We start from the raw sequence: 136,918 nt of genomic DNA, 5'->3' as shown, positions 1-136,918 counted from the left end.
CAACAGTTCATTTTTGCCCTTGCTTCCCTTGCCTTTGGTGATGTTTCTAGGAAGAAGCTGATCCGGCCCAGGTTGAAGAGGTTGCTGCCTGTGTTCTCCTCAAGAATTTTGATGGATTCCTATCTCACACTGAGGTCTTTCATCCGTTTTGAGTCTGTTTTTGTGTGTGGAGTAAGGAAATGGTCCAGTTTCATTCTTCTGCATGTGGCTGTCCAACTTTTCCAACACCATTTGTCAAAGAGGCTGTCTTTTTTCCATTGGACATTCTTTCCTGCTTTGTCGAAGATTAGTTGAACATAGAGTTGAGGGTCTATTTCTGGGTTCTCTATTCTGTTCCATTGATCGATGTGTCTGTTTTTGTGCCAGAACCATACTGACTTGACGATCATAGCTTTGTAACACAGCTTGAAGTCTGGAATTGTGATGCCGCCAACTTTGGCTTTCTTTTTCAATATTCCTATGGCTGTTCAGGGTCTTTTCTGTTTCCATATAAATTTTAGGATTATTTGTTCCATTTCTTTGAAAATAATGGATGGTTTTTTAGAAGATTTTATTTATTTATTTATTTGACATACAGTTCCCAGGACCCTGGGATCATGACCCGAGCCAAAGGCAGAGGTCTTAACCCACTGAGCCACCCAGGTGCCCCAAATTGATGGGATTTTATAGGGATTGCATTAAATGTGTAGATTGCTTTAGGTAGTGCAGACATTTTCACAATATTTGTTCTTGCAATCCATAAGCATGGAACTTTTTTCCATTTCTTTGTGTCTTCCCCAATTTCTTTCATGAGTACTTTATAATTTTCTGAGTACAGATTCTTTGCCTCTTTGCTTAGGTTTATTCCTAGGTATCTGACAATTTTGCGTGCAATTGCAAATGGAATCAACTCCTTAATTTCTCTTTCTTCTCTCTTGCTGCTAGAAATGCAACTGATTTCTGTGCATTGATTTTATATCCTGACACTTTACTGAATTCCTGTTCTAGCAGTTTTGGAGTAGAGTCTTTTGGGTTTTCACATAAAGTATCATGTCATCTGCAAAGAGTGAGAGTTTGACTTCTTCTCTGCTGATTCAGATGCCTTTTATTTCTTTTTGCTGTCTGATTGCTGAGGCTAGGACTTCTAGTACTAAGTTGAATAGCAGTGGTGATAGTGGACAGCCCTGCTGTGCTCCTGACCTTAGGGGATAAGCTCTGTTTTCCCCCCATTGAGAATGATATTTGCTGTGGGGTTTTCAGAGATGGTTTTTTTGATATGGAGTTATATGCCCTCTATCCCAACACTGTGAATAGTTTGATCAAGAAAGGATGCTGTACTTTGCTAAATGCTTCTTCAGCATCTATTGAGATTATCATATGGTTCTTGTTCTTTCTTTTATTAATGTATTATATCACATTAATTGATTTGCAGATGTTGAACCAAACTTGCAGCCCATGAATAAATCCCACTTGGTCGTGGTGAATAATCCTTTTAATGTACTGTTGGATTCTATTAGCTAGTATTTTGGTGAGAATTTTTGCAACCATGTTCATCAAGGATATTGGTCTGTAATTCTCCTTTTTGGTAGGGTCTTTGTCTGGTTTGGGGATCAAGGTAATGCTGGCCTTATAAAATGAGTTTGGAAGTTTTCCTTCCATTTCTATTTTTTGGAACAGTTTCAGGAGAACAGATATTAATTCTTCTTTAAATGTTTGGTAGAATTACCCTGGGAAACCATCTGACCCTGGGATCTTGTTTGTAGGGAGATTTTTGATGACTGCTTCAATCCCCTTATGGGTCTGTTCAGGTTTTCTGTTTCTTCCTGGTTCAGTTTTGGTAGTTTATATGTCTCTAGAAGTGCATCCATTTCTTCCACATTGTCAACTTTGCTGACATATAGTTGCTCATAGTATGTTCTTATAATTGTTTGTATTTCTTTGGTGTTGGTTGTATTCTCCCCTCATTCATTCATGATTTTATTAATTTGGGTCCTTTCTCTTTTCTTTTTAATAAGTCTGGCCAGGGGTTTGTCAATCAATAAAGAATAAATTATTTATTCTTTCAAAGAACCAGCTCCTAGTTTCATTGATTTGTTCTAATGTTCTTTTGGTTTCTATTTCATTGATTTCTGCTCTGATTTTTAGTATTTCTCTTCTCCTGCTGGGTTTAGGCTTTCTTTGCTGTTCTTTCTCCAGCTCCTTTAGGTGTAGGGTTAGGCTGTGTACTTGAGACCTTTCTTGTTTCTTGAGAAAGGCTTGTATTGCTATATACTTTCCTCTCAGGACCACCTTTGCTGTGTCCCAAAGATTTTGAACAGTTGTGTTTCCATTTTTACTTGTTTCCATGATTTTTTTTCAATTCTTCTTTAATTTTCTGGTTGAAATTTTCATTCTTTAGTAGGATGCTCTTCAGCCTCCATGTATTCAGGTTCTTTCCAACTTTCCTCCTGTGGCTGAGTTCTAGTTTCAAAGCATTGTGGTCTGAAAATATGCAAGGAATGATCCCAATCTTTTGGTACTAGTTGAGACCTGATTTGTGATCCAGGATGGGTCTGTTCTGGAGAATGTTCCATGTGCACTAGAGAAGAATGTGTATTCTGTTGCTTTGGGATGGAATGTTCTGAATATATCTGTGATGTCCATCTGGTCCAGTGTGTTATTTAAAGCCTTTATTTCCTTGTTGATCTTTTGCTTGGATGATCTGTCCATTTCAGTGAGGGGGGTGTTAAAGTCCCCTACTATTATTGTATTATTGTTGATGTGTTTCTTTGATTTTGTTATTAATTGGTTTATATAATTGGCTGCTCCCATGTTAGGGGCATAGCTATTTAAAATTTTTAGATATTCTTGTTGGACAGTCCCTTTAAGTATGATATAGTGTCCTTCCCCATCACTTATTATAGTCTTTGGCTTAACATCTAATTTATCTGATATAAGGATTGCCACTCCAGCTTTCTTTTGATGTCCATTAGCATGGTAAATTGTTTTCCACCCCCCTCACTTTAAATCTGGAGGTGTCTTTGGGTCTAAAATGGGTTTCCTGCAGACAGCATATCCTGCAGATGGATCTTGTTTTTTTTTAATCCATTCTGATACCCTGTGTCTTTTTTTAAAAAAGATTTTATTTATTTATTTGACAGACAAAGATTACAAGTAGGCAGAGAGGCATGAAGGCGGGGGGGAAGCAGGCTCCCAGCTGAGCAGAGAGCCCAATGTGGGGCTCAATCCCAGGACCCTGAGATCATGACCTGAGTCGAAGGCAGAGGCTTTAACCCACTGAGCCACCCAGGCGTCCCACCCTGTGTCTTTTGATTGGGACATTTAGCCCATTTACATTTGGGGTAACTATTGAGAGATATGAATTTAATGCCAGTGTATCACCTGTAAGATGACTGTTACTGTGTATTGTCTCCGTTCCTTTCTGGTCTGTTACTTTTAGGCTCTCTCTTTGCTTAGAGGACCCCTTTCAATATTTTCCATAGGGCTGGTTTGGTGTTTGCAAACTCTTTTAATTTTTGTTTGTCCTGGAAGCTTTTTATCTCTCCTTCTATTTTCAGTGACAGCCTAGCTGAATATAGTATTCTTGGTTGCATATTTTTCTTGCTTAGTGCTTTGAATATATCATGCCAGTCCTTTCTGGCCTGTCAGTCTCTGTGGAGAGGTCTGCTGCCAATCTAATATTTCTATCATTGTATGTTACAGACCACTTGTCCCAAGCTGCTTTCGAGATTTTATCTTTGTCACTGAGACTTGTAAGTTTTACTATTAGATGATGGGATGTGGACATATTTTTATGGATTCTGAGAGGGGTTCTCTGTGCCTCCTGGATTTTGATGCTTGTTCCCTGTAACCATCCCTCAGAACAATGTATTACTTAAAATATAACCCATAAGAAATTAGCTAGTCACCCAGCATGCTTAAAGATAGCCTTAAGAAAAACCTGTACTAGCAACAGGCCTCTGTGGGAGAGGATGACATGTCCTTGAAGCCGAGCAGCTGGAAACACCTGGCCTGCTCAAGATGGATCGCCGCCTGCTTCATCTTTCTGTTATCTCCCCTTCCCCAGAGAGCACCTGTAGTCAGACAATCCTTTTTGTCTGGTCTTTCTCAACTATAGGTCACGTACTACGTGACCAGACATATTTTGCCTTTCTTCTTACTTATCTACAAGACTCGTGGTTAAAAGCAGTCAGTCCCTCCTGTCTCCCTGGTCTCTGGCCATGTTCCATGCTCACGTGGCCTGCAATCAAGCATTTCTATCTGTGGCACACAGCCCCATTTGGAGTCTCCAAATCCAGCTGATCCCTTCAGTGTGCTGCCCCACCCCTCCTCCTGGAGGAGGAAGGAGGCACTCTCCCCGGATCTGCACTTGTGGGGTCCCTGCTTGAAGAGCAGTGACCCTTCTGTGCTTTGGATCACAGTTTAAGGTAACCCCAAGCTGAGAGCCCCCACCTCAACTCCGTCTCTGTAGTCAGCTTCCCTGCTGTGATACCTGGGGGCTCTGCCACACTCAGAAAACCCCGGTCTTTCTGTGACCCCACAGGACCTGAGACCACACTGTTCTGTGAGGGTTCCATGCCCCGCTTAGCCTCTGAAGCGACATCTCTCAGTGAAGTGGACTTCTCTAAGTTCCGATTTTGTGCTCTCCACTGCTCTACCACTTGCCAGGAGCCAGTCCCCTCCCCCACAGTCTCTCTTCCCGAATGTTGCCTCAGATTCACTTCACGCGTCCTACCTTCCAGGAAGTGGTCGCTTTTCTGTTCCTATTGTTGCTGCTCTTCTCTTTGATCTCCTGTTGAGTTTGTAGGTGTTCAGAATGGTTTGATAACTATCTGGCTGAACTCCTGGGACCTGATGATATTTCGGTCTCCTATTCCTCCACCATCTTGCTCTTTCCCCCAGTTTGTTGAATTTTCTTGAGTTATTATAAATTTTTAAATGTTCATGGTACATTATTTTTTTTAAAGATTTTATTTATTTATTTGACAGAGAGAGACAATGAGAGCAGGAATACAAGCAGGGGGAGTGGGAGAGGGAGAAGCAGGCTTCCCGCCAAGCAGGGAGCCTGATGTGGGGCTCGATCCCAGGACCCTGGGATCACGATCTAAGCCAAAGGCAGACGCCTAACGACTGAGACATTCAGGTGCCCCATTTTTTTTTTTAAGATTTTATTTATTTATTTGACAGAGAGAGAGAGAGAGATCACAAGTAGGCAGAGCAGCAGGCAGAGAGAAGTGGGTAGCAGGCTCCCCACTTAGCAACGAACCCGATATGGGGCTGGATCCCAGGACCCTGAAACCGTGACCTGAGCCAAAGGCAGATGCTTAACCCACTAAGCCACCCAGGCACCCCCCTGTTAATGTTAAGAAACAGCCACTGATTAAAATCCAAGTTTCATTTCCTGTCACCTTAAAACATTACAAAAGGCATCCTGATTTCTTATATATTTTTTCCAGATAAAATACAGGATTCATATGTTTATTCTCAAAAAGCAATTTAGATTTTTTTTTTCAGCTTAGTATTAGCCATTCTAGCTAATTCTTTGATCACAAAGCACCTGATTAGTCTTAGGAAAGGATTTCCTGTGTGTGTGTGTGTGTGTGTGTGTGTGTGTGTGTGTGTGTAGGTTTGCTAAGGCTGTCTACACACTGGGTGGTTTAAACAATAGAAAATTATTTTGCCAACTCTTGAGGCCAAAAGTCCAAGATCAAGGTGTTGGTGTTGGTTCTCTGAAGTTCCTCTCCCTGGCTTGTAGGTGGCTGTCTTCTCCCTTTGTCTCCACATGGTTCTCCCTCTGTGTCCTAATCTCTTCTTAAAAGGACCCTTGTTGGGGTGCCTTGGGTGGCTCAGTAGGTTAAAATCTCTGCCTTCGGCTCAGGTCATGATCTCAGGGTCCTGGGATCAAGCCCTGCATCAGGCTCTCTGCTCAGCGGGGAGCCTGCTTCCCCCCTCTATCTCTCTCTGCCTGTCTCTCTGCCTACTTGTGATCTCTGTCTGTTAAATAAATAAATAAATAAAGGACCCTAGTCATATTGGATCAGACATCCCAACCTCCCCAAGTGACCTCATTTTCCCCTTAATTACCTCTTTAAAGTCCAACCCTCCAAATACAGTCACATTCTGGAGGTACCTAAGGTTATGACCTCAACATATGAATTTTAGGGGCACACACACACACACACACTATATATATATATATATATATATATATATACACATACATATATATAATATAGTAGTGAGATAGTCATTTTTCTTCTTTAATAACTCATAGACTCTGATTAAACATGACAGATCACACACACGTGTTTATCTCTACTCCTTCCTAAAACGCCGTCAGAACAATGGTGAATGAATAAGACGGTATAAATTCACAAGGAGAAAGGAGATGGACGAGGAGACAGCCAGGGACGAGATACAGGATGCGTGCCACAAGAAGGCATGGAAGGAACCACGGTAGCTGTCCGAGCTCCCTGCAGCCCGGGGTCTTTCTGGTGCCCCCAGAGCACATTGCAAAGGAAGCTGCCAGCTCCGTGTGGAGATCCATGGCAGGGGTGAATAGGGACAGGGAGAAAATCTATGCCAAACACTGGGCCATCAGTCACTAGGGATTCAGGAAAGTAAATGAGACCCTGTTTTGGGCAATTAGCTTAGGGCCTGGGGCCGGAGAAATGGCCAGGCTGATTCCCGGCCCACCAAGTCCCCGAGCCCTCTCATATTTGCTCAGGATGCACACAAGTTGAGCAGTATTTGGACAGCTCCCCCCCATCCCACACTAGCTTTGTTAATTCCATCACACCCTTCTGCTGAGCCTGTGGCCTCCCAGGAGCCCATGTGAGAGCCCTGAATTTCTCACCAGCAAGGATGGGACACGCAGGATCAAGACTGACCGTGTGTGCTTGTGATACAGGGGTTGCTGGACACCAGAATCCACTCTGACAGAGAGGCCTTCCTTCCTGGTGTGGTTTTAGGGCTTGGGAAGCAGGGGAAGGGGTTAAATAACTCCTCAAGGTCCCATGGGGTTTGAAGATGTCTGTATTTCTGGGAAGAATGTCCTGAAATGTGTGTCTGAGGATTCTGGGGACTGGTCACTCAGGAGAGCCAAAGAAGAAGGCTCAGGAAAGCCAGAGGCGGGACTGGGGTGGGGGTGGGGTGGCAGGCAAGGCAGCCCATATCTCATGGAGGAGAGATTGGGTCAAGACCACCAGATGCTTGGGCTCCTGGTCAGGGGGAGGGGGAAGGGAGGGCGGCTTGGCCAGGCTTGGCCAGGGTCAGCCAGTGTCAGCCAGGGTCGGGGTCAAGGTCTGGCAGCAAGATTGCAGCTGGGAGGCCTGTGGGTGGATGGGAGGGAGGTCTCAGAGGGCTGTCTGCCAGGAGGCAGGTCCTAATGGGGTGGGGAGGAGCCTTGGGCAGGCTGGGAGCTGGAGGGGCCCAACGAGTGGGAGTGGGAGGAGATGGGGGCTGACCAGGAGGAGTGGAGGGGGCAGGAAGTGGCTAACAGCCCGGCCTAGAGTCAGCCACGGGAAGCAGAGACCCCGAGGCACAGAAGAGGTGAGGAGGGGAGAGAAGGCCAGGGAGGCAGGCGGGCGGAAGGAGACCAGCCAAAGGGAGCAGCTCCAAGGCAGAGATCTGTCAACCCGTCTGTAAGTCCTTGTTTTAAGGCCACACCCTGAGATCTCTCCCTGAGGGGACCTCCGTTTCCACATCTGCAGCTTTCTGGTCCTAAGACCACCAGTACACACAGAGTTTTTGGGGGGAGTCCATGACTCAGGCAAACCCAGTCACAGATAAAGGGACGGGATCAGGAGGTCTAGGAGAGGAGTGGTGGGAAGGCCCCAAAAAAGGAGTTAAGGGAGGGAGGGGCTGCCTAACGAAGAAAGCCACGGTGGGGCAGAGGTGAGACTCCGGGGTCTGGGGTGGGGTAGGGCCAGTGATCAGGAGCGGCCCCAGCACAGGGAGGGTTAAGCATTCTCCGGGTTCTCATCCCACTCTGGGCCCCTCCCCTGTGTTTTCGTCTTCCCAAAACTATTCGGCCTCCAGCTGGCCTCCATTCTATATCCTTCCCCTCCCCCTTGAGTTAGCCTGGGGGAAGAAGGGGGTGCAGGGGCCAGGGTTCCCAGGACTGGGAAGGAGCCCACAGGCTCGGAGTGCTGAGGGAGAAGCGACCTGGAGAGGCTGAGGTGGGGAAGCTGAGGGGGGCTCTGAGAGCAACAAGCAGGAAAGGGGATCAGAGACAAAGTGGGGGAGAAGTAATGGGCCAGAAAGTGTTGGGGGAAGGTTGCAAGTGGGCAACAGGAGGGCTTCCCAGGCTGTTGGCCTGAGGACAAAAGCCAACTCAGCACCTACCCGGGAGGTAGCTCTGCCAAACATGGGCAGAGCTGGGCCCAGGGAGCAGTGGGGGGCAGGGAGGCATGCGAGGACCAGGGGAATACCAGGGGGATCTCTACCAAAGGGCCACCTCCTGCCCCTCCAAGCCCAGCCCGGAGCCCTGTCAGGCACCCCCCGCGCTCCCCCCCAGCTCCGGGGCCAGGTTGCTGGCAGCGCCGCGGGCTGGCATGAAGAGCTGAGAACCCAACACTGTTGGCAGGGCCGGGGAGACCGACTCGACGCCATGTGGCAGCTGCTGATGCCTCTGGCCCTGTGGTTGGGCGCAGTGGGCCTGGGCAGAGCCGAGCTCACAGCAGCGCAGCAGCGTGGCCTGCAGGTGGCCCTGGAAGAGTTCCACAAGCACCCGCCCGTCCAGTGGGCCTTCAGGGAGACCGGCGTGGACAGCGCCACGGAAACGGTGAGCGGCATCGCCAAGTGGCGTCGCCTGGGGCGGGACGGGGCTCGTTCCCAGGAAGCAGGTGCCCAAGCCCTCAGCTTGAGGAACACCCAGTTCTCCAGGGAGAGGCCAACACCCCAGCCCCCTTCCCAGCTGTTTCCTGGGGGGCTGGGGAGGAGGAACGGGTCACACCCGGGATTGCTCGGTGAGCTCAGCCGGCTGCTGGTCCTTCTCTGTCCGCGGGCAGCCCTTCCCTGCAGGGACCTTTGTGAGGCTGGAATTTAAGCTCCAGCAGACCAGCTGCCGGAAGAAGGACTGGAAAAAAGCGGAGTGCAAAATCAAGCCCAACGGGGTGAGTTGCGGGCTTGTGTGTGTCTGTGTGTGTGTGTGAGAGAGAGAGAGAGAGAGAGAGAGAGAAAGAGAGATGGGGCATTTGCTCAGGGCAGGGGACTGTGACAGGGGTTTAGGAAGAGAGCCAGCAAGAAGCCCCAGTTGGAGCAGTGGTCCCTCAGGGGAGCAGCCTCTCTGGGAGCTCACCTGGCCCAGTCTGAGCCGGGGCCTGTGACGCCGTGGGTGGCCAGGGCTGGGCTACTCTGAGAACATCTGTTCTTCAGAGAGTCCCCCTCCCGCTTCGGGTCTGTGGTGGAGGAAGCCCACGGCAGGGGGTTTGGCTGCCCCGGCCCCAAGCCTGGTGAATTCCCCACTCTCAGGAGGCTTTAAGTAGAGAGGGCCCAGCCCAGGCAGACTCCTCAGAGGGCTTGACTGTAACTGGCCCCCTTGGGGGCATACCCATGGCTGTGGGCAGTCCCCAGTCCTGCTGTTCCAAGCACTAGCCTGTGACTCGGGGGGTGCTCTGAGGGCCTGTTCCCTCCCACTGTTAAGGGACGGACTGGATCGTATCAGTGACTTTCCAGACTTCATGTCAGGACACTTGCGTCCATATCAAGCTTTTTAAGAACATGCAAATAAATATAACAGAGCTGCAAAGTGGTTCGAGGTGGACGTCAGGCGGGGAGAACCCATCTGGGGAAAGAGTCCTGCCCAGACACGTACGCTGCCCCAAATCTCCCAGTCCCCGCGGGGGCTGCGCCTGGAGCCAGCTGGCCCGCATGACCCCTCACCCCTCTGCTCTAGGACCCACCAGGGGAGCCGGTCCCCATCTCAGGCAGCCGCCGGCTTCCACCCTGGTGGGGCGGCACCCCTGCCCTGACCCCTTTCCTCTCCCGGCCCCATGCTCCCCTCCACAGAGGAAGCGGAAATGCCTGGCCTGCATCAAACTGAACTCTGCAGATAAAGTCCTTGGCCGGATGGTCCACTGCCCCATACACACGCAGGCTCTCCGGGTAAGAGTGGGCAGGGGAGGTGGGGAGGCTGGGGAAGAGGCTGGGAAGATGGAGAAGCTGGTCCTGTGGGAGAGGTCAGAGCCCGAAGCACAGACTGAGGTGCACAGAGGGCAAGGAGGGTGGGAGGGGTGAGGAGGGGCAAGGGGGTATGCGGAGAGAGGAGATGAGGGGCGAGAAGAAGTGAAGAGGGGTGAGGAGGGGCAAGGAGGGGCTCTGGGCCTGGCCCCGCTATTCCCCAAGGGATGTGGAGGTGGGTGCCACAGAGGACGCAAGCACCATCCCCAGGGGTACTCTCCACGGGGACACCCTCCCCGGAACCCGCTGGTGCCCCGGGCCTGAGCAGCTGCCTCCGCCGGCAGGAGCCCGAGGAGCACCAGGAGGCTCAGTGCGGCAGGGTGGAGCGTGCGGGCGAGGACCCCCACAGCTACTACTTCCCAGGACAGTTTGCCTTCTTCAAGGCCCTGCCCCCGAGCTGAGGCCCGACGGTAGATGGTAGGTGCCCAGGACAGGGGGACAGAACTGAGCTGGGACAGCGCTCATGTGTTTGGGGCTGGAGACTGGGCCAGTGTGGGGCTAAGGGCGGCGGTTGGGGAAGGATTCGGAGCCTGGGAAAAGAGCTTGGACTGACCCAAACAGCCTCCCTCACACCCAAAAACTTGGGTTTCTTTCTCTTTCCCTCTAGAATTCTGTCCCGCTTCCTGGACAGCTGCAGGAGCTGACCAGTGCAACGCCGACCTGCCGTCCCCGAGCCCAGGGAGTACGAGCCCATTAACCCCGAGCCAATAAACTGCTCTCCCAGACTCATTCTGTCCTCTCGCATGCCCCCTTCCCCTGAGCTCGGCTGCAGGAGTAAGGTCTCGCAGGAGCAGCAGAGCGGGGGCAGCAGGAGAGACCAGGGGCCGCAGAGACCTCGTCTTGCCTTCGGGTGCTCGCGCTCAGGAAAGCAAAGCTCACCCACAGAAAATGACAGGCAGTGGTGCTTATTAGAATAGAGAGATTTAATAGGGATCCGCGTGGGTGAGAACAGGCAGTGAGGGCTCCAGGGTGACACAGGATGAGCCACTACAGCAGGGGGTCACCGGGACAGGCAATGTCGGAAGGTGGACGAAGGCCACCTTCGGGGCTCTGCCACTTCCTCTCCCAGGACCGGCTGGGCCAGCGCGCACCCCCTCCCTGCCTTTCTCACGTCTAGCTTTAGGAGGAAGCAACTCTCTCCCACTGAGCCTCCGGCCAGGGGTGGCTGCGGCTGGAGACCGTTTCCTCCAGAGGCCTCCTCCCAAGGCTCACGCTGGAGGTGGCCGGACGGCCTCATGCCAGGCGTGCCCCTTGAACAGGGCCCCTACCCCTGCTAGAGGCCACGGGGGAGGTGCGCCCTTGAACTGTGTGCAGGAAGGTTGTGGAATCTTCCCGAAGGAGAAGCGGGGGGCTGCTCTTAGGAACACGGGGAAACAGCCGGCGCTACAGGGAGGCAGAGACGGGCAGCCAGGCCACAGTGGGCCCAGCTGCCACAGACCGCAGACACACTCAAAACACGAAGGACGAGGTAGTGCCGGCAGGGTTGAGCGCCCGTTCAGCCTGGGCCAAGCTGTCGCGGGCCTGGCGGTCCAGGTCGTGGCACTCCTGCAGGGCGTGCTGGAATTGGCGGCAGGCCTCCTCCAGGATGGAGCTGCTCCGGGGGGGCCAAGACTCCCAGTAGCCTGGCTCCACCCAGGGCTGGGCCTTAGCGGCCCCGGGACCGGGGCTGGGGCTGGGGCGCAGGGAGCTATCCAGGTCCCGGCACAGCTGGTAGAACTCGCTGCCCCGGCCCGTCACGCGCTCACCGTCGATGACCTTGAGGCCGGGGAGCAGCTCTCGGACGGCCGCCCAGTACGAGGGGCTGCTGCACAGCGGGTTGCTGAGCCGGGCCAGGGGGTCCCGCAGCCGCAGGTACTCGAGGCCCCGCAGGCCAGCCAGACACTGCAGCTGGCCGGGGGTGGCCAGCAGGTTGCCCGCGGCATTAAGGCTCTGCAGGTTCTCGCAGGCGGCCAGCGGCTCGAGCGCCGTCAGCCGGTTGTCGGCCACGTTGAGCACCAGCAGCTGGCGCAAGGAGGCCAGCGGGCCCAGCTGCGTGAGCGCGTTGCCCGACAGGTCCAGCCACTCGAGCCCCAGGCACTCCCCCAGGCAGCCCAGGTCCACCAGCCCCAGGCCCCGAAGCTTCAGCAGCAGGATGGACTCCAGCGCGAACTCACCCGAGCGAGACTTGAGCAGCTGGGGTGTGACGCGCACCCCGTCGGCCTCTGCCGGCTTCTCACCCTGCGACTCCATCGGAGGAAGTCAGTCGGGGGGAGACCCGGGCTCCAGCGGTTCTGACACGGGGACGCGGATGCCACGGGGGTCGGCTGACGGCTCGCCCTGCAAAAGGCACCATCCACTCCGCCTGGGCCAGCGCCGGAGGCCCGCTTCCGACAGCCCTGCTCGAGGGCCAGCGGGGTCCTATGGGGAGACAATCACACCATAAGCCGGCCTCCCCTGAGCCCCTCCGGAGCCCGCGGACGCAGACAGCACGAGTGGCCGGCCCGGCCAGGCCTGCCTGAGGACACAGAGCCCTCTGGGGTAGAAGGGGCCCCAGACAGGATCCAACGACGATGGCCACACTGGATGGCATTCCGGGCGCGGGCCACGGGACTAATTCTTCCCGTTTTCTGTATCCCGACTGGAGGCAAAATCTCTTCGTCTTCCTTTTTCAGTACCTGCTCATGATCTCTCCTTATCAATTGTAAGGTATTTCTTTTTAACCATTTCAATGAATTCCTGAAGAGCTAACAGGTCACCACCATCAACAACCTCTTCTGTTTCCCTCCACATGCAGACGCAAAAGACCGCACGCTGGGCCTCACTTGTTCTCTCAAAGATGTTCTCCACTCGATGTTTTTTTTTTTTTTTTTCTCCCAATTTATTTATTTTCAGAAAAACAGTATTCATTATTTTTTCACCACACCCAGTGCTCCATGCAAGCTGTGCCCTCTATAATACCCACCACCTGGTACCCCAACCTCCCACCCCCCCGCCACTTCAAACCCCTCAGACTGTTTTTCAGAGTCCATAGTCTCTCGATGTTTTTTTTAACATGAGCGATGAATTCAAAATGGTTTCCAGATTGTGTGGGCCAACTTGTAACCTCTGCTTGAGGTCGGGGGGCCTGGAGGCTCAGCTCTCTGCGCAAGGGGGGGAGACTGAGGTCAAGGAGGGAGGGAAGGGCCAGCAAAGGCCCCCAGAGGAGGGGGCAGCACGGGCCACACCGAGGCCGCCGCTGCCCACCCTCGACCCCAGCGCCTGCCACAGCAGCTCTTCGCTCTGGCGCCAACAGAAGGGTGACAGTCCCTGTGTGCCAGGCAGCACAGCTAGGGTTACCAGAGAAGGCAAGCAGGGCCCAAGGCCAGGCAAAGAAGCCATGCGTGCTGGAGGGAAGGACCTGGCTAGCACCTAGGTTCCAGAAAGGCAGGGGAGGGAGGGCCCTTCCAGGCACCAGGGGCTGTGGGGCGGCATGAAGCCAGGTGCTAGCGCGAGGCCGGAGGCCTGGGGGAAAGACAGCAGCAACGCCGCCCACAGAAGGGTCAAGGTTTCAGCAGAGAGGAAAACAAGAAGGCACCTCTGCGCCAAGTGGCAGCCTCCCAGCCCTGCTGATTCTGGCCAGGCCTGGGCCGGGCAGGGTGACGCAAAGAACCATGGGACTGTCCACTCCTGCTGTTTATAAAACCTGGGCTCCAGGGTATCAGAGAGTCCCACGCCTGCGTTCATGTAATTCACACCACTTTTTACTTCCTTCTCCAAGGAATCCACACCCAGAGTTCCTCCCCCTCCCTCGACCCCTCCCCCATCTCTGAGAAGGGGGTCCCCATGTCCTAACCTAGCTCCCCTCTAGTGTGCAACACCCCTTCATTTCTTCCCAAAAGTGATGTGAGACATCCACTAAGAAGTCTGGGTCACTGTGGTTGAACGGGATCTGCTGCGGCTTGGAAGTAGCAAGCGGGGGTTGAAACTGCTGCCCGCGGCGGCGGGGGGGGGGCGCAAGGCGGGCACCGGGCACCGGGCACCGTAAGCTGTAAATGCACAGAGACACATGGACCGCACCGAAGGTAGTGAGCGCTGCAGAGGGGCACTCTCCGGAGTCCAGGGACCCAGTCATGTTACTGGATGCGTGTGGGACACACAGGACAGGCAGGGAGGCAAGACGACGTCCAGCTGAGGTGACCGTGGGCATCGGGCCGAGGAGGCGTCTGGAGCTCTTGGCTGAAGGGATTCAGCGTCACCTGCGGAGGCGCCCAGTGGGAGTGGGTGACGCAACGGGCCAGCCTCTTCGGGGAACACAGATCTCTTTAAGTATTTGCACGCCTCTCTCCAGGGCGATGCAGAGCCTCCCCAGCCACAGGCTATTTTGGGGGCGAAAGTGGTCAGGAGGCCCTGGCGTCCCGTGAAAAGGAGCAGCCATGAGCCAGCATGGAGAGGACACCAACCTTCATGAGGCTGAAAGGAGGGAGCCGACGAGCAGCCAGAGGGAGGCGGGCGAGGACACAGCGAGGGACAGTGTGAAAATGCCCACTGGAGCGGGACAAGATCGCTGGGTGGAGCAGCGCCGGGCCGTGGCAAGCCCACAGCCCGCACACGACGGTCAGGGAGTGCTGCCCTGAGGAACCAGCTCAGGGACCTCAGGGACGGTCTGGGTGGAGGTGGCCATGTGCGGGAAAGGGCAAGGGGATCAGAACGGTGGGCAGTGGCGGGGAGAGGGGAGGGAACTGTGCGTGCTCCCCACATTACAACTGGGAAGAACGCTTTTGGCAGCAGAGGAAACAGACCAGCCAAGAGCACATTCGCTGGGAATCGGGTCTTCCCCGCCCCACATCCCCGCCTGGCCAGGTGCAACCTCCCGCCCGAGCGCTTGCCGGGGACAACACTGCAGTCACGGAGGTGAAACACAAATCCACCAGCCGATGGACGCCCGCCCCGCTCCCACCTTACCCGCCATCTGCACACCTCAAGCAGGCAGGTGCCGGCGCGACCGAGCGGCCACCCCACCGCGCACACCCAGCTCCCACCCGTGCCGGCAGCACAGGGCAGGCCCCGCCGGGTGGACGGCTCCTCCACGCTCGGCTTCTTCTGTGCTCCTCTCGAGAGAACCGGAGTCCTCCTGTCCTGGTCCCGCCCTGGAAAGGAGTGCACAGAAGCTCCTGGTCCTGCGTGTCTGCCAGCAGGGCTCGGTCACGTGGACGAGACTGTGACAAAGGCACCGCGGACGATCGGCTTTCCTTGGGACGTGTCTTCCCTTGTTCAGGGCTGCCTTCGCTGAGTCTCACTTTACCTCCCTAGGGAGTGGGCCGGAAAATGACGTCCACGAGCTGGCTGGGGCCGGCCAGGGCTATGTCTTGGGGAGAGCTGGCTGACGTGGAGCAGCCTCAAGTGTTCCGTCAACGGCTGTTGCGGGGACCCTGAAGAGCCTTCCTCTGGCCGTGCACCTCCCCCACGCACAGTGCAGATCAGGGCCCCCTATCTCCTCGGCCGCTCAAAGGCAGGTTTGTCTTCGTTGTGCGGGTTATCCTGTGCCTTCTAGAATGCTCGGCAGCACCCGTCTGCCACCCACAAGAGGACAGTAGCAAGGCCACCAACAAGCCAGGACACTCAAATGTCTCCAAACATTGATGAATGTCCCCTGGGGACAAAATTGCATCCCCCCACCCCCACCCCAAGAGCTACTGCTTGGGCCCAGCCAGCTTCTCGGGCACCCTCTTCCACTCCCCCGACTCCCACGTGCTGCCAAGCCTGCCGCCTAGCCCTCCTCACCGGCCAACACTGCAAAGCCGCCGCAGGGACACCACAGCAGGAAGAGCTCAGGGGACCAGGAGCAACATGCCTGCTCCCCCCACCCGCCCCGGTGACTTTAGGGCCCCTCACATTCCTGCCCCCCACCCCGCCTACCGAGTCAGAATGAGAGAGAGAGGTACGGGACGCCGTGTGTCTGAGAGCCTCAGGGAGAACCCAAGGCCCCACTCTGAGCTCAACCACCAGCTGCACTTGACAGAGTTGGGGATGTGAAGAGGTGCAGCCATAGCCCCGCCCCCCCCAAGACGAGCCTCACCTCCTGCCCAGGGGGGTCTGGAACAGCTCGGGGGGGGGGGGGGGGCAGAGGCCAGACTTTAAATCACGCTACTCCAACCACTAAATATGATCTTACAAAGCTTTATTTAAGAAACAAAATGCAGTAATTACAAAATTACAACACAGTCAACAGGACAGAGGATATGATCCCAAGATTAAAAAAAGAAGTATGTCCAGTTATTAGCAAGCCTGTCTGAGTGAAAGGATCCTGGTTAATTTTTTCTGCTCGCTTCCTTACATCCTCGGTGACTTCCGAATGTCCTATTGTGAATTACTCATAGAGACGCAGGACTGTCGACCCTTCCAAGGGAGGCGAGGGGACAGGCATCCCGGGCCGGCCCCCACAGCCAGGGCCCAAGAGCAAGTTGGGCTTCAAGGGCCTTGCCCCACCTCTGCCTACCGACCTGCCCTCTGCCACCCTGCCGGCGCCCGAGCACCTAAGGAGAGCCTGGCTCGCGTCGTGGTGACAGGCCTGCCCTGATCCTCTGGCCTCTCCCTTTCCGTCTCTCCTCACCTGACCCCACCAGCTCCGACCCTGCCCTGCAGGCCCTCTGGGCTGCCTGGCTCTGGTGGGTCTCATATGCATCTCTCCTTGCTTCCAGGCGGGGGGTTTGCACTTGGAAAGTGACCGGGGAGACAGGGAGGTGTGGGTGCTGCAGGGGGCGGGGGGCATAAACGAAGCTACAGAGAGACCGGACAGCCATGGAGCTCTTCCCGAGACCGCTTTCACTGTAGAAAGGAAGAAACCCCAGGGCCTCCAGCAGTCTGGAAACCAACCACGGTTCTCTCAGCTCTCCTGGCTGGACAGTCCCATCGGCAGGGGTGCTCTGGCCACTCTGGGATCCACGAGGAAGTACCGACCCCAATACGTCTGGTGTGTGCGTGTGTGCATAGCCTCCCTCTTAACACGGCTGCTCTAGCGCACGCTTCTTTTACAGCGAAAGCCAACTGCGGAAAAGGCTGCCTAGCTTACTGGGCCTCGCTGGCTGAGATTTCCCACCTGCCAGCCCGAGGCCTCTTCTCGTCCCTGGTCACTGTTTGAGAAGGCAGGGCCCTTAAGGGCATGTCACATACAGAGACAAGCTGCACGGGCCCTCACTGCCCACACACATGGCAAAGCGCACTGAGGCTTAGAGCACAGGACGATTTACAGATGCCTCCTGACAGAAGCGACCTCTTCCACGCCCAAACTGCTGGAAACAAATTAAGCGACGGCTGGACGGAAAACATCTCCCTGGAGGCAAAAGGCAACCTGTCAGGAACTGACAGACTGTCCCCACTCCTTCCAGCAGCTTTAGGACTCCAGACACCCCCGTCGAACAGCCTGGAGTGCCGGGTCTGCTCTCCCCTCCGAGCCCGGGCAGAGCTCTCCCGCAGGCAGACTTTCAGTCAGTCAGGCAGAGGTCGGCCTCGCGGGCCTCTTCCCCCTCGGCCAGGTCTTCCTGAGGGAAGGGGAGGGGAGGGGCGGTGTAGTTGGGGAAATTCTCCAGGTTGGTCTTCAGGAAGAGGAGACGCTCGGTGGTGCCCACGGGGAGAGGGGTGCTGTGCTGCGCCAGAGCAGGGCTGCCCAGGGAGGCACAGACCCTTCCAGAGAAGGCCCCTGTTGGGGGACAGGACAGATAGACAGTCGCCAGTCTTGCCAGGGCCGGCCAGACCTCCTGCCTCTTCTCCCAGTAGACCAGCGGGTCCTCCTGGGCGCCGACCGTCTCATTCTCACGCAGGTACTTCTTGACGATGATGCTGGCCAGGTGGCTCTCGGTGGCAAGGGAGGCACCGCTTCTCTCGGACGCCAGCAGCCCCACACTCTCCAGCTGCTCCAGCAAGCTCCTCTCCCTCCAGCCCAGCAGCAGAGACCCAGAGCCGCTCCTCCGCGCGGGCTCTTTCTGGGCCTTCTCCTCGGCCCCAAGGCTTCTGGCTCCCCCACCGCTCAGGGTAGTGCCTGCATGCGTGGTCTGGGGGCCGTGCGGGGAGGGCGAGGGAGGCAAGGGGTGTTCAGACACCATAATCTCCTTCACCTTGTACACGAGAACTTGCTTCCAGTGGTCAATGTCGGCCCCTGTGGGCAGGATGGCCTCGATCCGGCCCTTGAAGCGGGGGTCGAGCAGGGTTGCCAGCACGAACTCCTTGCGGTGGAAGAGCTCGTTGAGCTGCTGGTCTGTGGTGAGCTGCAGGGCCAGGCCCTTGGCCAGCCGCACGGCGGCCCCCACTTCCACGCCGCCCTGCTCCCCGAAGTGCTGGGGCACCTGCTCCATGAAGATGTGCAGGAAGCGGAGCTGCGGCAGCACCTGGCTCAGAGAAGCCCGAGCCGCGCTCGCCTCCCGCACTGCCACCTGGAAGGGCCGTAGAAGCGTGACGAGACTGTCCGTCAGGCTCCAGAACACGGCCGACAGGGCTGAGCCGGCCTTGCCCAGCTGGTGCTCCTCCTCGTACTCCCGCAGCGGCCGCTGCTGCCCCACCAGCCACTCCATCAGGCGGAAGGCGGACACCCAGTGGTCTGAGAGCTCCCAAAAGGGCTGCTGGGCCGGGAGGCCGCACCGCCGCTGCAGCTGTGTGAGCAGCTGCCGGGCCCTGGCAGAGCCTTGGAAGTGACTGCAGATGGCCCTGACCGTCCCCAGGATGATCTGGACGCTTTGATGGTGACACAGGAAGTTTGTCACCAGGGAGTCGAGGCAGTGGGCAAAGCAGGGGAGGTGGGTGTAGCCCTCCGTCCTCACGGCCTGCTCCAGGCTGAGGCAGCTGCCTGATACCAGGAAGCCCGGCTGCAGGGAGGTGCGGCTGAGCCACAGGCTGACCTGCTCCCGCAGCTCCCGCTGCCTCTCCTCCGCGGTGCTCTCCTGGGACAGGCCTCGAACCCAGAGCACAGCTTGCTTCCTGGGGCTCTCCGACGCCCCCTGCCGACTGCCCGGACGTATTGCCCCCCAGTGGGCAGTGACGGCCACGTAGTCCACAGCCGAGTCCCCGGCCGCCGCGGACACCGTGAGGTGGACGCAGCCGCCCTCCGCCCGCCGCATCTCCCGACACACCTGCTCGCCCACGGCCGCCTGCAGCAGAGGCAGCGCGGTATTGGAGAAGAAGGCTGGAGGCGGCACGTGGTAGCAAGGGTCTGCCTGGGCCATAAACCTTCTGAAAGGCGGGGACGAAACAAAGGAGAGCGGCAAGGCCAGGCTACTGAGCAGCTCTGCAATGCTATGGTTCCAGGCCTGGGCTCGGGGCAGGCTGGGGGTGCAGGGGCCTCCCTGGCCCTCCGTGACAGCTAGCGGGAGAGCAGCAGGTTCATCTTTGGTGGAAGCAGGCAAGAGGGGTGGAGCCAGGAACAGTGGCTCAGGCCTGCCCGGGGCCAGCTGCTGGCCACTGTCTCCTGAAGTGGAGGCACCGGGGCCGTGTCCTGCTGACGGGAGCTCTTTGGCACTGGCGGGCAGGCCCTTGTGCTTCTTCTCCTTGGTCCCTTCCCCTTTCTCCTCTGGGCTGGCTGTGGCTGGCCTCCTCGCGCTCTCCAGCCCGTGCTTACCCACCAAGTGACGGAGCAGGCCTGAGGTCTGGAAATGGCCCTTCCATCTGCCCTGTGGGACGTTAGCATGACAGCGAGGGCAGGTGATGTGGCAGACATTCTTGCAGTCAGCAGTAAACAACCGTCTGATGTCGGACACTGGCTTCTGCCCCGCGGTGTCCAGGCGGCGGGGGGAATGCCTGGGGAAAGCCCAGCCCTTGGTCTCTGCCTTCAGAATTCTGACCAGCTTCTTCAGGCACGGCGGCTTCTGGAGGCTCTCCAGGGACGATGGTTCCCCGACAGCAGCGAGCAAATGCCTCTTCTTCCACCTCCTGAGGCGGCGCACCTCCCTGGCCAGATGGGCTATGAGGACGTCAGCCTGCTTCACCTTCTCGCTCTCACGGGGCTGGCCCACCTCGGACCTGTCCAGACCGGCCGCCTGGACCGGCGCTGTGGCCGCGGGGGACTGGCCCAGGCTGAGCACTGGGTCTCTCGACTTCTTTAGTGTGGGCTCCCCGTCCTCTCTCTGTCCACGCACCTTCTGTTTGGACACCTTCTTCTTAGGCTGCCCAGGGGGCTCCTGCCCAAGCACAGATTTGAGGTTAGAGAGGCTAGAGTCTCCCTTGGGCTTATTCCACTCAGGGCTGGCCAGGCACTTCGCGCGGGAGGCCGCGGCGTGAAGGTTGGGGCTCCCCCGGGAGCAGGATTTTCTCTTCTCGCTGTAGACATGGAGGCCTGGGGTGCCTTCTTCCTGCTCTCCCAGGAACACCTGGTCAGGTGACGGGACCGACGAGGAACTAGGGAGGGAATGAGGTCTCTTCCTCGGTAGAGGCCGATCCTGTCCGCTTCCTTTCGGAGAGACAGAGGACCCAGTTTTCCTATGGCCACTGACAGCCCTCTCTTCTGTATCTACAAACCCTAGCTTAACCTCCGTCTCCAGCAGGCGCCCCACAGCACCCCAGCCAAGTCCGTGAGCGGTACTGGTAGCTCTGGTGTGAAACTCGGAGTCAGGAGAAGTCAGGGGAGCCGCCGGGCTCCTGGGTCCAGTCACGGAGGAGTCGGCACAGAGAGGCGGCTCCCGGCCCACTGAGCCTGAACGTGTACGTCTCTTGTGGGGCTTCCTGGGTTTTTCTACTGGCAACATGCTCGGGAACTTGGGGGAAATGAGGAGATGGGCCCAGGCTGCAAAGCAAGATGAAAACAATGGCTCTCAGCTGCCCTGCTTGGCTTTGGGGACCATGAGGGGGAAGGCAAGGCTGGAGGGGAGAGGGGCGAGCAGAGGATGCAGGTGTAGGGAGATCCGGGAAACCAGTCCCCGGACAAAACTCTCAAGCCCTAACACCCTTGGTGAAGGCTGGCATTCGCTCCTGCAGCCCAGGCAGAGCGGCTCGGACAGAAATCCCCACAGCTCTCTGGACCTCAGCGGGCTCAACGTCTATGTGGGCCACGCTAACTGAGGTTTCTCTCTTTCCTTTCCATGTTTACAGAGAACCTGGCACACTCGGCTGGTTTCTTTTGTTGAGGATACACCAGAAGACAAGCAAAGCCCCTGCGTGCGCGAGGCCTCCAGGCTGTCTGGCAAGACAGACGTGAAGAGCCGAGCTCACATCATGGAAAGCTCAAGCTGCCAAGCAGTGTGAAGGAGCGCCACTTGCGGCTGTGAGACCCCAAGGAGGGGACTGACCTTGCCAAGACGTGGGGCAGGTGTCCCTGGAAGAGGAGCAGGCGCCAGGTGCCGTAAGCTCAGGCCGAGGGAGTAGAGCTTAGGTCTCTTGAGTCCCGCGCCCCTGGGCTGCACCTGTCACCCAGCAGGGCAGCAGAAACAGGGCATGATGCTAGATACTAGGCAGTGACGCAGCCAGTGGCCTCGCGAGATCTTTTGAAATTCTTTTTCTAGAAGTCAGTCTGCACCAGGAAACGCGGGACAGGAGCACAGAACAGGACAGCCCCTAATGCCAGCGACTCTCGTCCCCAGAGTCCTGTCACGCCCCTCTCCCTGTCCCAGAGAGTCTCCTGCAGGGCTGCTCACACTTCCTCACCTCCCACGACCCTCGAAGGCCTGCTCTTCTGGCTCTGGCCTTCGCCGCTCCCTGACGCTGCCCTGACAAGGCCACCAGTCTCCTCCAATGGACTCCCCTGCCCGCACTGGGGTGCTGGGCCATGTCTTCCATTTGGAACCCCATCTCTCTGTGGCCCTGGGGCACCTCATGGCCTTGGTTTTCCTCTCACCTGCAAATTCTTTACAGTCTCTGGGCTGGTCCCTCTTTCTCCCGCCTGTTCCTTCCTGCTGTTGCCCAGGCTCCCTGCCCCATTTCTCATCCTGCACACCCTCCCAGACTGGGGCCTGTGTCTGACTGAGAGCCTTCTCTTCAGCTTCCCCTCTCCCACCTGCTCTTCCTGCGGTCACCGCAGTCGTGTCAACGGGACAGATGTTCGCTCAGATGCTCCCACCCCAAGCCGAGGCATAATCCTCAACTCCTTTCCCTTGCTCGTTCTCCTCAAGATTAGGTCACATGCAGGTTCTGGCCCGACAGGAAAGGGACACAAAGAAGTCAGGAGAGAAGTACGTGGAAAGGGAAGGAAAGGAAAGGAAAGGCCTAGAGCTAGAATGCCTTTCTCTGGACAAAGGGAGACTCCACGGAAGGTAACCTAATGGCCCCACCACTCACGTCGGAAAGCAAGTGGGACTCGTCTCCTCACACCAGAATGACATACAGACTCAACCAGAACATTCAGAACCAGTACGTTCTGGCACTGAGTGATGTTAAACATTAAGAAGAATCACCAGGGAGGGCGGGCCTGCCTTCGTATGCGACAAGCCCATTGATGCAGCGCCAGGAAGATTCTGCCCGTGGAGGAGAGTGGGCAACGTGACCTCACGCTGAGCCCCCGTCTCCGAAGGACCAGAGGCATCACCTCGGGCCCAGTGCCCAGGAACTCAGGCGCCACACCAGACGTCTGACCGCCACGGGGCACTGTGGAGGGGCCGGACAAGATCTCCACTGAAGCGGGAGACACCATCCCAGCCCCACACATGCCCTGAGATGTCAGAACTGGACTGGGCTGACCTCCGCTCCGATTTTAGGACAACAGAATTGGAAAGCCAGAGTGGGAGTGTGTGATGGTCTGTGGCAGAGCGGAAGAGCAGAGCTGCCGCAGGCCTCCAGAAACACTGTGTACGCAGCATCCCGACGGAGAACGCAGAGCAGGCTGGGGAAACCGGGCCCGCGCCAGACCTGCCTACTGGCGACAGCCAAGGAAAGGGACAAACCTGTGTGTTGGGCTGCGGCTGGGGCCACGCCGATCCCGTTCTGCTCTCCAGTTAGCCTTGTCCCATCAGCACACCTGTTTTCTGCAAATACTCCTGATTCACTTGACTGTTGAACAGGAATTCATCGGAGGCCCACCCACAGCCAGCACTGTGCCCTAGAGACACAAGCACAGGAGAGGAAGCGCCCCACTGGCACTCAGGACAAGACGACAACTTGAAGTGGGCCCATGGCGCCAGAGCAAGGCAAGCGGTGTGTGGTGCCACGGAGGCCGGGCCTCGGGCTGACCTACAGATAAACCGAATCTACGACATTGGACTTCAGATTCTGTCTTGTGAGGGACCACTTACCCGAGGCGACGCTCCAGGAGCCCCAACTCCGGATGGATTCCCTGGGTAGAGGTGGGGTCTCGTGCAGTCACCGGCGGCAACAGTCCTACCGCCACTCTCCCTTCCACGGAGGCGCACAGGATGAGGACTACGAGGCGGGTGCCGTGGGTAGCCTCCACGTGAACCTAAGATGTAAAATTTGATAAGAAAATCATTCCCAAACCCCAGTAGTTTATCAGTAAGAAGTTCCTGGTGACATTTCTCACCATAGAAGACAAATGCAGATCGGAGGACAACAAGACAGAGACCCCTGGGGTACCCAGCAGGCAGCCACAGGAGTGCCGCCACGGAGTCCCGGGAGGCAGGGAGGGAGGACAGGAGCAGGTGACAGCAGCAGGATGGCGGGCAGCAGGGACAGTCTGGAGAGCAGGTCCGGAGGCCGACTATGCGTGAGTTCCGAGGTGAAGGAGAACCAGGGGATAGAGAGGGACTCTCTAGTGATCCCATTTACTAACGCAGTTTACTTTTGAATATACCAACCTGAGGTTTTTCTGGAACAAGCCTTTGCAAGTACATGTGCCAGATAAAGGTCAGGGATGTAAGGCACGGGTGGTGAGCGGGTTTATCTTTGGAGACAAGAAAGAATCTAGTTTTTCGGAGAGCAAAGAAGGCAGGCAGGCTGTAGCACCAGGAAAGCCCTTGAGTGCGGGTTGGGGGAGAAGTGAGGCAGTCCGTGCTCTGGAGCCTACAGGTTTCCAAGGGGAAGCCATCCACGTCCGGAGGCAGCAACGTGCTGGCTGAGCCCGAGAGCGGAGGTACCGCAGCACTTCCATGTGTGCCGGCTGCACGGACTAGTGCTCTTCGCGTCCCTCTTCCCAGGTGCACGCCCACATGGAAAGGAGACACTTCTCTATTGCTCTCGTGCCTGCCTCCCCCCAGAGCCTTGAGGGGAGCTCTGCCCACCCAGCGCATCCCACCCCTTTCTCTGAGTTATCACCGGGAGCCGAACCGGCAGGCCCCCTCCTGTCTCAGCTCCTCCACTGTCCACCCATCCCAGACCCCACATTGCAAAGGGCTTGCTGGGCCCTCCAGTCCCGGCTTCTCACGCCCTCACCCGCTCAGCTGTGCGGAGAGGAAAGGTGGTGGGGAGAAGAATGGGAGGGCAGGCACATGTGGAAGGAAAAGAGGAGAGAAAACCACTATGTATTTTTGGGGTCTGACTCACATGCAAACCCTATGTGACCTGTCTTTAGTAATAATGGGGCATCACTGGACTTCACATTATGCAAAAGCGACATAACATGAGGCCCGTCTTAAAGCATTCGCCAGGAGAACCCTTCGCTCTTTTCCGCGAGGCTGCTTCATCACGGAGCGAGAGCATGCGGTCGGCGGCCGGTGTGCGTGGGCTGACATCCTGGCTGCCACCCAACCGCTCGGAGCCGGCACTAGCGCGCCTCGGCTTTTCCAGCCACACCACAGGGACGAGGGCACCCACCTCCCAGGCTTGTTAGGGGAGCCCGAACATGTAACCGAGTGTTCCGCGGCTGTCCTGGGCACAGAGCGGTGCTGGACACGAACCACTGGCCAGAACGGGCTGCCTCGCCGGGCGTGTTTTAGGCGCAGGGCATTGGGCACTGGCAGGCGGCTGGCCTGGGAGAGACACAGCCGGGCCGTTCCAGGCGCGGGGCGGGGCAGGGCAGGCCTGGGCGCCCCGGTCCCCCGAGCCTCGGCGCCCCGGTCCGTGAAGTGGCACCGAAACGCGCCCTCCCCGGCTTACCTAGGCCCCCTGAGACCAGGCACGCGAAGCCAGGTGCGCCTCCCGCCGCAGCCGACCGCCCCACCGCGGCCGGCAGTAACCCGCCGCCACTCGGCCGAGCACCGCGTTTCCCCCGAGAGCCACCGCGGGCGCCTCGGGAAGGCGCCCAAACCCCGCGGAGCCGGGGGAAGGGGCTCGGGTTCCGGGACGCGCAAGGGCTACTTCCGGGAGCGACCCTAACCCACCCCCGCCTGCGGATGGTACGCTCCTCCGGCGGGGGGAGGGGCAGCCCCCAGTGCGCAGGCGCGGCGGCCGCGGCCGGATGCGACGGGCTCGCGCCGGCTGTACGGCTGCAAGTCGCGCGATCTTAGCGCGGAGGCTGTGACGCCTCGGCACTCATCTAATGGCGCTGACTTAGCGGTGTTAGTCTTCCCCCACTAACCGATCGCCAAGGTCCTGTCCGACCCGGGCTCCCTGCGCCCTGGGACTCTGTCCGAGGGCGATCCGCGACTGGTGCGCGCGCACAGACGGAAGGGCCCGCAACAACCGGAATGGTCCTGCCGCCCGAGTCTCTTCCAGCCGGGAAGGCTCGCCCGGCCTTACGGGAAGCCCTCCGAGGTGTCTCCCGCGGCAGTTTCCCGCTGCTTGCTGATGTCGCGAAGGCCTCGCCCAAGCGCAGGGGATGTGCGTCCCCATGTGCCCTGGGGCGCTCTCCGCCACCTCCCCAGACTGAATTGTTAAGGGGCACAGAGGCCGCGTTCCCTGGGTTGAGCAGAGGCGGACCTTTCCCCCGACCAAAATGCCCACGTCTTGTCCGCAGATCCCTTGACCTTCTTTCCACTTCTAGAGCCGGACGGATAGGACGAAGGCCGGCCTTGGGCAGTCCTACCTATCCATCTTCCCCGGGGTGGTCTCGATTTTTGCCCCCTCCTCCCAGTGCCCCTCATCTGGCCCCAAGCAAGTCAAGTCCAGGTTGGGCTAAAATCAGGACCTCTGCAACGAGAGTACTCATCTTTATACTTTATTGAATCATTTTTAATCTTTCTTGATTCTTTCCGTGCCTCAGAGATGTCTCTCTGCATTGCTTTCATTTCTGTGGCTCTGCAAATCATGACTATATCATACTTTCAAATATCCGGGAGTATCCTTAATACTGTGGGGTTTGTTTGTTTGTTTTCCAGTAATTTCCCGGTTATTTCTTGCCATGTTTATTTTTTCCTGAGAACTTTTTTTTTTTTAAGGTTTTATTTATTTGACAGAGAGACACAGCCAGAGAGCAAACACAAGCAGGGGGAGTGGGAGAGGGAGAAGCAGGCTCCCCACTGAGCAGGGAGCCGGATGCAGGGCTGGATCCCAGGACCCTGGGGTTATGATTGAACTACCCAGGCGCCCCTCCTGAGAACTTTAGAATAAGCATGTGTATTCTAGTAACCTCCCCCCAGATCTTTGGTGTTTTCATTGATACTGCATGTGTAATTTCATGCAGTACGTGATACTGCATACATGATACTGCATGTAACGTTATGAACATTTGACAGGAAACAGAAATAAAGATAACATAAACAGGCCCCAGGTTTCATGGCCCTCAGTTCCCGGGTCCTATCTTAGATATCAGAGGGCTCACAGTGCTGGCCATTTCCGCTTCCACAAAGTGGATCAGCATGGTGTCCGTGATGGGAATAAAACAGGCAAAGGCTGCTGAGATCCTGGCAGAGTAAAGAGCGGCATGGAACTAACGTATATAAAATAATGTGATTTATGGCTCCCACTTACTGGTGAACCAGTCACTTTTTGATCCATTCTCTTGGCCCATATTTACGATCTCGATGAGGCAGGCCCTATTTTTACTATACCACCTGAGCAATAAAACTAAACATCCTAAAGACAAACTTGCACTCAGCTAACCGCCAGTGGAATGGGAATTTGAACCCAGGCACCCCAGGTCTTGATTGTGCATTCTCAACCTGGACGCTGAGCTGAGCCGCTCAGGCAAGGTGGAGGGCTTCTGGGAGGCTGGGCAGAAAAAATAAAGAATGCTTGCTGAATCAAATCCTACAGACCCAGGACACAGCTGTTGCTCCTGGTCAAGGCCAGAGCATCTGCATTTATCTTTCCAGGCCCAATGTTTCTGCTGTGTGAGCCACAGAAGACCTGGTACAGAGATTTACCACCTCAGGGTCTCCCACGTCTTTTTCAGGGCTGACCTTGACCGGAAAGACTGACCTCCTTTCAGATGAAGGGAAGAGCCTTGCTGCTGTCACAGTACTTAATCCTGAGGTTAAGGAGTTAAGGCGGTAGTTCCCGTGAGTTTCTGGTAACATCCATTCCAAACATCCCACCTATGATTTTCAGGGAAGATCCTGGCAGTGTGAGCTCAAGGTTTTGCTGGGCTCAGTGCAACAGAGAGCTCCCCCACTCACTTGGCCTCTGATGAGCCACCAGCTTATTGCTGGACTGCACAGCACTGGAATTAGGGTCTGCTCAGATCCCCAAGAATCCCCTAAAGTTTGAGTGCGTCCTTCTCCCCAGGCTGTGGTCTCCAGGTCAGGAGCTCCAGGTCCTGCTGGGAAAGGCTCACAGGACACCCGACGCTCAGGATACCAGCTGCACTCAAGCTTTCCAATCCCCTTCTGCAAGAGCTCTGGGTTGCTAAACCGATTAAAATGTATCAATTCCGGGGCACCTGGGTGACTCAAAGGCGACTCTACCTTTGGCTCAGGTCATGATCCCAGGGTGCTGGGATCCAGCCCTACTTCGGGCTCTCTGCTCACTGAGGAGCCTGCTCCTGCCCCCTGCCTGCCTCTCTGCCTGAGATTTCTGTCTGTCAAATAAATAAATAAAAATCTTTTAAAAAATGTTTCAATTCCCTGAGTGGTTGAGATTCTAGAGTACTTGTTCTCAATACAGCAGTGGGGAGGACTTTGCCCCCATTTCAAAAAGGCTAGAGACATAGATGGTTGTCAACCAGAAGCTGGGAGCAGGGGTCTTCTGGCATCTGGTGTGTAGAGGTCTCATCCCATCCTAAGGGATCTGCGGACATCCTCAACTCAGGGTAGTAGCCCTTGCCCCAACAAACAGTTATCCAGCCCGAACTATGGAGAGGGCCGAGGTCAGGAAACCCTGTCCTAGAGGGTTTCAGCTAGCACAAGAACCCTCGGGAGACTTGTTTAAAACGCAAAATCCCGTCTCCTCTGTGACATTCTAATCCAGCAGGCTTTGGGATGGGACCCAGGAATCTGCATTTTCAAGCATATCAGATAATGCTCTTATGTGGATCGTCTTCCAACCTGAATCAAAAACTCTGGCCCCCAGACCTGTGTAGGCCTGCCTAAGAAGCACCCGGAGTGCATATGTCAAGTTTGTGACCCTCATTCCATCCCCAGAGACTCTGCAGTACGCTGCCTGGCTGGATCCTAGCACTCGATGGTAGGTTCATGAATAGAACGTGGTCGGAGTTAGGCTGGACTTTGGCCACCTGCCCTCACTTTTCTGCTGTTACATGTGAAGCAAAACTCTGGTGGCTGCCAAATGACTTTGTTCCGGGAAACCCCAAGGTTTATAAACAAAGGTCATTTCCCAGCACACAGATATGGAGCTTATAAGTCCTCCCACTGGCTTTCACTTCTGCTCCTCACACTCCCATTGCTACCAACTATCCTGATTCCGTTCCAAGCAACTAAAACTCACCAAGGGGATCATGTGAGGGTCTTCATCAAGGAGGGGTGACTCTGTGGCCTGCAGTAAAGATACACTTCCGTCTGTACCTCCTCTTCCCTGTTCTGAATCTGGGCTGAGAGGCATCCCTTCTACAGCCTGGAATATGCCTGATCTCTCAGGGATGCTGAGGTGGGAGATGGCTTGGAAGGCTGGCGTCAGAGCAGCATCAAGCTGGCAAGTGTCCTTAGCTCCTTGCCCTTTGGTTTTCCCAAGCAGTGCCTGGCACGAAGCAACTGCTCAGTAAACATGGGCTGTGGTCACGCTTACATACTCTTGAAGGACATTTCACCCAGGCTGTGATCTCCTCTGGGGAATTGTTCCTGCCACCCACTAACAGCCCCGTTCTGAGGCCGCAACCTTTGGAGGCACTGCCGTGGTGGCATGAACGTCTCTGGAGGCGTCGCTCCCTCGCTGGAGCACTGCCCCCTGCCGGCCACCCTCTGTGCATGCAGCTTCACTTACCCTGGCCGCCTTGGGTCTTCTCTCTGGGCTTGTCCCGTCCCAGGGCGGTCTCTGAAGCTGCTTCCCAACCCACTCAGCCACGAAGTATGGTGCAGGGTTATCCTACTCTCTGCCCCCGCCCATCCGTAGGGTTCTTACGCTTCGACTGAGTTCTCCAAGCGTCTCTGTCTCACACTTCACTCCACCCTGTGGCCTCAGGGACCACATTATTTTCTGCTGAAGACCGGCACCTCCTCCCACCCGACTGGACCTCACTGGACATCTCCATGTGGATGCCCGGGGCGCACCTGACTTGCCCGGAGACAAAGGGAACCATAGGCCACCATTTCCCCTCGGAAACCTGCTCCTCTGTGGCCCCTCACAGAGCCTGGCCGGTCACCAGGACCAGAGACCCCCTGCTCTATCGCTCCCCATAGGGCCCCCAGCCCGGAGCCATCCACACCCGTCCCTGCCTCCCCCTCTCCCACAGCCCACGGGCCGGTTACCTTCAGCACTAACCAGACCTTCCACCAGCCCACTCGCCTCCGTCGTCTCACCAGGCACCCTATTAAGAGGCTCCTGTCTGTGGAACACCCTACAGAGATCATCCTAGAAATCAAATAGGGTCATGTCACTCCCCTGCCTTAAAACCCTTTCGTGGTTTTGCACTGCCTTTTCGATCAATGCAAGCTCCTCAGAGAGCGTCCAGGCCCTTGATGGTCTAGTCCCTCATTGGTCCCCATGCCTCCCCACCCCCAAACCTTATACTGCCCCCCACCCCCTGCCCGTGAACTGCACTCCCCGCCCCGGAGGGCCAGTCCTTCCTGCTCATCGGGTTCCAGCCCCCTGCAGGTGGCTGGTCACTGCCCGGGAGCAGGCAGGTGGGTGCGTTCAGGTATTCAGGAATGAGGCAGGCTACACTCTGGAGATCTGGAGACCTGCTTTATTGCCCAGGCTCAGGGGCTGCGTGCTCTGTATCTGGGGTACAGATAAGTGGGGGTCAGAGTTCTGCTGGAACATTGCTGTCTCTTCCTTCTGCCAGGACAGATTCTGGGCAGAAGCCGGGATGGCCATTATCTTCTCCTCCAGGTCTCAGGAGAATGTCATTTTCAGTGTCCACGATCCAGACCTGCAGCTCCAAGCCTCCATCCCCGTGTCCCCCAATCTACCCACCCAGCACGTGGGAACCGGGTGGACAGGGGCACGGCAGCCAGCAAACTCGGCCTCAGCCAGGACCTGGCCACCTTCATGAGCCACTGGACGCAACCAGGTTCTCACGAGCACCCAGACTCAACATCCCCCACTCCAGGAGGCCCGCATGAGGTCAGGACAGGAAGGGAGTCTGAAAGGGGGCGCAGTGGGATGTCAAAGGGAGGCCCCAGACAGAGTTCTGAGCAACAGGCCAAGCCCAGAACCAAGAAATTTATGTGAGACGCATCGCAACTGACCACTGTTCCAAAAATAATGCCCACTAAACAGAACGTGCATCACATAAATACAGTCAATAAATATTCAAGATTGGCGTCTTCCCCCGGGGGGCGATGCGGCAGGGCTGGGGGGTGCGGGGTGCCTGAGTTCTCAGCTGCCAATTTCCTGGGAGGAGGGCACAGGTGGGGGTCCTGGGTTCCCTCTGGTCTGGTGCCTGCACGTTCTGCCTTCCAGACCTCGTCCGCTGGCACGCCGCCACCCTCCCCTTCCCAGCGCAGAGCCCAGGCCACTCTGGGGCGGACAGGTCTGGTGCAGGCCTCGGGGCCAGGACGGGCCCAGAGGGCCACAGGGGCACCCAAAGCTCACCCACGCCTGTCTCTCTTCAGCCTCTCTGACTCCAGGTGACCTAGTTGCTGCTACTGGCGGGAGGGGGCTCTGAAACCCACTCCCCTGCCGTCCAGTGAGGGATTCCAGGCCTGGGGCCGGGCTCAGGCAGCTCCAGACAGCACGGAGCTTCCCCACAGAGAAGGGACGGAGGCAGGGGGGAGAGGATATTCTAAGGAGATAGAGCTTTCATAGCAAGCCCATTTTAGTGACTTTAGGACTATAAAGAATCCTAAACATACTGGTTTCAATTCTGATCCAAATCACTATGCTGCTTTTTGCGTGTGAGTTGTTTTTCTGTTACTTCAACTTTTTAAGAAATTTCACATCTATCTGTGTCCGAAAATTAAAGAATTCCAGGAAAGGCCTTTGCGACACCCCGATCGGGTCTCTCCGTGTCACAGACAAGGAGGCCCCCGGAGGCAGAGATGCTACCCAGGGTCACACAGCAGGACCGTGGCAGAGCTGATGGGAACCAGTGGACTCCCCGTCTGGGGCTTTCTCCCTGGTCCAGCCCGACCTGGGCTTGGCGCATCCCAGGCGGGACACCGCTTCTCCACAGGACAGGCTGCCTCGCTGGTAAAAGGCAAGTCCCACCCCCGTCAGCTCCTGCCCGAGGTCTCCAGCCTAACTTCTGGCTCCAGCCTAACTCAGCTCCGGGCTTCCCGAGGCCCAGACCGGATGGAGAAGGCAGGAGCTGCTAGAACCAGGCAGGTCCTGGGGGAGGAAGCCAGGGAGGGACCCAGATACAGCTGTGAGGGTGGGGACAAAGGGGTCGTCGGGGACAGGACAGCCAAAGTCATCCAGGGAGCTGGGGCACCTGAAAAGCACATCACATGAAGAGGTCACCTCCTGGCTGTGGAGACCCCCCCCACCCCTCCCCAACATCCTCCCTGGAGAACTTCCTTGTTCCTGCCTCCGCCTCGGCCACTCGGCCCACTTCAACTGTCCCTCTCTCCAGTCACTGTCTCATGGCCCTGTGCCCCAACGCTCCCTCACCCAGAAGAGATGCTGCACCCCGCCCCCCTGTCTGCAGCGCCCGAACCCACCACCATGGCTCAGCCTCAGCTGTTGCCCCAGGACCCTGGTCTTCCCTCAGTCCCTGACGCCTTGTATGGCACCATGCGGGGACAGTATCAGGAGCTCTGCGTCTTTGTCTTTTCTCGCCCAGTAAATGAGTGCCTGAGACTAAGTATGAACTCTTAGGGCACCTGGGGGCTCAGGTCATGATTCCAGAGTCCTGGGGTCGAGTCCCGCATCAGGCTCCCTGCTACTCCTTCTCCCTCTGCCTCCCCCACCCCCCAGTCTGTGATCTCGCTCTCAAATAAAAAAACAGAATAAAATAACCCGAACAGGGACTCTAATGACTGCCCTGCCAGCTCTTCTCCCACACCTCAGTCCCCTTTCCCACCTGCAAGGCCTGGGCCCCCGGTACCTGCGGCCGAAGCGGCAGTGGTCACTCCCACAGGAAGCGGACGTACCAGATGGTCTCATTCTTCAGCTGCGGCCCGAAAAGGGGGTTCAGCTGGGCCAGGATAGTGATGAGCCAGCTGCCAGGGACAGCACAGCGAGGGTGAGCCAGGACGCGGCAGGACCCTGGCTCTGCCTCTGGTCACATGCCCACCCAGCCACGGGTTTTGTCATCAGCATTATCCCCGAGCTGATGTGTTGCCAACATAATTTCTAGGCCCAGCATTCTCTTAAGCTGGCCCCTTCTTCCACCTCTATGCCCCCGCTCTGAAGCCAGCCTCCTTTCCCCAGATGTCCATTCAGTGTTTGTGATCGTGCACAGCCAGAGCACGGCCCAGTTCCCAGGCACCACCCACTCCGTCCCGGTCTCTGAGCCAGCAAACCCCAGCACCCCCCCGCCACGAGGCCCTCCTTGAGACCGATGAGGACGTTCTGCCAATCCCCAAAGGACCGAGGAACAGCACAACAGGTCTTAGAGATGCTCTGTCTGGCGAGAACTGTGAAAAACGTACACTCCTGTGTATGTAAGGGCACATCTAAGAGTCATCATTATTTTGAACAAGTTTAATTTTTTTGTTGTTAATAGGAGGTCGAAAATCGTTAACATTAGATACAGTGAAAGTAGAGAACGAGCTGATAGCAATAAATAGTTCGTGATCCAATTAGATAAAATAGGTTTGGTTTTGGGTTTTTTTTAAAGATTTTATTTATTTATTTGACAGACAGAGATCACAAGTAGGCAGAGAGGCAGGCACAGAGAGAGGAGGAAGCAGGGTCCCTGCTGAGCAGAGAGCCCGACATGGGGCTCGATCCCAGGACCTTGAGATCATGACCTGAGCCGAAGGCAGAGGTTTTGACTCACTGAGCCACCCAGACGCCCCTATAAAACAGGTTTTAACTATAAAACATAACCCAAATCTGAAAGCAGTCATGTACTTTTTTTTAAGGGTGGGCCTTGTGCTATGCATTTTGAAGAATTGGGTAGTCTTGAGAAATTTTCTAGGCACTTTCGTTTATCGGTTTGTTATTCCATTTAATTTAAAACAGTCTGTCACCTTTCGAGGAATCAGTAGCTCATCGCTCTTACCTGTCCTATTTTGACTGTTCGGAATTCAGAACACCCCAGCTATGTCAAGCCTGACCCACAAAAAGAGTGGCTGAGACCCAGGATGATGGGAAGCCATACAGGCTTCACGTGGCTTCAGTGATCACGGGAGGGGCTTCCCTCAAAACCAGAACTTGGCCTTATTCCCTGGGTTGGCAGGTAGGATGATTTAAACATGGAGCAAGGTGACGTGAAAGGCCTGGGTGGAAGGAGAGGTGTCCTTTCTTCTAATGGGGGAGGGGCTCTGGTGAATGGCAGTTTTAGGAAGAGAACATCTGGACATTCGGGACCTGAACGCCGACTCCCTCACCCTGTCCAGGTCCTTGGATCCCCTGGAACTCTTCTTCGACATCCCCAGGGTCCCCCGTCCCAAGTTAGAAGACTACCGCCCCATCTGGTGGTTCAAAACCGGCTGTGTCACAGACACCCAGGAGAGGTATTAAAAATACGGACTCCAAAGTGCAGATCTTTGCAAACTGTGATTGAGTGCGTCTAGGGCGTGGGCCTAAAAGCTGCATTTTACACTCTCTCCAAGAGATTCTGATGCCCGGACCCAGCTGGCCCACTGCAGCCTACGGACCGGACAAAGCCTGTTCAGGTGACACATTTGGAAGTGGACCCCAGGGCCCACGATTTCCAGCCCATCGCTCCCTCTGCCGTCCCCAGCCGCCTTCTCTCTGAGGCTTTATGGACTCAGCCTTTAAGAAGTGGAATCTGTCACCACCAGGACAGAGGGGAGAGGGGGGCTAGGGAGAGGAGGGACGACTGTGAGCCGGGGAGTAGTACTCACAAGAGGTAACAGCAGACCGCGGTGGCCACCAGCATGGTGATGATCACTCTGCAACGGGAGAGACAGGCAGGTCAGGATGGGTGGAACCAGCACCCTCCAAAGGCCTGGCCGGGGCCAGAGAAAGAGCTCCTGGGGTTGGCCCCTTTCCTGCCCCTTCCTGATGCCGCTGAACACAGGAGGCTGAGTTCTATTCAGGGTGAAAATTGTTAAGACAGAAGATAAAAGCTCCAAGCGTCACCTCAGGGGAAACACGTCTTGCCCACATCCAAGCTGTGCTAGAACTCCCTTCCTCTCCTTCTCCACACCCACTCTTTCTCCATCTTCCTGTAACGCCCCCAGCCCCTCCCCCCCAGCTGCATCTGTAGCATCCCACCCAGCCAAACTTCAGGGCCACGGGCATGGAAAACAGAAGCTGGCAGGAGGCAAGGAGCTCGTGAGTCATTTCTGAGGCAGCGTTAGTGGTTATAAAGGGAGCAGGGACCAGCTACCTGTGTCCGCACAAAGAGGACTGGAGACAGAAGCTTAAAATGCAGCAGGAGAGACTTCGGTTAGACAGAACTCACCAGGGTTTGCAGGAGAGGTGAGAGACTAAAGTGGCTCACAAAGTGATGTGGTGGGACCCTGGGCCCTGCAGATCTTGAAGACCAGAGACTGCGCCCATACGTCCAAGCAGCCTCCAGCCAAAGCTTAACCTAATCCAGACCAGGCCCCAGGAGCCCTGGTCTAAAGCACCTGAAAGTGCCAGAAAATTACATTTGATCCATTCCTTCCACATTACTAAGCCTGGTGGATCTACAGTGGCGAAGGAGACAATTCATCCAGAGGAACTTGTAATCGAGAGGAGACAGCACTTCCTAACCAAGGGTAAAATGATGCAGACGCTGATAAACGGTGCAACAGATACAGAAATCTGCTAGGGGCCCTTCAAAAAACAATAATACCGGCTAAAAATTATTCAATACATAACACGTGCGACGCGCTGGTAAGGGTTTTGCAAGCATTATCTCGGGTAACCCTCACCTCAGCCTTAGAAGGCTGGTATCAGCCTATGAAGGAAGCGAGGCTTGAAGGGGTAACACTCGCTCAAGGTCACTGCCAGCCAGGGGTCGGCAAACCGTATCAGACGCCAGCCACTGCCTCTAGCATCACTGGCTAGGAGAGCGGGCGCGGGGGGGGGGGGGGGGACCTCAACTGCCTCCCGTGTCAGCCGGCTCTCCACCTTTCTAAAGCACCACGGGCTCGGCCCTTTGGCTCCGACCGCCCGCCTGTTCCGACCCGCGCGCGGCCAGTGCAGACCAGCAGGAGGAGTGCGGCGCCCGGCCCAGTGCTCGCTGCATCGCCCGCCGCCGCCCGGGGAGGGGTCCGCAGGGAGGCCCGGCCCGCGCGCCATCCTTACCCGCGGTTGGGTCCTTTGGGCACGAACCAGGGCCCGGCGATGCCGATGAGACCCCAGAACGTGGTGAAGATGATGACCGGGAGGGCGAAGGAATGAGCCGTCATGGCCGGGCGCGGGTTGCCCAGGCTGGGGTGCAGCGCCGAACTGCAGACGCTCGGGAGCGCGGGGTCCCAGACGGGCGGTGGGCGCCGAGCATGCGCAGCAGGACCCGGCGGCCCACGAGAGCGCGCGCAGTCGGCCCCGCGCAGGCGCGAGCGCGTCTCTCCGGCGGGGGCGGGCCTTCCGCGCCGCCGGGTTTAGGTAGCTTGGTTCAGCTTCTGATCAGCTCTGACCCGCGGGACTTACAGGACAGAGACGTGTGTCCAGATAAACTCAGCTTTATTCAGGTAGCAAAATGCTGAGAATTAAACATGGTTTTTTAAACCTCATTTGCACCTCATTGAAACCAGAAGAGGAGAAGTCCTCCCCTTGCCAATCGCCCTGAGCATCCCTTGCTGACGGACACCTGCACCAGGCAATTGGCCAATCTTCACACTGTCTTGCCAAATACTTAGCACCCTAGGAACTCCACATGTGCTTGGGAGAGGAGTAGAGGTCGGGAGTAGATTACACTAAGGTGTCTGTTAAGGGGCTGAGGTCCCTCCCTCTCACCCCGTCTCTATGGTTACTGGAATCAACCATCGGTTATACTGCGGGTTAATTCAGAACGTCAGACGCTGTGGGCAGCAGCTATGGGGTGGGGGTAGGGATGGGGGGGAATGCCAGGATCAGAGGGGATGCTATGAAGATTACAGGAGGGGAAGGAGGGTGGAGGCGTAGCTAGGACTCTGGCAGCGCCTCGCCCCTTCTATTCCCCGTGCCCTTCAGTTTGCTCTCTTGCAAGGCAAAAATAGGATGGCTCTCCAACAAGGGCATCTCCAGGCCCTGGGTTTGAAATGCAGGGAGTGTCTTGAAACAAGATAGAGCTCAGGCTGGCACTCACTGCGTGTCAGCCCTGGGTCCTGCACAAAAAGGTGGGTAGTCATCTTCGCCATTAGCTAGCACGCCTGCACCCCACGAGAAATGTGGATAGTGCAAATCTCTATGACAAACAGTGTTTTTAGTCGCCTCCTCCAAGGGGCCCAGCCTTCTCAAAAGCTGGCAGTGCGGTCTTCCTTAGTACATGGATGTGGAGGCCAGAGGCTTCCCTACCTGGCCTCCACCTCCGTGCCTAGAGCGGCACAGGGCATTGTGTGTGTGGAACTCACACACAACACTGCTGGAGGGACTGGCCTCGTGCTCTGAGGATTCTTAAAGAATGGAAGAGGCTATGGGGAGGAGGCTTGCCAGAAAGTCACCTCAATTTGGAATCTAGGAATAGGGTATGGGGTGACAACCCCCACTTTGAAGGGTCTTTCTCTCTTCCATCCCACCAACTCAACACCCACAACACCTAGCCTCGGGCAGATCCCTGAACTCCCCACAGAACCTTACGTGGATGGGGGAGGGAGGGCCGAGCTCCTATCTCCATGGGGTGGCCATAGCTGCAGCTGCAGGGGCCCGTGGTATACCTCAGACCACAGGACTGGAAGAGCGATATTTCCACAGGCTAAATCAAAGGCAGAGAGTGGGGGCAAATTCTAGCCCACAGCGGAAAACAGGAAGGCGACGGCACTAAGGCTAAGTGCTAAGGGTGGGGGGCAGGAAGGGAGAGTCGGAAACATCAGGTACTGGGGGACACTGGATCCCAGCACCACCCTAGGACTGGGAGGAGGACAGACTGCTGGCTGAGGGCCAGACACCTTGTACTTGGAGCACAGGACAGGGACGCCAGGTGCGAGGCTGGGATGCAGCACCACTTCTGGCCTGTCTGAAACTCGAGAAGTGGGGGGTAAAGAAGCTTTTCCCTCTAACCTCCCCATTTCCCACCCATGGTTGGGAAGGCAGGACCTAGGCCCCACATCATCCCCACTAGGTGAGCAGCCTCAGATCCTGCCCCTAAAATGAAGCTTCCCTGGAGGGGAAAGTGCTTTACTTCTGGGAGACAGGGGAGATGAGGTGGGGGTCCTCAAGTTTGAGGTGGCCCACAAGGTTCCTGGAGGATCCTGCGGACAATGGACCATCCCTGAGCCTCAGTCCCACGGATCTGATCAGGCAGGTATGGGGGGCCATATTTAACAAGCACCCCTAGTGATTCCTAGGCTGGGTCCCAGAGCAACTTTGGGAAGAGTGGCACACTTAGGGAGCTCATCTTCCCACAGGAAGGACGTTGGTACCAAGGGACAAGGACAAGGGCTGAAGGCAGCTAAGTCCGTTCTGTGCCACCTGATGTCTGTCTTTATGGGAGCTGGAGGCACCGTCTGCAGACCAGGAGCCAGCAGGCACTTGGATTCTCTGCTGCCATGTCACGGAGAGGGAAATCGAGGCACAGAAAAGAGGAAGGGATTAATTGTGGTTGAACCTCTGCCTGCAGCGGAGCTGGGCCTGGACCGTAAGCCTCCCCAGGGCAAGCGTGGACGTGTCCGCCCCTCCGGAGCCCGGGCTCACGTCCAGCACTTGTGCAGGTCACACAGAAGGGCTGCCACCGGTGAGAGGCAGCAGCTCACCCCCAGAAAGACTTTCCTCCGTGATCCTGGGGCTACAGGAAGGCGGCCTCTCTTGAGGGCTTTGTGTAGAGGGTTTTGCTTGGCTCATCCTAAGGGAGGCCCTGGAGGAGGGGGAGGAATTCTCTGCTGTGAGTCTCGTCTGCAGTGGAGGCTTCCCTGTGTCTGCCATGGAGCCGGGGTGACAGATCCCAGAGCCAGGCCAGTTGTCCCCAGAGCCTGGTCACCCTCTGCCAGTCCCCAGGCACCTCCTTCGTGCCACCGCCTCCCTGGAATGCTCCCGCCCCATCCTGGGGGGCTGGGGTGCTCCTTTTAGCCCTTACCCCCAACAGTCTCTCCCATTTCAGAGAAGTCTTCTTGCCCCAGAACATGGGGTGACGTCTTTCCTGATAGGATCATTTCCTGAAGCACCTTGAAGATGAATCTGAGTTGAGAACCTTTCTGCCTGTTTCAGTGCTGTGGGGTCACCGCTGCTTCGAGAGGGGCCTTGGTAAACAGGCTTCTGCTCCTGATTACCCTGTGTCTCTGGGAGGTGGGCTTAACCGGCTTGTCACTGCCCACTTCCTGGTACTTAGAGAGTCCCCGCAAAGGAAGATTCTAGGGCAGCCTAGATTCTGCAGAGAGCCTGTCACCACGATTCCAAGGGGCAGGGCAGCAGGGGGTCTCCAAGGCAATCCCAAGGAGTCCTACGGGAGCTCTCTGTCAGGACAGCTCAGGGGCCTCTTGGCTCGTGTGGGGGTACAGGAATCTGTCAGGAGGGTCCACAGTGCAGTCCTTTGGGATCTCCGCTGGCTCCCTGTAGGCTGGAATGGGTGGCTTCTGGGTCACAGCCTCCTCCATAAAGAGTGGCCCCGTCTTCTCCTTCCTGAACCCCGCTCCTTGTGCGAGAGGAAAGAGAACCCACAATTACACCAAGGGGAGAACAGACTGGATGACGAGTCCCTTCCCATGTCAGCTGTACCCCAAGGTATGCTCGGTGAGGACGGCACGCAGAACAGGCTAGAGAGGGGACGGCGGCTGCCCTCAGCAGGCTGGCTCTAGTCCTGCTCTGGTCTTCTCTCACCCTGGGGCGTCGGTCTCACCCGGGGCAACTCTGCCCTCCCGGGGACACATGGCAATGCCTGAAGACACTTCTGATCACTACAGCTGGGTGAGTGCTCTGGGGACCCAGTGGGTGTATGGGGTGCAGGTCAGGGAAGCTGAAGATTCCGCCAGGCACAGGCCAGGTACCATGGCAAGGAGTGATCCAGCCCTCAGTGCCGACAGGGCAGAGGTTGAGAACCCTGCCAGTCATAGCATCAGATGCTATGTCCTCTGCCAGAGAAACACCAAAGCACAAGGTGAGCTGGCCCGAGGTCACCAGCAGTGAGCAGAGCCAGAATCTGAGCCTGGGGCAGACTGGCTAGGAAGATACACACTCCAAGCCGGACGCCCTGCTAGTTGGGGTGTGTGTGTGTGTGTGTGTGTGTGTGCGCAAGCACGCGCGCACGCCCCAACTCCCTCTCTGGATCAGAAGCTGAGGGTCACCTCTGGAGCGCCCACTGGGGATGCCCGAGAACAAGCCTCAGGTGATGGCCGCCATTGCCAGACTGTCCCAGACTTCAAGGTCAGTGTAGGATCACGAAGCTCAGACTGGCTTCCCTTGCTCTCCTGCGCTGGGAGACCCTGTTACCGGTGCTTACCGGGTGGCACTCAGGTGCACGCGTAGACGTGGCTGAACCGCCGGCCCGAGGAGGTCAGGTACCAGTGCTGGATGGCAGGTTGTGGGTCGTACTCCGTGACGGCCACCCTGTTCACCGCTGTCATCATGAGCATGTTGATCACCTCGTTGGAGAGCTTGGTCCTCTCATCGGTCCTGATCCGGGTCATGGCACTGAAGCCCCGCTCGCAGCAGGCAGTGGACACGAGCATGCAGACCACGACGGCCACGAGCCTGCTCAGCAGCGGGAAGCGGCAGCCCTGCACCAGGGCGTTCTTACAGAGCATGGAGAACGGGAGGTTCCTGCCCAGGGCTTTCAGGCCCAGCCACACCTCCAGGAGCGCCTCCTTGCTGTATCCCGCAGGGAGCGAGAGCTTGAAGGACCTGGCAAGGGCCAGAATATCCTCGTTCCCGAAACTGGCCAGTTCCAGCCCACTTGGCCAGGCCACAGTGTCAAACACCTCCATGTTCTTGAGCTGCGGGGGCCCGGGCCGTGTCAAACCTTCGCTGGAGGTACTTGATCCCCGTGATGATCACCTTCTCCCGGTCCGCCCCGAAGCGCTGCCCCGCCCCCTCCTGTCTGTCCAGGGAGATGCCGTGCAGCCGCCCCTCTCGGAAGCCCGCGTTGAACTCGTCCTCCTTGGGACCCGCCTGGTGTCGCAGGGCCTCCAGGGCTGCGCAGGCCCGTCCCAGCGCCGAGTTCACCTCTGTGATCGGCACCATCTCCTTCTGGCACACCTCCGACAGGGGCCTGTAGATGCTCAGGAAGTCCAAAAGGAAGTGGCAGAACTTGACGAAGTGGAAGCTCTTCATCAGCTTCAGCAGGCCCTTGGCCCTGTGCCCCGTCTGGCCCCCGGGCTTCCGCCACAGCCTGGAGGTGCCGAACCAGGGCCGGCCAGCTCACGACGAGCGCGTTGAGCGTGCGCCTCCTGCTGGCCACCCAGCGCACAGCGTTCAGGTCCTTGAGACGGAGGATCTCCTGCTCCAGGGGCCCCGCGCCCTCCTGCAGCTCACTCAGCCTCTTGCTCGAGGACTGATAGAACTTGAAGATCGTACGAATGTGCCGGTCACACTTCTTCACCAGATCGATGCCCCCACACGCGTCCACCACGGCCAGGTGCAGCTGGTGGGCGACACAGTGGACCGGCAGCAGCTGGGGGATGACCTCTTGGCACTTTTCCACCAGGCCCCCTCTGCTGCTCAGCACTGCGGAGCCGTCGGTTCCCAGGCCCACCACCCAGCCGGGCTTCCGGAAGGGGATGTCCAGCTCATCCAGGGCAGAGACCTCGAAGTAGCCGTCCACCGTCTCACTGTAGAGGGGCTAAGGTGATGTACGACTCTTTCACCTCTGTCCCCTTAAAGTAGCGGAGATAAATCCCCAAACAGGTCTGGTCCGAGGCATCCGTGCAGCGGTCCAGCAGCACGCTCACGCACGGCGAGTTTCGGACATCCTCAAGGATCTCCTTCCTTAGGGTCTCGGAGATGTACTTGATGAACTGTGTGCAGGCTGTGCGATTCTGGTACTTGCCCAAAATCATGGTCCCAGTGCTCTGGAGGAGTTGCAGGATCTTCTCGAAGTCCTTCAGGGGCCGCGAGTGGTACGCGATGGAGTAGGCAGCGTTGAAGAGGTAGCCCATGCTCGCCATCAGGTCGCCGGACATCTCCGGGACCAGCGCGGCGGGAGGCGTGTCTTCCGTGATTTCGACAGTGTTGACACAGAGCTTGTGTGCTTTGCTGACCTCGTGGTATTTTAAAGTCTCCACTTTAAAAGACCCCGTGTAACCTCGAACTAACTGGGACGACTTGTCGTGGAGACTCGGTCTTTCTTTGCAAGCTGAGCAGAAGAGCTTGGTCTCCTTTGGGTCGATTACTAACCACGGGAACTGCCCAAACCATGACCTCTGAATGGAACGGGGTCCGTATGTTCTCTTGATCATCCCAGGGCCATCTGCTCCGACCGCACGAAGGCTGGAATTGCAGTAGGAGCTACGTGTCTCCAGAGGAGCTGCTGGAGGCACGGGAGAGTCTATAGGCAAGGCTTGTGTGTCTGCCTCTCTTCTGGCCCCCATCTTCTTCTTCCCTTTGGAACAAATAAAAATGAGTTTGCCCAGAACTCTGCAGCCTCCCCTCAGTGAAGACATCCCAATTTACTGACTGTCCCTCATGCAGAGTTGAGTGTGATTTATCTACCTTTCTAGAGATCATCCGTGACTTCTCTTTAAACCCTTCCGCACTATCATCTGTGCAAGTCAGCCTGCTCCCGAGGACATGTGTGCTATCCATGTGGGCTCTCCGTCTCTACCCACGAAGCCCCCCCTGTGATCATGTGACATCAGGGGCTCATAAGCTTAATCAGCCACCTTGGCCATAGCTGCTACTGGATAAACAGGTGACTTTAATCCTCTTTTGAGGCAGCAAAGAAATGAGGTTAAACATCTGTAAGTCTCATGAGCCTTAGAAAGGATTCTACGCAGCAGCAGCGAGCCAGTAAGCCCCGACTAAGAGACGCAGAACAGCGAGCTCGCACAGACCAGTGGTACTACCCCTGGAAACCGGAGGAGGAGGGAAGAAGAGCGGCTCCCAGGCCCGCGGGTCACAGAGCTCCTTGCAACCAGGCCTCCCGCATGAGACCCCGTGAGCTCCACCATGGGTGCTGTGAGCACATCTGCTCATCAAAGGGCCCCCTTTGTCCCGAACTGTCCCTGTTCCCCTACTTAACACTCGGAGGGTAGAGGTAGTTTCTTGCTCGTCTTTGCCCAGCAGAACCTGACACAAGGCCTGGTTCGCTGCAGAAGCAGGACAGGGACAACCGAATGGACAGGGGATGACTTGCCATGGCCACATAGGCCCCAGGATGTGCCCTTCAGAACTCGGTAGGTCAAGACTCACCTGGAGGACAACCTTTCCCCCACTTCGGCCCGATTGGGTCCTTGATCCAGGGTGCAGCTCGGCGTTCCAGTTTTGAGATCAAGATCGGTTTGGCAGCGGTGGGCCCTGTCGCGGGGATGGAGAGTCACACTGAGGTCACTGCTCTGAACCATCAAGTCAGGTACCCACCCGAAGCTACTCGTGGAAACTGAAATGTTCAGCTCAGCCTCTAAGTCTATCTCGTAATAAAGTGTACTCTGCCAGGGCCACGATGAGAACATTCCCATCTGGTGTGCCAATCTAGCCCTAAAACCCAGCAGGCGGTCAGATTCAGGTGCAGCGCTCGGCCAGGATAAATCATAGCCTCAGCTCCGTGGGCCAGCCGTGGGGGCCGGGAGTCAGCTGAGCGCGTCTGGAGGGAGGTGCGCGTGGGAGGGGACACGGGGTGCAACAGCAGGAGAGGGCAGGGATGGGAGAGCCACACCAGACTCGAAAGGCCCCTTAAAAATGTCCACACCTGCCACGGAATCTTAAATCTGTCTAGAAGAGATTCATGCCTTGGGGTTAAGCATTGCCCTTTACTGAAGATACAAATATTCTCAGGGGTATGAAAAGAAATTGCTTTCTTGATTTAAAATAAAATCCACCAGTATCTTCTTACATGCTTCGGTATGTGCGTGAATGTGTGCATAAGCTTTCTGCGGAAGGACACGGCAGCGACCGCTAACTGTGGCTTCTGGGGCCAGAGTCATCACCGTCACCCCGCGGCTTTCGGATCACGGGGTGCGGGTATATGTTTATATCTGTGACATGTGCATGTGTGTATCCGTATATTCACTAATAAAAATGTAATTACACACATTGTTAAAGTGCCATAGACTGAACACGTATCCTTCTTAAAACATCTCTAAGATGAGGGCCAAGGAGTAGTACTACTACTAATAATAATACAAAGAAATGTTAGTGCATTTTTGGAAGAAGAAAAGGAGAAGAAGGAACAGAGCTGAACACCAAAAGCTGGCAAAGGGGGCAGCATGGAGAAAGAAGCGAGTCTGACTGCAGGGTGTCCCAAAGACTCAGGGACGGGAGGCGCCAGGAGCGGTGGCGGGTGGCGGGTAAGGAACGGGTGGGAAGGGCGGGCGCGCAGTCTGCAGACGCCACTCCAGCCCGGGGTCTCCTACCTACTCCACGGGAACCGGGAACGCCACCACCTTTGCCCACCCTCACCCAAGGAGGAGAATGGAGGTTTAGCTCCTGGAAAAACGGAACCAGAAAGGTTCTAGACCAGTGAGAGTGGGGGTGGTGGAAGAGGAAGGAGAGGCTGTAGCGATGAAGAGAGTCTGTGTTCTGATACGTGCACTACTCAGCGCCAAGGTTACACCCCGGCTCGGCGGCCCACCCCAAGCAGGGGACTTGGGCAAGTCGTCTTTGGAGAAACAGAAATGCCCCTCTGCACTCCCCGCTGCCCCAGGGGCGCACAGGACACTGACTCCTGCCGCTCTCCAGTGAGACCGGCAGGGAAATCTGCGTCTTCACAAGCCCCAGCCTCCACGCAGAGCCGCTAGACAGGTTTCTCAAGGTTTCACTCTGAAACCTGGGTGAGCCACAGGATAGTTAATTTAAGACAAGCCTCTAACATGAAATCTGTAGGAAAAGGGATCAGAGGACCTACAGAAACTGCTGGGAACAAAGCAGAACTAAAAAAAAAAAAAAAAAAAAAAAAAAAAAAAGAATTAAAAAGCGGAATTCATGTTCCCAGATAGAAAAGTGTTGAGAGTCAATCGCAAAAGGAGCAACGGGGGCTTTGAGGTTCAAAGTAAGATAGAAGAGGGGCGCCTGGGTAGCTCAGTCAGTTAGGCTGCCGACTCTTGGTTTTGGCTCAGGTTGTGATTGCTGGGTCATGGGATCGAGCCCTGTGTGGGGCTCTGTGCTCAGTGGGAGTCTGCTGGAAGTTGTCTCCCTCCCCTCTGGCCCTCCCCCAGCACACACTCTCTCTCAAATAAATAAATTAAATTAAATTAAAATACGATAGAAGAAATTAAAACATTCAGGGGAGCCTGGGTGGCTCAGTGGGTTAAGCCGCTGCCTTCGGCTCAGGTCATGATCTCAGAGTCCTGGGATCGAGCCCCGCATCGGGCTCTCTGCTCAGTGGGGAGCCTGCTTCCTCCTCTCTCTCTCTCTGCCTGCCTCTCTGCCTACTTGTGATTTCTCTCTGTCAAATAAATAAATAAAATCTTTAAAAAAAAAAGAAATTAAAACATTCAACAGAATTGTTAGAGAATAAACTTGAGAAATCTCCAAGAAAGTAGAACAAAAAAGACAGAAGCAGAAAATATAAGGAGAAAAAAATAAACTAAAACCGGAGGCTCAATTTAGGAAGTCTGATATCTAACTAACAGGACTTTCTGGAAGAAAGAAAGAGAAAATCGATAAGAAGAAGTCCTACAAGAACATTTCCCCAAATTGGAAAACGTGAGTTTTCACTTCAAAGGGAAGCACCAGACGCCCAGGACGAGAAGTGAAACATCACCGATATTATTAAACCCTTCAGAACACTGGACTAAATCTTAGAACCTTTCAGAGTAGAAAAAATCAGCTGTGTTCAAAGATTTAGTTATAAAAAGGCATTTAGACTCCTCAACACCAGTAAAACCTGAAGGCAATGTTTTCGAAATACTGAGGAAAACTCCTTCCAACCTAGAATTCTATGTCCAACCTTCCAACTCTAAGGGCAGAGTAAGACATGCCTCCCACACGCCCTTTCTTGGGAATTTCCTGGAGGCTGAGCTCCAGTGAAATGAAGATATAAACCTGGAAGAAGCCAGGGGACGGGAGTGGGACAAAGGGAAGTGTGAGGCCACAGCTGTGTAGACCTAAGGAAAAACCAGTGTAGACGGAGTGGGAGGACTGGACTCCATAACGGATGTCTCCAGAGAAAGGGAAGTTGATCCATCGCAGGATGCCTGATCAAGGCACAAAGACAGAGGAATTTTATAACTCCCTGGGAGAGCCGGAGAAGAATGGGTTACGGTGCGTGCTGTGAAGTGTGTAAGCCTGTACCCCTGCGGCACATAATACATTATATGTTAATTAAAAGTAATACTAAAAAATTTGTGGAGAAGACAGAAAACTAGCAAAATAAAAAACAAGAAAATATTTCAATTCGGGGGGGGGAAACATCCTCCAACAAAGGAAAATCATCCTAATATGTCACTTTGATCAGAAATAAGTAATCATAATCATAATCAGACAACTTACATTGAACTCATCAAGAAAGTGCGATGTTCTTGTTCTGAGAGGGTAGAGGGACAGAGTGGGGGCCCGAGGTAACAGAAGATGGCTGGATCTTCACCTTCCGTGGTAGGAATCAAGAAGGAGTATCCATGTAAAATCAAAAAATCAGGAACAGCGATAAACACATGCAACAGGAAATTAAAGTGTGAGTCAGTGTGTCTGCCTGTTTTGCTCAAGGTCTAAAAAGATAGGCGCCAACTGTCCCCCATCCGAAAGCTAGATCACCGAGCCTGACTTGGATAAGAGGGTGGCCGAAACACGGGGCTGTGACCCTAGCCCTCGACATAAAGAAGGAGTCAGAGCACTGGAAGTGAAGAGGTCAGGAAGCTGGATATTAGAGACGTTTCTGGAAAGAGACGTCAGCTGTACCGTGAGCCCCCCTCACCACCATGGGGAGCGGTGGTGTGGGCTGCTTTCCCCTGACTTTAAGCCTAAGGAATGACATCCTGTCCTGTCCCCTGGGCTATGGGGCTCCTCATGAGTCCAGGCTTGCAGAAGACTGAAGGCAGAATCTGACAGATGGGCTCCTTCGTGGTGGCCATGTTGGGAACAGCCTACATTCCCAGGGTCTGTTGAAGGAAAGGATATGTCTTCCGTGGTCCGGATGTGGCCCCAGGGGGAAAGAGAAGCCTGGAGCCACTTCACACTTCAAAGGACTCTGCCCCCGACTGTCTGTTGGGAGCCCAAGAATGAGCCCCCGTGGGGCCGACTGCCAAAGGAGACGCTCGCCGGTGTAGAGGGGCCCGCGGCGAGTGATGGCGGGCGCGCGGAGAACCCACACTCACCCAGAGAATCAGCTTTCCACAGTCCCAGCCACAGGGGATGTCAAGTCAACCTCCTGTGTACCTCTGCCCCCCATTCACCCACCACTGTTCCCACCCAGGACACAGGAGAATTCATGGAAGCAGCCCAGGGGGACAAGGAGGACGAGGAGGACCTCCTCCTTCTACCACAACATTCCAGATTCCACACCTGGGCCAGGATGAGGGAGAGATGAGAAACTTTAGCTTTAGCTGAAGGCTGGATTTTTAACTACTACACAAGGACTACACGTTTGTTTCCTAATTTGGGGGGGGAGGGTGTACATTTCTGTAGCATTTAAAACCCATTAAAAAAGTTTCAATAGGAGACCCGGGTGGCTCAGTCGGTTAAGCATCTGCCTTCGGCTCAGGTCATGATCCCAGGGTCCTTGAATCGAACTCCATGAGGGGTTCCTTGCCCCACGGGGAGCCTATTTTTCCCTCCTCTACCCTCCTGTTTTTTTTCCCTCCTCTACTCCTCTACCCCTCCCCCTGATCGTGCTTTTTCTCTCTCTCTCTGTCAACTAATAAGTAGAAATCTTTTTAAAAAGTTTCAATAATAAAAAAAACTTAGAATTTTAAAAAGCCTCAATAATAATATGAAGAACGCCAATCATTAACATTTTGTCTCATTTGCCCTATCACGCTCTTGCATTCTTGTGCCTCCCCTCCTTTTGCCCCCTCTGTGTATGTGTATGAATAATATATAAATAATATAAAGGCAATATTTTTCTAAACCATTGAGAGGAAATTGTTTCATGCCCACTTTACCCTGAAATGTTTCGGCACGCATCACTCAAGATAAAGGACATTCTTCCCTGGGGTGGGCAGAATTCTAACATGAGCTCCCAGGACCCCAGCCTTTCCTCACCCCCGCTCCTTACGGTCTGGTTGGAACGTGTGCCCTGACGCCACACCCGTGATTATGCGACGTTACGTGGCCAAAGAGAGGCTATCTGGGTGACTTCCACCAACCACATCAGCCCTCGAAAAGCAGAGCCAGGTGGATCGTCAGAACACTAGCAGTGATTGACACACAGCTGCCGGCCCATGTGGAGGGGACGGGAGAGCGGCCTGTAGGAGCTGAGAATGCGCCTGGGGAAAGCCAGCCAGCAAACGGGGACCTCAGTCCTACAACTGAAAGGAACTGAATTCTGCCAATGACCCAAATGCGGCTGGCAGTGATTCTTCCCAGAGCCTCCTGGCCAGTCTGATGGACACCCTGACTTTGGCCATGTGAGACCCTAAGCAGAGAACCCAGCTGAGTCCATCTGGACTTCCGACCTCCAGAATGGTAAGGTTCTAAATGAGTCAGGTATCTAGCCACTGGATTTGTGATCGTTTACTGTATGGCAACTGAATTCACCTGCTCAAGAGAAACCAGAATGGAGGCCACAGTTTGAATAGAGCCCCAGACCGAACACTCATCAAATCTTAAACCGCCCTCATTTCCCCTATACAGGGACACTGGCTTTAAAGGAAACTGAAGCTTTCTTCATGACAGTGTGACTTACTACAACTTCCAAGCCAGTCACTATGCACAAGAAAACTTCCACAGTGCTACTACCCCAGAAAGAATGTAAATTTCTAGTAACCAATTACAATAAAACAAAAACAAAAACAAAACAACTCCCCGTACATAGTTTAAAAACTGAGCTTTAAAGGCTGACAGCCACGCTCTTAACCACCTTGGGCTTGAAGTCTCCCTGTTCGTGAACAGCTCCTTTCTTGCTCCCTGTGATATTCATATCAAGTAAAGCTCCTTGAATTTTCTTCTGACAACCCAAAGGGTGAGGGAAAAAAAAAGCCGCACAGAGCTGACCCAAGCAAGTAGTGATCGGGAAGAATAGAGCGGTCTTCTGAATGCATTCTATGAGGTTCACTCTTTTGAAAATAACGTCTGTGTGTATTTCTTAGAGATCATGAGGCATGTTACTGAGGAAGCAACTAAGCCTCTGGGGAGGAGGACCCAGCAACACAGAAAGGTGGGACAGGGTGCTGTCATTTTTGGGTTAAGTCTTGTTAGAACTATGCAGATTAAAAAAAAAGTAATTATGAAGAAATACTTGTAAGTAACTGGAAACATACAGGACACTGACTATCCCCAAATCTGTGCACTTCATTTATATTTTCCTTCGGTACTGGTCCCCTCTGCCTGCCCCACCATCACTGCGCTGGCCCTGGGGAATACTGGGCCCCAACTGGACTTCTTAGAAGCTGTGGCTAAAATGTTGCCCAAAACCTTTCCTTTCTGCTCCCTTCAGAACGAGTGAGACAGAGGGAAATTTCAAACAATTTTTTTTAAGTCTTAGTAATGGAAAAATGGCAAAGGGGACCTGACTATAGCAAGGGCGCATATATGTACACACACATACACACCTATTCCATAAAAGTCCATAAAAATGGTTTGGCTTACACGCAGACTTCTAACCCTTCCAGGCTCATGCCATCCCAAGGTTGGCAGGCCACACCCATGAAGCACTGGGAGACAGCTGCGCTGGCACCCTGCCTTGGTTCTCTCCTAGCTCCTGCAGCGCCCCCGCATCGGGCCCATTGCATGGCCCACCACGCAGCAGGGGCCTCCGACACATCATATGAACCATTTGAACCCCAGCTCATCTCTCACTGAGGGCCTGCTCACTTGGTTTTGGTTTCTCCCTAGAGGCGTGACTTCTGGCCCCTGCTCTGTGAGGTCTAGTTGTAGCTGATGACCTCACCTATAGAAAAGGCATGGCAAGGCCCACCTGAAGTGTATGACCTGCCACATAGCAGGTGATGATACCTTTACTAATAAAAACAAGGGATTCCACAAAGTCCCCATATTGGCATGTCTACTTTGCCAATATGTTACCGACCAATATTAGTTTCTTTTTTTTTTTTTAAGATTTTCTTTATTTATTTGACAGAGATCACAAGTAGGCAGAGAGGCAGGCAGAGAGAGAGGAGGAAGCAGGCTCCCTGCTGAGCAGAGAGCCCGAGGCAGGACTCGATCCCAGGACCCTGAGATCATGACCTGAGCCGAAGGCAGCGGCTTAACCCACTGAGCCACCCAGGTGCCCCCCAATATTAATTTCTTAACAACGGAATCTCATTGAGTTCTCTTTCTGGAGGAAAGCGAGAGACGTCATCAAATATGACCAAAGTCTGAAACCAGAATTTAAAGTACAGAAATAAAAGAACAATTGGAAACTCTGTAGAATGATAAATTAAATAGCTCCAATAAGCAAGTCTACTTTAGAAAAGGCTGAACTAGGAAAGCATTAAAAACAAAACACACGCCTCTTCTTTTCTCCATAAACAAAGTGACCGTCCTCTAAGCGTTCAGTCCTATTGGAAAGACAGCTGTTGAAGCCGAGGACGGGGTGACAGGTGAGTGGACCCACCCTGCAAACACTCCATCTGTTGAAAAGCTTCCGTCTACGCAACTTAACTGCCAAACATCTGACAGAAAGTAATACTGAGTCTGACTACATCAAGTTGAGACTGTCTTTTTAAGAACAGGTAAAATAATTATAAAATCTAAAAGAACGAATCTACTAGTTGTCAACCCTAACCAGAACAGTGGACGCATTAGCTGGGTTTCCTCAGCAGAGACGAGCAACAGGAAATCAACAGCGCAATGACCGGTGACCACCGAAGCCCCACCTGCTAAGCCACAGCAGCACGAGCTGATCACCTGATGACCGGGTGCAGCCAGTCCCCTTGCTCCAGCCAGTTCTGGCAGAGGGAGGAAGCTGACAGTGACCCGTACCGAAGGTGTGAAAGGGCAAGGCAAACTAGCAGCCTCCTGCAGGGGGAACTGGGGATGGGAGCGGAGACAAGAAAATTCTGATACTCTTTGAAGTCTTAATCTCATTTTATACCTGGAGTATTATTATTATTATTATTATTATTATATTAACAACATGATTTGTGCAAATCTTGAAACGGAAAGAGATGGGAGTCCGGCCGTCAATAAACACCCACAAGCGGGAGCGTAAGGCACACGCAACACACAGACAAGGAAGAATTTCAGTCTCTCCGTTTTCCGGCTACATGGCTGGGATTCCCAGGTCTGTTTTCTCACCTGAAAAGAGTACTACCACCCGCCTGGGAGGATTGGTTTAAGGATTAGAGAGGATATAGACAGGAGACACAACACAGGACCCACACGAGGCATGTACTCAGGAACCAGCACAAAGCGCTGTTATGATTTCCAGACATAAGACTAAAACAAAGACACAAAAGCCTCCCAAACACCCAGTATAAGCAGACCATAGTATTTCAAGACAAAATATAAGAAACGTTAAAAATGGACAGAAGATTTGGTTCAAAGGCCAACAGAACTTTTCTTGGCTCTGAAAATCATGATGGGGCTTCCTTTTTCAAAATTTAAGTTCCATCCAAGGAGAAGTTCTATTCGTAAAATAATAATAATATTAATAATAATAATTGAAAGTACCAAATACTATTTGATTCTCAACTCTTGAAGTGGTTGTCACAGGAGGATGAAGCATGGGAGAAAAAACACTCGCCAACGCAAAAGAGCACCTGCACTGTATTTCAACTCTGATTTGCACCCCGGTGATCAGCTCAACGCCCTTCAAAAGGTCATTTTTAAACATAAAAATCATTTTTGTTTGTCCCCAGTTATATTCTTGCATTTTTAAAAAGATTATTTATTTATTTATTTGACAGAGATCACAAGTAGGCAGAGAGGCAGGCAGAGAGAGAGGATGAAGCAGGCTCCCTGCTGAGCAGAGAGCCCGATGGCGAACTCGATCCCGGAATCCTGGGATCATGACCTGAGCCAAAGGCAGAGGCTTAACGCACTGAGCCACCCAGGCGCCCTGTCCCCAGTTACATTCTGAAGGTTCCTTAAAGTTTATACCTCACACATGAAAAGTGTCCAAATCAGACAGCAATTAAAAAATAGTTGTTGGAGACCTAATTAAAGTCACAAAAAGGGGTCGCACACGCAGCTCTGTTTCTAGACTTCTGCACCTGTTTCAGTCCCCCAGGTAACTGACAAGGACAGCCCCCTTTCTCTACAAGCCTTCCCTGACTCCTGCCTCAACCCTCACGCAAAGTTCATTGCCCTTCCTCTGATGATACTTATCGTTCATCCAAACAGAACCTAACCCAGACTGAACCATCCCTTATCTCCCCCAGGGAGCGAAGTTTTCCCCATTCCTCACTCATGTCAGTTAAAGAGAAACTGACCAGTGCTTACATGGAGCGCGGCCAGCCCAGTGTCCAGAGATGCCCCGTGCTCCACACCAGTCACCCGCCACATTCCACGAGGTCCCGAGGGCAAGGCGCATCACTACTGCATGTTCCTTTCAAGGAAAAGCCAACTTCTTTTAAGTGGGTGTGCACTTCTCATAAATGAATTTCCCTTCATTCCCACTGATTTTATTTATTTGTCAGAGAGAGAGAGAGTACACACAAACAGGCAGAGTGGCAGGCAGAGGCAGCGAGAGAAGCAGGCTCCCCGCCAAGCAAGGAGCCCAATGAGGGACTCGATCCCAGGACCCCGGGATCATGACCCGAGCCGAAGGCAGCGGCCTAACCAACTGAGCCACTCAGGCATCCCCATTCTCACTTCTTTTAAACAGAGGTAGTGATGCTCTTTGAAGATGCACTTTGTACGAGTGCCCTGGACTGAGGGCGTGATGACAATACCTCTATCATCATAAAAGAAACCAGTTACATCATTTCTGAATGTTTGGGGAGCCATTTAAAAATGATGAACAATGATAAAAACAAGCATACGGGTCAGAAATGTGCAGAACATAATCCATATCTTAGCCGCGCATGAAAGGGCAGTAGAGACCGAGGGCTAGGACATCAATGAAATCACAAATATTCTTAGGTCTTACCCTGTAGAAGCCACAGTGTGGATGGCTGCTGTATTCCTGGGTCACGTACAGCAGTCTCTTCCGGAAGGTTGCTGTCATCAGACATGCTAGTACGTAAATGAGAGCTTTCTAAGATGAAAAGCTGTCTTTCCCTTCTGATGCCCCCAAGAACCCTGAGCCCTGGATACAGGAGGCAAAGAGACCGGGAGGCAGATTGGAGAGAGAGCAGGTAACCAGCACCATCATGTTCCTCTTTCTGCAGAGCCCCCTCGGCTGAGCCCACTGACCCTTGCTGGTCCCCAGGCACGAGGAAGCAGGCCTGGTGCAGAAGGATAGATGCCTCCACGCCTCTGGTCACGCTGTCCCTTCCTCTGTCATGTCCAGATGGCCTTCCTTCTCATGTTGTATGCTGTAAAGACTTTCCTGACACCTCCCACCCATGCCCAGCAAAATGGAATCACCCTTCCCAGCAGCCCCAGGGCACTTTTCTGAACTCCCTTTAGGGAGCTCGTGTTATTCAGAGTTTCTTATTCAAGTGTCTGTCTCTCCTGAAAACCTGCTAGCCCCCGAAAGCGAGACCTTGCTGCACTTGCGTTCATCTGGGTGGAGGAGGTAAGTCAACACATGTTCGATGGAGCATGGATCATGGACGGCGAGATGGATGCAGAGGGGGTGAAAACCGCAGCCCAAAGCGGGGAGAGTTCTGAGGTGCAAAAAATATCATCTCTCTCTGCCTGTGGACGCGGAGAGGGCAGAGATGGGAAGAAGACCACAAGCCACAGCTGCCCTTGTGCGTTTCCCGTGTCGGAGGATGGTGGCGAACAAGGGTCTACGTGAGTCTTTACCCAGGGAAGCCAACAGCTCATAATTCCTCCGCATCACGTCTCTGTACAGCTCCTTCTGCCCTTGACTAGCATGCCCCACTCCTCCCGGCTGAAAACCACCGCCACATCCTCCAACACCACCGGGAGCTCCTCAAACACCACAGGAACCTCCTCAAACAGCCCCTCTTCAGAAGGATCCTGCAACAAAGAGCAGCAGTCACTCAACTCGCCTCTTACGCCAGACACGCGGCGGCATCCTTTTAGGGTCCTTCTCAAGGCCTGCTTCTCTTGGGGGGCTCGCCGAGAGGCCCAGATGTAACTCTGAGGAATTAATGACTCCATCCAACGTCGAAGTAGCAAATTCGCGAGGCCCAGAGTTAGTAGGTAAAACAAATGAAGCTTGGCCTGATGCTAGAGCCTTATGACTGCCCTGGGCCCCGTCCGGTCCCCAGGGGGTGCTTCCACCTCGGTGACTACAGCGGTGACCGTGCGCCTCTAGCCCCCGCCGTGACCCCCCGCTGGGAGAGGGCGGAGGAAGAAGAAATGCTGAAGAACGGAAGACGCTTATGTTCGGGGACCTGGCGGACGCACGCCTTGTTCCTAAAGGAATTCAAATCATAAACGGTCAGACCTACTCATCAGGTTCTAACACTGAAAAGTAGAAGGAACATGAACAGGAAGAGAAATGAGCTTCTTTCACTTTTCTAGATTCTGGAAAAATCCAAGCTTCCTAACTTGAGAGCTGGGCCCTTATGATGGACGAACGACTAGGCTTTTCTCACGGGGATACCGGAGGGGCACTCAGAATGGTTTCTAGTAAAATCCCGCTTGCATGAAATAGTTTAGAAATGGTGAAGTTTCGTTGCACAAAACTGCAGTTCACAGAGGTTCTTCACAGCCAACTTTGCAAAGAATGAGGCACTTGCAAGGTACCCGCGAGGGGCGCGCTAGAGCGTCTGGTCCGCTGTGCGCATGCGCAGGGGGGGCGGTGCCATCTGTGGCCACGCCCAGGCTCAGGTGCCCCTTGAGCTCTCAGGCTCGGGCCACATCAGTCCCCCTGACGCTCTGTGACCTCCCAACAAGACCAGTTCAATCGGACTTGCTCCATGGGCCTCAGAGCAGCATCGGAATCATCACATAAAACAGCTTGTGTGAGGGAACTGCAGTGTTTAACAGTGCTGCGTGATTCTTAAGTCGAAAACATTTTAGAAATTAATTATTTAAGAGCTCTGGGGTTTTGTGGTCGTGTATTATTTACTGAGTTCTGTGACTGTTTGGGATTCTGGATAAAGATTGTTGTCCTGAACTTAGAGGTTTCCTTTTTATCAGAAGCTGGAATGTTCTGTCCCACTAATTATGTTTTGTTATCTGCAAAAGGAGATGAAAATAATAGGGTTGTGGTCTTAAATAAATGAGATAACATGGGGCACCTGGGTGGCTCGGTTGTTAAGTGCAGGTTTCGGCTCAGGTCCTGATCTCAGACTGGTGAGATCCAGCCCCACATCAGCCTCCACGCTCAGTGTGGAGTCTGCTTGAGATTCTCTCTCTCCTTCTCCGTCTGCTTCTCCCCCCATGCGTACTCTCTCACTCTCTAAAATAAACAAGAAAACCTTTAAATAAATGAGATAACACTAGTAAAGCACCCAAAACCACACCTAGTGCCTCCTAAGCATGTTAGTGTATGGAACATTATAATGTTCACAGCAGATATGACTATTAATTTTCCGTCGTTGTCTTGTGACACCTGTTGCTGCTAGCATGGAATCTTTCCCCCTTGAGGCGGCAATCGTTACAAACACATTACCTGGCCACAGGGTTCAGCAGCGTCATCGTGCAAAATGTTGACCTTTGAGGAGCTGTGGGCATCATCAGCAATTTCTTTTTGCCTCAACTCAGGAATGCAGTCTAGATACAGTGTAGGAACTTCCCCCTGGGGTCCTCCAGTTCAGCCTCTGTGCTGGGCAGGAGCTGGGCCATGTTATCATAGGCTTCCAGAGCCCCTGGGGAGTACAGTATGGGGTACTCTGCCGTGAAGAGGTGCTCTGGGCTGGCCAGGACATCTCCACATTCCTCTCGGACACTCTGGAAACGGGCCGCGCAGATGGGGTCCCGTGCTGCCAAGGCATTGACACAGAACAGGTGAGCTTTGCTCTTGGCGTGGTATTTGAGAGTCTCCACCTTGAATGGCCCTGTATAACCTTCTATTAATCTTGACCGTTTGTCCCTGACAGATGGGTATTCTCGGCAAGCAGAGCAAAAGAGAGCCGTCTTCTCCTCATTCATGACCAACCATGGGAACTGCGTAAACCAAGACTTCTGGATAGAGCGGGGTTTCAAGGGTTTTTTGCTTTTTCCTGCACAGTCTACCTCAGTGGTGCCATGCTCAGTGATGAAGCGGGAAAGGCAGGCTTTCTTCTGCTGGGGCAGGTCCCGTCCAGCTTCTCCTGCTGGACTTCGTGAGTCCCTTCCTTCCATGTGGCCCATCTTGTTTTTCCCTTTAGAGAAAAGAAACCAATGGAATTTGCTAGGAAATCCTATAGTTAGGGTCACTGTACCTCCCAGGCCTCTCGGTGTAGCAAACACAAGAGCTGGAAATCACGCAAGAGTGGCCCAGGCTCTACGGAATTCTCTTCTCTCAGACCCCCAGCTCCCCAGGCCCACTGGACCTGACGCAGAAGATAATCAAATGAGCTTTAAGCATCTCTCCCCGTTTGAAGTTTAAAGGGCATATAACCTGGCCAGAAAGAGATCCCTGCAGTTTCATCTCGGCAACCTAAGACAGCGGCACCGTCTTCAGGAGTTCTAACTTATTTATGGATAGGAACACTGAATTTAATAAAATGTTGGCTAAAGAAGATAATTAAAGCCAAATCCTGGAATTCTGTCTTCAGCAGGAATGCCCTTCTCCAGGACCCCTACCGGACAGGCATTTGCACTTGGCTCGTGTCTTTTGGGTAAGGGGACGACCTACCTCCTGGGTAGATGCGCTTGGTCCCAAGTTTGCCTTAAGCTGTGATCTACTTTTTTTTTAAGATTTTATTTATTTATCAGATAGAGATCACAAGTAGGCAGAGAGGCAGGCAGAGAGAGGTGGGGGGAAGCAGGCTCCCTGCTGAGCAGAGAGCCAGATGCGGGGCTCGATCCCAGGACGCTGGGATCATGACCTGAGCTGAAGGCAGCGGCTTTAACCCACTGAGCCACCCAGGTGCCCCTGTGATCCACTTTTGAGTTACTTCTACTCAGGGTCGCTACTTCAGTCCCCTAGAGACACTCAAGTCCTCTCTCACACCACAGCCCTTCCAACGAGGAAACAACTCTCATGAACTCACTAAGATTTTTCTTTCAAGCTAAACTAGAAGTTTCTTTATCCACTCCTTAGATGAAACACAGCTTAGGCAGCTTTAAACCCCTCCACAGCCATTTCTTATGCAGCAACTTCTTATGCATCAAGTGCAGATGCCCAGTGGCCAAGGACTCAAGGCTTTTCGCTCCAGGCCAACAGACCAATCTATACAATCGTAGCCAACCCAGGAGCACAAAGTGGCTAATAAAGAGAAAGCAGAATCAAAATTAAGAGCCAAGCACTGGGGACACCTGGGTGGCACAGTCGGTTAAGCATCTGCCTTCGGCTCAGGTCATGAACCCTGGATCCTGGGAGGGAGCCCCACATAAGGCTCCATGCTTGGCAGAAAGCCTACTTCTCCCTCTCCCTCTGCCTGCTATTCCCCCTGCTTGTGCTCTCCTCCTCCACCCTCTCTGTCAAATAAATAAATAAAATGTTTTTTTTTTTTTAAGCCATGCCTTGGGAAACAAAATCAGTTAGTGTCTCTGAAGTCTTGGGCTCCCTGTGATCCCCTGAGACAGATCCCAGGGGAGAGCAGGTGCCTGTGAGCCAGCTCCTCTAAGAGCTTGTTGGCCTCCCTTCTCTCCTGCAGTGGGGTCTGCTGCACCCAACCATCCCATCCAGTGACCAGATGTCATCTGGCCTGTCCATCAACAGGACAGTCTTCTCAGAGAAAAGCCAAGGTAAATCCCTAAAACTTGGCAGACATCTGTTCATTCATCCAGTGGTTATTTATTGTGTAACTACTCTGTGCCAGGCATTGGTCTCAGCACTGGGACTACAGGGGTCAACACGACAAAGTCATGCCTTTGTGGAACTAGCATAGAGAGTTATAAATCAATATATACTCTCAGGAGGAATAAAAGGAAGTGAGATAGAAAATTCAGAGAATGATATTGGGGGTGGTATGCATATTTCCAATAAGGGGACAGCGTTGCTGGGGAAGGACAGCATTCATGTGTAAGTTGGCAGAGAACAGGGAGAAGCCAAGTGTGAGCCAAGACAGGGGTCCTGGTGCCCATCTTTCTGCTCCTCCCCAGCTAGCAGCCCTCCTCCCATGCGGATCCACACTCACCTGGGTGCTGGCTCGGGACACTCCTCCGGTCCCTTACACTGCCTGGCCATGGCTCTGGCCTTTGCTCAAACTTATAGAACAGCTCTGGGTTGGCAATAGTTGGTCCTGATTCGGGAACAGAGAAGCCCCTTATGAAGTCTTGGATCCACGGCATCTCAATATGAAGGAAAGGTCCACCTGGGACATCCTCTCCACACTGTGAGATAATTGGTCAGGGACATGGATGAGAATCTTGATGCCTTAGCATAGTGGTTTGGAAACTCAGACAGAAACTCGAATACCCACGAGGGCCCTAAAAGCATGGGGGTCTGAATGCAATGGAGAGCACAAGCAAGGACCTGTGCCCCTTTTGAGGATGAAAAGGTATGAAAACTACTGATTTCATACTGATTTTCACTGAGGCTCATAAACCCAAATGCTGAGAGGGGTCAGGCTGATAACATAGCTGACGAAACCAGGCCAGATGAGGAGGCTGTGGTGACCTGTGTTAGGGGTCGGCTGCTGCTCCCCCACCAGGGGGAGGCCACCATGGGCAGCACAGTGTCAGCACTGCCAGACTGTCCCACTTTTCAAGAAAAACCAGAAATCATAATTCCATGTGAAAGCTCCCACTGGTGAAATATTGACAACTTACTAAATATTATAGAGACCAGGCTCCTGGCTGGCTTAGTTGGTAGAGAGTGTGGCTTTTGATCTAGGGGTTGTGAGTTCAAGTCCCACATTAGGTGTAGAGATTACTTAAATAGACTTAAAAAATTTTTTTAAGATTTTATTTATTTATTCATGAGAGACAGAGAAAGAGAAGTAGAGGCACAGGGAAAAGCAGGCTCCCCGCTGAGCAGAGAGCCTGATGCAGGGCTCTATCCCAGGACCCTGGGATCATGACCTGAGACAAAGGCAGACACTTAACCGACTGAGCCGCCCAGGTGCCCCATCCCCTCCCCCAAATTTTTAAATATTGTAAAGAAACCAACAAAGTGATAAACGCCAAAAAAGGCCCATGAGCTGCTACTCTGCAACTTCTGGTTTAAAAGAATCAGAAGTTTCCAAACTGGTGTTGGCAGGCATGGGAGAAGACCCAAGCCAGTTGCAATCCCTCGACCCACAGAGAGCTGAGACTGTTGCTCCCACTAACCTTGGACAGGCACAGCAGGTGGCCATCGAGGTGAATTGAGAAGACAGAACATACGTTGTACCCACAGGCAGAACAGCAATCGCCTCTGTCCATGGTACCGAAAGTCTATCCACAGAGAAACGACATTCAGAAAACAGAAAAGATGAAAAATCTCTACACGGGCACCAAGTTTGAAGTTGTTTTCATCTCAGTGAGCCTCTATGACATTCTCTGAAGGAAACCAAGGCTTATAACGTGAGAGGGTTTGGGGCGCCCGGGTGGTTCAGTTGGTTAAGCATCTGACTCTGTTAAGGCTCCAGTCATGATCTCGGGGTTGTGGGATCAAGCCTGGCATCAGACTCTGTGTTCAGCACGGAGTCGGCTGGAGGTTCTCTCTCTCCCTGTCCTTCTGCACTCTCTCTAAATAAATAAAATCTTAAAAAAAAAAAAAGGAAAAGTGAAAGGGTTTGGTGGAAGTCACACCAGTGTCACGTGGTGGAGGCTGGGACTGAGAGCAGATTCCCACAGGCCAAGTGATGCTCTTTCGACCACCACTCGCGACCTCCAGGGCCCTATGGATGCCTGAAACAAAATTCACCCTGTGGCTGCACGGACCACAGGTGGGGCTTCCCACCTGGCACGCTGTGATATGCTGAGGTCCAGCCTGGACAGGCCTGACTTCCCCCACTTCTCTTGCCCAATCGAAGGGTAGAAGAAAAAGGGTGGGACATGACTCCGCACGCAGTTAAGTTACACATGGGACTGAGCAGATGAATAATGTAAACAGATCTGAAAAAAATGGTAGGAGTCCAGAAAATTCTCAAGTGTATCATAGTTGGATACAGTCTGGAATGCTGATCTAGACTCAGGTGGTAGGGAAGCTAACAGAAGTCCGTACCTAGTGGAGCCACCAGCCTTTCCGAACCACAGATATCCTTCTGTTGCTGACTCAGCAGCATCCACTCCTCCTGAAGCAAGTATACAGTGATGTCATCAAACGTCACAGGAGCCTAGAGGGGAAAATGACACCAACTAAGCACCAACTTGCTGCTTAAATTAGCCTTTCACACCTGAGTTCATGACCACCTGAGGGCACCTGTACTCTGGAAACCTATCAGATCGGGAGAGGGGCATTGTCCATCTCCATGTAAGACCTACACCCCACTACGCTCACCTCCTGGGTCCAAATCACAGCGGGAATGAGACTCTCTTCTAGGAAGGGCCACACACCGAAATGGGAGTCTTCAAGAAAGCCAACTCCGGAGTTCCATTATCTTTTCCCTACACGCTCTTTGCCCGCCCCAGTACCCAGCAGTTCTCAGCCAGGGCCTCAGCAACAACTTATGGCACATTCTTGTGCAAAATCTTGAACCTGGTAAGGAGGATGTATCTGATTCCTAGAAAGAGCTGAAAGCCATTCAGAGCTGTCTGTCAATAAAATCAGTGATTAAGACAGGGAAAGGGTTAGAGTGGATAACTATATCCCATGGGGCTTGTAAAGTGGTTCCGTTATGCCAAAAAAGAGTATGGGGGTCAGAAAATATTTCGGGGAGTACTAGAGTAAGATGGCAGATCAAATAATTACACTGAATTTTACATCCTCCTTGTGAATTTAAAACAATCAAAACAATCCAAAGCAAAACCCCCAATAGGATGGGAAAGAAAATAAGGGGACAAAAGTAATATAATTTTGGAAACTGAAAAAGTAGTAACTGAGCAGATCCAAGAAAATCAAATCCTCACCCAGCAGAATACTAATTGAGAAACCCCCCAATTTATTCCAGAAAACACAAAAAAGGCTCAGAATCTACAGCACCAAGAACCTCCAGTCTAGGAGTAAAGGCAGTAAGTAAGTCTCAGACAACGAGAAGGGGGTGAGGGGATGCTATTCTCCAACAAATGCCTGTCCAGATTCCCCTACACAGCTCTGCATTGACAAGCCCCCTTCTATGCACTCAGAGCTTTGGTTAGAATTTGGGATTTCGACTATTAGTGTTAGCTAATAGCAGGACTACCTGACATGCAAGGAAAGGATCTCACAGGGCTGAAGAGACCAAAAACAGACAGTTGCAGGGGTAGGAGGCTGGTAGGAACTGAGGAAATGAGCATGAGGTTTGGAGAAGAAAACTTTACAAAAATAAAACTATCATCATAGCCTCAGAGAGGTAAGCCACTGCAGCCATGCAACAAACCATTATAAAAGAAAGAACCAGAAAAGGAAATAGAGCACATTGCTTGTTTATCCTTTTAATTTCATACCACGAACATTTATCACCTAGTGTAATACATAAAATTACTAACAAAAAATAAATTTTGCCAAAGCAAAACAACATCTTGGGAAACAGTATTTTGGGGTAAACAGAAGTCCTTCCAGAGTGACAACTGTGAAAGGGACACATGCATTTCCATCTATGACAAGTTCTAGCATATTTGTTCTAAAACTGCCCTGTAACTTTACAGTCAGATTTTAAGCACATGAAATATCTATTTTAAATTTAACAATAGAAGCTTCTTGAGAAAAACAATATAGATAATTCCTACTGCTCACTGTTGAGTTGCATGCTTACAAAAATAAGGAGTACTTTTCTTATAAGTCAATACATGTTCACTGCAGAAAACTTAGACAGTGAGCAGAAAAAATGTTTTAAGATCACCCACAATCCCCTTACTAAAAAAAAAAAAAGAATTACTATTGACATTTGGTGTATAACCTTCCCATCTTCTGTTTATGAATATGTCTGAATGAACAGTAAAAACAAAAGTGGTTTGGAAACACAATGATCCAAAATTTTTGGGACACAGCAAAATTAGTCTAAGGAGGAAATTTATAGCAATACAGGGCTATCTAAAGAAACAAGAAAAATCTCAAACAATCTAACGTTACACCTAAAAGAATTAGAAAAAGAAGAACAAACAAGGCCCAAAGAAACAAAATTATTAAGACCAGAGTGGAAATAAATGAAAGAGGAAAAAAAAAAGGAAGAATCAATGAAACCAAGAGTTGATTCTTTGAAAAGATAAACAAAACTGATAAACCTTCAGCCAAACTCAAGAAAAAAATAGAGAGGACTCAAATAAGTAAAATCAGAAGTGAAAGAGGAGAAGTAACAATGGATACCACAGAAATAGAAAGGATTATAAGGGAATATTTTCTCTTATTTATTCATTTTATGAAAAATTAAATGTCAACAATTGAACAATCTAGAAGAAATGGATAAATTCCTAGAAACATGCAATCTTCCAAAACTGAATCAGGAAGAACTAGAAAATCTGAACAGATTCAGTACTAGCAAAGAAATTTGTTTGGTAATCAAAAAACTCCCAAAAAACAAAAATCTAGGACCAGAATGGCTTCACAGGTGAATTCTACCAATCACCTAAAGAAGAGTTAATACCTATTCTTCTCAAAATTCTAAAAAAAAATAGAAAAGGGAGGAAAACCTCTCAATTCACTCTGTGAGACCAGCATAATCAAAACCAGACAAAGACACCACAAACAAAGAGAACTACAGGCCAATATCCCTGATCAACACAGGCAAAAATCCCCAGTATTAGCAAACCAAATTCAACAATACATTAAAAGCATCATTCAGCACAATCAAGTGGGATTTACTCCAGAAAAACAAGGATGTTTAAATATTCACAAATCAATCAATGATACATCACATTAACAAAAGGAAGGATAAAAGTCATATCCCCTGAATAGATGTATTAAAAGCATTTGACAGAATAAACATACATTCATGATAAAAACTCTCAACAAAGTAGGTTTAAGGAAACACACCTCAACATAACAAAGGCCATATATGAAAAAGCCAGTTGACATCACACTCAGTGATGAAAAACTGAAAGCTTTTCCTCTAAGATCAGAAATAAGACAAGGATCTCCACATTCACCACTGTTTTTCACCATAGCAGTGGAAGTCCTAGCTGCAGCAATCAGACAAGAAAAGAAATAAAAGGCACCCAAATTGGCAAGGAAGAAATAAAGCTGTCAATATTTGCAGATGATGTGATACTACACACAGAAAACCCTAAAGACTCCACCAAAAAGCTATTAGAACTAATAAATGAATTCTGTGAAGTTGCCAGGATACAAAATTAATATACAGAAATCTGTTGCATTTCTCTACACTAACAAAGTAGCAGAAAGAGAAATTATAAAAACTCCATTTAAAGTCAAAACAAAAAGAATAAAATATATAGGAATAGAAAACTATATGACATTGATGAAAGAAATGAAGAACACACACACACACACAAATGAAAAGACATACCATGCTCATGGATTGAAAGAATATCAATAAAATGTCCATATTACCCAAAGCAATCTACAGATTCAGTGTAATCCATATGAAAAAACCAACAGCACTTTTCACAGAACTAAAACAAATAATGCTAAAATTTGTATGGAACCACAAAGACCTAGAATAGCCAAAGCAATCTTGAGAAAAAAGACTAAAGTTAGAGGTAACACAATCCCAGATTTCAAGATATACTACAAAACTACAGTAATCTAAACAGTATGCTACTGGCACAAAAACAGACACATAGAACAATAGAACAGGATAGACAGCCCAGCAATGAATCTTCTCATATATGGTCAATTAACTTACGACAAAGAAGGCAAGTATATGCAGGGGGTAAAAGACAGACTTTTGAATAAATGGTGCTGGGAAAACTGGACAACTACACGCAAAAGATTGATATTGGGCCACTTTCTTACATCATACACAAAAAACTTCAAAATGGATGAAAGACCTCAATGTGAGAACTGAAATCATATAAAACTCCTAAGACGAAGCATAGTCAGTAATTGGGCATCAACCTTAGCAAAATATTTACAGACATCTCCACAGGCAAGAGAATTAAAAGCAAAAATAACTATTGGGACCAAACCAAAATTAAAGTGGTGAAGGAAACCATAAGCAAACAAACAAAAAATTACACACACACACACACACACACACACACACATTTCTCAGGCGTGAAAAAGAATGAGACCTTGTCATTTGTGACAACACGGATGGACCCAGAGGGTATTGTGCTAAGTGAAAAAAGACAGAGAATATGACTTAGCTTATATGTGGAATCTAAGAAACAATACAAATTAAAAAACTGAAACAGACCCATAAACACAGAGAACAAACTGATGGTTGCCAGAGGGATGGAGAGATGGAGAGATGGTGGTGGGAGAAATAAATGAGAGTGATTAAGAGTACAAACTTCCAGTAATACAACAAATAAGACATGGGGATGAACAATACAGAATGGCGAATACAGGCAAAAATATTTAATGATGTTGTGTGGTGGGAGATGGTGACATTTGCAATGAGCACTGAATAATGTAGAGAATTTTCCAATCACTACGTTGTACACCTGCCACAAATACAATATTGTGTGGCAACTACATCCCAATAATAACATTTTTTAAGAATAGAACTGTCCTGGGGCGCCTGGGTGGCTCAGTGGTTTAGAGCTCTGCCAAAGGCAGGTCATGATCATGATCAGGTCATGATCCCAGGGTCCTGGGTGCTCAGCAGGGAGCCTGCTTCCTCCTCTCTCTCTGCCTGTCTCCCTGCCTACTTGTGATCTCTGTCAAATAAATAAATAAAAATCTTAAAAAAAAAAGAATAGAACTGTCCTGCCAAATGTATATGGTTTTTTAAAAAACATTTTATTATTTGACAGAGAGAGATCACAAGTAGGCAGAGAGTCAGGCAGAGAGAGAGGGGGGCGGGAAGCAGGCTCCCCGCTGAGCAGAGAGCCCGATGCGGGGCTCAATCCCAGGACCCTGAGATTATGACCTGAGCTGAAGGCAGAGGCTTAACCCACTGAGCCACCCAGGTGCCCCAGATGTATGTGTTTTAAATAACTATTTGCTCTCAGAGAGTCTTCCAAGGCAAAATATGATTATATTTCCAAAATTCTGCTGGAAGATGGGCTCCACTAAACAAGGCAGTCAGACAGGAAAGGGGTAGACAAACGAAATGCACTAAGGAGAGCCAGCATGGGGAAGGTGGGGAGAGAACATTTGAAATTATGCTGAAGGCAGATCCCGGCATGATTACTGTACCCAAGGACTAGCAAGCAAGCTGTTCTGACTGGGACAGGTTAAACTTGTGACCAAGGACAAGCAGGGCTTCCTATTCCTGCTCACCCCTCCCCCTCTCTTCCTGAGATAACAGGTGGGCTTATAATGAAAGCCAAGGGACCCATCACTTTAGCTGTAGCTTCCACAAGGACAAAGAGTACGGCTAGGACTGAATGCTTAGACAATAAAGAAGTGTCTTCCCAACAAGAGTGACTGCCCTAACTCCGGGATTTCTCTTTTAACCAATATTGATTGTGGCAAGAGCCTTCTGATTCCAAGTGACCTCAATGTAAAGGAAACAAAAATCTTGAATAAGAGCAATTTTTTTTATCTTATATATAAAGCAAAGAGTGTCCCTGACTGTTCTATTTTAGTGGTTCCCACTGTCTATAGGGCAGAACTCCGGCTTAACCCAGCACCAGGTTCCCTCCATCTGAGCCTAACTCACCTTCCTAACTTCAGCCTGACCTGGAATCTCCACTGCAGATAGATTAGTGTAACTGCAATCACGGAACATATCTTGCACCTTTCTTCCCTCTACAAACCCAACCTTTAGATTCTCCGACTCTGCCTATTTCCTCCTACTTACTTAGTCTACCCACCCATCAGGTTCCTATTCACATTCTGTCTCTTTCGGGAGGAATTTCCTAACCACCTACTCTTAGCATTTCTCCTTCCCCTGAGCAAGGAAGCCTTTGCATCCCTCATGGAGCTGGAGGTACTCAGGAAGCCTATGCTGATTGGCTTATTTTATAAAATTCCTTCACCATCACTCCCCCGCAACACACACACACACACACACATTATGCAGTAAGTTTTTCACAGGCACTTAATTATTTCATTCAATATACATTTATTGTTTGTTTTGTATGTGCTTGGTGCACAGTGATCCTAAGACATGGAAAACAAAACCACTATTTTAAAGGAGATTAAAATCTAGCAGGAGGTGACAGGCATCAGTGACACAGTGCAATGATAGAACTGGGTCCAGAGAAAAATGAGATCAGAATGAGCACTTCCATGGAAAACAGAGGGAGTAGGAACCAGAAATGCTGAGGTAGTAAATATATGCACAATAAATACTCCCATTTGGCAGCCCCCAAAATCAAATGTCTCCCAGAGGGTATAGGAGGTGTCAGACTGTGGTGTTCTTCAGAGCATCACACCCTGTAAGCAGAAGGGCTCCTGGAATGATGCTATTTTATGAGTCATTCATTCCAAAAATACTGAGAACTTATGAAATGCCAGATGCAGCTCCACTGTCCCAGCTGGGGATACAGCAGACAGTAAAGTCAGCATAATGTGAATACATAAATGTGAGAATTTTATATGGTAGTAAGGGCTGGCAAGAAAATAAAGCAGGATGATGGGATAGAGTAATGGGGGGCAAATCTTTGGACTTCTAACCACTATTCTGCCAATGGCAAGCAATATACTCCACACCCAGTCCTAGGTCAAGACTGCTTTTAGTTAATATCACAAAACAGCAACAAAGGAAGATACTAATAATAGACCAAGCTACTACCTCCAGTGGAGCCCCAGTCTTCCAGGCTGGAGCCAAACATGGACATATATCCTTCCGGGCGATGCTACAAGAAGTAGGTAAACTAGCAACTTTAAGTGGGCCGGAAATATGCCAGATGCTTTCTCTTTTTCTTCTAGGGCATTTCCTGGTTAGGGGGAATCCATGTAGTCAGGGCTAATCCCTGCCCCTTGGCTTCTACTACGTCTTAACCAGCCTTAAAACACGCAGGGCCTCTTCCAAAGTCCCGACGGAGGAGTGGGAAAACGGGAAGCACCTTTACACTGCGCGGGTCACCCACCCCAGCATCAACCGAGCGGCCCCTGGGCAGAGGGCAGCTCGGCCAGCGGGAGAGGGGGGCAAGGAGGCCGCTCGGGGCTCGGAGCCAGTGCGGTCGCTCCTCCCTGCGGCACCCGTGGGGAAAAGGCCGCCCGAGTGCGGAGGAAGAGGCGGCGGGCGAGCGGGCGAGTGCTTCCCTGCAAGGCTGGCTCATCTGCGGGGGCCTCCGCCCGCACCGCCCGTCTCGCGGGAGCCCAGGTCAGGGGTCTACCGGAGGGGAGAGGGCGGCCCCAGGGCCCTTCCAGGCCTACTTCCCCGACTCCCTGGGCTCCAGGGCCCCGCTGGCGGTGGCCGGTGCTGACCCCGCCTCCAGTCTGCCCCACCCCCCGCGGTCAGGCCTGTGAATGCCGCCGTCGCGACCACCTTGGGGACTGGGGCCCCCGGACGGAGAGGACGCACGGCCGCCCAGGAGATCTCCCACGTCGGGAGAGCGGTACCGCTCCCGGCGCCCAGGGAGGCGAGCGGCGGGGACCAGCGCCGTACGGAGCGAACCGCTTTACGGCAGCCGCCGGGCTCAGGCGGCGGGGCATCACGGGAAGCGTAGTCCGGCCTAGTTAAGCGGCTCTCAAACCGCTATTGGCTCCCGAAACTCGAGGCCCTGATTGGACGCCGAGCAGCTCGCTCGCTGCCCTTCCCACCTGGCTGGAGCAGGTTCTCAGGTAGCTCCCGCGCCACGCTCTCCCAGACCCTGCACGGAGGGCACACCGTTCTCCCTGGGCAATGACAGTGCCTGTCCTTGCGTCTGTTTCCTCGCACTTTTAGGGCCAGTGTCAGCCTTTAAGGTTTCAGATTTTATTTAACATAGGAGTGAGATGCTTTTTTCCTTAAATATTCATTCAAAAAACATCATTGCTTGCCTACCACATGCCAGGCACTGTGCAAGGTTTGGGAATGCAAAGCTGAATGAAACAAAACTTTGCCTTCGAGGAGCTTATAGTCTATTGGGGAAACAGACCAGAAACACATAACTAAAATACACAAGCGCTGTGGTGGTGGGAGCATATGGGATAGTTAGTCAAGCATCTCCTGAGGAAGTGGCACCTGAAATGAATTAAGGGGTAGGCGTTAGCGAGGTGAAGCGCTATGGATGGAATTGTGGACCCCCAAATTTGTATGTAGCCCCTATGTGAAGGTATTTAGATGGGAGGCCTTTGGGAGGTAATTAGGTTTAGATGAGATCATGAGGATGGGGATGGGATTAGTGTCCTTGTGAGAAGAGACAACCAGAGGGCTTGCTGTCTCTCTGCCGTGGGAGGAAATAGTGAGACGACAGCTGTCCGTAAGGCAGGAATAGAGTCCTGACCAGAACTCAGCCATGCTGGCATCTTGGTCTTGAACTCCCATTGTCCAGAACAGTGAGAAAATAAATGTCTGTTATTTAAATCACCCGGTCTGTGGTATTTTGTTATGGTAGCCGAGCTAACTAAAACAGAATGGGGAGAAAGATGTTGCAAAGAGGTCCACTGGCCACAAGAAATAGCAAAAGCAAAGCCAGACAGCCGAGCAAATGGCGTGTGCAGGGATGGTGTAAGACAGGAAATTATGAAAATGTCACTGGAGACATATTTGGGGGCTGGATGTGGAAGGCAGTGTATGCTCCCTCAATTTGAAATGAGCTTTAAGCCGTGAATAATGTGGGCAAATTTGCACTTTAGTTGGATCAGTCCTACTGCAGAGCAAAGGGTGAATTTAAGGAGGAAAGAAAGAAGACCAAACTACAAAAATACACTTGCTTTCCTTTCTTCTCTCATCTTCTTTTAAAGACATGAAAGAAAACTTCACCTGTCGCCATTTTGACTTCAGTCTATCCTTTCTAACCGATTCAGTTCTTTCCAGCCCATGTCTTAACTCAGGCAAAGAATTCTGTGATGGGAACCACAATTATTCCCTCGACCAGTAATGACTACCCTGAGCCAGCAAGACCCCACATGACTGACCTCAACACGCCGATCGACCTGACCTTTCCATCCCACTTGCTTGTACCCACCAACGTTTGTCCCACTTTCGCTTTCTATAAACTTAGAAGTGTTTTCAGCATTTCGGAGACAGTCTTTGAGCCATTAGTCTGCTGTCTTCCCGGTGTTGGCCTCACTGAAATAAACTGCCTTCTCTTTTCACTTCTGCTCATCTCTTTTTTTTTTTGGATTTTGTCCGCGGTGAGTGGCTAACCTGGTCTGTTGGGGACCCCCAGAGCGAGATGCCTCTTGAACCCCTGTGCCCTGGTTACAGACATACAATTACATGACATGATTATAACAACATATTGTTTAGCTCCTAAACAATAGTTTAGTTGTTTAGAAACGATTTAGAAATTGTTTAGAAACTAAACAATTGTCCTACTAAACAATTGTTTAGTTTCTAAACAATATGGGTGTAATATATATAATAATCATAGTACAAATAATAAAGTGCAGAAACCTTAAGTGTTTAACTTGATGTGTTTTTACATGTGTAACAGGTAGCCACCACTGAGATCAGATACAGAACATTCCCAGCACTCCAGAAAACCCCCTCTTGGCCCTCCCTTTATATATACACAGAGAGAAAGTGACAGAAAGTAAGGAAGTGATTATTATAAAGGTGTTAGTTAAATTAAATATAAAAATGTTTTGTGTAATTTTTTACATGTGTGTGTTTTAAGTCACAATTCAAAGTTTTAAATTAAAAAAATCAAGTAAATATAATTTATATTTTAATTTTTTATTAATACTTATTGCCCCACTGATCTTTGCATATTTGGATTACCAACCCTGAGCAGGTCTGAGTAACCATTTTCCATTACACTATGCAATTCTGCTTTTCCAGCCAGGGTTGAATAGTGCTAAACTCGGCAGGGGTCAAGGAGAATACCTTTTCTAGAAAGGTGAGATCTCTAGCTCCCAGCGCAGCCATAGCTATCCATCTGTGTACGTACCTTGGAGAGCTGCATTTCTGCCCTGAGTTATCCCTGTCTCCTTCTAATAAATTCTTGCTTTGGGATTTAAACATTGGAGGTGAGGTGGTTGAGACAGCTTGGGCTGGAAAATGAGTTTCTACACGAAAGGTACAGAAAGATGGGGTAGTATCTGGAGGGAAATGGGTCGAAAGAGGAGACTAAGATGTGAGACAGGAGATCCTCTTTCTGCTGTTGATGGGAAGGGAACTGATGGTTAAGCCCGGTGGTTGGGGGGGGGTTGGCAACGCAAGGACCCAAGACCAAGAGGATCCAGGACCACAGTACCAAGGGCCTTTCCAGGAGTAGGGATACTTCTAGATGACATCACAAGGAAAGAAAGAGAAGACAGAGTGGTTGTCGGTTTGGTTCGTAGATTTGCTATAGATTTTCCCATCTGATGACATCTCTGTGGGACAAGGTCATCTCATGAAAACAGAGGGGAGGTGGGAAAGAGAAGGCATGCATTGTCATTGCAGAGAACAGGAAACAGAGTTTATGGGGAAACAGAAGAGCTAGGATGGTCAAGTTGAATTAAAGGCCTGTTTGAGGTTTGTGATCACAAATACAAGGTAAGAACAGTCTATCTTCAAAATTCTGTCTAGAAGCAGAAACTTGGGAAGATATCTGGGTTGGAATGTTGCCAGGGGAGTATGAATGGGGGTAGAAAACAGGGATTTAATGGTACTTTCCCTGGAGTGGTTCATAATGATAGAAAAGTGGTTCTCAGTTCCAGTTAGGGGCATGTGGAATTACCCACGAGGTTTCCAAAGAATCTGATTTAATGGGCTCAGGATGGGGTCTGGGCCTTGGCAGGGTTTCAAAGGCCACTCTGGTGGTTCCAATGAGCAGTGGATGCTGAGAATCACCACACAGACCATGGCTCCTAAGGGGAGACAGGAGGGAGCTACTCAAAAGTGAGGCCCTGGTGGGCTCAGTGAATTTGGAATAAAGGACAGTGTGGGGTGCCCGAGCAAACAGGCTGGAAGGACAGGAAGTCCCGATCCATAAGTAAATATGTGGAAGCGTTTGAAAAGGGCAGAGTTGTGGAGTGAAGGGGAAGGTCACTGGACGTAAGGGGGTGAGAACTGAATGCATTATCCACACAGACACAGTGTCTGTGACAAAAACTATGGCCCCACGAGCTGAACTCCTCTCTGGATGAGGGGAATGGCAGTTGGACGCAGGAGAGAGTGGGGCAGAACTGGTCAGATGAAGCCATGCACCAGAGAACTTCAGACTTTGTGTGCAACCTGCTTATGTGTGAACAGAGGCACATGCATGGGAAGGGACTCACCCAAGTTCACCAGCAGGGCAGACTAACAAGCCTGGAGACAGTCCTCAGGCTGGCGGAGAACAGGGCTCAGACGCACCCTGCCCCCCTACCCCCACCCCCGTCCCCAGAAGCAGACTCTACACACAGACTTGCTGCCAATGTCACTTTATTTGGAAAATGCTGGTACCAGGGCAAGGAGTGGGAAGGTCGGTACAAGAGGAGGAGGGGTTCAGTGCCTCTGAGCCCTGTGATGGCATGAAGGGTGGAGGCAACCTTGAACAGCGGAATCCTCAGTGCTTTGAGAAATCCCCTCCTGAAGGACAGATGAGGGGGACAGGCACTAGCAATGAGACAGTGGTTAGGAGGCCCTGAAGGGATGCGGCAAGAGGGAGGGCAGTGGCGCAAACTGGCAGGAGAGGAAGACCCGCAGGGAAGAAGGCCGGAGAAAGGCCAGCTCTTGCTCTGCCCTCCCCCGCGGCCGTATCATCGGCCCTGCACCTGTTTCTCGCACCTGGCCCAGTGCGGCCTCGGGCACCTAACGAGGACCAGGCACCTCTCACACCTGCCCTCTCACCAAACCCTCCCAACAAGCCTGTGCACGTTGTCAGCCCAGCAGCGAGTCCGAGGTCACCGACGCTCGGCAAGGAAGGAAGAGACGGGCTGCTAAGAGGCCGCCCTGACGGACTCCAAACCCCCAAGCGTGCGTACGATTGCAGAAGAACCCAGCCAGGGAGCCGAGAAGGGGAAGGAAGCGCGTCAGAAGGGGTCAAGAAGGAGGAATCCCGCGGAGGCCTGCAAGCTGGGAAACGGGTCGCCCTTCGGAAACCCCGCCCCGGCCCCGCCCCCAGGAGCACCCCCGCCCCCGCCCCAGCCGGGCCCCGCCCAGACCCACCGAGGCAGGCGCTGCACTGGCAGCTGCGGATGGCCGGCAGCACCACGATGTCCGTGCGGCCGCCGGGACAGCGCAGGGTCAGGACCCGCACGGGGCTCTCGGGGTCCAGGCTGTAGCTGCAGCATCCGCACTGGCTCAGCAGGTACGGCTCCTGCGGGGGGGCGTGGCTGAGCGAGGTCGGGGCCAAACGCGTTTGCCCAAAACACCCGCCTTCTCTCTTGCGACCTTTCCCAGCGGGCAGGCGAGATCCCAGCACTCCTCGCCCAGCAGGGCAGCCAAGTCGGGGAGGTGCAGGGGTGGGCCTTTTGGGTTCGAGGAGAGCAAGTGCAGGGCAAAGCTCTGTCCGTCTTCTGGGACGTGCTCATAACGCCTTGCCAGGAATGTCTGGGACGAGGCTGTGGGTCACCGGTCTGGCTGGGCGTGATTTCAGAGCCTAATTTAGCCCCTAATGTATGCCTTTCCTGTTCGTGTCCTGGTGGGCCCACAGCAGGAGAAGAGGCCCCTGGCAGGGGTGGAGGCCTGCAGTAGGCGGGGGAGCCCAACCCCAGGGGAGGGTCACAGGGCCAAGCAGCAGGTGGAGGCCACCATGGTGGTGAACTCAGTCCTGGCTCTGACCACATCCTCTTGAGATTGACCGGGTCCCTGCTGTCCCCTGGATTTGCCCAGGCCAAGGCCCACCGTGGGAGGCCCTCAGGGGCGCACCTCAGGCATGACGTTGGTGCTGGACGGGCAGTGCCCACTGCAGTAGCTCACTTCTACCTGGTCCAGGTGGCAGGGGCCCTTGGTGAGGTTGCGCAGCTCGGTGAGATGCCTGCAGGAGGCTGACTGCTCCTCTGTGGGGGCAGGGAGGGAGTGCAGGAGGTAGGGGCAGGGCACAGAGTGAAGACCAACAGAGGGGACTATGTGTGAAGGGGACAGAGCATGTGGACTGGAGGGCCATCTGTGGCTGTTGGGGCAGGGGTGGCTAGGCACCATGAGGCAGCCCTGGGGGTCTCCGCTCCGCAGATCCCCATGGCAGGCAGCACTGAGGAAGGCAGGCCTCCTAGGGTGGGCATGGGGGAAGTTTGGGAGAAGGGCCCAGAGCAGGGAGAGGCACCGCGGGAAGTACCCCAGGTCCCCCGCATACCCAGAGTCTCTTGGCGGCAAGTGGGACAGCAGCTCCCTGGTTCCTGCACGGTCACCTCACCCTGCAGAGGGAGTGGTCATCAGCCTCCCAGGAGGATGGCCCCAGGACCCCCTAAGACCCGCCTCTGGGGAGCAACCCAGGAAGGAACCCAGGGAGCCATCTGCGAAGGCAGCGGGCCGCTGGTGGGTACCTGGGCACAGGTGAGGGGGGGGCAGTGCTGGGTGCAGACACTCCTCCCGTGGAGGCAGCGGCAGCTCTCACAGGCTTCCTGCCATTCGGATCCCGGCTGCGGAAAAGGGAGGAGAGCCTCCTCTCCATCTTCAGCTCCATCTTTCTGCTGGTGAGACTTTTCTACACTACTCCCCCCTCCCTGAAACCAGCTGCCAGAGACGGCAGTCAGCAACAGGAGTTTCAGGAGGGAGGTCGGCCGATGGAGCCCAGAGACTGCCCCAGTGGGATGGCCGGTGGCCAATGGCCCAGCAGCCGGCTGCTGCAGGATCTGATGTAGGGGGAGGAGCCCTCGGACAGGAGGGAGGCCTGGGCGGAGGAGGGCTGTGTGGCACAAGGGGGCTGTGGTGTCTCACCGGGTGGGGACGCCCATGGCGCCAGCACTCGCAGTGGTCTGGGGGCACGCAGTGGCCCGCGTGGCTGCGCAAGTGCCCGTGCCGGCACACGCACCCCGGGGCCTGCCCCATGCGGCAGGTGCCCCAAGTCTCTGTGGCGTTGGGCTCCTGGCACGTCCGCTCACATGGCCCCAGCTCCCCAGGAGGCACCTGCTGCCACATTTCTCCAGAAGGGCACTCTGCCAGGGAAGACCCCACCCACCCCCACCACTCAGGTCAGCCCTGGGTCCAGGCTTGATTCTCCCCCCTCCCACACCAGGTACCCCTAGAATCCCTCCTCCCTCCTCTAGTGCTGCCCACTCGGCTCCAGCAGCCTCTGCACTTCCAGGCCTCCAAACACTGCCCTTATCTGCCTTTTCAAATACCAGCAGGGCCTAACCCGCCTCTTGCCTTCTCCAGGAAGCCATCCCTGACTAGTCCTGCCCACATTGACCTCTCTTCTTTGGGCACCGGGTCCCCATCCTGTGGGTGCAGCCTGCTTGTCAGTGGGCCAGAAACAGTCTCCTGTCTCTGTTCTGGTGGGTGAGTCTGCCCTCAGCAGCCAGGCTTGAGTGCTCAAGACTCAACTTTCCTGTGTCTCTCTGAACCCACACAGAGCCCAATGGGCCAGGGCTGGGCCCAGAGGAGCCCTTAGCAAAGCCTGTTGACTGTGACCAGATGGCCGCAAAACAGCACAGGGCAGACCCCAAGGGGACTGGTAGAATGGGGACTGCCAGGCAAGAGTCCTATTTTAGCTCACCGTCTCAACCTTTGCTACCTCCTCAACCTTTGCTACCTCCTCTGCAGGAAAGGAAGCCTCTGCCTCCTGCATTGCTCACAGCCCTGCTGTGTGCTTGCACAGGAATGCCGCCCACACCGTGTGGACAGAGCAGGGAAGGGGCTTCTTGAAAGAGACAGCACTGCCTCTGCCCTCAGCAGGGCAACCACCCACCCCTGGCTTTGGAAGGACGGCAGGGGCCTGGACAGCCACATCTCACCGTGACAGTCAGCTGGAGAGCAGTTGAAGGCTCCATCTCGGCAGATACTGGGAAGACGGAAGCTTGGGTTTGGATACCTCCCAGGTCCTGCTTCCCACCCCCGTTCTCAGCAGCCCTGCCCTCCACCCCTCCCCACCCTCGTCCCCCCTTGCCCTCACCAGCGGGTACAGTTCCAGGCCAGCACAGTCCCTGGGGGAAGCTCCCGGGCCTGCTCCTCAAGGGGCAAGGTCAGGCCCCACGGCAGAGAGATCTGGGCGCAGGGGCACGCGGCGGGCGGCACACATGTGCCATTGTGCAACAGCTGGGGCAGCGTAGGCTGCAGTTAGACTCAGACCCCCTTCTCCTCCTCCCCCCACCTGCTGGCTCCGCACGACGGGACTGGGGACATGGCACCCAGACGTACCTGCTGTCCAGGGCAGCCGCAGCCCAGCTGGCAGGGTTCCTGCGCGCAGGGGGCACCAGGTTGCAGATGTGAGCAGAGGCGCGGGCACTTGGTGGCACAGGCTCTGAGCACCTGGCCAGGTGGGCAGTCTGGGGGGAGCACAGACAGTGGGATGGAGTCCTGGGGAAGGGACTGCCTCATCACTGGCCCCCTGCCCTGGCTAGCACCAGACGGGACCAGGGGGCCTAGCTCAGCCACCCCAGAGGGAAGGGCAGGTACCCACCATCCAGGCGCTCACCAGAGCAGGGCTCCAGGTTACATCCCTGCCTTTGCTCCGTGTCCTGGGCCTCGCATGGCCCCCCTGCAGGTCCCTCCTCGCAGCTCCGATGCCGCTCCATGGTGCCCCCACCGCAGGGAGCAGAGCAGCTGCTCCAGGATGACCATGGCCCAAGGACTGGGCACTCGCGGTGTGGGCACATCAGGGACCCATTGAGACAGGTGCTGTGGACAGCAGTCAAGGGCATGAGTCAAGGAAAACAGAGTCTTTGTTTCCCAGGAATGCCCATAACCCTGACCTGCCCCAAGCCTCCCACCCGCAGCTCCCTAGCACGCCCCTCCCCCAGCCACCAGCAGGCAACCATACCAGTTATTGCAGCCCAGCTGTGCCACCTCGCCAGGAGCCACCACCCATGAGGCATTGGGGCTGGGAAGGCCACAGCGGCAGGAGGAGATGGGCACGCAGAGCCCATCCTGGATCAGCTGGCCAGGGGGGCAGCGGCAGCCTGGGGTGGGGGGTGGGGAGGACAAGCACAATCCGGCTCCAGCAGGCACCCAAAGGATCCCTGGTTCCCTCCAGCAGCCAGTTGGGAGTCCAAAGCGTCAGACTGATGCTGGAGCACCCTCCCCCACTCCCCAGTCCCCACTTGACCTGTTCTCTACACTGTTTCCACTGCGGGAGCACAGGAAGGGGTCGCTCTAGCCCGCCCTGTGTGGGCACGACCCCAGGAAGCCCTTAGGCTGTCTGAGAGTGTCCTCACGGACACAGCCCGGCTGGGCTGAGGCTCACTCCATGCGAGAGCCTGACTCACTTGCTGAGAGCGACCCAAGGATCCACTTTCCTGCCCTATAACCCACGATCCGGTATATGAGCACACCCGCCCACAGGTCTCCTGCTCTCGCTGCAGGAAGGCAGCGAAGGGGCTGCCCTGGTCAGAGGCCCTAGGGGCCCCAGGCTGGGTTGCTGGCACGGCCTGGCCACCTGGGCGGCACGGTCCCTGCAGACACTGCACGCGGTCCCAGAGGTCAGCACAGCTTCTGGGACACCGGTTGGCACAGTCAAGGGTGGGCACGGTGTCCCGGGCTTCACAGCTCTCCCCTAAGGGCCGGAAGGTAAATGTCTGTGTTGGGGGCCAATGCTCAGGCCCCAGGACAGCCCCTTGCCCTCCCCCGCATGCCTCCAGGAGCAGAGGCAGCACTGTCCCGGCCGCTGCCGGAGCTATCTTGTACCGCACAGCGCCCCGCCCCTCCCCCAGATGCCGTCACGGGGGTTACCTGGGCAGGGCCCCACGTTGCAGCTCTCAGTCTGAGCCCATGGCCCCCGGCAGCCCCCTCCAGGGGGGCCCCCTGCCTCTCTCCAGCGCAGTCGGAATCCCCCACTGCAGGGCACCTGGCAGGTGCTCCAGGGCCCCCAAGGACTCCACTGGCATAAGTCTGGGGAGATAAATGGAAGTCAGAACCCAGTGCCCACCTGCTCTCTGCCTCTTGCTTCCAGCCCAATAAACAGCATGGCCCAGCCCTACTCTCATTTCAGGCTCCCTCCTGCCCTGTTGGTCTTTGCCGCTCCTCATTACCATGGCAGGCCCTAAGGTCCGGGCAGAGGCGTTGCTGGCTGAGTGGTGCGGTGCAGAGCTCTGGGTCCCCAGCCCATGGCCTCCCTGTCTCAGGGTCCAGACACAGGCGATGGCGGTGCTGCTCCGAAGCCAGCCAGGGGGCCAAGGTCGGGGAGGGGCCAGCTGGGTGCTGAGACCAGCGCTCCTCTAGGGCAGTCCTGGAGGCAGGGGCCAGCAGGCCAGCAGGCAAGCAGGGCCCACAGGGTGACCACTCGGACCACCCACTCAGAGGCAGAAGACCTAGGAAGGGCAGCGAGTGGGCACCGTTCCCAGGGACCCGGCCCCAGACCACAGACCCCAGTGGATGGGAAGGGAGGAGCCCGAGTTATGAACTGGGAGGGCTGGAAATGGGAAAGGCTGTAGCAGGTTGCAGAGCTAGGGTAGGGGGCCCACAGTCCTGGTTTGCCTGGGACTGTCCGGGTCCTAGTGCTTAGATTTCCAGACTCGGGAACCCCCTGCCAGTCCCAGCAACTGGGAACAGCTGGTCTCCCATGTGCAGCGTTACCGTGACAGCCCTGGCTGGTGCACTGCAGCTCCCCACGCTGGCACTCACTGCGGGAGGGGAGCTCAGGGTAAGACTGGTGATGCAAGACTCAGCCCAGAGCAGTGGGTGGGGGGCTGGTGGGAAGTGAGCTGAGCCCGATGAGATTAGGGTTGGACCTGGGCCCTGGGGGATTTCCCTGTGGGGCCTCCTGCTCGCCTCCATTCCCTGGCCCCAGCCCTCTGAGGCCGCCTCCCTGCCCCCCTCACTCACCACTCCTTGCAGCCCAGGCGCAGGCGGTCCCCAGGGGCCAGGGTCAGCTGGGCTCCTTCCCCTGTGAGGTGCAGGCAGCTACACTGCTCTGGGGGAATGCAGCCCCCGTCCTGCTCCAGCAGCCCCTGACAGCAGAAGGGGACACGGGGATGGGGCTGTGTGGCAGCCATCTCTGTACCTCCCCTAGCGCCATACCGTCTGCTCACGGCTGGTGCATGCAATGATTTGCGGGCAAACGGGTGGGCACGTGGCCACGAGGCAGAAGGGAGGGACTCCTCAGAGGCATCGTGCAGAGGGGATGGAGTGTGGCAGGCTCCCCCTTCTCCTGGGGCACCCCCCAGCTCCACCCCTCACCTCAGGGCAGTAGCAGCCGGGCTGGCAGGGCGGTAGGTCCTGGCAGAGCTGATGGCTCAGGTGTGTGGTGCAGAGCCCGGCGCAGGGGGAGCCACAGGCCTGGAACTCAAAGGGAGGGGTGCAGCTGTCTCCTGTCGGGGAACAGAGCTGATGGCGGGCCATCTGGAGACACCATCCACCGCCCAAGCCCGGAGCACAGAGTACACGATCCCCTCAGGGGATCAGTAGGCGTGCAAGCCTGCCCCCGTACTGCCCTAAGGACTGTCTGGTGTCACCCCATCAAGCGCCCACTCGGCCCCCAGGGTGGCCTCTAGGGAGGGTCATGATGGTTGGGGCTCTGAGAGCCAGGTGGCTGCGTGGAGGATGGGGCCTTCGGGGAGCAAGGGGCCGGCCAGACGCTCCCGGGGTTGGCGGATGGGAGGCAGGAGGGTGGCTACCGCAGGACGTGGGCAGGTCTGTGCCCCGGGTGCAGGTCCGAGGGGACAAAGCCTGCAGCTCCCAAGTGGGGGAAATCACAGCAGAGCCAGGAGGGGAGAGGAGCAGCGGGACTCGAGAGGAGCTGGGGGTGAGGCGGACGAGTAACTGGGCTGCGGAGGGCAGGGGTCTGGGCGAGCAGGGACACCTGCTCTGAGGGCCTGGGGGCATGGAGAGGAGCCAGGAGGCCCTGCCAGGGCTCAGCTGTCTGGCTTCTCGCTCCCGGGGGGCCTCACCTGAGCAGTTGGCAGTGGGGCAGGGCCGAAAGTGGCCGTCCAGTCGTGTGCAGGCAGAGCCCTCCCCGGCCCGGCCCGCTGCTGGCGCCGGGCCCTGGTGCCGGTAGCGCTGCTGGACCAGCACCTGGCAAGAGCACCGCGTCCAGCTGCTCCAGCTGCTCCAGACGCATTCCTCTAGGACCAAGGTAGGGGGGTGCTGGCCAGGCTCCTCCAGGCTCCTCCAGCCTCTCCCCTCCCTCCCCTCCCCTCCCCTCCACTCCACTCTCATCCCCGTCCCAGCCAACACCCTGCACAGGAAAAGGGCAAAAGGGAGCCAGGAATTCAGACAAGTCCTAGTCCGCTGTGTGCCCTGTCACCCAGGGGCACATCCCAGTGAGCTCAGAGGGAGAGATGGTGAGAAGAGGAAAGAGCTAGACAAAGCACTGGGGAGACAGCTCTGTGTTTGTGGGGGGGAAATCTGGGCTTTGGGGAGCCACGTTACTCCCTGAATTTTCCCGAGGCAGGAAATCAGGGCAGGGGGTTTTTGCTGCCCAGTGCACACTCACCCAGGCAGGGCCCCGGGTAGCAGGCCTGGGTGTCCAGGTGCAGGAATGTGCCATTGCAAGTGTGGTCAGCTTCGGCCAGTGGGCAGGGGCAGGACCCAGAGCGGGAGGCCAGGCCTGGGCCGCAGCTGCGGGAACAGGGCCCCCAGGGGCCCCAGGAGCAAGCCTCCAGCAGCCCCAGGCAAGGCCGCCAACCACAGCGCTGCGTCTGGGTGTCAGGGCCCACGCAGGGGGTGCCCCTGTGGCTGGGGGCTGAGCCCGTGCAGACCCGGGTACGAACCTGGTTGCCACTTCCACAGGAGACAGGACATTCAGACCAGGGGGACCAGAGCGTCCAGGCCCCGGGTACTGTGGGAGGGCACAGGTGAGGTTAGAGAAGCTGGAAGGAGCAGAGGTCCCGAGGGACGGTTGGGCCCTTCATGGCAGAGGGAGTGGCAGCACCTCCCTTCCTTCCCTCCTGGGAGGGAAATGTGAGAGGGAGCAAGCAAATGGCTGCCTGAGGCTGGGGGAGGGGGTACTGGGATGAAACCCCAAACCTGCACACGCCACGTCTTCACATATGATGCCCTCTGGGGTGCAGGAGCTGAGGGGAGGGAGCTGGACTCAGGTCTGCTGTCCCCCAGCAGGACCTGACAGACCACCCCGCTCCCGCCCCAGGCTTACCACTGTCGGCATTCGCCCTGCAGCCAGCTGTCCCCCAGGGTGTGGAGGCGGGCACCGTGCAGGCACAGGGGCGGGCACGGGGGCTGAGGGCAGGGCTGGCTCTGGGACTGCTCCTCCCGACACTCCGGGGCCCATGAGCCCGATGTGGAGGACCTGGGTGGGGGCCAGGGCAGAGAAGCTGAGAGGTGGCCGCGGGGCCTTCACCACTCCGCCGTCTCCTGGTGACACACATGACACGCAAACCTGGGGCGGCTAAAGAAAGCAAGGATAACCAGGGACAAAAGCTGGGGCCAGGGCACAGAGGGTGTGCCAGCAGGGGGGCGGGATCCAGGAGCTCTGTATCAGAGAGGGAGACTGAGTCCAGGCCCTGGGAGACTGGGGCTGGGGGAGGTGACGCTAGCCTAGCCCAGCCCCATACCGGAAGCGGCTCTGCTGTCCCTCAGGCCCACAGGAGCGGCTGCAGGGACTCCAGGCTGACCAGCGGCTCCAGGAGCAGTGCGCAGGTGGCGGGCAGGGCTGAGCCGTGCAGGAGAGCCGCCCCGCGTGGCAGGTGCAGGTGCCGCAGGCCTCCTGGTGCCGGCTGCCCGGGGCCCAGCTCTGGCCCCGGGCATCTGTGCACTCACAGTGCCCAATCGGCACGCAGCCACCGTCCTGCTCCAGGAAGCCTGTGGGGGAGGCAGCCCTCCAGAGCTGTGCTGGCACCCGGGTCCCACCTGCCTTCCTACCACACCATGGGGCCGCCCCCCCTTACCGTCAGAGCAGCGGCAGCCCGGCTGGCAGGCCTGGCCGTCCTGACACGCGAGCCCCTCCTGGAGGTCTGAGCAGCGGCGGGGGCAGCGGTTGGCACAGCTGACCATCTTCATGCCTGCTGGGCAGCCCTCCTCTGAGCAGAGGGGAAGGACCAGAGTCAAAAGGGTTCATTTGCGCCAGGGCTCAGAAGCCCTCCGCCTGCCTGCCAGGGAACCACTCTTAACCTCCACGAAGCTACACTCTCATCCTTCTCCCCATGCTGGTGACCATGGAAGCATGGGGCCTTGGGGAGACCCCTGGGATTGGGATGTTCTGCAAGTCCTTCTTACCTACCTGGGGGTCCTAGCACCCAGCCTAGAACCCAGTAAGCGTCTGAGCTGGACTGAATTTGTGCATCTAAGAACATGCTCACCTACACGTGTCTGGCTGGAGGGGACAGGAGGGCGGAAGGTCTTAGAGTAACCAAGGTCCATGGGGTTGGGAAGCTCAGAAAGACCAATAAGGGGGGCTCCTGGGTGGCTCAGTGGGTTAAAGCCTCCGCCTTCAGCTCAGGTCATGATCTCAGGGTTCCTGGGATGGAGACCCCGAATGGGAATCGGGCTCTCTGCTCAGCGGGGAGCCTGCTTCCTTCCCTCTCTCTCTGCCTGCCTCTCTGCCTACTTGTGATCTCAGTCTTCAAATAAATAAATAAAATCTTTAAAAAAAAAAAATCTCTCTTAAAAAAAAAAGCAGCAAAGAAAGAAAGACTAATAAGGAGCCGAAACTGGGCGGGGCGTGTCTGGCTCCTCCCACACGCCAGGGGCAGGCGCGCTCCTCACTCTAACCCTCAAATCCTCTGGAAATCTCCACCGGCTGGGGCTGGGTGTGGGCCTGGGTGATGCTTCCGGAGCTGGAGGGTGGGCGAAGCTGGGAGAACGAGTTCTAGTGCAGGGCGGAGGCAGGCAGGGGCATGGATCCTAGCAGCTCTGCCTCCGCCACAGCGAGCTCCCGCCTAGCGCCGCCTCCTGCCATCTACCCCTGCGGGACCCTGGTTTCCCAGCTGGTCACTGAGTGTCTCCATCACGAGGTGTGGTGGGAGCTGAATTAGGGGTGGGATGGGAAGAGCTGTGCAGAGCGCAAAGGCCACCAGGGATGCCATGTCCCTACCGCCGTACCACAGGGCAAGGGATTGCAGAGCCGAGCGTGGTGCCTCTCCCCAACACAGGGGGCACCCCCATTCTTGGGTGGGGGGCTGGAGCAGCTGCGGCTCCTCAGGGATCGGCCCCCTCCACAGCTCCGGTCACACCAGGACCAGGGACTCCAGCGTGACCAGCTTCCAGGCACTGCGTGGCAGAGAGAAAGGCCACATGAGGGATCTGGCTCAGGCACAGCCCCCCCCCCCCATGTACCAGGAGACCAGGACCGGGTCCTGCGCTAAGACAGAAGCGCCACAGGGAGGGGCCCGGGAAGGGCACACACTGGTCCCCAGCAGCCCTCCTCACCCGGGCAAGCCCGCAGGTTGCAGAAGCGGCGTTCCTGGTAAGCGGTGAGGATGTCGGGGCACCAGTGCCCGCCGGGCCCCGGGGGCCGGTAAGCCCGCAGGCGGCGCTGCTGGCCCACCCCACAGCTTCGGGAGCAAGGTTCCCATGGGGCCCAGGCGGTCCAGGAACAGTTTCCAGCCACACAGCCAGGGCTGGGGCATAGGGGCAGCTCTGCGGGTGGGGACAGGACAGGATGGAAGGGAGAGCTGGAGCCAGCCTTGACTCCCCCGCCTCAGCCCGAGGGCAGACCCCCGCATCACCCCGGCCACCGGGCCCTCCTCCAGACCTTCGTGGTCCTGTTTCGGATCTGATACTGGCTGCTGTGGGGGTTTGGCAACTAGGATTCAGGGGGCCTCGGTCCCAGACTCACCAGGGTGCTGGGGGGCAGAGGAGGACTGGCCCGTGTGGGCAGGGCTCCCCATCAGCTGCATGGGCTGGTTCAGAGCACCCCGGGTCCAGAGTCACACATGACTCCTGACTCGACCTCAGGCTGAGAAGTCGGTATTTGCTCCAAGGGTATGAGATGTTGGGGTTGGAAGGTTGGACATGGCTTGGGGGTCAGAATGAGCTGCTGGAGGGAGGATGCTGAGCTTAGAGGGGATGGCGGGGATCCGACATGGGTCGGGGTCAGAGCTCAAGGCTGGAAGGCACACCTGTGCAGGAGGGCAGGTTGCAAGGGCGCTCCTGGGAAGGGTCCCCGCTGGTGCAGTTTGCCAGGCAGAGGCGAGTGCGGCTGCGCCAAGCAGGGTGGGTGGGGTCTGTGCAGGTGTGAGAGCAAGGGGACCACGGGGACCACGGGCCCCAGCCGCCTACAGGGAGAGGAGGGAGAGGCATCTCCTGTTGAGTCAGCCCTGGGCTCCCGGCCTCCGAGAAAGCAGGGCTGGGGAGGGAGGGGGCTCTGGACTTGTTTTCCCAAAAGGCGGCCGTGTGTGAGGGGTATGGGCAGCCTGGGGCTGGGACCCATGGAGTCTGGGCTACCTGCAAGACTTGTCACTGGCTCCACTGTGGACCCTCCAGCTCCTGTGCCAAAGAAAAGCCAAGTTCTAAACCCACCACCACCTGATTCAGTCCTTCCCTCCGATGGGTCTCCCACGGACCGTCCAGGCCCCAAGCACAGTTAGACTAGCCCTTCCTGCTTCCCTCACCTGGGCAGTCCGGGCTGGGGCAGTACTTGAGGTCCTGGAGGGGCCCTCCGCAGCCCTGGCTGCCTGGAGCCGGGGAGGGCTGCGCACACTGGCGGCTGCGGGTTCGGGTGCCCAGCCCACCACAAGAGCGGGAGCATGGGCCCCATGGCCCCCAAGGACCGAAGTGATCGCTAGCCTTGGAGCAGTCCGCCATGGAGCAAGACAGCCTCCCATGCACACAGGAGCTGCGGAAAGGCATGGGGGTGAGGGGCCGGGCAGGACAGACAGGACAGACCCTGGGAGAGGGGGTGGGCAAGGGTCTCCACCCCGAAGAGTGAAGAGACAGAGCCATGGTCGGTCTGGCTGGGCAGGGGCAGGGCAGCCAGTGCCTCCCCCTCCCTGGGCTCCAAATGTCCCCCACTCTCACCACCCCCTCACCAGTTCCTGCAGCCCATACGAAGGCTCTGGCCTGAGCCCAACTCATCTCCAGGCCCAAGGGGCTGACCGCCCTCTCCCAGAATGGGGGGCCGAGCCACAGGGTCAGCGCCAGCCGTTCCCAGCTCCTGTAGCAGCGCCGCGGTGAGCAGGCAGGGGCACTCCTGGCAGGGTGGGAGCAGAGGGGAAGTGGCCATTGCACAGGCCCAGGGTGGCTCCCTGCACCTGGGCATTGCTGAGAAGCGGGGCGGGGAGGAGGTGCATGGGAGGCTGGGGGTCCCTGGAAGAGCAAGTGGGACTCTGAGTCGGGGGCATGAACGTGAGAGACTAGTGGCCGTAAGCTTGGTCCGAGACAGCCAGCGGCTTTCCTGCATACAGCACTTAGCTAGGACCCAGGCAGGGTCAGCAGAGGCCCTTACGGGGTGGGACTTGGAGGGGTCAGGGAGGTGGAAAGGGCCTCAGCCAGGAATCAGACACCTGGTTCCTAGCTTTACAGTAACTGTGTCCCTTCCTTCCCTGTGGCTCTCGCGGCAGCATCAGCTCTGTCAAGCAGGTGGCTGCTCAGACCCTTCCGGGCATGGCGTTCTGGAGCCCTGGGTGGGGGCAGCCACTGGACACCGGCTTCAGGATTAGGATTAAAGACCGGGAGCGATGGGCGCCTGGGTGGCTCAGTGGGTTAAAGCCTCTGCCTTCGGCCCAGGTCGTGATCCCAAGGTCCTGGGATCGAGCCCCACGTCGGGCTTTCTGCTCCGCGGGGAGTCTGCTTCCTCTCCTCTCTCTCTGCCTGCCTCTCTGCCTACTTGTGATCTCTCTCTGTCAAATAAATAAAATCTTTAAAAAAAAAAAAAAAGACTGGGAACGAAATCCCCACGCCCCTGGAGAGCTCAGCAGGAGCGCAGCGGGCACCCGCCTGCTGTCTGGACCCCATGGCAGGAGACCAGGAATCTGGGGCCAGGCAGAGTCCAGCTGAGGGTACGCTTCCCCAGTGGGGTGGCGCAGGGGGCAGTCAGGACCCACAATTCCCGGCTGCGGCCTCGATGGCGCGGGACACATGGGGTATGGCAGGAAACTGGCCTGGGGAGCAGGGGGAGCACCCGGCCACACGCCAGTCACGGGCGGCTCCACACTGGACGCCATGCGGGAGCCGGGCGCCAGGGAGAGCCACTGCGGAAGAGCAGGAGTCCAGACCAGGCCCCGTTCCGGAAGCCAGCGACATCCTGCGGCGGTGTCACCCCAGCTGTCCACTGCCTGACCCACCGGGCAGCTGAGGCTACAGAGAGCCTTGCAGGCCAAACACTCGCCTGGGGTCACATGAGGGAGCGGGGCGCTGTCCAGAGGACAGGTTCTGCAGGGGTGAGTGGCTGCAGATGAGAGGGAGGAAAGGCAGTGGAGGGGAGGGGAGGGAGGGGGGCCTTGGGCTCCGCGCTGCGCGGGTTCTGACCTGGACACAGGACAAGCGGTGCTGGAAGGTGCCCATGGGGCAGTGGCAGCCCTCCTCGCAGCCAGCAGAGAAGCAGCCAACCTGCTGAGTGACGTGGGCACAGGAGAAGGGGCACCCCTCGCCGGGCGGGCACTCCCGGTACAGACGTCCGGCCGGGCAGCCTGCCTCTGGGGCAACACTTGGGTCAGGGCCTGGCTCTGGCCTGCGCTGCCCACAGCGGTTACTTCTATACCCACCCCATGCCCCCATGACCTGCTTCCTCACCCCAGCACCCACCCTCCCGTGGCTCCCCAGTTGTGCCCACGATAGCCCCCCTGGGGTGTGCCCCTCAGGACCAGTGTCACACCCTCCTACAGGTTCCCCTCCTTGAATCTGGCTACTTCCTCCTGCACTTGCCCTAGGGAGAGGGCAGCCCACAGGGATGGGATGAAGAGGTCAAAGACACCCCTGAGTCCGTGTCAAAGACCAACATGGGAATCCAAGTTAAGTGAGAGCGTCAAGAGCAGAACAGGGTTGGGGCTCACCTCGGCAGACCTGGGTGTGGCAGGTGCGGCTCTGGCGGGCGGGGCCTGGGCAGGGGGGCCGGGCACATCTCCGGGAGCGGAGTTGCTCCCCCCCTCCGCAGGAGACACTGCAGTCTTCCCAGGGCCCCCAGGAACCCCACATCCCAGGACCAGGGCAGCCAGGCACCTCCCGGCACTGCAGGGTGCCCTCCATACAGGTGCTGGGGACAGGGAGGGGGACTTCAGAAGACAGGACCCCGGCCACCTCCCCCCTAGGGCACTACTACCCAGCTTGGCAGCCTACTCCCCACCCTGCTTCCCTGGGCTCACCAGTTGTCACAGGGCCCAGTCACCACCTCTCCGGGTTCCAGCCTCTCCCAGGAGCTGAGCCCAGGCCCTGCTGACCGGCTCTGGTTCTCAGGGATCCCTGAAGGCATGAGTGGGGGGTGGGACTCCAGATAGCTCAGGGTGCCCCCCACCCTGAGTCCCTCCACCTACCCCACTGCCTTCTACCTCCCTCCCTATCATTCTTCAGCCCCTGGTGCCCCAGATCCTGGGCTTGGGAGATGGAAGCCCAAACCCGAGGCAGGCCCGGGACGCTGTGAGACGTCCGGGAGATGAATACCCGGAGCATCGGAGGGGACAGGCTGCCCGTCCCCATCCTGCCGCTTCAGGCTAGGCCCCATGGGCAGAGGCCAGGCAGGCAGGCACTGCAGTGCCTCGGGAGGGGGGGGTCCCTGGGAGAGGGCAAGAGGAAGCACTGACCCATGGCTCCAGGCTGGTAGTGGCAGCGGCAGCGGGCGGGAGGCACACAAAGGCCATCCTGCGACAGCTGGCCGGGGGGGCACCCACAGCTGGGCCGGCAGCCCGTCGGACCTGGCTGGCACATGCTCCCAGGAGACAGGTCCTGGCAGGCGCGGGGACAGGGCCACCCGCATGGGAGAAGACTCTGGCCACCCCCACAGTCTGTGGCAGGAGGGAAGCAAAGACGGTGAACGCTGAGCGGGGCCCAGCTGGAAGGATCCCAGCACGCAGGTGGCTGGCCCTCTGGCCATACCCCCCCACCTGCTCTGGCCTTCCACCTGGCCCCAGGATTACAGGGTGAGTGATCTAAGGGCCACCCCAAGAAGGAAATGATGTGCAGGTGTATACTGGGGTCAACGGTCAGAGGCAGTGTCTCCCTAGCCTTCTAAGGGACCCTCCCAGACCTCCGCAGAAGCCCTCACCTGGGCATTGTGTGGAATTATCCTGGCAGGGGCGACTCTGCCTGTAGCCCCCAGGGCAGGGCCTGCCTCCCTCAGGGGTGGGGGGCCAGATACACTCCCGACTTCGCTGGGACTGCCCCAGGCATGGGTCACAGGGAGACCACGGTCCCCATGGGCTCCAGACTCCATCCGCTGTGCCAGGAAGACAGAACCAGCTGTGCCAGGAGGACTAGGAGGCGCCCAGCCCACTGAGGTTTGAGCAGACTAGTGGGGGCATCTCACCTGGGCAGTCGGGGGAGCTGGGGCAGCTCTCCTTCTGATGCTGGGCCCCTGCCCCCTCTGCTTCACCAGGGCATGGGGTGCCCCCGTGCTGAGGAGCAGGGCAGGCGCAAGCCCTGGAGCGGGTCCTCGTCTGACCCCTGCAGGGCTGAGAGCACGCCGTCCACTCCGACCACGAACACCAGCCACCCGGCACTGCAGGGGACGATGGAAGGGCGCTGGGGCACAGGCCTGCCTTCCCCTATTCCAGCCCTCTCAGTGCCCCTGGCCACTTTTCCTTGCCTCCCTCCGAGCTGGGACATACGTACCTGGGCAAGGCAGATCTGTGCAGTTCAGCCTCCCCTCTGAGCAGGTGCTGGGCAGGGCACACAGGCACGGGAAGGAGAGCAGCAGCTCAGCCCTGCCCCTGCCCTCCACACTCACCCCTCCTAAGCTGCCTCTTCCCTTCCCCTTAGCCCCATGCTCCCCTTTCCCTTCAGGGTCTCAGATGCCCCCCAGCCACTCTCCAGAGCATCTAGACCCTACTGTCTGTCCTACTCAGGGACCCCTCAGCTGTCCCGTGGGCTCCCTGCTGGTCACTGGCCGGTGTGTCCTACTGGGGAATGACCAGAGGTCGTCTGCTGCTGACAGGGGCCAAACAGTGAGGAGGAACACCGTGCCTGCCACCCCTCCATCCCCTCTGAGCACACACACAGTTTGCCATGTCTCCCAGAGGGCAGACACAGCAATCTGGCTGCCTCGGTTTCCCCACCCATCGGTGCCTGCCTGCATCTCCTCGGGGATCATGGGAGTCTACCCTGCAGCAGCTGAGACCCAGGAGAGCTCGGGTGCAGCCTGCCACCCCCCCCCCAGGCCCCTGCAGCTGCCCACGAGTCCGCCTCACCAGTAGTTGCAGCTGTCGGGCCCGGGAAGCCGAGCCCCTGGCCGGTGCCGCTCCCCGCTCAGCAGGTCCAGGCAGCTGCAGTGGCTGGGCGGCACGCAGAGGGCCCCATCGGCACTCAGCACCTGGCCCGGTGGGCAGTAGCAGCCGGGCTGGCAATGCCACACGCAGTGCTGGGGGGCCACAAGGGAAGGCATGGGTCAGCAGGAGACAGGGCCGAGGGCGCTAGGAGGGGTGCTCTGCGGAGTGGGCGCAGAGCCACAGGGGAAAGATGAAGGGAAGGAGGCATGAGATGAAGGAGGCAGAGTGGGGCAGACGGGAAGCTGTCGAGCTCTGGTTCACAGGCACTACGTTCAAACACAGTTTCTCCCTCCTCTCCTCCCTAGCGCAGAAGTGGGGAGGGGGGACAAGAGCCTTCAGGAAGGCCCTGGTGGCTGGGGGGAGGGTGTCCTCCAAATGTAAGGATTCCATGGGGGACCTGGCCAGTGCCTGAGAACCAAGGCATCTCCCAGACCTCCCCAGAACGAGGGACAGCACAACAGAAAGCTGGCTTAGGGCACGGGGTCACCTGGGAAGGAGCTGGGGTCCCCTGGGGAAGCCAGGAGTCAGGTCCAGGCCCTCTTCCCCTCCCTGCTCAGCCCCTGTAGCACCTCCCTGACCGCTCTTAGACGCCCGCGCAGGGCCTCATGGCACCATCCCTTGGGCATCCCTGATTCGCGTCTGTTCCTCTCCACACTGCAGGCTCCCTGGTGCCATCGGACCCTGTGCGCCTGCGTGCCTCTGTCCCTCTCCATGGTGCTGGCCAACCAGCACACCAATGCATACACGCGTGCACACGTACTCTCACACTCAGGGTCCACACACTGAAATGCTCGTGGTGTTTAGGATGATCTAGTGGGACGATTCCTTCATAGGTGTTTATGTTCTTTTTGTAATAAATTTTTAAATTCAGGGAGGCTTGACATAGTGAATGCAAGGTTGCTGGATGAGACTCAGACAGCCTCTGGAACAAACAGGAGCCAGCCCGGTGGGCACGGATCCCACTCCTCTCCACCAGTGTGAGGCGGCCCCAGGCCCAAAGAGGTCATGACCCAAAGCCGTAACCTGCCCTCCTGCAAAAGTAACCCTCGGGGCCGGAGGTCAGGTGGAGGTTCGTTCCGAGGGAGCTGGACTTACCACGAGGTCGTCACAGGAGCGAGGACAGGCAGGGCCACAAGGGCTGTACTCCGCCCCCTGAATGGCGGTGCAGTTGGTCACTGGGGAAAGGACAGGAGGGGCTGAGAGCTGTGTGGGTGGTCCACTTCGGTCCATTTATCCAGAGTGCTCCTTGCCCCTTGTCCCCCCATCCTGGCCGGTACCTGGGCACGGCAGAGCCTGGCAGGCCTCTCCTTGGGCCCGAGGCCCCTCGCAGTAATCCCCCAGGCCCTGGGGTGGAGGCTGATCACAGGCTCGCAGCCGGCTCCGCAGGCCTCCCCCACAGCTCCGGCTACAGCTGGACCAGGGCCCCCAAGGCCCCCAGCCCCCAGCTCCTGGGATGACAACAAAGGAAGCAGTTCTTGGGGTGGGGGTGTTGGTCCGCGGAGGGCCAGCCGGTACAAGACAGTGGGTATCCCCAGAGCATGGAGGGCACCATCCTGGGCACCAGGGGACTCACGGTCACACCCTGGCAGGAGGCAAGGTTCCTCCTCAGCATCGGGGCCTGGGCAAAGAGGGGTAGGCCAGGTTGGTGGGGATGGCAGCGCCAGGACGGACGGGTCCATGGTGGGAGGCCCGGAGCAGAAGCGGTGCCGGTGGCGTCGGGCAGGGCCACAGGAGGCCGAGCACTCGCTCCATGGGGTCCAGGGTGACCACGTGGGCTGACCTGGGGTGCACAGGAAGGAAAGGCAGAGCGGGGACGGAGTGAGCGTAGGCTGGAGGCACTGGCCTAGGCAGAGCACCCCTTCTCCCTCCCCCCCCACTCCAACCAAGCTTTCCTCCCCTGATAGGGAGCTGGGAGGGGGCCACTATCGGGCATGGGGGCCCCCTTCTCACCCTCCTCACAGGACCAGGAGGTGCAGTGGGTGATAAGCCCAGAAACACAGGAGCTGGAAGAAAACAGCAAAAGGTCACAGTGCTGTCACAGGCTGACGCGTGTTCCCGCAAATTCCTTCATTGACGCCCGAACACCCAGGATTCAGAATGTGACCTTATTTGGTGAAAAGGTCTTCACAGAGGTGCTCAAGTTACAGGGAGGGCACTAGGGTGGCCCTGGTCCAACATGACTTGTGTCCTACAAAGGGGACATCTGGACTCAGCGCAGATGTGCATAGAGGGACCGATGTGAGGAGGGGGCCACAAGGAGGAGGTGGCCCCGGGAAGGTGGCATGCAGGGGTGCGGTCCAGGCCAAGCAAGAGCCAAGGATCACCAGTAGCCACAGAGCAGCAGGGCCTGGAGCAGATTCTGCCCCACAGCCCCCAGCAGGACCCACGCTGCTGACTCCTTGATCTGGGATTTCTGGTCTCCTGGAGTGTGAGAGGTCCCATCCCGGGTCTGCGGCGCACAGTGGACCAAGACAGGTGCGAGGAGAAAGGATGGGCTGGAAGGGCATGGTAAGGGTCTCAGGGAACGGGACAGCTCTGCCTGGGGGGCAAGGGACAGCTCCACGGCCTCCTGGAGGCCGGCATCCCCTGGCGCTAAGGGGGGAAGCAAGGTGCTCACGGGTCACAGCCACGGGTGGGGGGTCCTCACCAGTTCTCGCAGGGACGAAGCACCACACTGCCCGGGGGATAAAGGCGCCCCCCATGGGCACAGGGGCAGTCCTGGGAGGGCACGCACACGTTGTTCTGGAACCAAAAACCTTCCATCATCTTCCGGATTCCAGGTGGGTCTGGTCCGGCCTGCTCCCCACAGTCAGAACCCAGCACCCCTTCCCAGGCTCCCACCCTCCAACGCCACCCACACTCCTTCCACAAACAGCGCTCCTGCTCCCACTGCCACCAGCGATTATGGGAACCGTGGCGAGGGGCGTGGACCCCCAGTCTCTGGAGCGAAAGGCCATCTCCGACTGCAGGACGGGGACTGAACTGTCAAATGCCCCTGGAACCAACTAACAGAACACGCACCTTGCGATGTGTAGGACAACAGTGTTTAAAAAGCAATTGCACATTTCATCAAGAAAATAGAAACTGATGAAGTTACACATACATGGAATTTGGACAAAAGTTGCTACTGTCTTAAAGTTTAAGAAACTGCCACCCAGTAGCACATGATTCAAAGTCAAATGTACTGAGGTGGGTGCCAGGTCCTGGGAGGCACCACAGCCTTTTACGTACCCCAATGGTGAGGCCCCTTATCACCTCAATTTGACAAATGAAGAGACTGAGGCACAAGACTACACAGCCCGAGGTCACAGAGCTCCTAGTAGAACAGTCTGATCTGAACTCAGACCCCACTGGAGTCCGGCCCCTTGCCCACAGCCCCGGCTTCAGCGGCACCTCTCTAAGCCCTCCCCACCACCCCACAAGCTTCTGTCCAGATTCCATGGCCCCCGCCTCACTTCCAGCCTGGTTCCCACTGCCTTCCAACGGTAGTGCCACCTCTAGCTCTCCACACCCTGCAATCTCCAACAGTCCAGTCAGGAACACCTCCTCCAGGAAGCCCGCTGCCACTGACCCAGCCCCTGCCAGGCTGCCTCCCGAGCTCCACACTATACAAAGCTCACTTCCTGTGTGGGGATGGTCCCATCTTCATTCTAGGTGCTCTGGTCTGGTTTCCCCAGACTAGAGGCTCCTGGAGGGCAGAGTCTACTTCTTCCCCACGGTGTAGCCCCCCTAAGACTAAGCAGGCCAGGCGCTCGATAAAAAGCCAATAACGTAAGAGAACAGAGCGCTCAAGTAGGCACGAACTGTAAAGATCTTCTCGGCCTATCATCATTTCACAAGTAGGAAAAGAGAGGCTCATGGAAGCATGAATGTGACTCACGCAGGGTCACCTGCTGGCTGCTGGCAGAGAGGAGCCGTGACCCCTGAATTCAGTGCTTTTCCCTTGACTCTGAAGCCCCATGACCTTGGTTCTGCCCCTGCCCAGGTCCTGTGGTCAGGTCAGGGAAGACACTCACCAGCAGAAGAGTCCCAGATGGGCAATAACAGCCTGGAAGGCAGGTCTGGTTTGTCCCTTGAGGGGCGCTGAGCTCCGCACAGGAGGCAGGGCCCTGGGCACAGTCCAGCCACCGCTTTCCCCTCGGACACATGCCAGGCACGGGTCCTGGGGACACAGGAATTGACAGCCCAGCTCAGGCACAGTCAACTCTGCCCCGGGCTCCCCACCCAGGAGAGGCATTGGTTCTAGGTGTGGCCGGAGTGGCAGGGGAGGGGGCCGCGGGAACCCACAGGAGCTCTGGGAGAGGGGTCTCTGGGGTGACAGGGAAGGGTTGACAGGACCCTGGTTTGGGCGGGATGATTATGGAGGGTCGGGGAACAGTGTGGCAGGCGGGCACGGTCCTCACCGGCGCAGGGTTGCAGCCCACAGGCAGAGAAGTCCACACGGCCATTCAGGCCACCGCCCCGGGTGCGGTTCCGGTAGCCGCCGCCACAGGGCACAGAGCACGGGGACCAGGGGCCCCACTCCCCACTGGGACCTGGGGTGGCAGTCAGGTCACTGCGAGCCCTACCTCCCATGCCCACCACACCCCCACCTCCACCCAGATACCCTAGGGCCCCCTCTTCTCACACCCGAGGCATCATGGCTCACCGCGGGAGGCCTCACTCCCTCTCAGCCCAGAGCGGGGAATGACTCTTGGGGCTCTCTGGGGACCTTCCTGGCATCTTTAAGGGTAAATCCTTGCACCTCTCTTGGGGTCTAGGGGAAGTGGCTGGGGGTGTTACTGGCTCCTCTCTGGAGGATTCTGGGAGCCTTGGTCCCAGCTCTCACCCCGACATGGCCGCAGGCTGCAGAATTCGGCCTCCATGTTGGGGCCCTGGCATGCAGCACCCCCGAAGGCAGCGGGCGGCGCAGTGCCTGCCCGGAAGCGCCGCCGAAGGCCCACATCACAGCTGCGGCTGCAAACACTCCACGGGGTCCAGGGGCTCCAGCCACAGGCCACTGCCGGGGAGGAGCACAGGGTCTGTGAAGCCAGGCCAAGCTGTGCCCGGGCCCCAGCTTCCCCAGAGCACCATCCTTTACGGCCAGCATCCTCTACACCCCTGAGGACCCGCCACTGCAGATTCCTGGGCATCGGGGGTACCTGGGCAGGGCTCCGAGGTGCACACCATCTCACCAGAGATGCAGGTGCTGCAGAGAGAGAACCCGTCGGGGCCACAGTCAGGTCCTGCCCCGTGGGGCTCTGTGCACCTGTCCCCAAGGGGACACGGCCAGCACCACCATGCCCACCGCAAAGAAGAGAAACCCGAGGGACTGTCTAGAAAGTAAAGCAAGTTGGTCCATGTCCCCCTCAAACTTCAGGAGGTGATGAGGCTTTTCCTCCGGTCCCTTCCACCCAGTCCCGCCCTCCACGGGCTCCCCGAGGCTGGGCACTGCGCTTCCTCACTCTGATCAAAGACTCACCTTTACATATTTCATTCTGTTGCTAGTTACTACAGTTTGGAAAGGACTTTGAACAGCTCCTTAGGGCCAGGTAGGAGTGATTTAGAAAGAGAAGACCCTAGCCTGAGCCTCTTGGGAAGAACTGTGCACTTTCCTTCCCTTTTACTTCTCTCCAGTGGTTTGAAGCCCACCGCTCAAATACATGGAAATTCCAGAAAAAGAATCTAAGAGAGAAAAAGAAGAGAAAAGGGGCAGAGGAGAGGAAGTATGTAGGGGAGAGTGGGGGGCACAGGATTGGGAAGAGGAACATGAAGAATGGAGAGAATGAATTGAAAGGTAAAAAAAAAAAAAAAGAAAAGAAAAGAAAAAGAAATGTGGGGAGAAAGGGGGAGGGCGCCCCCTGCTGGAAGAGCCCAGTGTCGGCTTCAAGGTTTTTGAGCAGAAATCAAGGGGATCCCAGGTAGAGAAGAACATCCAGGAAAGGGAAGCCCAGGTGACTGGAAGGGGAGGCTAGAAGACCCTCTCCAGCCCCTGCTTCCTTCACAAATCTCCGCACTGATCTGAGCCTCAGTCTCCCTACAGATGCCCAGCCTGGAGAGCAGGCTTTGGTATTCCTGGGGCCCAGGCCTGGCACCACGGAGGTGAACCGACCGCCAGGGTGTCCACACCTGTCCAGCCCTGGGCCACCAAGCCCCATCCCCCATGCCCGCCGGACGCTGGTGGCCTACCAGTTGTTGCAGGAATCCAGCTGAGCCTGTGCTCCCGGGGCGTAGAGCTGCCCACGCAGCTGGCAGGGGCACTGACTGCGGGGCAAGCAGCTGGCGTTGTGCAGGAAAAGGCCAGGCGGGCAGGTGCAGCCAGGGGTGCAGAAGCTGGTGCACTCAACCTCAGGGTCCTGAGCCAGGCACAGCTTACGGCAGGGGCCCCCGTCCCGCTGGCACTGCTCTGCGGAGCGGAACACCATGTCCCCCGGGCACTGAGCTGGACGGGAAGACAGAGTGGGTCTCAGCATGGGCAGGAGGAGAGGGTCAGGAGAGGGAGGGGCGAGAGGAAGCTGCAGGCAGGGGACCAAGAAGCCAGAGGAAGCCCCTCCCACCTCCCTCCTGTGCAGGCTCACTCCTGCACCAGGAAAGATTCACAGCTTTGCCTAACTCTGACACAAACATCCTTTTCTTTTTTTTATTTGTTAAGATTTATTTTTATTTGCAGGGGGTGGGGAACAGAGAGGGAGGAAGAGAGAGTCTTAAGTAGACTCCGTGCTAAGCTAAGAGCCTGACACAGGGCTTGATCCCAGGGCCCGAAACCAAGAGTGGGACGCTCAACTCACGATGCCACTCAGGCTCCCCCAACACAAATGTCCTTGAAAGCAGAGCAGTCCCTGGGCCAGGATGGGGCTCAATGGAGAAAGGTGAGGGAGACGGGGCCAGGGGCTTCTAAAGAAAGGCAAGCTCTGCTTCTCGCAATTCCTGCAGTGAGTGGTTCTGTGTTTCTGAGCTGCAGGCCTTGGAAGGAGACCTTGGGCGGGGAGGGGCAAAGAGCCTGAGCCCTGGGCCACAGCCCATGCCTGGTGCCCAGGGTACAGGAGCCAGAGGAGAAAGACGAGGAAATTCGGCAGCCCGTTAGCTCAGGGTATGGCCTATCCTTGGAGCTGGAGGGCAGCGTTGTGGGAAGGTGGGGTGAAGAGAGGTCTGCAACCCCCAGGGCTTGACTGGGCATGGCTGATAGAGAAGGGGTAGGGGTGGGTAGAGGCTGGCACCTGCGCAGGGCTGCATGTTGCAATCCCTGGTCTGGCTGTGAGGTCCCTGGCACTCGGGGTCGCCGGGAGTGGAACCAGAGCAGCTGCGCCCACGTATCTGGACGCCTCCATCACAGGGGGCCGAGCAGGCAGACCACGGAGCCCACGGACCCCAGGCGCTTAGCACTGTCAGGAAGAGCCAAGTGCATCACGGTGGGCGCCGGCAAAGGTGTGGGCAGGGGGTGGGGCACAGGCGGCTGGGCTGTGCCCTGTGCAGGGTCTTAACTGCAGCTTCCGCTGCGTCCCCACCCTGGGCTGGCCCAAACACCCCTTCAGGCGACGCCCACCCTGTCGGTCACAGGCCGGGGGCAGAGGAGGCACTTCGGGACAACAGGTCTGCTCTAGTCCCTGTGCCCCCCACGCCCCAGGTGTTGAGAACCTGTGCAAGGGTCATTCTTCCCCTTTGCTCCTCATCCCATCCCGGTGCCCCAGCCACTCCCGGGACAGCGGGGGACATACCTGGGCACACAGGGGGGCTGCAGGCCTCCTCCTGGGTGGGCTCTCCTGGGCAGGACGTGTTCCCGGAGCTGGGGCAGAACCGGGAACGACTGCGCCAACCAGGGCCTCCTCCCACGGCCAGGCAGCTCTGGGAGCAGGAGGACCAGGGTGCCCAGGAGCTCCAGCCCAGCAGCTCTGCAGGGGGAAAGGGCAGGCCTTCCACACAGGGGTCCTGGCAGGGCTAGGAGGCTTGGGAGGCTGGGTCGGGTCTGAGAAGCTGTGGGGGCCGGGGAAGGACTCGTGGAGACGGGGAGTGAGTCTCTGGGCCCCTCTGGGACCCCCAGCCCGGGGCCAGGTCTCACTGGCAAAGCACAGCCTCCTGCTTAGCCAAGCTCCAGCCCAGGCCACCTCCGTCTGTGGGCACAGCTGCACCTCATGTCCCCTACCCACCCACACATCTTCCCCCAGATCAAGACTTCCAGAGTCTTCTGAACACCCGTCCTTCACTCAGCTTCAATGCTGGGAGCCCAAGACCCCGCAGACACCTGTCAGTCGGACAACATGCTCCGCTGGCCCCTTCTTCCACCCCCTGCTGCAAGAGCCTGGCCCAGACCCACGGACCCATGACCGCGCCCTGACTCCTCTTCTCACCCTCCCCCGGTCCCGCCTGCTCTGCAGTGTCTGCCTCACGCGCTCTGCTGGAGGGGACCCCGGGAAAGAGTCTGGGCTCCTTCGTCTGGTGTCTGTGTTCTGATTGCCACCCTGCCTCCACCCCAGCCTCATAGGCTCGGCCAGAGGAGCAGCTTCACCCGCTTTCAGACACCGTGCTCCCCCAAGACCTGCCTGCTGATGGCACCCGGGCTGTCTGAGTAGGAGGAGGATGCTGCCTGGGCCCCACCGTCTGTCTGGTCCCCAACAAGGCCCCTGGCACCAAGGCTCCTTCCAGAGCTGCCTCTGAGACCAGAAAGCCACACTGACCACGATGCAGGTGACCAGTGGCCCCGGAGATCCTGCTGTGTTCCTAGGGCAGCAATTGAGAGGAGGGAGGCAAGCCCAGCGGGGGGCGGCGGCGGGGAGAGCCGGTGGTCCTTTGGACGGGAGGCGGGATCAGCCTCCTGCATCCTGGCTCCTGTCCCAGCTCCTGGCCGTACCTATCCTGCACTCCACGCGGCAGGCCTGCAGCTCCTGTCTGTCGCCGTCACACGGGGCACCCCCGGAAGCAGCCGGAGGGTTGGAAGGGGATCTGGGGGGAGAGGCATCCCCTGAACAGCCCCGCCCCTCTCCTGCCCGCACTCCTGTCTTCCTCGTCCCCCTGTCCTCCAACCACCACCCTCCCTCTACCACCTCCTTCCCTTCCTCCTCCCCCACAATAGCTCCACCCTGCGCACCTGAACCTGGCCCTCACTCCAGAGCCACAGGAGCGGTCACAGGGACCCCAGGAGGACCAGGCCGACCAGCCGCAGGGCACGGGGCAGCCCCCGGGTTCACACAGCAGGGCCCCGTTCTCACACACGCTGCAGGGGAGGAGGAGGCGGAGGAGGTCGGGACTGGCTGGTGGCCTGACCCAGGTCCTCCCCACCACGGCAGACACCCTCACCAGCGGCTGCAGTTGTCCAGGACGAAGGGCACCCCCGGCTTCTTCAGCTCTTCACCCACGAGGCAAGGGCACTCGGAGAGCGGCAGGCAGCGAGTATCATGGAGGAGCAGCCCAGGGGGGCAGCGGCATCCTGGGGTGTAGCCAGGAAGGCACTCAGCCCCAAGAAGGGAGGAATGGGGAGGGGAGGCTGGAGATGGAGCGCCTCCAAGCACCGCGCTCCCCCTGAGGGCTCTGCCCGCCCCATTCCTGCTTGCTGGGTGTGCCTCACCCTCCAGACAGGGCCCACTGCAACTTCTGTTGGCCTCCGGGTCCCAGCAGGAGGGCGGACACGGTGGCACCAGCCCCTTCCGGCACAGCTCAGCACTAACATGCACTCGGCCAGGCCCGCAGCCTGGCGGGAGATGGACGCTAGGTGGGGTGCGTATCACAGGAGGCCCAGTGACCTGCCCCACAGCCCCACCCCCGCGGGGCCCCACCCTCGGGTGCCCCTGCCCGGCCCAGCTCCCTTACCCACATCCCCTGGGCAGGGCTGCAGGGCGCAGGGTGCCCTCTCGTGCGAGGCCCCAGGGCACGGGGCACCACCGTTCTTGGGCGGGGGGTCCACACAACTCCTCTGGCGACTCCGATGGCCACCCCCACAGGAGACACTGCAGGGCCCCCAGGCCCCCCAGGCAGCCCACGCCCCAGCCACTGTGCGGGAAGAAAGAACGGACGTGGACCAGGTCAGCCCAGGGAGACACAGAGGGTGCAGGAGAGAGCAAGCGGCAGAGAGGAGCCTGGACAACGGCCACAGCTTCCTCTCCTGACCCGGGAAACCTCCCCTAGGTGGGCGGACCGAAGCAAAGAGCTCTAGCTGCCTCCCAGGATAAAGGATCTGGTTGCAGGGAAAGAGCTGGGACAGTAGGATTTCTGGAGCAGGGCCCCTCTTGGTGGCAGCAGATGGAAACCAGCTTAGGAGTCCAGGAGTGGCGGCTCACAAGCCACCCCCCCACCCCCCATGCAGGAAGCTCCTCTCTGCAATGCAGACGCAAGGTGGGTGCTACTCCCTCAGGTCAACAGAACAGAAGGGCTCCAGGTCCTGGGCACAGTCTAGTAACACCCTCACTCTGAAGGGGGACGGGGTCTGCGGCTCTAGTTCCCACACTCAAGGTTAAGGACCAGAACGACTCAAGCAGGAAAAGGGCAAAGGGCAGGGCCAGGGGCAAGCTTCTGGACTGGCCTTCTGGAGGCACGAGGCTGGGACATCAGAAGGGGCTGTCCTCCTAGAGCCCCGGAGAGGAGTCTGGACCTGGTGTCCCCAGGAGGGCAAGGGCATCCCCCTCGTGTGGGTCTTGGAGGGGAAACCAAGGCAGGTGTCCCATGCCCCCCAGGGGTTCCTGAGGAGGTCTGGGTGCTGGTTACCTGGGCAGGCCTGCACGAAGCAGGGTTGGCTGCGGAGCCTGTCGGACGGGCAGCTGCCCCCAGGCAGGGGAGGCCGCAGCAGATCTCGGCGCTGGAAGGCGAGGCCCGGCCCACAGGTGCGGCTGCAGCCGCTCCAGCCAGACCAGGGCGCCAGCCCACAGTCCACTGTAGGGGGAAATGGGGGGACTCAGAGGAGGCTCACAGGGGCAGGGCCCTCAGTGGTGTCCCCCAGCCAGGCACGTACCACAGCCGACCTCGTCCGAGCTGTCCTGGCAGTCTGGCCGCAGGTCACAGCGCCGCTCAGCCGGCAGGCACTCCCCACTACCGCAGCTCAGCTGGCTTGGGGAGCAGGGGGCTCTCGAGGCCAGCAGCCCGGCCAGGGCCATGGTGGGCACCGTGAAGGGCACAGGGCTCGCTGCCTGTGAGGCTGGGGACAGGGGGCCACGTGAGTGATTCCTGACCCGGTGATAAACTGAGCCCCTTCAACCCCAGACCAAGAACACTGCAGCTTGTTGGCTGAGGTTGTGCCTCCTGAAGCTTCCCGTGCCCCATGCTCTGTGTGGGTGAGAATGGCGTGGGGGGGGGGGTGTGCTTGCTAGAAGCCCTCACACAGCCACTGTGCTTGCTAAGGGCTCTGAGTGTCCAGAGAGAGGGTGTCTAGAACAGCTCCTTCCCTCGGAGACCCTCTTCTTCAACGGGCGCTCCTAGGGGTGCTCCTTCTCTGGTTTTGAGACTAGCTTTTGAACACAGTGATCCTCTTTGGATGGATGGATGGACGGATGGACGGACGGACGGATGGATGATGAATGAAGGGGAATGAGCGACATGTTGGAAGGCTGGAGGATGGGCAAGTGAGTGGGGGGGTGGGTATTTGGATGGTAGATGGGTAGATGGACGGATAGTTAGAGGAATCTCCTCAAAGATCAGACACGGTTTATGAAACAGGCTAGGACTGGAAACTGTCCCATTTCCCCTTTTGACCGTCCCCCAAAACACACACATTCCTGGCTGTTTCTTTTCACTCTCTGCTACCCACCGCCTTCTCACATTTCCTTCCCAGATGAGCTCGGAATAGGAGGCAGAGAATTCCCCAAGCCACTATCACCCCCTTGACTTCAAACCCTCCAGGGTGCCCTGAGGGCCCCCCGCTTACCACAGTGCCTCTCGTCAGAGCCATCCAGACAGTCCTCCCTGCCGTCACACCGCTGTCCCTGCTCCCCGCAGCCCAGCACCTCACAGGGCACCTGGCCTGGGCTGCACCGCGCAGGTGGGAAGGGCTCCAGGACGACGCTCTGGCCTGGGGTGGGCAGAGCTGTGGGCCCCACCGCAGCGGCTGACGGGACACCTGCCCACCGCATCCTCCCTCCTCCCAACGTCTGGTGTGCCCCCACTTCCTCCCTCTCTCGGGACCATGGAGAAGCCGTGAGCTGTTTCAGGAGGTATGGTCCAAGTCCTTGAGCCAAGTGGCTAACCCCCCGGAGCCTCTGTTTCTCCAACAGGAATGTTGTGGGATGCACGGGCTGAGCAAGCAGAAGACCACAGAATCTTACCAGCAGGGGCCACCGGGGTCACCTGGGATGTGGGGGTGGTGGTCACCGTGTGCACAGGCTCCCCAGGACTCAAGTAAGGAGGCTCGGAGGCTGGGGCCCAAGTCACTGGCCCCTTCCCTGCGGGTGCAGGAGAGGGAGGGATGAGGCCCGCCAGCTCCCCTCCCGTGACATGAAGCAGACCCAGGCTCTCGGAAGGGCATCCAGGCTCTGGGTGCTGCAGGGTGAGGACAGACCAGACCCCCTGCTTCAGAGGGGCTTCGGACCACCCATGAAGTAGGACTCCGTAGTCCAAGGAGCATGAGAGGGTTTACACAAAAGTAGAAAAGCGCTTAGGTTGGAACTGAGATGTGTCCCCGCCTCTCAAGGAGACACACGGGGCCGCTTCCAAGTCAAGGGGACAGTACGTTGTTTAAGGCCCTGCACCTGACGACTTCCTGGCAGCGACACGGAAAGGGGTTTGAGACTTCTTTGCTGACAAAAGATGAATGTTAAACAACAGCCGCTTTTTTAGAAGCAGATTTAGAACCATACTAGAATTCATCCCCCGGTCCGCGTGTTAGGGACACAAGGGATGGTACAAGTTGCTTCATCTGCGTTTCACAGAAGAACGGCCCACCCCTTCCCCGCCTCGTTCTGCGACACCTGTCCTCGGGCTAAGGAGCAGGTGACAGACCGGGCAGCTACCAGAAGGCCTGTACATGACCAGCCGGGAGCTCCTTCCTCGCCCAGTTTAGGACCACACTGACTTGGTGAGCCCCTCCTCCCTGTCATTTGCCACCAGCAAGCCCTTCTGAAAGGGGTGCCTGGCCGCATTCGTGGGCGAGCGGAGGGCGCGCAGGCAGCATTCCACTGCCCCAGGGAGAGCTGTCCCAGCCAGGGGCCTGGGGAAAGCAGCCATGCTGAAGGGCCCAGGCTTGGCCCAGGGAGCCAGCCCAGAATGTCCAACGCTGGAATCCAGGAGAGTGGGCAGTGCAGGATTTGGCCCAGGTGTCTGTGGTGACCAGGTCTTCCTCCTGGAGGGAACCCTGCTCCACTGAGCGGTGTCAGGGGTCAGCAGGAGACCGGCAACTGAGATGTAACGGTCGCTGCCCCTGGGGCCTGGGGACAGGGGCCTGGAACTTGTGCACCTACCTGTGGGGGGTGTGGGGGACCCTCGCAAGGGACGCCAGCGCTCAGCATCTGCCAGAGCCTGTAAAGGGAGAGAGCTCAGTCACCCATGCAGCCTGGGCCCCAAGGGCAGTTCTGCCTGGTGACTAGGTGACTAGGCACCCACTTATTCCCACTGGAGTGCTCCTTGGTCCCCCAGACGCTCCCCTGTCCCCAAAGTGCAGGGCAGAGTTAGGGACAGGAGCCCCACTGCCCTGCACACCTCTGGGCTGGACACCCCAGGTACTGGGAGTCCAGGGGCTCTTCTCACTGCCTAGGATTCTGCTTCAGCTCCTGTGCCCCCCAAACCTCTGTCTTCCCCCAGCACCCACGCATGGGGGTCTCGGCGCCGTAATCACTCTCCCCTCCGGGTTCCTGATGGGGCTTTTCTTCAGGGGGCTCCACATTACAGAACTCCCTCGTCTTTCAAGCCTTTTCCAGGAATCCTTGGGGGTACCCAGGACAATCAGGGCTCTTCCCAGCTCTGAGCGCCTGAGGGCCTGGAGCCAGGCTGGCGGGCGTAACTTCACTAGCCAGCGGTAAAGACCCCTCCGATCGCCCCAATTCTCCAGCACAGGCCTCTGCCCTGTGTTTCTCAGCCGCTCTGGCCTCCAGCTCCCCATCTAGTACCGGGCTGGCCCCCAGAAGGCTCCCGGGCTGAGGCCGACTCCAGCCGACCAGGGATGCACAGGGAAGCACAGGGCAGAGAGGGAGGAGGACTGCGGGGCAAGCGAACGTGGCTGCTGAGGCTCCAGGGCCGGGGCTCCCCATGTCCCGCACTGCTGGGCCTGCTGCTCCTCACTCACCTCCGTGGGCTTGGGGGGCAGCGGTCCGGGCTGGGTGGAAGCGGTCGGGGCTGGGGTCATGGCTGCGGACCAGACTCTGAGAAGACAAATCACTGAGGGACTCCAGGGCTCTCCCAACTCAGAGCCCCCCACCCCACCCCCCGCCACCAGGCAGGGCGCTCGGTGTCCTCTCTGGGCGGGCCCAGAGCAGGGCAGGGCTGGGGCACTCCAGCAGGGCACTGCCCGCTAAGATGAGACAAAGGGGACGCCATCCCACTGGTCTTCAGCGTATTAATGCCCCTGGAGGGCTCGCAAAGCAGATTTCTGTTACAGGCTCGAGGGTCTATTTTAGTAGGCCTGAGCTGGGGCCTGAGAACCTTCGTGGCTCATGACTTCTGGGGGACGCTGCTGCTGCTGCTGCTGCTGCTGCTGCTACTGCTGGGCCGGGGCCACATTTTGAGAACCACTAGCCTCCAGACTCTAGGGAAAGGGCCTAGCATCCGAGAATCCCGTGGTGGAGCCATGGGCACCTCAGGGCTGAAGGCGGCGCAGGGCATCTCACACAGGCCGGCCCCTCCACGGATAAGCTGGGCAGCAGGGCACCCCCATACCTGCCCGGGGCGGTGGGCGGGGGCGTGCAGCCCTCCTCATCGGAGCCGTCCTCACAGTCCTTCACCCCGTTGCACGGCTCCCCCCGCGGGGCACACTCAGCACCCGCACAGCGGCGCCCACCTCCTGGGCACGGAGGCGCCTCCAGTGGGGACACTGGTGGGAGGGCATGGCTGAGGGCTCCCGTCTGCCCCGCCCCCTGCACCTGCCCACCGCCAGCCCACCGGTACCTGGCGCACAGCCCAGCAGCTCCACCCGTGGGGAGATGCTGTGGTTGGCGTCACGATGGCTGATGTGGGGCCACACCCGGACATGCTGCGCCTGCACCATCCGGCCGAAAGTCCGCACTGTGGGGGCCCCGTCGTCCACGTTCCTAGCAAAAAGCTGTAGGGACAGGTGTGCACCAGGCCTGAGCTGGCCTTCTCTCTGGGCCACTGCCCTGACCCCACTGAGCGGCCACACCCAGTTCAAGCCCCCCAAACTTCCGGGCACAAAGAGCTCATGCTCTCCTGGCATCATCAGGCTCCCTCAAGACTGCAGGTTCTGGCCCAGGTGCCCCGAGGGTGGCGACCAGGCTGTGTCCATTCATGTGTCCCCAGAGACACAGAGAATTCAGAGTAAATATGTGGTTATAGACTCGTTCCTCCTGCTCCGTGAGGCTTGTCTCCCCAGGGAGGATACAAACCTCCTAAGGTCAGGGCTGTGTCCCAGCAGTTCCTGACATGGTCCTTGAGATTCTCAGTAAACTTGATGTCACCCTACTCCCCTCCCCCCACAGAGCTCTGCACAGTGGCCATGCAGCTCAGCCACGGCAATGTCTGTGACACCCTCCTGACAGTCCCTTCTACTGACAGGTGTTCAACATGCCTCTAAGGTAGGAATACACGTCGGGGAGACTGGAAGGCCCTTGGGAACAAGGACAGTGGGACCCACAAAGAGGCACGGTGGGTCCCCGGCCCAGGAGGCTCGGGTAGCCCTACCTTGGCTGGGGACAGGAGGTCAGTATAGTTGTGCCAGTGTAGACCATCACTGCTAAACTGGAGGGAGGCGGAGGACCCAGCCCCCTGCACCATGATGCCTGGGAGATGGGGCAGCAGGCAGAGCTGAAAGAGTCAGCCCCGCGCCCAGCCCACCAGCACCACCCATTTCCCCAGCCCCGCCCCCACCACACTGACCAGTGAGGTTCCTAGGCTGTAGCAGGTTGAGCTGCAGGAAGGGGGGGCGGGTGTGCCTCCGAGTGCTCCCACCCTGAGAGCCAGGCCCCTCGGTGGGAGCCCCCAGGAGGGCAGCCTGGGTGGGGGGCTCCAGCTTCAGGCTTCCCTCGGGAAGTCGGGCCAGGCCCAGCAAAGAATAGCAGGGGTCTGGGTGCAGAGGAGAGAGGGGCTGGATGGACTTGGAGAAGGGCAGAGGGTGGCTGGACCCTGCCAGGGGTACAGTCAGGAAGTCCCAAGAGGAGCTGAGGGAGGCCAAGGGCCCCGTGTTGACCTTGACCCGGGATGGAAGGGAGGTCCAGAAAGGGCAGAGTCAGCTTGAGCTAGGATGACTTCCAGATCCTTAGGATAACCATCCTCCCATGGCAGGTGGGGATAAATCCCAGTGAGCCTGCCTCCCTCCCCGCTGGGCTACCCCTCGGTCATATCCACTTTCCGCTCCACGACAGCAAGTGGCCCTCACCTCCAGGCGGAGGCAGAACGTAGGTGACCAGAGGGGGTCCAATCTGGGCACTGAGGGCTGGAGAGGGGGCAGGAGTGGCCAGGAGGTGGACCGTCTGGTTCTCACCTATGTAGGGAAACTCAGGGTTCAGGAGGGAGAGACCTGCAGATAGGCTCACAACAGCCCCTGGCCCGGCACCCAGTCCCTCCCCAGTTCTTGGAGCGCTTTCTCTTGCAAGACTTCCCAAGAGCTCCCAGAACAACCTCCCAGCTGGGAAAGGCCTGTCCTCCTTCCCTTGGAGTGAGCTGGGGGTTTCTACTTCCACCAAATATTTAGAGAACGTAGAATAAGACCGCCAGCCTAAAACCATTTCAGGACCAGGACCAAGCAGGGGCAGTTCCCAATCCAGGGCTATTGCTGCTAATAGGGGACCTTTCTGGGCACTATAAATGGGTATCTTTGGATGGAAGCAGGAGTTGGAGTCTAGCTCCCACTTGCCAACTAACTTGTGCAGTGAACAACCTGTACAACTGTGTATACTGACTCTCCTCTAGCCTCAGCTGCCTGTAGATACACTTTACATACATGGAATCTGGACCCATAAATGCATTAGTTTTCCTGTTCCATTTGCTTGTTTGTTTGTTTATTTTAAGATTTTATTTATTTCTTTGAGAGAGATAGAGGTAACAACAGAGAACAGGAGCCAAGAGGAGAGGGAGAAGCAGGATCCCCACTGGGCAGGGAGCCCGACGTGGGGCCAGGACCCTGGGATCATAACCTGAGCTGGAGGCAGATGTTCAGCCAACTGAGCCACCCAGGCGCCCCTTCCAGTTTCATTTGTAAATCAGTTTCCAAGTAAAGATACTCTTGAAAAAAAGTTCAACTTCGTCTTACTCGCTCTTAGGGGAAAGAGAAGGAACCAGACCTGGCCCAGCAGAACCAGAGAAGAGAAAGACCCCTCGAGGCAGGAGGCACAAAACCCCCCGAGGACAGAGGAGGCAGAGATGGAGACCTGACCTTAGGAGGGCAGAGACAAGCCCTTCCCACCCAGACCACCCCTTCCTTCCCCAGCATCCAGGACCCAGGCTCCCACCACCCAGGCCACGGGGGTAGCCATGGACCCCTGACTCTGGGGCTCCTGCTGAGCACCTGCCATACTCCTACCCTCAGAGCACGGCAGGTCTGCCATGCCCCAGACCCTGCCATGCCCCAGACCCACTCACCAGGCGGGGCGCAGTGGCAACAGGAGCCTCCTACTCCCTCCACCAGGACCCAGTCCTGCAGACACAAGAGTCGGGCTGGAGGGGTCAAGCTGGCCACCTGCCAACCTCTGACCCACTCTATCAGCTGCCCGCAGCCCTGGCCTCTGCACGCTGCCCTTTTCCGCCCCCTCGGTCCCCTCACCTGGGGGCAGCTGCCCAGTGGGCAGTAGGGGGAGCAGCGCATGGTGCTGTTGTGCAGACACTGGCACACTCTGCAGGGGCCGTCTCGCCAGCGCTCCCCCACCGTGTGGGCCCGGCCCTGCTGCTCACAGCCCGTGCAGGGCTCCGTCCAGCACCTGGAAGAAGGGCCGCTGCTTGCCCACCCAGTGGGCTCCCCCAGGCCACCAGCCTGTCCTGATTTACCTGGAGTGGGTGGCTTCCCAGGACTCGGGACTTCCAGTGACAGGCCCGGGAAAGCCCTGGGTCCACTGGGCTGCGTAGTCTCCCTGTCACCCAGATGTTCCCCTGCCCATGAGAAACTGCAGCTGGCCCCGGAGAGAGGCGTGGGAGCAAACTGTGCCAAAACCCTGGCCTGTGGAGCCCATTTCAGAGGGGGCTGGGCAGGCGGCTATGGCTACACCCCTGCAACCCCTCCCACCAAGCTGACCCGAGGACCCATACCTGCCCCTAGATTTCTGGGCTCCCCGCATCCCCCTTTCGGATTTGGAGGGCATAAACTGATGCAGGAGAAGGTCAGGGGTTCCTCAAAACTGTGCTGGGAGTCCTGGTGTTGAGATTAATAGGGCTCAGAGTTGGGGGGGGCTCCTCATCAGGCTCCATGTTGCATCCATGGTAGCATCCATGGAAGCATCTCAAGTGAGAGAGAGCTCCCCAGCAGCTCCCTAACTGGGAGTCGGAAGTGAGGGGTAAGGGTCCCTGCAGGTGCCCGGGGTGGGCTCCCGTACCTGCGGGCCTTGCGGTGGATACCCCGGCACTGGCGACCTTGGCCGGAGAGGCGGGGGTTGTTGGGGCTCCGGAAGGACCACTGAATGTTCTGGGTCCCACAAGGGCCCAAGCACTCTCCCCAGGGGGACCAGGAGGACCAGCCACAGTTCACTGAGGGAGGACCAAGAGTCAGGTGCCAGAGGAGGGCTGGGGGCCCAGCTGGGTGGCCTGGGAGGGGATGAGGGCCCCCCAGGGAAGAGCCAAGGGTGGGGCTTCACCGGAGCAGGCTGGGTCAGGCCGACAGCGCTGGGGCCGTCCGTCTTGGCAGGTGCAGAGCTGGCAGTTGGCCCTGATGCGCTGCCCTGGCTGGTACCAGGTGTCGTCCTGCAGGCAGGGGCACTGCTGGGGCCCCACACACCGGCCCTCACTGTCCAGCACCTGGCCGGCAGGGCACCAGCAGCCTAGGGGATGCGCGGGATGAGGCTTCCCTGCAGACAGCTCCACCTCCACAGACACCCCTGCTGCCCCCTGGGCCCCGAGTCCCCCTTACCAGGGCTTCTGCAAGGCCGGGTAGCCGCGCACTCAACCTGACCAGAGATTTCATCACAAGTCAGAGGGCAGGGGGCACAGGGCCAGAACACCAGCTGCCCAGAGCAGGTGGCATTGGGACAGCCGGCATGAGGGCATGGCCCTGAGAGAAAATCAGAACCAGAGTCTGAGCAAGGTGAGTCCCCTGCAGACGCAAGCCCCCTACCGGCAAGCCCTCCACACCCTCCTCCCAGCTGGGCTCTCCTTCCTTGCACTCACTGCTCTGGCGGGTGGTGGGAGGGTCCCCAGGCAGCATGGCACAGGGCCGGCCCCCATTCTGGGGGGGGTGGCACTGTCGCTGACGGGTCGCAGTTCCCATGCACGGCTCAGTGCACAGGGACCAGGGAGACCAGGGGGTCCATTCGCCATCCACTGCGAGCAGGAGGGGCAGGACAGATTGGGGTTTGGGGGGGCAGGAGGCCGGGCTGGGAGCCCAGTGGTCTTCCTCTCCCTTGCTCTTGCTGGCCCTCCCAGGCACCCCAGGCCCCTCACCTGGGCAGGCAGCCGTGAAGCAGGCCTGAGTCTGGTGCTCCGGGCCTGGGCAGTGCTGCAGCACCGGGAGACCAGGCGGGGAGCAGTGGCGGCTCCGGGCCTGCACCCCCAGCCCACATGTCCGGCTGCACGGCCCCCATGAGCTCCAGGGACCCCAGGCCCCACAGCCCTGCTCTTCTGGGGAAGGCCCTAGCTCCCCCACCGATTCACAGTCAGGCTGCCCGTCACACACCTGGGGAAGGGACGGGAGCAAGGTTCCTTTTGAGCGGGGTGTCACGATGGCTCTGCCTCCTATGCCACCCACTCCCCTCCCCCACTCACCAGCTGGAAACTGATGCAGAGGCCATCAGGGCAGGAGAATTCCGGGCAGGGAGCCCTGGTCCCGTTGGGGCCTCCTAGGGCTGTCATCCCCTCTGTGGGGAAGGGAAGAGAAAACAAATCAGGCCAGGAGTCAGACGGCCCACCCCCTCCCCCCAACCAGCCATGGCCTCCATCAGGGGCCCAGTGTCCCTACCACAGCCCAGCTCATGCTCGCCCCGGGAATAGTCAGAGACCCCATCGCAGAGCTGCTAGGGGTTCAGGCACAGCCAAACCGCAGTGGGGGGTGTGGAGAGTGTCCCGCTGAGCCTCTACCCCTGCCACCCTCTTTCTGCACAAGGGCTGGCAGAGGGGACAAAATGCCCCCAGAAGGGGAGGGCAAGCAGAAGGCAGAGCCAACACTGTACCTGAAACTAGCTCAAAAACACTTTTGGGGGGGTGGGGGGAGGGTGTCCAGGAGGAGCCTGTGGACAGCAGTCCCCTCCTCCGGGGGACAGAAAGGGCTGATCTTCAGGGGCACAGAGGGAACGCCTGGGTCGCTGGGGTGGGGCTGGAGGGGTCGCCCTCCAAACAGGCCCCCTTCCCGGCTGCGGAGGCAGGACCCATTCTCATCCCTTCTTGCCGAAATGCGGGCAAAGACAAAAGCCCCTTCTCTCCGCTGGGCCTGGGTGGGAGGGCGACAGTCTTCAAAGAGAATTTCATGAAAAAGATCAAAGGCTCTGAAGCCGCAGACCTAAGTGGCTGTCCCCGGGGCCGCAGGGGTGCGGCTGGGGGTGGGCGGGGGGAGACGGGCCCCGCCCGCTGCGCGCCAGCCGGGGCTCTCACCGCAGGCGTCGCGGTCCTCGTCCGAGCCGTCGGGGCAGTGCGGCACGCCGTCGCACAGCTGCGCGGGGGACACGCAGTGCGGGCCGCGAGCGCAGGGCGCGTGGTGCCGGGCGCAGGGCCGGCCGCAGCCGCGCTCGTCGCTGCCATCGGCGCAGTCCTCCTCGCCGTCGCAGCGCCAGCCCCGGGGCGCGCACTCGCCGCTGCCGCACCGGAATTCGAGGGGGCCGCAGGGTGGCGCTGCGGGGGCACCCGCGCTAGACCTGGCGGGGCGAGGGGCTCCGGCCCGCCAGGCCCCTTGCCTGTGCCCAGACTTCCCGCACTTCCAGCCTCTCCCCAAGTCCAGGTGCTCCCGCATTTCACACCCCACCCCAAAAGGTCTCCCCTCGCCCAGGAATTCCATGGGCCACCCCACCCCCCTCACATCAGTGGGAGCACCTCGCATGTCAGGAAGTAAGGTCGGGACTCTTCCAGGCCCTCTCAAACCGCTTTCAGGAGGCTGGTCTGTGCCAGCTCCTCACCCCAGCACCTGCCCCAATACCCCCCTCTGCGATGCTCCCCCCAACTCTCTTCCCCAGGACTCCAGCTCTCCCCCTTTCCTTCCAGGACACTCACCAGGGCTGGTGCTGGCCGGGGGAGTTGGGGCAATCTCCCCAACGCCAGTGGAAGGGCCAGGCAGAGTGCCAGCTGGGGGCGTGGGCAGCGAAGGCAAGGGGCAGTGCCCAGGTCCCTCGTCCGCTCCATCTGGGCAGTCCCAGATTCCATCACACAGCAGGATGGCCCCCACGCACGAGCCATCAACGCAGGACAGCTCCCCGGGAGTGCAGTTCAGCTGCCCTGCAGCCGGAGAAAAGAGGAAGTTGGTCCCAGGGCCCTGCCCCTTAAGCTTGCTGTTTGGGGTGCCCCATTCCCACATCTCCAGGTGCCAGCTTCTTAGCAGGAACCTGAATTTCAGGGGAAGGAGGGGCGGCAGGAAGTTTGGGGCTCACAAGTCAGGCCTTGTGGGAGGGGGTGCCTGGTGGACCGGAGTGCTGAACGAGACCACCCACCCAGACAGGCCTCCTCATCAGCAGCATCTGGACAGTCGGGATGCCCGTCACAGAGCAGGGCCAGGGGCAGGCAGCGCCCATCCGTGCAAGCCAGGGAGCCACGGGGGCAAGGGCAGCTCTGCTCATCCGTCCCGTCTCCACAGTCGTCCCGCCCGTCACAGCGCAGGGCCAGGGGCAGGCAGTGGCCGGAGCGGCAAGACATCTGGCCCTCCCCACAGCCTGGCGTGGCACAGCCTGGCATGGGGCAAGCAGGCAGGGTCAGGATGACAAAGGTCCTAGAGGAGCCACACTCCTCCGCCGACCCGGAAAGACCAGACCAGCCCTGCCCACCATCTGCTCACAAGGGCAGCAGCTAAGGACACGTTTTAGTGACACATGCGAGGACTGACCTGTCCATCAGCCACTGCCCCACATGGGCAAGGACACTCACCCTCCTCGTCTGAGCCATCGCCACAGTCATCCTGGTTGTCACAAAGCCACCTGTGGGGTACACAGTGCCCACTCTCGCGGCATGGGGCCTCTCCCTCCACACAGCCAGGCTCTGGCTCCTCACAGATGGAACTGTCGCTCCCACAAAGCCACTGGCTTTCCTTGCATGTGCTGAGCACACAGCGAGCTGGGATCAGTCACAGTGCTGGGCTTTGCCAGCCTGGAGTCAGGGGACTCTCCAGAACCCCCACCGCCCCGCCCCCCACTCACCAGTTCCCACAGTCCTTCTGCAGCACAGTCCCCGGCGGGAAGAAGCTGCCCCCGTACTCACAGGGGCAGGAAGCTGGCTCTAAGCAGACTCCTCCTGGGATTACAGAGGGCAGGACTGGAGCAAAAGGGGCACAGCAGGGGCGCCTGTGTGGCTCAGTGGGTTAAGCCTCTGCCTTCAGCTCAGGTCATGGTCTCAGGGTCCTGGGATCGAGTCCTGCATCGGGCTCTCTGCTCAGCAGGGAACCCGCTTACCCCCTCTCTTTCTGCCTGCCTTTCTGCCTACTTGTGATGTCTTTGTCAAATAAATAAGTAAAGTCTTAAAAAAATAAAATATGTTAAAAAGAGGGGACACAGAGCAGCCCCTAGTGCCAGCCCTGTCACCACAGCCATGTGGCTCTCCTCCCCGTCCCAGCGCTGCCTCCCCCCTGCAGATTCTGATGCTACCCACCATGCAGCAGGGTCCCCTCTGGGCAGAAGCAGCCCTCCACACAGGCGAAGGCCTGGCAGTGCCAGCCGGGCTCGGGACCATGGTCATGGCAGGTGGGCGGACACATGGGGCCACAGGCCTCGTACACCTGGCCTCCCTCACACTGCAGAGCTGGGGACAGAGGAGAGCAGCTTGGTCACGGTGGCTCGAGGGCACCAGGATCCAACAGCAGCAGGTGAGTGAGCCGAAGTTGATACACACGGGGCAGGGCAGGGGGCATGGGGTAGACTTTCGCCAAGCCCCTCCCAAGGCTGTTTACAACATGAAGGTTCTACAGGAAAGCAAGCTCAGCGTGCTTGGTTCATCTAGAAGAGTGTGTGCACCACACATATTTGCCCTTGAAAGCCTACAGGGCTTGCCTGCAGGCCAGGAGGAACATCACGGAGGAGCAGAGGGCACGGTGGGGTTGGGCATTGGGGACCAAGGGCAGGGCACACTCACGGCAGAGCTCCTGGCTGCGCCAGCGCACGGGGAGCCCATGCCGGGCACACTCGTCTGCGTAGGTGGCAATGGCCGAGCAGAGACACTCACAGTCGCCCCCCGAATCGCAGCTGTGAAAGGCATTGTTCAGCTGCCGGATGCCCTCCCCACCCCCTCCCTGCCCTTCCCCCCCCCCCCCCCCCCCCCCCCGCTCGCCGCTCTCACCCGCAGGCATCATACACACACCACTCGTAGTGCTGCTGCGGGGGCACCTCTGCATGGCAGCGGGCAAAGAGGGGCTGCAGCATCACCGCGCAGCGGGCACGGGCCCAGCTGGCCCGGTGGGCGTTCACCTGTGGGCACAGTGCCATGGACCAGCCAGACCCCACCCACAGCACCCAGTCCGGCCCCGCAGGTTGCCTGCAGCTCCCCCCACCCACCCACACCCTTCCCGCTGCCTGCCCGTGCTCACGGTGCAGGGGTGTGGCAGGTCTCCTGGCTCAGGGCAGAGTGGACTCAGGTGCCAGGAGTGGGCGGCCAGCTCAGCAGTGGGTTCCAGGACGCCCTGGCGGCTCCGCAGGTCGTTGCTGGCATCTCCATCAAAATCTCCACACAGCCCAGACACGCGGCCGTGGAACTGCGGGGACAGCCGCACCACGATCCGGGTGCCTGGGCAGAGGGGGCAGCATGGTGGAGAAATGACCCCATGCGCCTTCCTCAGGGGCGGGAGGAGACCAAGGGCATACATCTGGGGGGCTAGGGCAGAAGTGGGAGCCTACTCTCCTAACCAGACCCAGCGGGCTGGGCTCCAGGTGGGAACCGGGCTCCAAGACAGACTGGGACACCCACCAGCCCCAGAGGCCTTGGTGGCCGGAGGCTCAAGGGCAGCCCTGCCGTGCCGACCAGGCCACTGCCTCCCGTGCCAGGGGTTGCTTCGGCTTTCCTCCATTTCTCAGTAACTGTTTTTCTAAAATGCCAACTGCTTGGGTTTGGGTGGTGGGAGGTTAGATTTATTTTCATTTCTTCTTTCCCAAGCAGGGTATTTTCTAAATGTTTCCTTGGCGAGGAGGTATTGCTTTTACATTGAAGAGAAACATAATTTTAAAAACATAATTTGGGAACTCCCACCCCTCTTACGGAAGGGGAAGAGTGTGGGGGGAGTCAGCCTCATGGTGCTAAGGCGGGCCCGGGTCAGAGGGTGAAGCGCGGGGGTCTGACCTCCATCCCACAGCAGGCTGAGGCCCAGGCGGGTCGTGAGCAGCAGGAAGAGACCAGTATGACGCAAGCTCAGCCCAGGGCCCGTGTAGACTTTGGGGGGCGTTATGCTCACCCCATTCACTGTCACTGCCCGGCCTGTGGAAGGAGAGAAGTGTCCGGGCTCTGCCTTGGAGTCAAAGGGCCCCCAGATCCCTAGGAGCCCCTCCCCAGCCTGCCTCCAGCCTTCCTTTCGCATCTTCAGCTATGTGACCTTGGGTTAGTCATTAGACCTCCCTGGGCCTTAACTTCTTGGAACCTTCCAGAATTCAGATTCCTAACCAAGGAGAGAGAGGAGAGACACCAGCCCCGTTGTACTGATGGTGAGCAGTGGGAGACCCCAGGCCTTGCCCCAGACCCCCGCCCCGTGCAGAAATGTAATGCCAGCCGGCATGCCCCCCCACCCCGGCAGAGCCGCCCTTCCATGCCGCACCACCTCTGAGCATGTGCACGATGGTGCTCTGCAGCCGCACGGTCAGCGCCTTGGTGCAGGTGAGGCCGCTGGCCCCACAGGGCAGGTTCTGGGCGGAGATGGTGAAGCGGCCGCCGGCTTCTCGCACCAGCAGATATTCACAGGCTCCAGGGAAGGTGAAAGCCAGCCCATCAAAGGTCACGTAGTGGGGGGCGCCCGATGCCTGGCACCACCCACCACACCGGTGGCCTGTGCAGTGCCACTGCTGAGCCTGACACACGCTGTGGGTGGGGGTGGGGTGGCGAGACAGAGGCGTGAGGATGAATCCTGGGGAAGCAGCTGTCCAGGTTCTGAGCAGCTGACCCTCAGCGTGGGGGGAATCCTGGAGAGCTTCCCTTGCCCAGGCCAGTCTGGATACCCCAGCTCATCCCAGTTCAAGGGGTTAGGCATACCAAACGTTGCAGTCCTCCTGGATGGTAGCGTTGGGCGGATACCACTGCCCACCGTGACGGCAGGGGCAGAGCTCGGGAGGCACGCAGCGCTCGTGCTGGGCAGAGGTCGGGGACAAAGGGGCACCTTGGAGGGCTGCCTGACCTGCCACCCAGTGTTTCAGACAGCCAGGGGGGTTGGGGCAGTGCCCTGGGGTACAGCAGGCCCAGCGGTGCCCCATGCAGCCCCCTCCCGGACTTACCAGCAGCACAGTGCCCGGGGGACACACACAGCTTCCCATGCTGTCTGGGGGGCAGGAGTGGTTGGTACCAGGGCTGTCACAGGTGAGAAGGCAGGCACCAGGGACATAGACAAGGTCACCGGGGCAGAATGTCCGCTGGGGGCCACAATGCTGAGCAGAGCAATTCCAGAGGCCCCTCTCTTGGCAGACACTGCGGAGGACAGGAGCCAGGTAAGAAGCAGGCCCAAGGCAGGGCTCACCCTCAGGCACCTCTGGTCTGACCTGGGAGAGTCTCAGGAACCCAGGGGGTCGGAGCCCCTAATGCTGACTCTGGAGACCTGAGCATCTCACCCCTCACAGCCCAATTATAAGCACAGGAAGTAGGGCTGCTCCCAGCACCAGCCATACCTGGGGTGGTCATGGTGACCCCAGCTCCAGTGGGGCCATTCTCTGGGCTCTGAGGTTCTCGAAGAACCCCACCCCCAGCCGGGTGGGAGAGGGATTCCCTGAAGTCTCGTCCTCACCCACAAAGCCCTGGCCACTGGCTCTGTGTCCACAGGTCCAGAACTGGCCTTTACTTCTCCCTAACCCTTGGAGGAGCCTCTGGACCACACTACACCAGAATCCAGAGATCTGGGTTCTAGTCCTTCATCGCTATGTGATTCTGCAAGCCATGTAGCCTTTTCGAGCCTCAGTTTCCTCATCTGCAAAATGGGAACAATTCTTCCCCTCCCTACTTTGTCAGGTCATTGTAAGAATTCAGCAGAATTAAATAAGAGAACATACTGGAGTGCTTTCTGGGCCTGAAGTGCTCCACAACCAGGGCGAAGCTAGGAGTGCTCCTTCGACCCCCGTATGCATGCTAGGCCCTAACCCACAGTGCTACAAGCCTGGCCTCTCTTCTCTAAGCTCCATCTCTTTACCCCCCAGCTCTCTGCCTCCCCCAAGGCCACCGCCCTCACCAGTGGTTACAGTCCTTCGTGGTGACACTGCCAGGTGCATAGCGCTGAGTTCCAAGCTGGCAGGAGCACAAGCTGGGGGGCACACACTCGCCCTCGGGGTCCCGGAGCAGTCCTGGGGGACAGTTACAACCAGACACACAGCCCCCCAGCTCCTCACAGTCTTCTGGCTCCCCACAGTTTTGACCACACACTGGGGCACACTCCTGGTACTCCTGGCCGCTGGGACACGGGACAGCTGGATGCAGAGACACAGAGACACAGGCAGGTCAGGGGCATGACTGCCACTGCTCTGCCCACCCTTCTGGAATTCACAACCCGCAGGCCTCTGAGAGACGGCAAAGCCAGCAACGTGCTCAGGTCAGAGGGCTTCCTTGGGATCTCTCTGGGCTATTCCTGGAAGGGGCTGGCTGGCTGAGCAGACTCACGGCACAGTGTCTGGGACCTCCAGAGAGACAGGGCACCCTCCCGGGCACAGCGACGAGCAAAGGCAGCAAGCACAGGGCACAGGCAGTCCTTGCCAGGAGCACAGCCACACACAGCCGCCAAGCAGCGCAGGTGGAACGGCTCCCTGTCGACCAGCCCTTGGCATTCCTGAGGGGGGAGCGGAGGAAAAAATTGGGTTGGCTCCTCCTCCGCAGATTCCCCTGTCCCCTCCGGCGCCCTTGGCCAACTCTCTGTGCTTGGTACCCCTTGCCACGGCAGGGAGTTGGGCCCTCCTCAGAGCCCAAGAGGAGGGCAGAGCAGGTGCTGACCCCATCTTACATGCGTGAACAACCCCCTCCCCCCAGTCTGGCTACCTGGAAGGTTGGGCCATGCAAGACGGCACACGCTGCCTCTGCAAAATCGCGGCGCTGAGTGTGGGTGCTGCAGGGGGAAAGTAGGGCGCTGTCTTCTGAGGGGCACCTTCCCTCGCCTGCCACCTGGAATTTGCTAGCAAAGGCTGCGGTGCTGGTCTCCACATCGCCGGCAGGTGTCAGGAAGTCATCCTGCTGGTTCCAGGTGAAGGTGCCGCACAGACCCTGCACCTGGGCCAGAAGAGTGGGCATGGGACAGTCACATCCGGGCCCACTGTGGCCTGGTCCAGCCACTGGCCGGCCCCGCAGCATACCTGGCGGGCATGGCGGGGGTCCAGAGTGATGTAGGCTGCAGGGTCAGACACTCCCCACAGGACCTGGGCCCCAGGCCAGCGCAGCAGTAGGAAGGTGGAGGAGGCGCGGGAAACACTGAGGCCCTTGGGCCCGCTCCACGGCAAGCCCACATCCTGCCCATCGATGAGTACAGCTCCTGGAACAGGGGCCTGTGAGGGGCTGCTCCTGCAGGGCGGGGCTGAGGAGGACTGGGGGTGAGCACATCCCAGGAAAGGGCTACCTGAGTCTCTGAGCTGGATGTGCGTGTCTCCCAGGGACACGGAGATGGCGTGGAGGCAGCTCCCAGCGTCACAAGCCCCGTGCTCCAGCACAATCAGCGGCTGCCCCTTCAGGTCCTGGGGCAGATGGTGAGGAATGTGGTAGGGTGGGGGTGGGCGAGACCCAGAGAACAGTGTCTGTTCTGCACCTTCTCCTGCTCTACCCAACGCCGGCAGGTGTAGGGCTTAACCCTGGCAAGCGCTGGCATTTTTGAGTATCTCTACATGCATGTGCATACAGGTGTGTGCAAGTATGTGCAGGTGTGTGTGTGTTGGTGCAAGATGCCTTCCCCTCCCCTCTCCCGGTGGGTATGGATGCTCTGCTCTCTGTCTCTGTGTGTGCACGCGCTAGATCTGCAGTAAAGTACACATCTGTTTGTATCCATGAAACTGAACTTGGTAAGTCACCTAACTTGGCTGGAAGAGGTCTGGGGAGGAAGGAGAACCCATAGTTCTCCTCGGGTTGTTTTGCAGGAAATAGCTTGTGATAAGCCCAGCCTGTGCCATCTGTAAGAAAGGACTGTGAGGATGGGTTTTGCCTTGTGCCCATGGGCTAAGGTAGGAGCCATTGCGGAACCTAAGGGGAGGTTTACGGGTCTGCGGCAAGCCATCCCGCCTCCAGGGTCGGATCTCTCTCAGCTTTTCCCGGAATGGCTGTGTGTTTCTCATCGATTTATTTAGAGGTTTCCCGACAGTCACCTCTCCCCTACAGCACCCCAGCGAGGGCTCCTCCCGGCGTTAACCCCCTACCCACCTGCACCAGGCTGGAGCGGCAACCCGGGCTGCCGCGGAAGGAGAAGCTCCGCCCATCGAAGGTGAGGTAATGCCCGTCCCCGCCCACCGCGCACTCGGCTGGGCACGGCGCCTGCGTGCAGAGCCAGCGGCCGTCCTGGCACACACTGCGGGCACACCGGGCAGGGAGCGCGCTCAGATGCAGCGCCCACGACCCCCGGCCAGCAACCAACCCCGTGGCCCTCCCCCACCCCAGCCACGCCTCTCTAACCCTGCAAGGCCTGGCGGTCAGCCGGCGGAGATCACTGGCTAGGTCTTTAAGCAGGGCCATCAATTATGCCAGGAGAGATCACAGGTCCCATGTGAGGGGCCCCCCCGGAAGGGGAAGCAGGTTGAGGAGACAACATAAGGGAGGGCTCCGAGGGGACCACGCGGCCTCCAACCCCAGCCCAAGACCCAGCGAGGCCCGGGGACCCACCACGGGTTGCACAGCTGGCGCACGGTGTCCCCGGGGGCATAGCGCCGGCGCCGGTGGTAGCAGGGGCAGCGGGCAGCAGGCACACAGAGGGCGCCGTCCCAGAAGAGGCCGGGCGGGCACTCGCAGCCGCTCACGCACGCTTCCCGGCAGGACCCCTCCCCTCCGTCCCCCACTGCTGAGCAGCTGGGTGGGCAGGCTGAGACGCAGTCTGAGTAGAGCTGGCCCCCGGGGCACAGACGCTCTGTGGGCACACGAGTGGGCAGTGAGGTCCGAGGGTTCCCCTTCTCCCTCCAGACCCCCACCCCTTGCCCGCAGTCCGCAGAGAGGGTGCTTGGGAGGAGGCCCAGCACTCAGGAAGCAGGGGCCACAGGGCTGCGATCGGTTGGTTCCGATTCTGCAGAGTGGGGAGGTCAGGGGTTCTGCAAGGAGTGCCAGGGACCAGCCCTACCGCAGAAGCCTGGCTTCCTCCAGCCCACGTGGATGTGCTGCTTGGCACACTCCTGGGCATAGTTGGCCAAGGTGCTGCACACGGCTTCCCGATGGGCCTCTCGCCCACTGCCTGCTGGGGCCCCAGAACAGTAGGCAAAGAGGCAGGCCTGGTGGTACTCAGCAGGGGGGACCTTCAGAGAAAGGACAGCCCCTGAGTCAACAGCACTCCCTGCTCTCGCTTCAGTCATGGCCTGACTTATAATCAAACACAGTGAGCGCTAGAAGGGACCTCTGAGATCATACATACAAAGCAGTGACAGGACCCGATTCCCTGTTTGGCGCCCCTCCAGAACACACTCTTTCCCGCCCCTCCGGCAGTTGATACCCCCACCCGTACCTGGGCATGGCATTCCCTGAAGGGACTGTCCAGCAGCTGGTAGCACACATCTTGGGCATCAGCCTGCATGCTTGCCTCCGAGCTGCTCAGGGGGCCCTCACAGCCCTGGGCTGCCTCTGCTGAATCCAGACACCCAGGCTGGAGACACAGGAATTCAGGCCAATGGGGGATAAGAGACATTAACCAGGACACCAGGAAAGCAGCCACGACCCGACCCTCGTGGGTGCCTAAAGTCCCCATTGTCATGGCTGCCAGCCCAGACATCCTGGGATTTGGGGGACGGGGCAACTAGATTGTCAGCTCTGGTAGGGGTTGGGAGAACTGGGGGGGGGGTGTCACATCAACCCACAGGCAGGAGGTTTCATAACTAGCCAGTTAACCCAAAACTGGTCAGTGACCAGGTTGCTGGGTGTGTCCTCTGGTTTGTGGGTTCACCACTTAAATCCCATGGGACTCTGAGCCTGCCCCTCACCAAGGATCTGGAGCAGGCCAGGCCCCGTCCCAGGGAAAAGGCCAGTGATGAAAACAAAGAGCAGAAGCATGAAGGTATCAGAGAAGCCAGGAATGGGCAGGGGGGCAACCAGAAGCCAGGCAGTGAGCCTGGGCTCCCTGAAGCTCCCTGACTCACCTCTGAGTCAGGGAGCCTCCAGGAATTCCCGAAGGTGGCAGCTAACACAGCCAGTCTCCCTCCAGGCTCCAGGAAGTCATCTGGGGGAGGGTAAGCCGGAGAGGTGCCCAGTCTGGGCTCTCCACTCTTTCCCTCCCTCCTGCGTCAGCAACCGAGTCACGCCCACTTACCCTCAGGCTGGCCATTGTAGACTCCACAGAGACCTTGAGTTTGTCCCTGGAGCTCAGAGTCCACGGAAACAGAGACGGAACTGGACCCGTCCAGGCGTACGGTGACCCCCAGACCCCCAGACAACACCAGCCAGTCCCCCTGCCACTGCAGGCTCAGCCCTGGGCAGGAGAAGGCGGGAGTCACACTCCCTGCCCCTCCCACCATCACACCCAGGCGCAGACTGCCCAGGTAAGGGAGAGGAGAGAGAATTCTGACAATTCTACAGAATTCTGCACTTCATACTCTTTAAAGGAGAAACAACTGGTTTTCCCATCAGAGCCCTCTTTGAGAAGTTCATGAACACTACAGATGCTCTCTTGAGCAAGTGACTACAAGCGATAGTAAACTTCAAAGCTCCCTTGAGGACACACAGAGCCCCAGCTCCGCCTCAACTGGTAGAGCCAAGACCAGGAGAAAAGGTCTAGTAGGCAAGGGTCCCACCTAACAGCACAAATGACCTTCCTCACAGCACACTAGGAGGCAGGCTGGGAAAGAGGTTTGTTTTTAAGATTTTATCAAAGGATTTATTTATTTAAGACAGATTATGCATGCAAGCAGGGGGCGGGGCAGAGGAGGAGGGAGAGAATCCCAAGCAGACCCCCTGCTGAGCTTAGAGCCTGCTATGGGGGCTCCATTTCAAGACCCTGAGATCATGACCTGAACTGAAATCAAGAGTCAGAGGCTTAACCAACTGAGCCACCCAGGCGCCCCTTAAAGATGTTTGTTTTTTTTTTTTTTTTTTTTGACAGAGAGATCACAAGTAAGCAGAGAAGCTGGCAGAGAGAGGGGGCGGGAAACAGGCTCCCTGCTGAGCAGAGAGCCCGATGCGGGGCTCAATCCCAAGACCCTGAGATCTTGACCTGAGCCGAAAGCAGAGGCTTAACCCACTGAGCCACCCAGGTACCCCAACGATGTTCTATTTAAATAATCTCCACACCCAACGTGGGGCTCAAAATCCCAACCTTGGGATCGAGAATCCCAGGCTTTATAGACGGAGATGCTAGGCATCCAGACACTCAGAGAGGTTAAGCCGAGGGCCTTGCCCCAAGCCATGCTGTGAGGGGCTAAGGGCGGGGGGTGGGGGGGGTGGCTTGCAGGAATCACCTTGGAGACTAGGTCCATGACCTGCCTCCTCAGCAGACTCCCTCCCTCCCTCCTGTCCCAAAACCTCCCAGTCGTGGTGGGGGCAGGCCCACCATCTCCCACTCAGCTGCCCCTTTTGCTGTCCCCTGCCCCAAGAGATAGGCAGGCTGTCCCCGAGGAACACAGGGGCCCCTGGGACGTCTGCTGCTCCCTACAGTACCATGGAGCAGCTGAGACTCCCCGTCAGGTACCAGCTTCCCGTTCACAGAGACGTTTCTGCCCTGGATCAGCACCTCCTCAGGTCCCATCATTACTCGGGCCTTGGGGGGAGACACAGAGTGGAAGAGGTGTTCAGTGGCTCACCTCCTCCCTGTGGCCAGCTCCCTTCCTGCGTCCTCCCCCCCCTCACCAGCTGACAGTGCCCAGGCTGGGGGCAATGCCCCCTGGGTGTGAGGTGGACCGCCCAGGTGGCATCAGCGGCGCCCGCCAGCAGGTAAGTGCAGCGGCCCAGGAAGTGGTAGTGGCGTCCGTCAAAGGTGCGGTAGTGGAAGCCTGACCAGGTGGCGCAGGTGGCCGAGGGCGGCTGGCGCTGGCTCCAGAACTGGGCCACGGCCCCCGCCAGGGGCAGCAGGACGGCTGCAGAGGGAGCGCTGCCTGGAGGAGATGCACAAGCTGTGGTGAGCGGCTGAGTGTGACGGCAGGAGGATGGAGAACGGGGGACTTGGGGCTTCTCCCAGAGCAGGAGGGAGGTGGAGAGGGAATGGTCACTCTGGAGGCGGGAGGGGTGGGAGGTGACTCATCCAAGAGCACAAGGGAATGGGTCTGGGCCCTGCAAAAAGGCCCAGAGCTCAAGAATTCTATGGGGCAGTGCCTGGTCAGGGGGAGAAAGTGAGGGCCACCGTTGCAGACCGACCTGGGAGGTGTCGGCTAGAGCAGCTGAGGCAGGCCTGGGAGCTGCCATCCCGCCAGCTGTGTCCCCAAGGCCAAGCACAGCACTCCTCCAGGCTTCCCGCAGAAGCGTTAGCTGAGCCGGCCTGCAGTTGGCATTGCCGCGTGGCAAAGCAGTGGCCCCCAGGGGTGGCTTCTGCAAGGGCTGTGGTGGGGGAGGGAGAGAATGGGGCGACCCAGACAGTCAGCCTGGACCCAGCTTCCCTCCCCCACAGCCTCCCCGAAGCCACAGATCTGGGCTAACAGCAGGTGCTTACCCAGGGTGCAGCGGGTGCCCCCCCAGCCTGGGCAGCAAGCCCTCACTGTCCGGTTCCTTGCAGCGAGCCGGGTTTCTGGGGGTCTGGGTCCACCGAACCGGCGGCAGGGAGAAGATGTTAGTATTCAGCCCAGCCCCATCCCTGTCCCTGAGAATGGCCTGGGATGGTCAATCTGGTCATTTATTCTGAGTGACTTTCTCATGTAATTTCCCTTCCAGGTCTTTTTTTTTTTTTTTTTTTAATATATTTTGTAAAGATTTTATTTCAGAGAGATTGAGCGAGAGAGAGTGAGTACAAGTGGGGAGAGGGGGAGAGGGGAGAGGGGGAAAGGGAGATGGAGAAGCAGACTTCCAGCTGAGCAGGGAGTCCGATGCCAAACAGGGCTCCATCCCAAGGCAGATGCTTCACTGACTGAGCCACCCAAGCGCCCCATCCCTTCCAGGTCTTAATTTCCCCTTGTGCAAAATGAGAATGATGTTGGGAAGGCAGACTGGAGGGGAGGCACAGGGAACAGGCATCCTACCTCTCCCTGCGCTGCCTGTCCTCAATCCCACACCCCTGACTCTTCTTGAGCCCAGCCAGACCTATTGCCCAAAGGCCTGCTTCTCCAGGACACCACCCGGTTCCCCTTCCGCCCAGAATGTTGGCCCATTGCTCTCTCCTGCTCAGCAGCTAACCGAGGCTCCAACCCTCACTCACTTGTAGATGGGACAGAGCCCGGCACGTCCACTCCAGGACAGGTCCAGCTGCCAGCCCAGGCGCTGGTAATGGTAGAGGCTGGTGCAAGGTACCCGGTCCTCCTGGCGGGGGGTCACTTCCTCCTCCACCAGGAAGGTTTCTGTATGTTCACACCACCGGCTGCCCGCAGATGGGGAAGGACAGCTGCTGCCACCAGCCCCTCTATTGCCAAGAAGCCCTGTCCTGGGAGCCCACTCCCAATGAAGCCCCTCCCAGGGAAAGGTTAGTGAACTGAAAGGAGGCTGGTGGGAGCCAGAAGCACCAGCTGCCGCAGAGGGTCCTGTTCATGAGGCCGGAGCAGAGGATCTTAGTGAATGGGACCCCAGGCTGGGCTGCTTACCCATTAGCCAGTGCCCAGGCCGTCCCAAAGAGGAGGGCAGGGAGAAGCATGGCGCTCCCCGCCCAGGTCCTCTGCGGGGCTGAGAGCCTTGGGGCCGGGGAAAGACAGGGGCAGGTGAGCAGAAAGGCCAGTGCTGGCCTTCCCCGCCCCACACGGTGGTCTCCAGCAATCAGGCGTCAACGTGTCCAAGGCCGCCCAGACAACTAGAATGAGGCCCCTGGGGCTGGGGAGGCTTTATCTCAGCCCCACGCCCTGGGGCACCAGCTGCTCGGAACCAGATTGGACCAGCCCTCACATTGTTGTGCAATCCACGCAGAGGACCGCTCTCCCTGGCAGCAGTCCCCTTCCTGCCCCTTTTGTCTGTGTGTGTGTGTAAGCATGTGTATGCGTGTGCGCGCACCGGTCTGAACGCTCACCGGGGAAGCGCATGTGCCCCAGGACCCAGCTCAGACGATATCTGAGCCTCTGATATTCCACCCCTCTTAGGCTGTACCACAAATTCAGGTGGACTCTGGACAAGCCACCTTTTCTTTCTGAGCCTCAATTTCCTTGTCAGTAAAAAATTTAGGGGCTTCCCAGGGATGCTTGTGTGTTGAGGGGGTGGCTTGGCGGCCCCCCTTTGAAATTGTGTGTGTGCTGGTGTCCCTGGCCAACTCAGCTGGTTAAGTGTCAGACTCTTGGTTTGGGCTCAGGCCATGATCTCGGGGTCATGGGATCAGGCCCTAGATTAGGGCTCTGCACTCAGCACTCATCGTGGAGTCTGCTTGAGATTCTCTCTCCCTCTGCCCCTCCTCCCACATTGCACCTGTGCACACAAGCTCTCTCACAAATAAATAAATCTTAAAAAGAAAGAAAGAAATTGTGTGTGTACCCATCTTCCCAAGGATGGTTCGATAACTGTTATTAAGTTCTCAAAAGGAACTATGACCCCACAAAACGGCTGTTATTGTGCCACAGGACTGATATGGTCTTCTAGCCCCCAAATTCTGGCTATGATTCTCTCTCCCTGCTCCCTTTCCTGCCCCCTCTCCCTGTAGGCACTTGAGAAGCCAGGACCAGTGAGCAGAAGGAGTTGAGTTTCCAGGCTGGCTGAACTGTGTGGAGACAGTGGGGGAGCCTGTGCCCTTTCCTCTGTGGTCTGACCTCTCACTGGGGCTGATTATGTGTGGATGGCTGGGTCCATCCTGGTTTCCTTTTGAGAGAGTCTCCTAGGGTCCAGAACCAGGAAGCCTGGGCAGGGGAACAGAGCAAGCCTCAGGGAGGAGAGGCAAGAGTGGAAGTGTGAGTGTGCATGGGGGGGGGGTAGAAGACAGAGGGGCCTGGAAAGGCAGCCCCCCCAACCCTGGGGGCAAGGCAGTCCGATGGGATCATCGGAGTATCCGGTAGGGGCAGCAGGTGGCCCAGGTAAATCCTGGTTACCAATTCCCAGGACACCCAGGCTGGAATGTGGCCTGACCCTCAGATTCCATAAACCTCCATCCCCTAAATCTGCTGTCCCGCTGACCATCGCACATAGTTACCCCACCTCGGGTAAGGAAGCTGCTGGGAACCAGAGCCACACTAGGCATTTCTCCTAGCCCCCACCATTGGCCCTGTGGCCCAGAGAGGGTGCGGTGAGTCCCTCAGGGAGCTCTCAGGACGGGTTGTCAGAAAAGGCCAGGGCTGGGCCATGGGCACGTTGCTGTTCCTAATCTCTCACATACTCTCCCCCTGTTGCTTCACATGCTCACACCCCCAAGTGCTCATGGAAAGCACAGAGACACATTCTACTCCCACCGCCATGAGACGACTGGGCGCTGAAGGAGCCATCCACCAGAGGTGATAAGGTAACAACACTTGCATTGGGGAGAAACCCAAGTCACCATGTCCCTTTCCCCTAAAGGGGGCAGGAAGGAGGAAGCTGGAGGCCAGAGATGGGAGGGGGGCCTGGAATAGACAGCCCACATTTCAGCTGGACAAGGACAGGACACAGGGAGCTTTCTGAAGGAGTCAGGTGCCCGGCTGGCAAGACCCAAGAAAACCATTATAACCCGGGTGGGGACACCAAGTCCCCTAGAAACCGGATCTGAGGGCTGAGGGCAACCCTCCACACCTAACAGCTACAGGTTCCCAGGTCAGTAGGAGGACCAGGCCCACCCCGCCCAGCACCCCCTCTCCGCAGCCCCTTCCTCAGGACCCCGCCCTCAGAGTCTCTGCCCAGCGGGTCTCCAGCCTCACCCCCCTCCCCACGGGCCTCCTCTCCAGCCGTGCCTTCTCCCTGGGGACCCGGCTCAAACAACCCCCACCCCAACTTCTGCTTCAAAGGGCCCATTCTCGGCCCGCATTGAAGCCCAGCCCTGTCTCCTTCGGCCTGGCCACCCCTCGCTGCCCCAAGGGACCCGACTCCCGCCGCGGGTGTCGCATCGGGCCCTCCGGCATCGGGGTCGGGGGTTGTGGGTCTGAGCGAATCCGGGTGGAATCCGGGTGGAGAGCAGGGGCGGGGTTGGAGTTCCCCAGACCAGCCCCCCAGACCGACAGTCGGGAGACTCGATCCCACCGCGAAGCGCGGCACAGATACACTGGTGGGGGGGTCGCTATTCAAAGACAGCGACGCAGACACTCACTGGCTCTCCTCCCCAGAGCACGCCCCCTCCTCTTCCCCTCCCCAACTCCTCACCGCACCCCCTCCCCTCGCGCTCCACCTTTCCTCTGGCTCCTCCCTCGGCGCCTGCGAGCACCCTCCCGTGCAGCCCGCGTGCCCTTCCTCCCTGCCTCCTCTCCCTCCTCCACCCCTCCCCCCACACTCCTCCCTTCCCTTCCCCCTCTTCCCTCCCGCCCCCCCCGTTCCTAGGCTCCCACTTTCCATCACCTACTCGGGGCCTCGTCCCTCCACACCATCACCTGCACGCCTGTCCCCGCCGTGCGCCTTCCTGCGACCGCACTCCAGCACCCCCCAGCCCCTACCTCCCCCACGGGGTGCCCGGCTGCTCCCCTCCCGCTTCCGCGCTCCCCTCCCCCCTGCCGGGCGCCGCTTCCCCGCTCCCGCTCCCTCCGCGTCTTTTCCTCTCCCCTCCCCGCGAAGTTTCGGGGCTGTCAGTCTGTCAGTCTTTCGGGCAGTCGGCACCCGAGCTACAGGCAGCGGGCGCCATTGCGAGCAGAACCCGCCAGGGCAGAAGGCCGGGGCGCCTGGGTCCCGCCAGCAGCGGGGAGACCCGACCGGCCAGCCCGCCAGGTACGGGCGGTGGAGGCGCCCAGCTGCAGGCGGCTCCGCCCGCTTCCCCTTCTACACCGACTCTCAGTCACTGCCCGCTCCGCGCAGGTGACAGCCCCGAGGGTGGGGGCGCCGGGAGCGCTGGAGGGGGTGGGGTGGGGTTGGTGGGGGGCAGAAAGGGCAGGGGAGGGGCAGGGGCGGGGTGGAAAGGGCCTGGCTTGGGGGTGGTCACGGCAGTAGAGGAGATGAGGACCGGGGATCTGAAGGGAGGGGCGGCGGCTGGGGAGGGGGGCCTGGGTGGGAGTCCGGTGGGAGAGGGTTGGGAGGCTCCCGAGGGGAGGAAGTGAGGAGTCTCCGGAAAGGGGAGAGGGAGTGTGGGAGGGGGCCGTAGGGGAAGGGGGGCAACGAGGCCCAGGGATCAGGCCTATGGGGAGGGGCGGGAGAGAAGGGCGCTGACAGGTGAGCCCGGGAGCCGGGGAGGGGCCGGGCTGTGGAGTCAGGTCTGCGAGAAGAGGCTCTAGGGGACGGACGGGAGGCGGGGAGGTGGGAGGGGAGGGGTCTGGTCGGGAGGAAAACTTGGGGGGCGGTAGAAGTCCGTGGGGAGCAGAAATGGGGAAGGTAGCCACTGAGAGAGAGGGGAGGGAAGCGGAGGTGTGTTGGGAGGCAGGGGTGGGGAGGAGCAGGTTCAGTGAGCAGGTCCAGAGCCAGCCGTAAGCCACAGACTCCCAGGCTTGGGGGAGCCTGGGGACAAGGGAGAGAGCTCGGGAGCGGACTGGAAGGGGGAGGGGAAGAGCGGTTCTAGGGACTGGGGACCGGGAGGGTTAGGGTAGCGAGAGCCTGCTGGGGAGGCAAAGGGGGAAGGGAGACGGGGGCCTCGGAGGGGAAGGCAGGCTGCAGGAGGGAGGCAGGGAGGGAGGGAGGAGGACGAGGTGGGGAGAGCGGGGAGGAGGACTGGGGAGGAGGGAGGAGGGAGGGAACTGAGGTGAAGAGAGGAAAGGAGAAGGAAGGGAAACCGGAGTGGGGGAGGAGAGGGAGAGGGGAGGGGAATGCAGGGTGAGGGAGAAAAGCGGGGAGGAGGAGGGCGGCGTTAGGGAGGAAGGAAAAGAGGAGGGGGAAAGGAAGGGAGAGGGTGTGCAGCGGGGAGGAGGATGGAGCCTGGGGGAGAACCGGGAGGGAAGGGGAAGGCGGCCCTGACGGGGGGGGGGGGGAGGAGGGGAACCCTGCCGCCGAGTGTGCCCAGAGGAGAGGGTCAGGGGGGCGGTGGCCGGGGAGGGCCTACCCGAGGGGGCCGGGAGGGGCTGGCCCGGCTGTGAGCTGGGGGCGGAGCCGGAGGGGCGGGGCGGGGGGCGGAGCTGGGGAGCCGGCCAGATTCGGTAGGGAGAGAGGGCGGAAGGCAGAGGGAGCCGGAGAAGGGAGGGGCAGAGGGAAGGCTGCCAGAGAGATGGGGGGGAGGGGAGTCTGATGGGGGGAGGGGCAGGGAACTCGCTGGAGGAGGAGCTGGGAAGGGGGCTCGAGGGCCGGTTGTCCCTGCCTGGGGAGGCCCTGAGGGGGAGGGGCGATGGTTTTGAGGTAGGGTTTTGGGGAGAGGAAGCTAGAGTCATTTTCTGCTTCTGCAAAGACCCTCCTTGGAGGGCCTCCCCCACCAGTTGCCCAGTGGTGCACTCACCTCCGCCCCCGGCTGGCTCCTATTTCGCCAGCTCCTGCAGTGACAGCTGGAGGGCCTAGGAGATGAAGTTCCCGGCTCCCACGGGGGTCTTCCACTCTCCACCCTCTCCCCGCCCCCAGAAGGAGAATCGATTGATTCCTGACGTCCCCAGGCAAGGGCACTGGGGAGTGGGGAGCACTGTGGGCTGGGCCCGGTTCAGAGACCCGCCAGGTGAGGGAAGGGTTGCAGCTGATTTCTGGAACTGACCAGAACCTGCAGAAGTGGCTTCAACGCCTTGGCCTTGCCCTGCAAAGATCCCTTTGCTTTCTGAAACCCGTCTTCCCTCATGCCCTTACCTGTCCCCGGGGACGTCATCTTTGGAGCTCCTGGGGATCGCTGATGGGGAGAAGCTGGGCAGAGCCAAGGCCCAGGTGGCAGCTGTCCGGAGAAGAATGTGAACAAGGATGTGTTTTCTCCTCAGGGTGTGTGGCCTGATTCCCAGGAGGAGCTACCCTGGGTTGCCATGAGAGAGACTTTTGAGGCCCTCAGCTCCCTGGGTGAGCCCGCAACACTCAAGGAACGTGGGTGGGTGGGAGGGCGGATCCAGGGGCACCCTAGGCCTGCTGCTTCCCTACCATTCGGACAGCCCAGCTGTTCTCAAGAGATGGCAACCCTGAGACCCCATAGACCCTGGGGAGCCTGTAGGGCAGCCTCAGTTCCATTGGGTCTATTTTCAAGTCGGGCCGGGCTGGGCCGTTGCGCACAGCGCGCATGCAGATTGTAGGTGCACCTGCGGACTCCCAGACTCCTGTCTGGAGTACCCGGATATTTCAATCTACTTTCTCTTCCTTCACCTGCTCTTGATTCAGTGCAAAGGGGCACTGAGGACACAGAGGACACCTGGCCAGGCTGCTGGGAAGCCTGGCTCTCCCCTCTCATGCTGTTTAGAGACGCTTCCTTCCTGAGCAAGTTGGAAAAAGCCCCTTAGCTGTTTCGAGGAAGAGGAAGAGCCCCTTCCTTTGATCACTGTTCTATACTCTGACGCTTTATTTGGCCCCATCCTTCTGCCTATAACAGGATTCTCTGTGGGACAACCGGAGATGGCCCCCCAAAGTGAGCCTGGGGAAGGGTCCCATAATAACCAGGAGCGGATGTCCCCTTCCAGGGAAGACAGCATGCTGGGCACATGCTCTGGTAAGTAGGTGGGGACCAGGAGCAGTGGCTCGGGGCAGCATCTACCTTTCCTTCTTCAAGTATTTGTTGAGCACCTACTAAGTGCCACGGTACGCTTCTCCATATTTGGAATACCTCAGTGGCCAAAAACAAAGATCCGTGCCTTCCAGGAGCTTAATCTTAGGGAGGGCAGAAAGTCAGCAAACAGATATAAAAATGTACTTATAGATTATCTCAGGGGAAGGGCCTGAGGTGGGGGTGGGGCGGGCTGCAGGATTAAATAGTAGGAGGGTGAGAGTGGGCCCCACTGGGAAGGTAAGATTTGAGCAAGATTGGCCGAGTAGCTCCCAGAGGGAGAAGACAAGGAAAGCAGGCCCGTGTCTGGCTTCTTGACATTCTGGTCTTACCCACTGATTTGCCTGGAACTTGGGTCCATCTGGCATCTGCGCGGTCTGCCGCCCCCCTTGTAGGAGTCTCCTGCAAGCCTCAGGGCAGGGACCTTTCCTTGCTTCCACCACCTCCTACACATATTCCAGAAGCTCCTCACAGCTGTGGCTCTTGCAGCCTTCACAGCCTTTGCGCAGCTGCCCGGGTTTGAAGGCACCCGAGGCTGCCCCTGGGGCAGCAAGGAATTCAGTCCCTGCAGCTATGATGTGGGACCCAGTCCTGCCAGGGGGACTGGGACTGGGGTTTCAAAAGCCCCTGCTTGATGGCCCCCCAGTGAGGACCTCTGTCCTTCTGTGATGTCTTTGGAGTCCTTGAGGTAGCCTGTTCTCTTCCAGGGCACGAGGCCCCCAGACCAGAGGAAGGTGCCCACACTGAAGAAGCTCAAGGTCCTGGCAGAGGAGGTCAGGCATGCGCGCCGCAGAAGGCCGAGCCCATGGGCTCCTGCCCAGGTGAGTCTTTCCATCTCTCCAGGCCACCGGGGGCCCAGGCAGAGGGGACAGGGGCCTTGTCAACTCCCAGCTGCTATTGGAATGAGGCAGCCACTCCAGGCCCTTCCAACCTAGGACGAATCTCCCCCCTGGGGAACTCCAAGCACAGATGACAGGACTCAGAGAGGCTGGTCACCCAGAGAAACTGACCCTCACCTCAACATCCTCTAGAAGTCTTAACTTCTCCTGCCTCCCCTTGTCTTCGTGTGTACTTGCTGATGACTTGAATTGCCATTCCCATGAAGACCTACCTTTTCATTGCCTTCCCCCTAGACAATCTTCCTTCCCCCTAAATCTCCACTGGTCTCGGTGGTCCCCCGATGCCCCAAATCTGTGGTGCTGGACTCATGTCCCCCACGCCCAGGGGGACAGAACGGTTGATTTCTCTCTTCACCGTGCTGCCCTTACTCCCTCCAGCTCCCACCACACTTGGCACCTTCTTCTACCTGACTGATGTCCTTTATTCCAGGGGTTTATTTAGAACCTGCTCGGTCCAGGCTGTGTTAGGTAGAAGAGAATGAGATTGCCCCTGGCGGACACAGACCCTGTTTGACTCCTGCCTCCCCATGTCCCAGCCAAGTGACCTTAGATAGGCCCTCACGTGCAGGAGCTTGTTTGCCCACCTGTAAGCAGGGAGAAGATGCACTTCATGGTTGCTGTGAAGCTTTGTGACAGCGGATAGACCGTGTGTCATCGGCGGTTGGCACTCAATAAGTGGTGGCAGTCCTCATTTTTATGAGACACATACAGAAATGGAGCACAAGACGTCTGCCTTTCAGAAGCTAAAATCTAGCTGAGATGACAATATGAACCAGAATAAGGAATTAAAAGAACAAATAGCAGTCGGGCAACATTGCAAGGAAGTATAACCGTGTTCCCAGTGAGTGCTGTGGGTCGATAAGAGATGCTCATGCATTGGATTTTTCAAAGATTTTGACGACTCTTGCTGCATTTTGAGGGAGGTGTAGACATGAGCGCTAATGGTGGGGCAGAGGATGGGAAAACATTCTAGGCTGAGAAGAGACTTTAATACAGAAAATTTGCCGTGTGGCCGGGGTTTGAGCAGACCAGCTTGGCTACAGAGGAGCGTTTATGCCTAGGACAGGAACTCAGATCCTCTGGTTCAGTGGTTCTTAAACAAGAATGACTTTGGGAGCTTTAGAGAAAGAGAACAGATCAGGCATCCTGCTCCCAGAGATGCATTTGGGTAAAAGTCGCCAGGAGATTAGGAACCATGAACTAACACAACCCTTACACCTAAGCCAACAAATGCAGTGAGCTTGGAGTGCTCACAGAGGTAAGTTAACAGGTCACACTACTGGCTAGTGGCAGAGGAGAACCCAAGTGGACACTCCCAGTCTGGGCCCTGAGCTATTTTGTCTTGGCTGGACCATTGCAGGGCCCGGGAGGGACAAAGCTCCAGTGGGACCGACCTCAAACCTGCTCCCCCAGAGGGTGCTCCCTGCTTCTCCGAACATTGGCATTGTTTACTGGTTCCCCAATTCCTGCAAACTCCATCCTCTTCTTCCTAAACTGGGATTTCCTGCCTGGCTCCAGAGGCCAGAATGAAGGGAGAGAGTTAGGAGTAGGGGGAACCTTGGAGAGGCAACTAGAAGGGAGTTCCAGCTCCTCAGCTGATGGGAGACTGCATTTCCAGAAAGGGCTGGAAGATCTGGGGCAGCCACTGTGAGCAGATGAACCTGGAGGGAAGCCTGAGGCCTGAACTTGGAGCAACCTTTATATTCAGGGGCCACAAAAGTACATGCATCTTCTGCAGAGGCAGGGAAAACGCTCCCCAGCCCTGCAGAAGCCTAGGAGACAGCCCCCAGGAGGAGCTGAGGGCTCTCACCAGCTTCCTGGGCTGCAAGGAGCCGAGGAGGAGGATGGGCGGGGACACTCTCTGGAAACATCCAGTAGAACCAGGCTCCTATGGGCAGGAATAAAAATTGGGCTTAATTGGCTCCTCTGGTTTTGACTTTCCAGGGGATGAGTGGATGATACGGAAGGTGAAGGTGGAGGAGGAGGATCAGGAGGCGGAAGAGGAGGTCGAGTGGCCTCAGCATCTAGCGTTACTCCCCGGCCCTTTTCCCGCGCCGGACCTGGGGCCTCTGGCAGCTGCGTACAAGCTGGAGCCTGGGCCCCCAGGGGCCCTGGAAGGACTCGCGCTGGCCGGGTGGACCCCGACCTCGGAGAAGCCCTACGGCTGCGGGGAGTGCGAGCGGCGGTTCCGGGACCAGCTGACTCTGCGGCTGCACCAGAGGCTGCACCGCGGCGAGGGCCCGTGCGCCTGCCCGGACTGCGGCCGCAGCTTCGCGCAGCGCGCACACATGCTGCTGCACCTGCGCAGCCACCTGGGCGAGCGGCCCTTCCCCTGCTCCGAGTGCGACAAGCGCTTCAGCAAGAAGGCGCACCTGACCCGCCACCTGCGCACGCACACGGGCGAGCGGCCCTACCCGTGCGCCGAGTGCGGCAAGCGCTTCAGCCAGAAGATCCACCTGGGCTCGCACCAGAAGACGCACACCGGCGAGCGGCCCTTCCCCTGCACCGAGTGCGAGAAGCGCTTTCGCAAAAAGACACACCTGATCCGCCACCAGCGCATCCATACGGGCGAGAGGCCCTACCAGTGCGCCCGGTGCTCCCGCAGCTTCACGCACAAGCAGCACTTGGTGCGGCACCAAAGGGTGCACGAGGCGGCCGGCCGCGCCCCCTCCTCTCCCGACGCGCCCGCCTCGCCAGGTTCCCCGGCCCCGTCCCCGACCCCGTCCCCTCCCGGGCCCAAGCCTTTCTCCTGCTCCGACTGCGGCCTCAGCTTTGGCTGGAAGAAGAACCTCGCCACGCACCAGCGCCTGCACCGCGGCGAGGGGCGCCCCTTTGGGTGCGACGAGTGCGCGCTGGGCGCTACCGTGGACGCCGCCGCCGCCGAGCCCTTGGCCTGCGCGCCCGGTGACACGCCGGCAACCCAGGGCGCTCCCGCCAGCGAGCGGTCCTCCTGCGCGGACTGCGGGCGCGGCTTGGCCCACGGGCAGCAGCCGGCGCGGCAGCGGCGGGTGCACCCGGGCGAGCGGCCCTTCGCCTGCGCGCAGTGCGGCCGCCGCTTCGGCTCGAGGCCCAATCTGGTCGCGCACTCCAGAGCCCACAGCGGCGCCAGGCCTTTCGCCTGCGCGCAGTGCGGCCGCCGCTTCAGCCGCAAGTCGCACCTGGGCCGCCACCAGGCGGTGCACACAGGCAGCCGGCCCCACGCCTGCGCCGTCTGCGCCCGCAGCTTCAGCTCCAAAACCAACCTGGTGCGCCACCAGGCCATCCACACTGGCTCCCGCCCCTTCTCCTGCCCGCAGTGCGGCAAGAGCTTCAGCCGCAAAACCCACCTGGTGCGGCACCAGCGCATCCACGGCGAGGCCGCCCACGCGGCCGCCGACGCCGACCTCTCGGCCCCTGCCTGGCCCACTGCCGCAGAGGCAGCGGCGCCCCCTCTCTTCTTCTGAGCCGCGTTCTCTCCGGGAGCCTTCCTCTCCAGGAGCTCGTGGTTGGAGAGACCCATGCCCCACATCTTCTGGGCGGTAAGCACGACGGCCTGGGCCCCGATGGCTGTTCTCTGCCCTCTTTATCTTGCTGGAGAGGAACAAGTCCGGGCAGGATGACCAGCTTTGGCATTCTGTGACAAAGACAATGCTAAGAGTGAGCCCTTGCTGGGAACAGTTCAGGTGTGAGTCCTGGAAAGAATCCCACCAAGAGACCCCATCAGAAAGCAGACGTTTGTTTTCTTGGACCCCAGCCTGCCGAGGACCGGCTGGGTCAGGAGCCTCTCCAGGGGGAGTGAAAAGAATGAGTATGTGTGTACTTCAAGTGTCATTAAAATCAAAATCTGAAGGTTCTGGGGCTGTTAAATGAGCACCGCGGGAGGCAGGGAATCCCTGACTCTTCTCATCCACTGCCCCACTCAGTCCTCCCCCAGAGGACCATCCCTTCCTACCCCTGGGGTGGGCTAAATTTAGCCAGGCGCGGGTAATGGGCTCTGGGAAATGAAAATTAAAAAGAGCTCACCACAAGCCACTATCCTGCTCCCTGCTTTTAGCTTGATGGAAGAAACATGAACATGCGTGTCTCATGGCAGGTGCCGAGGCTACCACGGCAGGGAACGCAGAGAGGGGCAGGGTGCCCTGTGGCCATTGCCATGGAGATGACGTGGGCTCTGAAACTGTCCCCAGGGGATCTTAGAACAGCAGCCCCACCTGCCACCCTGCCTGGCAGCGTGAAGGACGTGAACAGCAGATGAATGTTGCTTTCCCAACACCATCTCCCCTAAGTTCTGTCTTTAAGGGAGATGCTTGATCGAGACGTCTCCGTAGCGGCGTGTGCCCAGCCGGCTGGCTGGCTGGCTGGCAGTGAGATGGAGGGGAGGATGATGGAGAACATGCTGGACTTGGAGAAGGCTCCAGTCTGACCACTCCTGGGCCTCTCCCAGGACGTGGAGCAGAGAATCCATTTTCCTGCAACTCTGCTTTCCAATTACCATAGATTGTTGGTTGATAAGGGCTGAGGCCATTTCCAACTCTAGCGTTACCATCACCAAAAATAACCCTCGCCAACAGATATTGGGGTGCCTCCTGCCTGCCAGGCACTACACTGGGGCACTGGGAAAGAATAGTAAGTGAGACAGACATACTTGCAGGAAATATCAGAAATCCTCCGGCAAGCCCAGAAGGCTTTGGGGGGCAGGGCTGTGATGAGGGCATCCCAAATCTAGGGAAAGTCAAGGGAGGTTTGCAGCATGAAGACATCTCTTTTTTTCTTTTTTTTTCCTAAAGATTTTATTTATTTATTTGATAGAAAGAGACACAGCGAGAGAGGGAACACAGCAGGGGGAGTGGGAAAGGGAGAAGCAGGCTTCCTGCTGGGATCATGACCTGAGTCGAAGGCAAACTCTTCACGACTGAGCCACCCAGGCGCCCCCAGCATGAAGACATCTCTACTGGGAGGCCTGGAGAATGAACACAAGGGGCCAGGCGAAGGGGTGGTGGGTGGGGAAGGTGGTACACGCAGAGGTCAAAGTCCAGCACAGAGAGGCTCAGAGAGGGAGTCCTGAAGGAGAGGGCCAGGAGCCTGAAGACTAGGAGGGGCCGACTAGAAAAGCCTTCCGCACAGATCAGGGAGCTCAGACTTGATCCAGGGGCAGCAGGAAGCCGTGGAAGGGTTGGGGCAGGGCAGCACTAGGCTGCTGTGGACACGGATGCATTTTAAGAAAGACGACTGGCTAAGAGACGCCGTCTCCGTCTCGGGATGAGTGGCCCAGTGCGGAGACGGAGAGGGAGCGTGGCGTGGCCATGTCAGCTGGTTTCTGCTTGATAACTGACTACCCGACAGCAGCATTCTGCCGACCTGGGGAACAAAGGAGGGGGAGCTGTCTTGCCCTGGGGGCACAGATTTGCATCTGCCGAGGGGTTGGCACCAGCAGGAAGCAGGCCATGTGGGTGCAGAGCTCTGGAGGGGGTCTGCGCTGGAGAGAGGCCCGAGGCCCATCAACATGTTTGTCAAGCAGTGGGGCAGTGGGTCATTGGCGAGAAGCACGTGTAGAGTGAGCCAAGAGGGCCCTGGACAGAACCCTCGGGACGGTCCCGTTCAGGGGACGGCGTGCAGAGAAGCCCAGAAAGATGGGGCGCGTGTGCCAGAGAGTGGAAAGGGAAGCCCCAAGGCGCCCGGCGGGGCTGAGGAAAGGCTGTGTTTCCGGACAGAGGAGGAAGTCCGCAGCTGAAGGGTGTCCAGAGACCATACAAGAAGAACTTCCCAATCCTCTGGATTCTGCAGCAAGGAGATCCTTGGAAGCCTTGCCATGACCTGCTTCCGGGGCCGTGGGGACAGAATTCGGGTTGTAACGATGAATCTCAAAGGCACAGTCTCCCAGAAGAGAGAAAATGAGACCAAGGTGCCGGTGGACGACTGAGGTGGCTTAGGAGGTCTCTTTGACCTTGACGCAGAAAAAGGAGGACGTGTGGGTCTGAATGCAGCGAGTTTGGCTTCTGTGGCCAAGAATGAGTGGGGGATTCCAGGGGACTGTGGCCGTGAGGCTGTAAGTAGGAGCCACTGAGTTTGGCCCCAGCAGCATTTGAAATACTTGGAAATTTCACTTGAAACTCTGGATTTCCAGCTTCTCCTGGGAGAAGCTGGAAAAAGCTAGCGGCTGGCGCAGAGTGAAATTTGGCCTCTTCAGATGTAGGAGAGGAGGCACAGTGTGCTGGGTCCCCTGCCCGCCCATTGGCCGCGCTCTCTTGAGTTGCCTTCCAGGCCTCTCCCGCACCGAACCTGTGATTCCCGAGAAACAAAAGTCATCTCACAGACTTTGAAAATCAAACACATGCAAGCGACGTTTATGATGGTCATACCGATGTTTATATTTCTCTAAACATTCTAGAATTCTTGTGTAAGAACAACTTTTAGGGGCGCCTGGGCGGCTCAGTCCGTTCAAGTATCTGACTCTTGATACCAGCTCAGGTCATGATCTCAGGGTCCTGAGATCAAGCCCCCCTCTCCCGCCCCAGCTGGGCTTCATGCTGGGCATGGAGGCTGCTTAAGATTTCTTCGCTCTCGGGGCGCCTGGGTGGCTCAGTGGGTTGAGCATCTGACTCTTGGTTTTGGCTCTGGTCATGATCTCGGGGTGGTGAGACCCCCCACCCCTGCACTCAGCAGGGAGTCTGCTTGGGATTCTTCCTCTCCCTCTCCTTCTGCCCCTCCCCCTGCTCATGCAAGCCCGCATGTTCTCTCTCTTTCTCAAGTAAATAAATAAATCCTTTAAAAAAAAACACAAGATTCTTTCACTGCCGCTCCCTCTGCCCCTCCCTCTCCCCCTCTGCTCATGCTCTCTGTCTCTGTCTTGCTGCTTAAAAAAAAAAGAAAAAAAAAGAAAAGCTTTAGACCCTGTAGCATATCTGGGGAGACCTTCCACATCCCAGACATTTATAGGACTTCCCATTCTCTTGAATCTTCTTGGCAAGGTGCATCTTTGAATCCTTTGAGTTTGGTGGCAAACAGTCGAGGCATTTAGTGTTGAGTCTGGTGGTCATCAAAACAGGAGATGAGGCTGAA

The 136,918-nt window shown here is 57.4% G+C and overlaps 6 protein-coding genes across 11 annotated transcripts; 2 read left to right on the top strand and 4 right to left on the bottom strand.

The window, feature by feature from the left end:
• Positions 1-7,456: 7,456 nt before the first annotated feature.
• On the top strand, positions 7,457-10,886 carry RARRES2 (retinoic acid receptor responder 2). 2 transcript variants are annotated; one of them, XM_044246837.1, is made up of 6 exons: positions 7,457-7,622; positions 8,567-8,764; positions 8,991-9,095; positions 9,991-10,086; positions 10,446-10,578; positions 10,769-10,886. In XM_044246837.1, the coding sequence occupies exons 2-5, from the start codon at positions 8,591-8,593 to the stop codon at positions 10,560-10,562; spliced, it is 492 nt and encodes a 163-aa protein (XP_044102772.1). In that variant the 5' UTR covers positions 7,457-7,622; positions 8,567-8,590; the 3' UTR covers positions 10,563-10,578; positions 10,769-10,886. The 2 variants fall into 2 exon arrangements, with proteins under 2 accessions (XP_044102772.1, XP_044102773.1); XM_044246838.1 differs by lacking the exon at positions 7,457-7,622 and adding an exon at positions 8,058-8,159.
• Positions 10,887-11,066: 180 nt separating this feature from the next.
• LRRC61 (leucine rich repeat containing 61) lies at positions 11,067-25,331 on the bottom strand. 3 transcript variants are annotated; one of them, XM_044246835.1, is made up of 4 exons: positions 25,078-25,331; positions 23,322-23,485; positions 22,974-23,128; positions 11,067-12,558 (listed from the first exon to the last, which is right to left on the bottom strand). In XM_044246835.1, the coding sequence occupies exon 4, from the start codon at positions 12,388-12,390 to the stop codon at positions 11,611-11,613; it is 780 nt and encodes a 259-aa protein (XP_044102770.1). In that variant the 5' UTR covers positions 12,391-12,558; positions 22,974-23,128; positions 23,322-23,485; positions 25,078-25,331; the 3' UTR covers positions 11,067-11,610. The 3 variants fall into 3 exon arrangements, 2 of the variants coding, with proteins under 2 accessions (XP_044102770.1, XP_044102771.1); XR_006384325.1 differs by lacking the exon at positions 11,067-12,558 and adding an exon at positions 14,131-14,375; XM_044246836.1 differs by lacking the exon at positions 22,974-23,128.
• On the bottom strand, positions 16,877-21,460 carry LOC122905190 (ZBED6 C-terminal-like protein). Its single transcript, XM_044246826.1, has 2 exons — positions 21,387-21,460; positions 16,877-20,551 (listed from the first exon to the last, which is right to left on the bottom strand). The coding sequence occupies exon 2, from the start codon at positions 19,329-19,331 to the stop codon at positions 17,601-17,603; it is 1,731 nt and encodes a 576-aa protein (XP_044102761.1). The 5' UTR covers positions 19,332-20,551; positions 21,387-21,460; the 3' UTR covers positions 16,877-17,600.
• A 4,812-nt stretch (positions 25,332-30,143) lies between the features above and the next one.
• Positions 30,144-35,974, bottom strand: ATP6V0E2 (ATPase H+ transporting V0 subunit e2). Its single transcript, XM_044246839.1, has 4 exons — positions 35,788-35,974; positions 34,392-34,439; positions 32,462-32,576; positions 30,144-31,846 (listed from the first exon to the last, which is right to left on the bottom strand). The coding sequence occupies exons 1-3, from the start codon at positions 35,889-35,891 to the stop codon at positions 32,483-32,485; spliced, it is 246 nt and encodes an 81-aa protein (XP_044102774.1). The 5' UTR covers positions 35,892-35,974; the 3' UTR covers positions 30,144-31,846; positions 32,462-32,482.
• A 35,575-nt stretch (positions 35,975-71,549) lies between these two features.
• Positions 71,550-122,948, bottom strand: LOC122905189 (SCO-spondin-like). Its single transcript, XM_044246824.1, is given in 104 exon segments — positions 71,550-71,702; positions 72,282-72,432; positions 72,984-73,114; positions 73,408-73,468; positions 73,598-73,693; positions 73,992-74,209; positions 75,008-75,054; positions 75,166-75,308; positions 75,411-75,538; positions 75,688-75,890; positions 76,033-76,171; positions 76,648-76,764; positions 76,941-77,099; positions 77,240-77,518; positions 77,784-77,830; positions 78,033-78,157; positions 78,387-78,517; positions 79,097-79,270; positions 79,642-79,986; positions 80,175-80,221; positions 80,302-80,454; positions 80,720-80,966; positions 81,053-81,184; positions 82,206-82,373; positions 82,533-82,742; positions 83,225-83,380; positions 83,550-83,591; positions 83,717-83,940; positions 84,134-84,294; positions 85,572-85,738; positions 86,096-86,295; positions 86,405-86,501; positions 86,840-87,040; positions 87,301-87,471; positions 87,562-87,753; positions 87,867-87,913; positions 88,442-88,611; positions 89,615-89,694; positions 89,797-89,967; positions 90,093-90,299; positions 90,470-90,522; positions 91,167-91,261; positions 92,536-92,681; positions 92,923-93,054; positions 93,348-93,518; positions 93,661-93,707; positions 94,688-94,940; positions 95,716-95,880; positions 96,214-96,387; positions 97,344-97,435; positions 97,581-97,706; positions 97,790-97,919; positions 98,058-98,180; positions 98,300-98,479; positions 99,191-99,355; positions 99,435-99,605; positions 100,344-100,535; positions 100,741-100,857; positions 101,872-101,945; positions 103,029-103,040; positions 103,234-103,277; positions 103,279-103,436; positions 103,511-103,689; positions 104,274-104,358; positions 104,456-104,641; positions 104,955-105,059; positions 106,157-106,211; positions 106,338-106,491; positions 107,101-107,251; positions 107,359-107,541; positions 107,631-107,771; positions 107,888-108,040; positions 108,161-108,392; positions 108,482-108,573; positions 109,304-109,540; positions 109,916-110,137; positions 110,350-110,583; positions 110,780-110,949; positions 111,049-111,142; positions 111,497-111,646; positions 111,977-112,086; positions 112,181-112,308; positions 112,428-112,624; positions 113,174-113,308; positions 113,646-113,902; positions 114,074-114,168; positions 114,313-114,502; positions 115,254-115,488; positions 115,679-115,844; positions 116,051-116,278; positions 116,362-116,537; positions 116,622-116,736; positions 117,413-117,557; positions 117,869-118,109; positions 118,317-118,488; positions 118,695-118,832; positions 119,323-119,402; positions 119,493-119,651; positions 120,836-120,935; positions 121,025-121,269; positions 121,529-121,708; positions 121,821-121,903; positions 122,520-122,678; positions 122,899-122,948. Coding segments are annotated over 104 exon segments (15,387 nt in total). The 3' UTR covers positions 71,550-71,679.
• Positions 122,949-126,036: 3,088 nt separating this feature from the next.
• Positions 126,037-134,244, top strand: ZNF467 (zinc finger protein 467). 3 transcript variants are annotated; one of them, XM_044244645.1, is made up of 5 exons: positions 126,037-126,109; positions 128,215-128,290; positions 128,811-128,927; positions 129,689-129,802; positions 131,825-134,244. In XM_044244645.1, exons 2-5 carry the CDS (start codon positions 128,257-128,259, stop codon positions 133,321-133,323), a joined length of 1,764 nt encoding a protein of 587 aa, XP_044100580.1. In that variant the 5' UTR covers positions 126,037-126,109; positions 128,215-128,256; the 3' UTR covers positions 133,324-134,244. The 3 variants fall into 3 exon arrangements, with proteins under 3 accessions (XP_044100580.1, XP_044100579.1, XP_044100581.1); XM_044244644.1 differs by lacking the exon at positions 126,037-126,109 and adding an exon at positions 126,134-126,196; XM_044244646.1 differs by lacking the exon at positions 126,037-126,109 and adding an exon at positions 127,569-127,964.
• The last annotated feature ends 2,674 nt before the right edge of the window (positions 134,245-136,918 follow it).

Source organism: Neovison vison, chromosome 4 (assembly GCF_020171115.1).
Source record: "Neovison vison isolate M4711 chromosome 4, ASM_NN_V1, whole genome shotgun sequence".
Classification (NCBI taxonomy): Eukaryota; Metazoa; Chordata; class Mammalia; order Carnivora; family Mustelidae; genus Neogale; species Neogale vison.
The sequence above is the reverse complement of the archived record's forward strand: the minus strand, read 5'-3'. Positions and strand labels throughout refer to the sequence as shown.

Bases quoted from the DNA above. Each gene is read 5' to 3' on its own strand.
- RARRES2 (XM_044246837.1), top strand. From the start codon at position 8,591: ATGTGGCAGCTGCTGATGCCTCTGGCCCTGTGGTTGGGCGCAGTGGGC. The intron at 8,765-8,990 runs GTGAGCGGCATC...GTCCGCGGGCAG, and splicing joins TGGACAGCGCCACGGAAACG to CCCTTCCCTGCAGGGACCTT. The intron at 10,087-10,445 runs GTAAGAGTGGGC...CTCCGCCGGCAG, and splicing joins TACACACGCAGGCTCTCCGG to GAGCCCGAGGAGCACCAGGA.
- LRRC61 (XM_044246835.1), bottom strand. From the start codon at position 12,390: ATGGAGTCGCAGGGTGAGAAGCCGGCAGAGGCCGACGGGGTGCGCGTC.
- LOC122905190 (XM_044246826.1), bottom strand. From the start codon at position 19,331: ATGGCCCAGGCAGACCCTTGCTACCACGTGCCGCCTCCAGCCTTCTTC.
- ATP6V0E2 (XM_044246839.1), bottom strand. From the start codon at position 35,891: ATGACGGCTCATTCCTTCGCCCTCCCGGTCATCATCTTCACCACGTTC. The intron at 34,440-35,787 runs GTAAGGATGGCG...CTCCCGTTGCAG, and splicing joins CCCAAAGGACCCAACCGCGG to AGTGATCATCACCATGCTGG. The intron at 32,577-34,391 runs GTGAGTACTACT...TGTCCCTGGCAG, and splicing joins GCGGTCTGCTGTTACCTCTT to CTGGCTCATCACTATCCTGG.
- ZNF467 (XM_044244645.1), top strand. From the start codon at position 128,257: ATGAGAGAGACTTTTGAGGCCCTCAGCTCCCTGG. The intron at 128,291-128,810 runs GTGAGCCCGCAA...TGCCTATAACAG, and splicing joins TGAGGCCCTCAGCTCCCTGG to GATTCTCTGTGGGACAACCG. The intron at 129,803-131,824 runs GTGAGTCTTTCC...TTGACTTTCCAG, and splicing joins GCCCATGGGCTCCTGCCCAG to GGGATGAGTGGATGATACGG.